The 144,179-nt window shown below is 38.4% G+C and overlaps 4 protein-coding genes and 1 long non-coding RNA gene across 5 annotated transcripts; 3 read left to right on the top strand and 2 right to left on the bottom strand.

Annotated features, from left to right (window-relative positions):
- Positions 1-34,906: 34,906 nt before the first annotated feature.
- LOC140233619 (uncharacterized) lies at positions 34,907-63,742 on the top strand. The gene is made up of 11 exons (XM_072313719.1): positions 34,907-35,565; positions 46,112-46,217; positions 50,703-51,023; positions 52,922-53,015; positions 53,962-54,072; positions 57,104-57,171; positions 57,908-58,082; positions 59,419-59,829; positions 60,907-61,160; positions 61,869-61,991; positions 63,461-63,742. The coding sequence occupies exons 1-11, from the start codon at positions 34,907-34,909 to the stop codon at positions 63,740-63,742; spliced, it is 2,604 nt and encodes an 867-aa protein (XP_072169820.1).
- Positions 63,743-76,376: 12,634 nt separating this feature from the next.
- LOC140233854 (solute carrier family 2, facilitated glucose transporter member 10-like) lies at positions 76,377-98,358 on the bottom strand. Its single transcript, XM_072313946.1, has 14 exons — positions 98,307-98,358; positions 95,575-95,937; positions 93,238-93,354; positions 91,976-92,082; positions 89,705-89,788; positions 86,644-86,747; positions 85,488-85,683; positions 84,673-84,759; positions 82,440-82,550; positions 81,103-81,219; positions 79,635-80,418; positions 78,844-78,966; positions 77,906-78,038; positions 76,377-76,494 (listed from the first exon to the last, which is right to left on the bottom strand). Exons 1-14 carry the CDS (start codon positions 98,356-98,358, stop codon positions 76,377-76,379), a joined length of 2,496 nt encoding a protein of 831 aa, XP_072170047.1.
- Positions 98,359-100,552: 2,194 nt separating this feature from the next.
- On the top strand, positions 100,553-103,543 carry LOC140234284 (uncharacterized). Its single transcript, XM_072314345.1, has 2 exons — positions 100,553-100,659; positions 101,625-103,543. Exon 2 carries the CDS (start codon positions 101,646-101,648, stop codon positions 103,422-103,424), a length of 1,779 nt encoding a protein of 592 aa, XP_072170446.1. The 5' UTR covers positions 100,553-100,659; positions 101,625-101,645; the 3' UTR covers positions 103,425-103,543.
- A 10,531-nt stretch (positions 103,544-114,074) lies between these two features.
- LOC140233853 (uncharacterized) lies at positions 114,075-115,142 on the top strand. Its single transcript, XM_072313945.1, has one exon. It carries the CDS (start codon positions 114,075-114,077, stop codon positions 115,140-115,142), a length of 1,068 nt encoding a protein of 355 aa, XP_072170046.1.
- A 19,223-nt stretch (positions 115,143-134,365) lies between these two features.
- LOC140234250 (uncharacterized) lies at positions 134,366-137,548 on the bottom strand. The gene is made up of 3 exons (XR_011901608.1): positions 137,452-137,548; positions 135,704-135,824; positions 134,366-134,442 (listed from the first exon to the last, which is right to left on the bottom strand). It is a non-coding gene; the product is annotated as an uncharacterized lncRNA (long non-coding RNA).
- Between the last annotated feature and the right edge of the window lie 6,631 nt (positions 137,549-144,179).

The following is a 144,179-nucleotide window of genomic DNA, read 5'->3' as shown; positions in this document are numbered from 1 at the left end:
TAAAATCTATTTCCTCTGAACGCCGCTTTCTTCGATAATTCTCGACCAATTGTTACCGGTGATCCAGCGACCGAACTGCCTGATATCAGAGTCACGCATAGGACGTACAACCTTTCGTTTTGTTTTATTGGCATGTTTCCTAGGGGTACAGTTGGGTTCCCATAAAATCCCGTTATGATCGCTGCGACCTAGTGGAGCTATCAGTTTGACAGGGTTGTAGAGGTCCGGAATATTTGTGAGGATCTTATCCAGAATGGCATCATTCCTTGTTGCCTTGTCAACGACTTGGCGTAGGTTTTGTCCATTTACAAATGAAGTGAGATTAAGGCGATTCACCTCACCCAGCATGACAATTCCGGCGTCTGGATGGCTTGCTAGAATGGTGTCTATACTTTCCACCAGGTGAGTGATGAAGGAATCACCATGTTGCCCGTTTGGGGGGGGGGGAGTACACTTTTGCGATAAATATGGACGAGACAGATCGTGGAAGACGACGGGGGCGTATCTGGGCCCAAACAATCTCTAGTTCACCCGGAACAGCTATGTCGTTAACAGGTGTAGAGTACAGGTCATTATTGAGGAAAAGCGCTACACCACCTCCACGTTGCGAAGTTCTGTTTTTCAAGAAGCTGGTGTAACCAGAAATGACGTGCTGTTCGTAAGGCATGCTGTCAGTGAACCATGTTTCACTTACAGCGATAACATATACTCCAAGTTGCTTCACAATGACAGCAAATTCATCGAACTTATCGTTAAGGGATTGAGCGTTCGTCATGAAGAAAGATGGTAGCACGAAAGGTTGTTCTGAGACGTTCATGGGCATATTGTTCATTTTGGTCTTTTGAGTAGAGTGGGTGATTTTTTATCCTCACGGGGATTTGTCACTCTCACAAGAATTCTCCTGTGGATGTGTGAACCACCACGACGTCCTCTTTGTTTTTTTTTTCAGAATGCCACATTCTTTCACTACTTTGAAAACATGAGGTCTGAGTGGAGATCGCTGGTTACGTAATGCCAATAGCTCTTGCTTCGAGTAACGAAGGCACCCGTGCGTAGCAGTCATCTTTAACCCTTTCGCTGCCAAGATATCGTACGTCGGCGTGTCCTTTGGTGCAGGGCTCTCGACACCTGTCACGCATGTAGTTACTAGCCCATTCGCAACCAGCAGCATACACACGCGTTAACAGTTCGGACATGCGACATGGCGGTCACAGCGAAACGCGTCTGGAAAAGGCATAAAACCAACTGCTACTTATCAAAGCTCACTTAGGCTTGCTTTGGAGAGGTTGTCGAACATGTCTGCGATGAAATCAAACAACACCAAATTATAAAAAAAAAAAAAAAAATGATGAATTACGTAAAAACCAGGACGTCTGAAATCACTCCTCCGGGCATCAGCTTTACAGCGCCCTCTCTGAGTATGATAACGACCTATATCATCGCCAACATCTCATACATGCATGATTTTCTTAATTGTAACAACCTCAAATGATGGTGTGTTTGTGTTTTTTTTTTTGTTAAGCTCTGGGGGTGTTTCATCAACGTTTGTCAGCGCTGATAATTTCAGCAAAATCCTTGGTTTTGCTTGGATGAGATGCTCTGGTCAATGGCTGTTACTATGGTGATTGTCAGCGCTGACAAACGTTGATGAAACACCCCCCCCCCCCCCCTGATTAGCTCTCACTAGGCAGGCCCTCGACTGAACGTCATGCAGTATCCCGATATTAATACGATCACATTTATTCTTCTTCCATTTTTTCTTAAATTTCAGGGGTATGTTTGTACAGGTTATCCCCCTCCTCCCCCCCCCCCCCCGATTTACGTCCCCGTTTTGAGGACCGCGATCGTTATAAATAAGGCAGGGCACTGTAGAAGGTATATTTACCCGTTGTAAAGTAATGTAGCATAAGCAGGCTTGTCATGTTCGTCAGGGAGTTCTAGTACATCCGTCTCCTCCCCGTCTGGATCAATCGACATTTGAGTAAGCTTGTTATTGTACAGCACGTAGAGCGTTCTTGATGACTGCGTTATTGTGATTGCCCTTACATTGTCTATAAGTAAATTAAAGTGATCAAAAAATGGCATGTTGATTTAATCATAATTTCATTAACTAAAGGTAACCTATATAACCATCATGATTTTACAATAGCATTCAAAATTGTGTTTGTTGTTCCCTACTGTTACATATTTATACATTGAGTTTTCTGTATTGAAAATCATTACAAATGAAATAGTCATTTTTTTTTTATAATAAGACGTAGGGCCCGCCTACAATCGATATATCCAAACATATTTTGACTAGCATATACACTACAGACTGATAACACAATGGGAAGGTATGTTGATAAAAAGCTACTCAAGATTGAGGAATAACGATTATGACTGATTTATGGTAAAATGTATTAGTGGGATTTCAATACAGAAGGCTGGTGTCGGTAGTGAGCAAATGACTTGAACTGACTAAAGAATGAAGATGTATATTACTATATTATATTTACTATTAATACATATTAATATAGGTTTTCCCGGCCAATTTCGCACTTTTGTCAGTGCATTTGATAGAAGGTTCATTCAATTTAGCAAAAGCCTTCGTTATTGCACAGTCTGCCTTTCAAAATTGCAACTTGTGCGTTCAATTTAGCATTTCAATCAATGAAATTTGCACATGTGGCTTTCGAATTCATAAAATAGGCATTCAAATTGGCTGATACTCTACGTTTATTCAAATTCGCCATCACTCGCCAAAGAGGGTATTTGAGTTATTCAATTTCGCGAATGGGCTGTCAAATTCCAAACATTTTCATTCAAATTAAAGTCAGGTCATTTCTTTTTTGAAAAGCTGAAAACATTTGAACTTGTATTTCTGTGCGAATTTTTGTTTCATCCACACACTGTTAAGCAGTAAAAGTATCATAATTATATTTGACCCTATACAAGCTATATAACTCGAGTTTCTTGATCTGTAACGCCCCTTTTCTTTCATACATGTCATTGTAGACCTACAAATTATTTTCATCTTCTTACAGTCATGACAGCACAAGTTAAATACAGACGTATATCTCAAGAAGACAGAGAAAGAATAATTATAGGACTTCCTAGAACTGACCCACACACTCGGAATAAAGCGCTCAACGGCCAGACAACTGCCAGATAAGTTGTTACCACATGCACAATCTTCTGAATGGGAGACTCAATAAGCACATTAAAAAAGAACTGTTGCCAAAATCTTTCAACTGAATTCGAAAATGTGAAATGTAATTATGCTTACCAAACAATAGAGAACCAAAGCATAAACATATGTGCTAAATTGACCGCAAAAGATGTTAAAATGGATGCCCAAAAATTAATTCGACTGAACGAGTGCAGCATATACGTCATCGCGTGACTATATCATTCTAAATTTAATGAATGAATAACGAAATGGTGCTTGTTTTACGAATTTGAATTGAAAAAGTGTCAATTAGTATGAGGTTAATTTGAATGCTCCAAAATAAATTTGAATGAAGAGATCATAAAATTGAAACATCGAACATGTCATCTACGCTAAATCTTCCTAAATTGAAGACAGCAATAAGGAATTGGAATGACAAAAGTGCAAAATTGGCCGGGAAAAACTATAGTATATTGCATTGTCAAAGCGACAGGCAGGCCAGCCTATACCCATTATGGCATTGATAATAATAGATTGTTATGTTATACAATCGTACTGGCAATGACTGGTATAGTAGGGGGATGGGTTGAGTGCGGATAATGCAGGTGTGAGGGTGTGTTTACATCATTAACATTGAATACGTATATAATTGATTATCTTTTTTATACTAACCAAGGTATACCCTAAAAGAGCGAATTGGTCTTGTCTTTCAGCCACGTTAAACAGGTATGAGTTAAGACAATTCTTGATTGCTTTTTCCGATTTATTTTTTTTAACTTGTAATCATGTTTTCTCGTTCTTCATGATCACTGATTTAGGCACTTGCACATTAAAACGTTATGCGTCTTCGAGAAATGAACTTGTACGCGCAGTTGTTGGCACTTTGAAAGAAAATGATAGAATGCGGGAGTTATTGCAGAGTTAGATTTATATTCTCCTTCACCTTCATCACGCAATGGAGGAACTTCCACACTGTGTAAACTCTTGGGGCATAGTGGACATGACATGAATAATGTTATCTTTCTATTCTTTTCCCGTTTGTTCGTTTTTTTTTAATCAGGGTTTGTTGATTTCTAATTTTCATAATTATAGGGCGTACTATCTACAAAAAAGGGTAATAATTATGTACTCCAATCTGAAGTACGACTGATTGAAGAATTGTGCGTAGGTGGACATTGTCTTTGGACTTACAAAGTGGAAATAAGCCAATTTAATATACAAAAAAATGAATGCATTTTTAATGTTTCCAATTGACCGTGACCATTTCGCTTTCCTGGTTCTTTCAGTATTCATGCCATTTTCAACATTTCGTCACCTTGTGATCTAGAACTCGCTTCTCATGGCGTCATCTGCTATATCGCAAACTATTGTCCTGTCACCAGCATACGAGCATACCAGCATAAAATTATGAGCATACGTATGGATAATTGTGTATGCATAAATGAACATACACGTTTTAATACTCAACTTACTGTTAGCATCGATAACATGTTCTGGAGTCTTGTCTAGTAGACAGGAACGGCGAACGTGATTGGTGCTGGACCAGTAAAGCTTCCTTTCCAATGAGTCATACGCTACATCAAACGGCTTCTCGTACAGAGTGATAAACACGGTGAAGTCGAGTCTTTCAAGGTCAGCCACCAGAATCCGCTTGTTCGGGGGGTCAGTGGCGAACATCAACGGGATAGCTACTGGGACAATCAAGCCAATCGACATTGGCAGTGATGTGTGACATATAACATGACGCACGCAAATGACACCTGTCATTCATTAAACAAATTTTGATTCGTTATGATTTTGTGATTTGATTATGACATTCATCATTTTGATTCGTTATGTCCAAAATGATAATCATCGAACAATGTCAATGTCATCTTTTCTCTCTTTTTTTTTCTTTTTAGAGCGAGATCTAATAACAATTGTGTATTGAGAGGATAGCATGTTGACATTGTCCTTGAAATACTTTGTAGCTTTTTCCCGGGGTCAAATTTGTGAAAATGAAACGTTGAAAGAGCACAGAGAACCCAGTCAAACAGGATATTGAATCAAAATCACTTGTTTGTTCTTTTTCTTAACTTTCGACCCTGTTGAGACTTACGTTTTTTATTGGCGGGGATTTTGTTGTTGTTTTTTTGTCAACAAATTGTAATGTCAATGCATTCGATTCCTTACCTAACCTTTGTGAACACAAACAACAGTACATGTTGACCGCCTCCTGAAATGTTTGTTATCTTAAGTGGAAATCTAACGGTATTCAATAAGAGATTATAACATGTATGATTACTATGTACTGGTATATCTTCCTGTTTATTTCATTTCTGGTGTCCCTGTCGATTGCAGCAGTAATCTATTTTTGAGATCTGTCAAAGAAGAACACAACATAGCTAAGGTCTATGCATCTTTTTTTTTTCAATCCTTATTCCTTTCCTTAATAATCAAAATCACAATTTCAGCAAATGTGAATTCAATCTCATCCAAGCATGGAGCCCATGATTTCCATTCAAGCTGTTCTCAGACCCATACCATTAAAGACGACTTTAATGATATTCAGTCTTAAGCATTTCAACATTAAGAAATTGTTAACACTGGGTACAGAGTTTCAGAATATGGTGATTGGGATGAGGAATAAGAAGGTTTTTAAAAATTCATTTCAAATCATAATGAACGAGACATAGCAGCGTCACATAAAAATGCATGATTTGGCGCTCGAGGAAGCAGAACAAAAGAAGAAAGCATGCATTCTACACAGGTGAAATTGTTGCTGAGCAAGTGGTATTGCGAGGAATTGCATTGCTACATTTTGGGAATATGTGAGCCTCCTATGTCATCATCCTCGTTAAGTGTAATTATCTTGGCTTTTCCAGAGCATTGGTCTATCTGCTGTATAGGACCACGATAAAATCCACAAATCTATACATGGCATGCACTATCACATACTATCGAATTATCTACTACATGATGTGAAATTATCTATAAAAAAAGTCTTCTAGAATGTCCCTTTAAGAAGCCGTAGTTTCTCTATTATTGGAGAGAATTTAAAACTGCAGCGAACGGATTCTATTTGAACGCTTTTCGAATCCCATCCCACCCGTTTGGTATTTTGACAAGTTGTAACTCGGTGAACACAGGCATGAGTACATGTTGACAGCGTCCTGGCACGTTCTTCCGCTCCCACATGGATTGCTCGCACACTCGTCGATATCTGTTATTCAAGTGAAGGAATAATAACAAGAAGTGAATTGATATAAAACTAATAAAATTAAAATGCACGATTCAAACAATAACAACAACAACAATTCAAACAATAACAACAACAACAACAACAACAACAACAAACACAATTCAAAGGACCGCAAAACATTTTTATGCTGTAAACTACCAGATTCTGATGGTCTAAATTTTGTTGGTTCGATGGTTTATCAAGGACAATTATACATTCTCAACCAGGAATATTTTCTTTAAGTTTTTTTTTTCTCTCTTTCTCCTATAATATCAACAGTTTGATCACACAAACGTAATTTTTTAAAACATATTTTAAAGTAAGTCCATCATCAGATAGAGAAAAGTAATACCTGTTAACCAAGTATTTTCTTGAAGTTATGATGTAAAATATCGCATATTTTCTTATCATTTTCCTTGCTTTTGAGCATCTTTACTCGCAAATATCTCTAATCAACCAGAAGGAGTTAACTCGCTTTCGATCAAACTCTTCATAAAACTATGTGTGTTTGCATATTATATACATACATACATATATTGTGCAATATACAGGATTGAAAACCAGTTGAATTGAAATTTGTTTTGTCTGTCAATTCCGTTTGATACAGGTTATAATTCGACATTTTACGAATCCCGACTTACCCGTCTGGCAGTCCGACCCACCATAACCTGGTGGACAAATGCATGCATACATGTTGATTGCGTTCTGACACGTTCCTCCATTCTGACACGGATTGCTCGTACACTCATCGATATCTGTATAGCATGGAGATAAACACATGGAAATAAGACGCAGTGATAAAAAAAAAAGTGTGCTTTCAAACTTCAAATGCACATTATGGAAAAGGGATAATTCTTTTAGAATTCTCTGAAACTCAGAAACTGCTCTGAGATGAAAGGACGAAACAACAACAGAAAATCATTCTTAGGCTAGGTAGAAAATCACTTCGAGTGTGATACAGCCATAATGTCGCAGAACTAAGTTTTTTTTTAATACAACGTCTTTCTGAAGTCATGGCAACCCGCGATTATGTGAGTGTGTGACCTGGGTCCGTCAGTATATGTCTTTGTGAATTCACCTTAGAGACCGATGATTACCTGATTATATTGCATTGGGAGTTTCGAATAGAGAAACGCACAAGTAATCATAGTGCCATGAAATGAAACGTCGAGTTTCGCTCTCTCTCTCCTCCTCCTCATTGTTTTAATGAGCAGAACAGCAACAACAGTATGAACACAACTAAAGAACAGCATACTCTACAGAGGCAAAGTTTTTGAGTGAATAATATAGGTACCATCAGAATGGACAAAGGAATTGTTTAGAGAGAAACATGCCGGAATACCAACCGGTCTCTCTGCTTAAAAAACATCAAGGAAGCTCGTACCTGTGCATTTCCGCCCTTCTGTTCCATCAGGGCAATGGCAGGTGTAGTTGGTCATTGTCTCTTCGCACCATCCGTTTTCACATGGTTTCTTGCTGCAATCTTGATGAGAGAGGAAGATTGAGAAACTTACATGTATCAAGAGTCATCACTCACTTTACTTACTAACGCCCTACTTACTAACTCCCTTAAAGCGCATAGAGACACCGCGGTAGTGATATGCGCTATGTATAAGCACTGTGTTATATATATATATATATATATATATATATATATATATATATATATACATATATATATATATAACGCTTATCATCCCTCTTGGGACATATAGGGCACCAACAAGATTTCTCCAACCAGGCCGATTTTGTGCCAGTATCTCCACTTTCCTCCATGTATAGCCTGTCGGAGCCTCCTGATATCAGCGTCTAGTCTCGTTGCCAGATGTTTCTTGGATGGCAATGGTGGACCTGGAAGATAACAACTGTTATCGGCCGAGGGGGGTTTGGATACCGGCCTTCCCCATGCGGCGCCATGAGCTCTCCGGCTGAAGAACCATCCTCTCCCACGTTCACGTTGATTGTTAATTCTCTTGTTGGAGAATCTGTAGCTGTAGGGTTTTTACTGGGTGGAACTGCTAACACCATGCCCAACCCTCCTCCTTGGGGCCGGGACTGGCCGAAATGTTGGTTTTTTAAGCCGGGTGGAGTCTGCTCTTTTATATTCCTTTTTTTTTTTTCATTTCTGGCAATTATGAATTCTCTGGATTCTAGGCTTACATCGTTATTATATCAAATGGCGTGCTTCATTCGAAGGGAATTGAAAAAGAAAAAAGTGTAAAAGTACTATCGCTAAACTTGGCTTTCGACAAATTTTCTTCCGTTTGTGGTCTCTGACTTAACACTGGTAACGCGACGACACACTGCATCACGTAATGTACTAGTGTTGTGGCAACTTGGTAGGCTATTATGGAGAAGGTGTAGGAGGGTACCTTTGTTGTCTAAAAGGAATAGGCCTGCATGATGGATGTTTCACCCAATTACATAATAGGATGCAGTTGGCATTAGCCTTAAATCGTCTCATTAGCATGTATCATTTTGTATATCCATTATAATGATTTAAACAAACTGGGAATCAATTACGATTTTCTGACACAGCGCTCAGATACCGGTGATTGCATCTCATGAACAGGAAGGACAAGCATTAAAGCATGAGAGATATTCAATCTTCATTGTTACTAAGTCATAACCTCGGAACTACTTTCAAAGAAACTTGTCATCATGCTTTAGTGGTCTTACCCGGTATTCTACAGATACGGCGACCCTCTGGAATGCCTATTCTGCTCGGCCTATGGCACCGGCTAGCTTTGACAGAGAGAAAGGGTGTCAACTTCGGGATGGTTCCGTTTTTGCACCTCCTGACCATCGGAAGGGTGTAATTTAGACCGTATCCATCGGAGCACGTCGATGTACGCCCTTCTAGCCCTCTGGCAGACACTGCAGCCGCTATAGAGAACCAAAATATTCCCGTTCATAAATGAATATAATTACCTATAATAGAGTATGTATGTACCTTCTTGAATATCTCTGACTTGTAGCAGGTCATAGACATATCCACATGTAACGATATATCCCGATCACTATTTAGGCGCGATACTTTACCCGGTAATTATGACTTATTACACCACCCCTCGCACTTTATATTATGTAACATACACGTAAGCCCGGCTGCTCAAAATCCAGTAAGTTTTGTCCTTATTTGCATTGTCATATTATAAATTCTCTTCTATTTAAAGTTGATTTTCGGTTAAGATATCATGTATTGGCATCCCTCTCAACAGTACACTGGTTATCCTTATGTATCCTCACCCTCAGTGTCTTATCGTTAAACTATCATGACATGTATATAAATAATCATTTATTTACTTCAATATTCTCATTGTTATATGTTGTAGATCTGGCAAAAGTCCAATGCCAGAGAGATAATCAAACTGGTTAGGCTTGTGTGTTGTTGTTGTTTCAAATAGAAAAGGAAAAGAAGAATTAAAAATGGGACCAAAAATGATTTGCCCCAGACAATATTGACATAAAATCAGACCATAATAAATCTTAAAACAAATCAAATATTATTATTAGATAACGTGTTAATGAAAGCGATAGTATCTACAATAAAGTTGCAGGGAATTTTGAAACCCATGAAATACGTTTGGATTAAGTGAATGCTTTAGTATTAGCAGCATACATCAACGAAGGTTAAGGAAAAACGAACAATCCATGAAGGAGTTATGCCAATCCCGCTGCTTTTTGAAAGAGGTGAATAAAGTGCTCTTTCATAAATTCTAGAAAAGTGAAAAAAAAAATTGTTGTCTTTACATCTTTGCCCATACGTAACGTCACCAACTTTACTGGATGTTTGACCTACATCAATCGTGTTACATACCTAAAGAGACGAGCAGTAGCGCACAAAAGAAGTAAAGAGACGTATTTTCAAGTGCCATTCCGGTGCAGTTATCTGTAAAGAATATACGTTTGCAGGAAGAAAATTACTTCGATTAATTAGCACTGACTGACTTCACCACGACAAGCCGTTTCATGTGTATTTGTTACAATATTAACTTGACAAGCACCATTAAAAACACCACAGTATCATTTTTTTTTCAAACAGATACATATAGCAGTAAGAAAGGTAAATCAACCAACAACAAAAAATGAAAACCGATGAAAATAATAAATAGATAACTACAAACACTAAGAGACAAAGGCGATTAAGAGGAGAAGCGGTGATGGGATGGAGATACTCCTTTAAATTATTTCCGAATCGTCAAGAGTTGCGACTACAGTTTTTCTACACGATGACTTTTCCTTTTCTTTATTAAGACAATTTCTTTCTTTCTTTTTGGTTCATTCTTATATTAAGTCAATAAAAGTCACTTCTAACATTTCTGGAAACAGATGCTTACTTATAGCAAAACAGAATCCGTACAAATACTAGTAGATGTTTCACAGTGTTCATTATAGAAAGTCAGTCATAATAGACATCGCTTAATGGCGACGCTCATGTACATTGCCACACCTCAACGAACTTGAAGGACAGAGTCTTTCTAAGGCCATTCCCGCTGGTTTCACTGCTCTCGTTAAGATGGATTGGCAACTCCCCAGACGAACAGCCTTAACCCGTTGAAAATTAGTCCCGTGTGTACTCAGGCAGGTGGCTATGTGAAATGTGTGTTATACCAGATGGTAAAGAATTTTCTATTCAAAACGATATTCCAGCACGCGGATTAGTGCATCCTAAGAAGTGCAGAAACTTAAAAACTTTAAAACTGATTGATCAAATAATATTTCAAACTGAACACTGAGATTAAATGCTACCAAACAAATCTCTTTCTTATATCTTTTATTACAGGCTGAATTTGTGAGCAAAATAGACTAATAAACAGGCACAAAAGAAAATAAAAGAGAACAAGCTGAAATGTTACCCGTTTAGGTAAGATGGGAACAGGCGGCCTCTTCTTGGTTTATGCTTGCTTGGAAAGTTATTGCCGACTTTTGAAACACGTTAAGTGTGAAATATTTTTCACGTAGGCCCTATGATGTAATATTAATCATTGCAGAAAACAGCCTCTCGTAGTGTTTAGGAGTCTTTGACATCTGCATATAATTCATGGTGAACTTCTATTAGCATCTCTTTTCTATATTTGTTTTTTGCTTTGCTTTTTTCTTAATCAGTGGTGAATCGATCTAAGCGCAACTCAGTGTAAGGAATATACGAGCTGTAAACATAATCATAATGATCACGAATCATTTGTGCTTGTATGTGTTATAAACCGGTAAGAGCCTAAATGCACGAAGCTTGTTTACATTTCATGTACACGTATGTTTACATTCCGCGCTACTCGCTGATTGGCTAACAACTAAAGCTCGATCCGCTTATTGGCAGAGAACCGTTCTCGATTAATTTTCAGGAGGACGGGGCCCTATTCGTTCTTGAGCATGCGCAGAAGCCAATTTGCACAAGGCACGCTCAAACCGAAGGTCGCGTCGTGCTTGTGAAAGCTTGCAATTAATATCGATGATAGGACAGACGGGTTTATGAATAATTATTCTCTATATCGGCGATCCAAGCATGTTCCCTCAACAGCGCATATCCGACACCTTCGGCTTACATTTGGCATCCATACTCTGTAATTTCCCTCCTTTTTCTGTGCTCTCGGTGAATGCGGAAATATTACAAAACACGTCCGTGACGTTTAAACAAATCAGCTAATAAATGTTTCGTAGTTTTGGTTCCGAGTTCTGGTGATATTAATGTATTGTCAACGATTGATAGACAGATTTACCGATTGGCAGGTTGGGGATGTTATGCAGCCGGAACGATACACAAATCATGTAAAGAGAGTACAAAAAATGAATATTTCTACCATAAAGAAAGAGCTCTTATACTTTCTTCAGGAGGAAGGGGATATGTTATTGCCCTCGAAATAGACAAAAAAGACGAAATATATTCCTGTAGCCTTCTCGACATTGCGGTAAGAGAAGGGAAAAGACGAGACGTGTAATATGAGATCTCGTCTTCTCAACTTCTTGGATCCACGGGATGTTTCAATATGTCCTCTCGAATTCTTGGGTCTGAGAAGTCAACAGAGAGCTTTAGATTTGCAGCGCGGACGTGTGAGATGACGCTTTAGTTGGACGTTCTCAAAGAGGTTGGAACCTCTTTAGACGTTCTCCTCTTCCCTGCGTCGTGCTAAACAGTACTTTAGATTAGATTACTTTAGACGCAACCTATAAAAGATAAAATGGCTTCCCCATATGATCGGTGCATGAAGTAGCTCTCTACGCACTCTCTACGTCGTGAATTGAGCGGACGTAAAAATAGCGCAAGCTATAAATAGATCGACTTTGATAGGCCATTCTGCGCATGCTCAGAATAAGGTTTTTTTTCCCTCTAAAGCTCCCTAATATCACCATCTTGTCATGTATTGATGAACTCTTTAATCTTACCGCCAGTGTTTATCCTTCCAACGAAATATTTGATTAATTACATGCTTTTCTTAGATAAATGCCGAAAAGTGTATAAAGTCGTCAGTATCTGACGTATATTGAACTGCAATACCTCATGAACATGGTGAGTCTGAAAACGTGGCGGAGAGCTCTTATAGGTATCATCATCAAACCGAGCTGTATATTGAAGTGGTCCTGATACTTCAGAGCTTTACAGAATGAATTGTAAAAGAACAAATCAACAGGTAATTTCATACTTATGTGCTGTAATAGACCGGTGCACATTTAAACTCCTTAAGGTCATCAAACTCATGCAACTCTAATTGTTTTGTTTTGTTTTTTATAAAGGAGCATACGCTAAGTGCGTAGGTTGGCTTTCTTTAGTTTCATTCGAAACTAGTGCCTTCAGTATATAACGAAGTAGCATTACATAGACTCGGCAGTTTACCTAGAACTTTACATTGTTGAAACGATTACATGAGTATTAATTTAATTGGATTGTCATTGACTGCACTTCACAGCACTTGCCCGCAAAATGAATATTTTAAATTCAATTCCCCCTAATGAGAGATGCATCTGCCATGGGCATACGGCAAAGTTTCCTGACCTTCAGCAACAGCCTCCTCCCACCTCCCAGCTTCCCCCCCCCCCCTTCCAAAAAATGAACGTTTTATATTCATTCTTGTAGAATTTCTGCCTGATACTTGTTCATTACAGGTGAAAACTGGAATTCTCTTGATCGTTTTGCCTGAACCAACGTTGGCTTTGAGCTATTCTCTGCATGGACAGAGTGCCTACTCAGTCCTATTGCGGAAGAGGTGGGGGGAGAAGGGGGGGGGGGGGGGTAAAGACATGGTAAGAAAGAACGGTCCTGCCAAAATGTTTTAGTTGCTCTATCTCTCTCCTTTCATATCCACGAAATCCTATCGTCATCTGTAATCAATTGACTTTAGCAATATCTTCTTGGATAGTATATCATTAACCCTCCTACTTTTGTTTGATATTTAATCTGTTTTGCGTAAGTTGCTTTTTCTTCCTTTCGTTTTTTTGTTTTTGACAAACACATCATCTTTCCAATTTGGTAAAATAAATAATGAACATCATAAGAGTATTACAAAAGTTAATTATCTTTCGTGCGGACCAAATGCCTTCAGTACAAAACAAAATCGCATGACACAGACTAATGATAGTTCACCTATAACTTGATTTTTTTTTTAACGAGATGCATGAAGTTGTGAACACATAACAATGAAATATCTCAGAAACCTTTCTATGTGCATATTCAGTCAGTATTTACTCTAGTCGGTCTCCAGTACTTTTGTATTGTTCCACCAATTTGAATTTGAGGGAATTATTTCGTTCCTTTTCGTTTATGGTTTGTTTTAATCATTTTTCCTTTTTTTCCAGCATTGAATCGTTCTCTGTGTGTGAAGTCATGTGTTTGCCCAGGTCTGCTTGTTTGTTGTAGTAAACATCGCGACTAGATTAGCTTGGCTGTAGAGGTCTAATTTCGTGGAAGGGTTGGGACATGTGCTTCTATTTTGCTGTTGCTAATTCTTACACGCAAACAGTTAAAGCCTGCATAGTATTGGAGTTGAAACCTTGGAGCACATTTTACGTTAAGCTGTGGGCAAATGTGGGAAATCATTTGACGTTCTCATCAAAGAAATTTAATTTGCTAATGGCTCATTGGGATTATTGGTTTCCTGTCCATTAACCAGCATTGCTCTTTCCAAGCACTTCATTAATTCAGCTTTTTGATGTTGCGGGTAATATTTTCATCTATACGTACGCTGTCATGAAAATGGTCATATGATACAGATTTGAACGGATCAGGGTTGATTTTCCTTTTAGAGTTGCAAGTTAGTCCAAAGGCCAGTGAAATACTTACTCAGTTTCGTCTACAAAAGCACCAAAGTTTGCACACAATCATCACCATGTAGATTCAGTGGCGTATCTAGGGGGGGGGGCAAGGGGGGCACGTGCCCCGGGCGCCACTCCTTGGGGGCGCAAAAAAACGAAAAAAAAAACCGAAGAAGAAGAAAAAAAAAAGAAAAGGAGAAGAAGAAGGGAAAAAAAAACTCGCTCGGAAGGGGGGGGGGAGAATGGTGGATGGTGGGGGGGGGCAGAAAACCAAATCAAACAAGATAAAAACAAAACATGATGATGACGCGGACAAAATGACAATGTTTATTGTGTTCACACAAAAATTTTGTGTTCTGTGAGCTGAAATACAAACATTTTCGGCTCGCTCGCTGCGCTCGCTCGCCAAAATTTATATAAAACAGAAGGTAAGAACAAAACGTGATGATGACAAAATGACAGTGTCTATCGTGTTCACAGATATCATTTTATATTTAGCAGGCAAAATGTTTCACGGAGCAGCGGTTGCAATTTCTTTCGTTCTGAAGCGATCGCCAATTGGATCGAAAGAAGGCGCCAACGGTTTCGAACATACGGGGGGGGGGCAAAACGTAATGATGACGCGGAAATATACAAATTTCGGCTCACTCGCTCGTACTAATTTAGAATATTTTTTCAAGTCATCAGTTTGTTGGTATAAATCGTTATCTATAAGGCCGTCACTATATCTTGATTAGAATTGTAAGATTTAATAAGCAAAAAATGACAAGAGTTTCATGATTTGTAAGCTGAAATACAAAAATTTTCGGCTCGCTCGCTGCGCTCGCTCGCCAAAATTTGTATTAAAAAAAAAGAGAAGATAAGAACAAAACGTGACGATGACGCGCACAAAATGATAATGTCTATTGTGTTCACTCATGTCGTTTTATATTTAGCAGGAAAAATGTTACACGGAGCAGCGACTGCAATTTCATTCGTTCTGAAGCGATCGCCGATTGGATCAAAAGAGGACGCCAACGGTTTCGAATATAGCGTACGGGGGAGGGGGCGCAAAAGAAAAATCAAAAAAGATAAGAAAAAAAAACGTAATGATGACGCGGAAATATACAAATTTCGGCTCACTCGCTCGTACTAATTTAGAGTATTTTTTCAAGTCCTCAGTTTGTTGGTATAAATCGTTATCTATAAGATCGTCACTATAATTGTGAGATTTAATAAGCAAAAAATGACAAGAATTCCATGTTTTGTAAGCTGAAATACAAAAATTTTCGGCTCGCTCGCTGCGTTCGCTCGCCAAAATCTATTAAAATTCATTACATTTAAATCACCCTCAAAAGATCCATTTTAAGTGCTTGAAAAAGCATCATGTGGACTTTGTTTAAAGTCCCTACCGGGATGGTGTTGGGGTTGAACACTTTTTCAGAAATTAGGGGCGCAATTTTCGTGCTTGCCCCGGGCGCCGTTTTCCCTAGATACGCCACTGTGTAGATTCACCTATGCCAAGGAAAACCACGGCGGCCATTTTTTTTTAAAGTAGCCTCCATTTAAGTATGGTAGTATAGTGATCATTATCAACATATATATTTCCTTTTCAAATCAATTCAATTAGCATTTACTTCCCTCCAACGAGAGTTAAATAAGATACAAAGCATACATTACACGATTCATATTGTTTTATCACTTTGGAAGAAATACCTTATAGATTATGATAAGATATATAACGAAATATAAATGCAAATAAGTAGAAAATTAAGAACATCAATGCATACTTTGTAAGATTGACATAAAAGTAAGTATAACGATGAAAAAGTATGGTCCACTGAAAAGCATATACATAAAATGCAAGTAACGCATTATCCACAATCTATTAATGTACAGGTACAATATATAAACATAAAATGGTATGCAGGTAATAACGAAATAATGATTGAACATGTACACAGTGATCTTGTGACAGTACAGAGGAATTACAAATTACGACTCAGATATCAATGTCACTTGACACCACACTCATTAATCCGTGTGCACCCGTAAAATGTGAGAAAAAATACATCAACACGCACATACACTAGCACTTAATTGCCCACACACAATACCAAAAATGTAAGCGTACACAAGCGTAAACAAAATTAGACGCTACGTCACGCAAAGAAGAGAAGACAATGACCTAACAAAACAACGACAAAACAATGATACAGAAGACAAAAGAGAACAGAAGAATAAGAGGGAAAAAAGAAGAGAAGTCTGTATAATAGACCACGCCACTCCATCATCAAAACATGCATGTGAAAACACAAATTTTATTGCATTCGTAATTCAATCATCTTATTCTATACTGTCAAGAGAATCGTTTGCATTCATTTCATATGTAACGTGTAAAGAATATTCAGTCAGTCAGTATTTACTCAAGTCGGTCTCCAGTACTTTTGTATTGTTACACCAATTTGAATTTGAGGGAATTGTTTCGTTCCTTTTCGTTTATGGTTTGTTTTACTTATTTCTCTCTTTTTTTTTTCAGCATTGAATCGTCCTGTGTGTGTGAAATTACGTGTTTGCCCAGGTCTGCTTGTTTGTTGTACAATGTAGTAAACATCGAAACTTGATTAGCTTGGCTGTAGAGGTCTATTTTTGTAGAATGGTTGGGGCAGCTGCTGCTATTCTGCTGTTGCTAATTATTGCACGCAAACAGTTAGAGCCTGCATGGTATTGGAGTTGAAACCTTGGAGCACATTTTACGTTAAGCTGTGGGCAAATGTGGGCAGTCATTTGATGTTCTCATCAAAGAAATATAATTTGCTAATGGCTCATTGGTATTATTGGTTTCCTGTCCATTAACCAGCATTGCTCTTTCGCTGAACGACCACTTCATTATATATTCAGCTTTTTTAATATTACGGATACTATTTTCGTTTCCACCTACGCTGTCATGAAAATAGCTGCATTCAGTCATATGATGCAGATTTGAACGTATCAGGGTTGATTTTCCTTTTATAGAGTTGCAAGTTAGTCCAAAGGCAAAGTGAAATACTTGCTCAGTTTCGTCTACAAAAGCACCAAAGTTTGTACACAATCATCATCATGTAGATTCACCTATGTCAAGGAAAGCCACGGCGGCCATTATTTTTTTTTTTAACATAGCCTCCATTGAAATATGGTAGTATAGTGATCATTATTAACATATATATTTCCGTTGCAAAACAATTCAATTACCAGCTACTTACCTCTAACGAGAGTTAAATAAGATACAAAGCATACATTACACGATTCATATTTTTTTATCACTTTGGAAGAAATACCTTATAGATTATGATAAGATATATAACGAAATATAAATGCAAATAAGTAGAAAATTAAGAACATCAATACATACTTTGTAAGATTGACATAAAAGTAAGTATAACGATGAAAAAGTATGGTCCACTGAAAAGCATATACATAAAATGCAAGTAACGCATTATCCACAATCTATTAATGTACAGGTACAATATATAAACATCAAATGGTATGCAGGTAATAACGAAATAATGATTGAACATGTACACAGTGATCTTGTAAAAGCACAGAGGAATTACAATTTACGACTCAGATATCAATATCACTTGACACCACACTCATTGATCCGTGTGTACCCGTAAAATGTGAGAAAAAATACATCAACACGCACATACACAACACTTAATTGCCCACACACAATACCAAAAATGTAAGCGTACACAAGCGTAAACAAAATTAGACGCTACATCATGCAAAGAAAAGAAGACAATGACCTAACAAAACGACAAAACAATGATACAGAAGACAAAAGAGAACAGAAGAATCAGAGGAAAAAAAGAAGAGAAGTCTGTATAATAGACCACGCCACTCCATCATCAAGACATGTGAAAACACAAATTTTATTGCATTCGTAATTTAATCATCTTATTCTATACTGGCAAGAGAATAGTTTGCATTTATGTAACGTGTAAAGAATATTCATTTGGACTGTTGTATAAGTTATTTCTAGATCTTTGTCCACAACATGTATAAACAAAAATGTTTTGTTTATGAAGGGTTCTCAACAAGGATAGATGGAATTCATTGCATCGTTGAGTCGGATCGTCATAAGTAAGTGACCATTTCGATGCAATATATCTATAGTGAAATATTCTATATCGTAGGTAGATAGTTTATGTTATAATTAAGCATGAATTTGCCAGACTGGAATGCAAACTGATCTTCTTGAAACTTCTATGGAGAAAAAAAAAACACAGTTTAACAAGGAAAAGCATCAGTTTCAGTGGGGTTGTCTAATATTGTCTTTAGAAATCAAGGCTACAAAAATGCTTGTAACATTTTGATTAAGATAGTGCATTATCATTATTTTACCAGAAAAAAAAATATATGTCTTGTTTACCCCGTTACTGGCAATAAGATAAGTCATTTATATTGCTAGTAGGCCTTATCTTTTTTATGTACATACACTTCATGTTGCATATACTCTGAATGCACTTTGATTTACGTCGCGAGTTTTCTTGTGTTTATAATCATCATGTCGGGTTTAGATCTTAACTATTAAATTCTCAAATAATGGGGCTGTCTACCTATAGTTTGGGCCGCCATTATTTTTCCCGAACCGATTAATCGTAACTTGCTTTAACAATAACATGCATAAAGTTATCTGTACTTAACAATAACACTGCTACAATTCTGAAATATGTGAGGCTCCTATGTCATCAACACTTTTCAGTGTAATTTGTTTCATTTGATCTGAAGAGGACAGAAGAGCCAGTGTAACATGGCGACATACATCGAAGATGCCCATTATAGTCCACAAATCTTTACAATTAAAGAGTTAGTTGTCAATCTTAGTTGCAGAATTGGGCTTTATGGAATATGGACCATCTTTGTCAATCATTGATAGCCGGAGAACTCACCATGAAACGACAAAACATGTTTTATTGTATTTGAGTATTTCTACCAGACTGTCTCTATCACTCCTAAAACTAAAGTGCTTCTCTGTGACGTTTACTTTGTGCCCCGCCTCCCATGATAGCATGCACTCCTTCCCACTGCGCAATATAAATGCGCAGTAGATAAACTACTAGTATGTTGTTTTGCCGCAATATCAATCACATGTTTTTAATACAGTCGCTAAGCAATATCAACAACTAAAGGTGTCTTGACAAATCTTTGAGCAAAAATTGGTTAAATATCAATCTCACACGGAGTTAATTATCACCCTTCTCTCTCTCTCTCTCTCTCTCTTTCTCAATATATGTATTATATAAATTATATAATTGTGTATATATATATTTATCTACATGTATATACGTATATGTGTATTATATAAGTAGGCCTATATATATATATATATATATATATGAATGTGAATGCAATGTGTGGTTTTAAATGTAATCTTTGATATATAATATACTGAGTAACGATTAAACATTTCAATTTGATTTCTGTAAATCATTATGTGTGACAATACACGTTTTCATTGATAGGCAATTTTATCGCAATCTCTGTAACTCAAAGAACGCCAGTTCCTAGTCAAAGCACGATCATGCAACCTCAAAACACACACACACGCACAAACACACGCACACACACGCGCGCGCACACACACACACACAGCATGCACATTAATGACAAAACATTTTAGTAGGGCAGATATGTAGCAAAAATTGGTCGAGATGCTCACATCCGGCGGAAAATATGAAATTTTGCATATAGGGGTATTTTGGGGTGCTGATTTCAAAAATTGCCGGATCCAAGAGATCTGAACACGGGGTGGGCCGCCATTTTGAATTCCAATATGGCCGTCATCAAAAAACAAATTTAAAGATCTCTATCTTCAGTTCTGAATGAACTGTGGCACCAAAATTTGGTACACAAGAGCGTTTTGACATATTGAATATGAAGTGTCTGATGAATGGCCGTCATTTTGAATTCCAATATGGCCGCCTCGACGAAATGTTCAAAATCCCTTTCTCGAGTTCTAAGTGGTGAGTGACGCTGGAATTAGGTGCAAACAAGTATTTTAACATACTGAGTTAAAAAATGGACTAATGTGATGTGTCTGACAAACGCAATGCCCGCTATTTTGAATTCTAATATGGCTGCGAAGACAAAAATCACGACTAACATTCACGGGCATGCCAAAAAGTGCAGCAAAATGAAGCATTATAATGCACCTTTCGCTGACGTCACAATGTAAATACAGCAGCGCGCACTCAATCAGTTACAAACGCGCGCTCAATCAGGTAGCCTATTTTTATTTACAAACCCGAGATAGAGATTTTTGACACTCCACCATGTTAACAATGTAGGAAACTTCAAATTGGCCGCCGTGCAGCTTGTCAGACGTATCAATTTCAATTCAATTTCAATTTTATTTTCGTATTTCTCGATGAAGAATACAGTCATGATATAACAAAATATGATAATACAGAATGTCCAGCTTGGATACATAAAGAAATAGGAATACAAACATAATACATAGCGGTCGATGTGTCATTTTCAATCAAAGTAAAGGATGCAAAGAGAAATACGATGGAACCTACTAAAAAGCAAAGCTTGTTGAGTGTAGGTCCCAACAAAGCCTAGTGTGGGGTACAGGATGAGGAGCACGGGAAAAATTAAAGACCAAAAGTAAGGATAAACAAAAGAGAATGACTATTAATATTCGGGGGTACAGAAGATTCTTCTCACCTATGTGTGTGATAAAATGAGAACAAGTAACCACATGCTGCACACTATAGCAGTTGCTCTAATAGCAATTTTGACATGGGAGTGATATTGTGAGTACGACATAATTTTAGGGTTTAAACATTCCGGCTTCCGTAGACACGGGGAAAGATTCGAAAAATGGAAAACATGAACAATTGCAATTCCTATATGTGATATACCAGCCAGCTGCAATGCCGCATGAAAAAAAAAAAAGGAAAGAAAGAAAGAAGGGGAAACTATGGACGCTATGCGACACGACCGAAGGTCTTACTAGAAGTGGAAGGAAAAACACCGATGGGCACGAATTTGAGAGAGCATGTAACTAAATGTATATATGCATAAGTCTGTTCACATGGCAACAACCGTGCAGTATAACAGAACAGCCATGAGCATAATAAAAGGAATATAGTGCACTTGTGTGTTGTAGCTATTCAATACATGCTGTCTGAGTTTACGCTTAAAGGATGATAATGACAAACAGCTTTTAACTTCTGTTGGGAGATCATTCCAATATTTTGGACCTGTATACATAATTGTGTTTTTAGCGAAAATTGTTCGAGTACGTGGAAGGTGATAAGCGTCACTCTGGCGAGTTGGATAGTGGTGGACAGAATTGTTTCTTATGAACATCCGTTAAAAAAAAGGAAGATCTTTTGAGGAAAATTTATACATAAAAATACCTAAGTTGTAATCAAACAAGTCTATCAATTTTAAAATCTTATTTTTCAGAAATAAGGCGTTTGTGTGAGATAAATACCCAGCATGATTAATAGTTCTGATCGCTCGCTTTTGAAGAAGAAAAAGCGAATCCAGCAAGTATTTGGATGCGTTACCCCATGCAAGAATTCCAAAGTTAAGATATGGGAAAATCATGGTTGAATATACAATCTGCAAAATATGGCTGGGCAAAAAAAAAAAAAAAAAAATTCATTTTGTTTAAGATTCCTGTGTTTCGTGACAAGATTTTGCTTAAAAAATTAAAATGAGTTTTTTCCAGGAGAGGTCGCTATCGATGTAAAGTCCTAAAAACTTGGTACTATCTGCTCGGGTTAGATTAACATCATTAATCTTAACATCATCAGGAATAACTTGCATATAATGTGTTTTATCAACATTTAATGATAACTTGTTAGCGTAAATCCAGGACTGAACAGATTTCAATTCATTACTCATTATGCTTACAAGGGTAGTGGGATTACGGTGAGACAGAAATAAATTTGTATCATCAGCGAAACAAATAAAAGAAAGAATCTGTGACGAATTTTGGAGATCGTTGATGTACAGGATGAATAAAAGTGGGCCAAGAAGAGAACCCTGGGGGACACCGCAAGAAATTGACGTCGTACTTGACTCATAACCGTTTATGTAAACAATTGTTTTCTGTTTGTGAGATAGTCTTTAAACCACTCTAAAGCTCTCCCACGGATACCGTAATGGCTTAACTTGTAAAGCAAAATGTAATGGTCAATGGTATCAAAAGCCTTCGAAAAATCGAGAAAAACACCCATGGTGTGGGAAGCATCATCTAAAGCATGAGCTACTTTATCAATGAAGGCTAATAATGCGTGAGTTGTGCTATGTTGTTTTCTGAATCCAAATTGGAAATTGGAAAGAATATTGCAATTAACAAGAAATCTAAGAGTTCGTTTATAAACAAGCCTTTCCAGAATTTTCGAAACTGATGTTAAAAGAGATATCGGGCGGTAATTATTCACAAATTCTTTTGGACCCTTTTTGTATATGGGAACAACTCGAGCGATTTTCATTTTATCTGGGACTTTGCACTAGATAAAGATTGATTGAAAATATAAGTAAATGGAGAAATCATTTCATTTATTATGTTCTTCAAAAGAAAAGCTGAAATACCATCTTTACCTATACTTTTCTTGATATTTAGGTTATCAACAATTTCTTTGATTTCTTCTTCAACAATAGGAATGAAAAACATGGTTTGTGCATTCCTGTCTTTTAAAAAAGAATGAAAAGTTGTCTGGGTATTTGGTATTTTGCTGGCAAAGTCAGGTCCTAAGTTAACAAAGTAATCATTAAATACATCGGCCATTTCCTGTGGATCATCAACTTGATGACCGTCATTCAAAATATGAGTAGGGGAATTTGTAACAGTGGTGGATTTCAAAGCTGTGTTTATCACCCTCCACGTACTCTTAATGTCAAACTTACATTTTTCAAACTGATTAGCAAAATACAGTTGCTTGGCTAAGCGTAACGAAGAAGTAAGTATATTGCGGTAACGAATATAACGGGATTTAGTTACATCATTTGGAATGGCTTATGTCATTCAGAACTGAAGATAGGGATCATTGAAGGCGGCCATATTGGAATTCAAAATGGCGGCCGACCCCGTGGCCAGATTTCTTGGATCCGGCGATTTTTGAAATCAGCGCCCCAAAATACCCCGATATGCAAAATTTCATACTTTCCGCCGGATGTGAGCATCTTTTTCACATATCTGACCCACTATTTCTACCCTCTTGATGACCGTGGATGCAAATCAACCACGCCGTGCGTACGAGCGAGAGAGAAAAAAAACCACAGCGAAGTTGCCCACTGTCCAATTTTCCATTCACTGCGAATCTTCTGTGAGATTCAAATTCAGATTAAAATTTGCAACTTTTATTGAGATTCACTCTTCACATTAGTTTCCATTTCCTGTTCATTATAAGCAATGCAATACAATTCATACACTGATTAGAATGAGAGAAAAAAATACAGGCAAAGTAAAATATTTCATCTACACATGTAACAATTATGAAACATTGACAAAATAATTACACATATGTGTAAAACGTACTGATGGCAACAGATAATAGGTGTATGCTCAATACCAACAGAGCTGACCAAGGTGAAATTATTTTCTGTTTAAGGTTTACCTTTGCCGAGTAGATGCATCTGTCTGTAAACTTCGTTTTACTAGAACCTGTGGTGTCTGCTCGCCGGAGTCGATCCTAAAGACGCCTTCTCGTAGCGCGATGATATATAACATTCAAATGCCGCCTCTACCACTGCGAGATATTCTAACCAGCCCAAGAGAATGTTATGATGAGCTCACGGTGTCGCATGGATAATTTAAATGCGTTATCTCACGCTGAAATGGAAATATCCTTTGTATCGTAACTATAAATGCAAAAGTCTATCAATTTATCACGATGTCGCAAAACAAATATATTCTGCGTTTTGTTGTTGTTGTTGTTTACGCAGTGATCTACTCTGTTTATAATTGCTGACATCAAACGGGAGAGAAAAATACATGAATGTTCCTTTCGTGAACTGTTGATTCTTATTACAATCAGTTTCGAAGATTCGCTTTGAAGTCTCCTCACGGGCTGTATTGACTGTCAAAAAATTGACTCCTCGATTCCATTAATTTGAAATGAGGAATAAAAAGATAACTCGTCGCGAGGGTTTCCCAATTATTTTAATGTAAACAAAGGATATACGTTACAATCCGAAAATATAATCTTTCTTGTCACAATTTGAAAGCTGTTCGACTGATTGCGTTTGCTGCCGTGCCAATGCAACTCATAGCATTATACATATCGTGTTACTATTGTCACGTCGTGATGGGGAGGTTACATGACTTCAGGACATCGACCAATCACGATCGAGGAGTATACCTCTTTCTCTTTGCCTTCACAGATCGGTGAGATTGTAATGATAATCATGTTGCATTGTGTGTCCGTAGCCTTTTTAAAGCCGTTGTTATAGCACTCACTTGGCAGTCCTGAAAAAAAAAAAAATGTGTCGAGAACATACCCGATGAGATCTGCGAATGAGATCTGCGATAGTGATTATCACTCATTAGCCGGACAAAAGCCTACCGCGAGCGTCATTCTTGTAGAATAGAATCGTTCAGTTCGACCTATGAACTGCAAGATTTGTACATTGGCCGTCAATCACACTCCATTATGAAAGTCCAATTCAGTTCAATTCTATTACAATTTGTGTCCATAAAAAAAAACAGAAGGTAAAAGCATAACAAAAAGATGATTTTACAAATCATATTGTTCCAGCAGTTTGAAAGAAATACTTTCAGCACAACGTTACATAATACAGAATATTAGAAATATATATCTACAAACGAATCAAATTAGAAAAATCCTAGGTACTTCGTAAGACGTCGATGTAGATTTTGATTCATCAAGGAAGCAAGATAATAGCACGAAGTAATTCATTCTATCATTCAAATGGATTTATACCAGTACATTACCTAAGTCACAGGTGAATGCTCGCCAGTCAGTTAGAGATGAAGTATATAACTTGGACGAGTCACGAAATTCGTTGTGATTTTCACAAGTTATTAGGTCTAGTCAAACAGATGTAATTAAGTGTTGTGTTTGTATACTTTCCAAGGTTTACAGAAGAGCATCTTTGACATTGTTGTAAAGCGTAACCCACTGAAAAGCAGATATTGGAAAACATGGACCACTCATAATACCGTGTGATACCATCCAAAATAATATGTTAATGTTCAGCAACAGTGCAGGTGTTGTGTAATGATGACAATGTAAAACATTGTGAACGGTAAGGATATAAATGTAGAGGAGATATGTAAAGGTAAACATTACTATATACCAAAGTTTAGTAAAATAGTTTATTATTGATATATGAGGAGTTGACACAGAGCATGAATTTGTCTTGTTAGTCCATCGCAAATTCATTTGGTGACTTTATTAATTCATCATTTACCGTTGTTATCAATATATTGGGCCGAGATTTAGAGAAGAAAAGGTTACAGTCATTTGAGAGTAGTAGTAAGTGAGTTATCTTTTCCGGGGACCTATGATTTTTTTTAAACTGTAAATTATGAAAAGCAGTGGACAAGCTTTTTTGTGGAACACAAGATTCAATACAAGGTCTTTTTACATGTACCATAACATGATACACTGTAATTTATCGTGACAAGCAAACCTGACCAAAAATAACTTCAATAAAAGGACAAATAATTTAGAAACAACAAGGAACGATTTTTTTTTTATAATCAAAACATGATAGAAATATAGAACTTAAGAAATCATAAATATTCTCTATTTTTTTTTTTTTGCAAAATATTCTTGAACATTTGAAACTATTGTCACATTGAGTGATCGGATGAGGTCATGACCTCACGATTGTCAATTGATCGGGTAAAAAGAAAAGAGATGACGAAAATTAATTCTTCTGCTATAAACGTGTAAAACACAATGTTATTAATACATAGATAATTTAAAGGGGAAATTTGATTTGGGTTGATTTATTGGTTTCTGTGTCATCATTGTACATATACACATTCATGTACAAACATAAATATATTAAATATATTAGTATTTTCTTGTTCATTGCCTGTGTACAGTGTACAGTAAAAGTACAACAAAACATACTACATTGAATAATACAGAGGGGCTACAGCATAAGCGTAGCTTGATTTGCGTGCAGCCCCCGTAGCATAACATAATGTTATAATATACATCAGAAGGAGAATAGGAGGGAGGGATGACTTGCATAGAGATAGGATAGTTGAAAGGAGAAAGGGAAAGAAGAGGTTTGTCTGCTTTCACTAATAGTCTGGGTGCCAGAGGCTGAACCTTGTTTCACCGTCCACCCAATGTTTTTTCATGGTTTTACCCTATTTCGGGGGTGCTGAATCCGAATCTGGATGATGCAACTCTTGCATCCTTGAGGATTTTGAGATATTCAAGATGGTCGCCAAAATGGTCGCCCGAACTGGAAATTCCCACGTATTTCCTTCTAAATGGTGAGATATTGAAAACAATTCATGGTTTTACTCTATTTCGAGGGTGCTGAATCCGAATCTGGATGATGCAACTCTTGCATCCTTGAGGGTTTTGAGATATTCAAGATGGCCGCCAAAATGGCCGCCAAAACCGAAAATTCCCACGTATTTCCTTCTAAATGGTGTGAAATTGAAAACAATTGATAATTCTATCCTATTTGGAAGGTGCTGAATCCGAATATGGATGATGCAACTCATGCATCCATGAAGTTTTTGAGATATTCAAGATGGCCGCCAAAATGGCCGCGCCAACTAAAACCGGAAATTCCCATGTATTTCCTTCTAAATGGTGAGAAATTGAAAACAATTGATGGTTTTACCCTATTTCGAGGGTGCTAAATCCGAAACTGGATGATGCAACTCTTGCATCCATGAAGTTTTTGAGATATTCAAGATGGCCGCCAAAATGGCCGCCAATTAAAACCGGAAATTCCCACGTATTTCCTTCTAAATGGTGAGATATGGAAAACAATTGATGGTTTTGCCCTATTTCGAGGGTGCTGAATCCGAATCTGGATGATGCAACTCTTGCATCCATGAAGTTTTCGAGATATTCAAGATGGCCGCCAAAATGGCCTCCAATTAAAACCGGAATTTCCCACGTATTTCCTTCTAAATGGTGAGATATGGAAAACAATTGATGGTTTTACCCTATTTCGAGGGTACTGAATCCGAATCTGGATGATGCAACTCTTGCTTCCTTGAGGATTTTGAGATATTCAATATGGCCGCCAAAATGGCCGGCAAAACCGAAAATTCCCTCGTATTTCCTTCTAAATGGTGAGATATGGAAAACAATTGATGGTTTTACCCTATTTCGAGGGTACTGAATCCGAATCTGGATGATGCAACTCTTGCTTCCTTGAGGATTTTGAGATATTCAATATGGCCGCCAGAATGGCCACCCAAAACGGAAGTTCCCATATATTGAAAGCCATTGGTGGTTTTTATCTTATTTTGAGTGTGCTGAATCCGAAGCTCAAAATACAACTCTTGCATCCTTAAGGGTTTTGAGATGATACAGATGGTCGCCAAAAATGACCGCCAAAAACGGAAATTCATATGTAGACCCCCTATTTCCTTCTAAATGGTGTAAAATATAAAACAGTTGGTGGTTTTACACTATTTTGAGTTTGCTGAATTTGAAGCACCAGGATACAGCTCTTGCTTCCTTGAGGGTTTTGAGATAATAAAGATGGCCGCCAGAATGGCCCCTAAATGGCCGTTAAAAACGAAATTTTCCATGTAAGCCCTCTGTTACCTTCTAAATGGTGTAAAATTGAAAACAATTGGCGGTTTTACTCTATTTCGAGGGTGCTGAGTCCGAACCTGGTTGATGCAACTTTCGTATTCTTTTTAAGGGTTTTTGAGATGTCCAAGATGACCGCCAATATAACTGTCAAAAATTGGAAAATTTTAGACCCTATTCAGCACCCTCGAAACTTGGTTGTTGAAATTCATCCATTCTTTAGGGTTTTTAGACGATCAAGATGACAGCCAAAGTAAGTGGCAGAATCCCAATGTTAATATATTTTTTCTTAATGGTAAAAGTTTTAAAATAAATTGATGGTCTTACCCTATTATGAGGGTGCTGAAGGTCTTTGAAGGTTTTAGGACATCTAAAATGTCCTGTATGAACGGAAACTCCTTAACATTTTCTTATACTTAAATTATTACCTTCCATGTTGTCGTTTGTTTTTTTACTCAATTTTTTTTTCGCGTTACCTGTGATGTGACCGTCCCCACGTGTGTGTTTGTAATATATTATATATACGTATACATATTATACATATACACATAATATGTAATGTTACATCATAATTGAAAAAAATTGAAGCATAATTATAAAAATGTCCCACTCGTGTCTTCAGCAATGTCATCAAGACCATCAATATAAACCAATTAACCAATTTGAGTGTTCATGGATGAAGAGATTAAAACTGCTCATGGATTAAGACAGGTAATATTGGGTAATTTCAGTACACTTCTCTACATCACTATCACAATATGAAATGTTTTCCATATCTCACCATTAAGAAGGAAATACGTGGGAAATTCCGGTTTTATTTGGCGGCCATTTTGGCGGCCATCTTGAATATCTCAAAAACTTCATGGATGCAAGAGTTGTATCATCCAGATTCGGACTCAGCACCCTCGAAATAGGGCAAAACCATCAATTGTTTTCCATATCTCACCATTTAGAAGGAAATACGTGGGAATTCCCGTTTTTAATTGGCGGCCATTTTGGCGGCCATCTTGAATATCTCAAAAACTTCATGGATGCAAGAGTTGCATCATCCAGTTTCGGATTCAGCACCCTCGAAATAGGGTAAAACCATCAATTATTTTCAATTTCTCACCATTTAGAAGGAAATACATGGGAATTTCTGGTTTTAATTGGTGCGGCCATTTTGGCGGCCAGCTTGAATATCTCAAAAACTTCATGGATGCATGAGTTGCATCATCCATATTCGGATTCAGCACCTTCCAAATAGGATAGAAATATCAATTATTTTCATTTTTCACACCATTTAGAAGGAAATACGTGGGAATTTTCGGTTTTGGCGGCCATTTTGGCGGCCATCTTGAATATGTCAAAACCCTCAAGGATGCAAGAGTTGCATCATCCATATTCGGATTCAGTACCCTCGAAATAGGGTAATACCATCATTTGTTTTCCATATCTCACCATTTAGAAGGAAATACGTGGGAAATTCCGGTTTTAATTGGCGGCCATTTTGGCGGCCATATTGAATATCTCGAAAACTTCATGGATGCAAGAGTTGCATCATCCAGATTCGGATTCAGCACCCTCGAAATAGGGCAAAACCATCAATTGTTTTCCATATCTCACCATTTAGAAAGAAATACGTGGGAATTCCAGTTTTTAATTGGCGGCCATTTTGGCGGCCATCTTGAATATCTCAAAAACTTCATGGATGCAAGAGTTGCATCATCCAGTTTCGGATTCAGCACCCTCGAAATAGGGTAAAACCATCAATTATTTTTAATTTCTCACCATTTAGAAGGAAATACATGGGAATTTGTTTTTAATTGGTGCGGCCATTTTGGCGGCCATCTTGAATATCTCAAAAACTTCATGGATGCATGAGTTGCATCATCCATATTCGGATTCAGCACCTTCCAAATAGGATAGAAATGTCAATTATTTTCAATTTCACACCATTTAGAAGGAAATACGTGGGAATTTTCGGTTTTGGCGGCCATTTTGGCGGCCATCTTGAATATCTCAAAACCCTCAAGGATGCAAGAGTTGCATCATCCAGATTCGGATTCAGCACCCTCGAAATAGGGTAAGACCGTCAATTGTTTTCAATATCTCACCATTTAGAAGGAAATACGTGGGAATTTCCAGTTCGGGCGGCCATTTTGGCGGCCATCTTGAATATCTCAAAACCCTCAAGGATGCAAGAGTTGCATCATCCAGATTCGGATTCAGCACCCCCGAAATAGGGTAAAACCATCAAAAAACATTGGGTGGACGGTAAAACAAGGTTAGACCCAAAAAGTCGCTTTGGCACCCAGACTATAAAGGTTTATACAAAGTAAAGTCACCTGTATCACTGATTAGCAAGACATGACAAAATATTTCCTCACTGAGGTACAGGTGGACAGTTGATACAGGTCATGGTCGGTTACATAATTATTATTACATAATAGATTAATTGCGTCGATATTTCTACGAAAGAATTTCGGGTATAATACATTAACAATGACAATGGAATTACTGATATTCAGATAACGACGTTGTTTTTACAGCCTTCCTAAAAGAATACATGGACTTTAAACTTCGAATTTCAGAAGGAAGAGAATTCTAAACATTGGGTCCGGTGTGTCTGACAGATTTCAGAGCCATCACTGTTTTTGGATTATGCAAGTGAAACTTATCAGATTGTCTTGTTGGATAAGAATGTATTTCCTTGTTTAATTGAAATAGTGAGTAAAAAGAAAATGGCAACTGACCATTATGTAAGCGAAACATAAAGAGTGAGTTTTGCAAAAAAAAAAATTAATGTCATTTACCTTAAGTGTTCTTAATTCTGCGAATAAAGGATCTGAATGGTCTCGATAAAGTGAGTTGGTGCATATACGTATAGCTTTCTTTTGCAAAAGTAATATACTATCAATGTGGCTTTTTGAAGTTGCCCATACAATGTTGCAATAAGAAATGTGCGATAATATCAACGAATTATATAACATAAATAAAATATTCTGAGGGACATAATACTTTAACTTCTGAAGTATACCAACATTACGAGATACTTTATCACAGATATATTGTACATGAACGTTCCATTTCATATTTTCATTTATATAAATTCCGAGGAATTTAATACTCTCTTTTTGTTCCAATAATACTCCATCCACCATGATATTTAAATGTTGCATTTCATTGTTATGCTTCTTGCTATAGAAATACATACAATTTGTCTTTTTCAGATTAAGTGATAATCTATTACTCTTAAACCACATAGATAATTTCGGTAATTCAGTATTGAGAGTTCTTAGGAGCGACTGAAAATCAGAATTGGAACAAAATACATTAGTGTCATCAGCAAACATAATATATTGCAGTGACTTAGATGAGACTTAGATGAGAAATCCAGTCCAAATATGAGTTAGTCTGATAAGAAAGAGTATAATTTTGATCAAAATCGGATGAAAAATAAGGAAGTAATGACATTTTGAAGTTTCGCTATTTTGGGGAGAAACAGTTCTTGAACAATAAATATGAATATGCAAATGCAAAGTGAGCATGTCATTCCCTCACAACTTGCCATATAGTTTGTACATAAAATCTGAAATTTTCAGTTTTTCATTCCAACGCAATTATATGCCCGAGGCTCAAATCCTGGCATATCTAACTGATCACTATTCTGAAGTTATTCAACCAGGAACAACATCATGTTTCGCACTTCAATGACAGAAACATTGAATTTTCGTCATTTTTTGTACACGATCAATGGAAAATTGTGAGGGTATGACATGGTTAGCTCACTCATTTGCATATTCATATCCACTGTACAAGAACTGTTTTGCAGAAATTAGCAAAACTTCAAAATGTCATAACTTCCTTCTTTTTCATCCAATTTCAGTCAAATTCTTACCGTTGAACTCGTACGATTTTACTCCTCTAAGAATAACGATATTCCTCCTTTAAGAATAACCATAACGATAGATAAAGATGAGTAAATTAATCAGATATATTTGTATTTTGGATTGGGCTAGAATTGCGTTTGAGAAACAAAAGGGACGTTTCAAGATTGTATATACAAACGACATGACAAATTGTGCAGTGATGACATGTAGTCATTCTTTTATGCAATCATACTGATTTTATTTTCCAAGAACTGTTTTATAAAATTTAGCGAAGCTTCACGGTTTCATAAATTCCTTAATTTGTATCCTATTTTGATATTTTTTCACTAGTATTATCATATTTTATACACGAACACACATACAAACAAAAATCCTTTTCTAATAGAATGATGCGGGAGTTACTGTCCTTGACTATTTCACACATTTTAATTAATGAAAGTGACGAGAAAAGATATGAATCCTAACTGTAGTAGGTCTCATAGATACATAAAGATACCTGTGGCTGATTGGAGGAACGTTTATTTTTCGTAGCAACGAATAGGATGTCCGAAGTGAATATGATATTCCGAAGCGATGAGTATAACATGCTGTAACGAAAATACAAATAGCTAACGTGGTTGATGTTATAATGATAATACCAGAAACCAAAAACATAATCAGAACTATTCAAATGTTATCAATTAATTGGATATTGATAGCAAACTTACACACCAATATTTACATAGATGTAGCAAACTTAACCTTGAATTAACATTTAGCTGAGTAAAAGACAACTTCTTTTGTCTGCATATATTGACTTGGAAAATTGGAAAAGGGTAAAAAAATTAAGCAAATAAAACGAAAAAACATTGAGAGTCGTATTTGTTTATCACGACAGGGACACAAACCATTGCTCCCTGGCTTTTCATGACCAATATTATTAAGATACATTAATGTAAATAGATAGATAGTTGGATAGATATATAATGGTCTTTATTCAGATTATGCATGGCAACCAGAGTTGAATTAGGTTAAATTGTACATGAGTTTATATTAGTGCACAATATGAGCTTCACAACATTAAAAATTCATACATTAATACATAATTATAAATGAATACATCGGTTCGAACTATAAAGAGCTAACCAACTTGCATTCACGAATACACACACACACACACCCACACACACATGCATGCACACAAATGCACAACCAAGCCTATACTAAGTTATACGCATGTATTCTCATACTCATACATAATACTTGCTCACACACCCATACCCTCTCATATCATACCATATGATATTGCACATGGGTAAAAATGAAATAAAACCTTACTGTTGAGTTCTGCGACAGCGATTCAGATTACATGTATTACCGTAACGGAGAAGAGCGCCAACACCAGAATCCTCTTTTTCATTCTCAATTTTCTTCCAACAAAACATAACACAAAGTAAATCAAAAATTCTACCATAAGCTTATATACATTACAAAGTACGACAAATAAACGATAGTAAGCAAACTAATAAAGATATGCATACATACTAGAAATACAAAGTTATGTTTAGAGGGGGGAAAAGAGAACTGAGAGGTCCACTAAAAAGCAATGCTTGTAAATTTTGGACCACTCAAGAATTTCTTCAAAAATACTTACTGTAATTACAAGTACATAACACAAAAATAATTAAGACAAAATGAAACAAACAACAGAGACACAACATGACATGACTAAACTGAGGGGGATGCGATTGAAAGGAATAGGGCAAAAAAAAATTAAAGGAAGAAAGGAAAGAAAGAAAGAGAGTTATCGAAGTTCATTCGTTTGCAACTGCAAAGGCAACTAGGAGGCCATGTTACTGTTGTTGGTGGTTCCCATAACGTCTTTTACATCCAGTCCCACCAGCATTCTGTTCTGTATACAAGAGAGTATACTCAAACAGTACATTGTGATACCAGCCTATCTACGATTATGATTGACTGAATACCACACGCACTTTTTGGCTTGTCGTTTCGCGAGTTTTCAAAATCAGCAATCGAATTCGCCGATATGGGGAACTCAGTAACAGACTCTTGCCGCAAATTCACTTTATCATATTACGCGAGAACAGTAACTGATGATTCCAAGCGACTCGACGGAGACTATCCTTCTCAACATCTAAGCACTCATAGAGCTTTTTTGCTTTCACTTTCACAAACTCTACGAGTTTGCAACTTCTCTATGTTCAATTACCCAGTCCTGTGATAAGAAATCTCCTGATGTACCAGTTCCGCTTATAAAGTACTCGATCTTGATGTGTATGTGTGTCTTGCCAATATGGAGGATTGAACGAAACCTTAACTGACAACGCAAGGAACTGGAACTTCCGGATTGTTGCACGAAATATTCCACTTCGGACAGATTTTCAAGTAAAATTATTTTGTATTTTCATCAGCCTTTCCTTGAAGTCGGATTCTCACGCTATTTGCAATGTGTCAGAGGAGAATCCATGAACGCTCAGCTAGATTACAACCGGAATTAGAAAAACCTGCAGTGTACTAGTCAATAAGACAGCTTATACATATGTGACTTCTCTCTTGCGCGTAAGCCTAGAGTACCTGAAATATCAATCAAGAGTCTATCCCTGTGTAGTTCGTTGCTGATAGTTGGTTATTATCGCTGACGGGCTGGTCGACGGCCAGGAAGTGGATGCCGATGGCGGATGAGGGGCGCATCGGACTACTGGACAACGAGGAGACTTCGTCGTCGAAGGGCTTGCAATGGAACCACGAAGTGATATCGATGTCGGATCTTCTCAAGAGATTCGAACTTCCGATACTGGTGAAAGTCGTTGACGGCACTTACAGCATGTCCTACTCGACCTTCTCGAGAGGCGAAATCATAATGCTCGACAGCCTTATCCCCATCGACCTCGTTGAGGCCGCAGTCATCGAAGGCAAGCACAGAAATGCCGTCAAGCAAAACGAACACTCAGACCGGGCGCTGGTGTCGACATCATTTTCGTCCACGTTGGCGATTCCCAAGTCGCTGACAACGATGTCTTTCGAAGTCGTCGACGGGGTGAGTCGAAACAGTAAGGACTACAGAACACAAGCAAAACCCCCAGGACGTCGGCAAGAGGTGATGGGGCGGTTTTCATTCTTGCCGTCGCCAATTCTGCCAGGAACGTCTGGGAGACGGAAAACACGATTCAACAGCGTCAAGTCTCTCGCCAAACATCACCCGAAGCTGGTAAAGATTGTAAAACTCTCAGGTCCAATCACAAAGCAGTCACAGCTGAAAGTGGGGCAAAAGATTCACGTCCTTGGAGTGTCTGACACGCACTTTTTTCAGGATAGGCATCTAAGGTAGGTTTATATTTCATGCAGAAACGGTGTCTGTACGCTCTTGTCTTGATTAACACTATGTGGAATTATAGTAGACAGTCACTGGCAAGTGTAATGTTGGATCTGGGCTCTGTTGCATAAAAAAAAGATAATAATAATAATAATAATAATGATAATAACAATGATGAAAAAAATCATCATCATCATCATCGTCGTCGTCATCATCATCATCATCATCAAAAATACAAAGTCGGGTATCAGCCAGTCAGAATTCAGTATTCAGATACTTATGTTTGATATTCTAACTTATGTTTGATAGGGCCGTGATGTACAATCGACCTGGGCCCTGTTTCACAAAGCTGTTCGTAAAGTTACGAACAACTTTTTTGAAGCGACTGGTGATCAGTTCTGATGTGCTATACTTATCAGAATTTCAATAATTCAGCACTTACAAGAGCTGATCACCAGTCGCTCGTAACTTTATGAACAGCTTTGTGAAACAGGGCCCAGGTCCCATGAATTCAGGCAAGGGATATGGCCTACTGATGACGAAGTGTGTAAATCATGTCTTCACATCTCGTTAACAGGTTACTTTGTTTATTTTGAAGACGTAGAAGGGGAAACAATTCGAGATTTGATATAATTTTTTGTGGTAATCTATAGCTTCCACTACCCCACACCAACGTGAAACTGGTACAGGTTTATGGATATTATGATATAAATAATAATAATACATAATAGGCCCTACATAAATGTACACCTAAAGAGTGAGTATAGGTCTCGACAATGTACAGTAACAATGTAGCTCCTTCATTATACTTAGGGCAAGGTAGAGTGAAACCCAGGTAAATAAGTGATTTGAGTGAACGCAGCAACATTAGTAAAGCACAAGAAAATCGGACAATCACTTCAAAAGCTTTGGATTTTTAAATGTTGTATCCAATTTTGAAGGTATACTGAATCAGAATCCGGACGGTATGATGCAACTCTTGCAACTTTGAGAATTGTGAGATATTCAAGATGGCCGCCAACATGGCCACCAAGAATCTAAAATATCTCAAAACCCTCAATGATGCAAAAGTTCCAGCAACAAGATTTTTGATTCAGCACCCTAGAAATATGGTAAAACCATCAATTTATTTTCTGTTTACTACACCATTTAAAAATCCTGATTTACTCATATTGGAATTTCACCTTTTTTTTTGGCGGCCATCTTGAATATCTCAAAACCCTCAAGGATGGGGATAATGTAAATAGGGTAAAACCACCCAAAACATTGATCAGCAGATGGTAAAAGGAGGTTCAGCCCCTGGCACTAAGATTAACTTTGGTCTCAATTCCTTCCATACAATGCATGTGCATCTGTCCTCTACTCACACAGTAAATGCATATACAGATACAAGTAGGCTTACTGAATGCCCTTTTCTAGGGTTAGTACAGAAAACGGTATGTAAATTCCTTGACGAAAGTAATGTCAATTAATCACCAAGTAGTTCTCAAATGCTTTAATTGTATACGCCTGCCTGACCTGCCCCGGAAGGAAAAGCAAACAAACAAACAAAAAACAGGTATGTCATTTATGTACATGACATTGTGTGCAACACTGTACTACTGTATCGTGGTGCATTCCATTCATCGAGTTGTGCTAGTGTACCCCAAGTAGGCCTACTTAATTATTATCCATGAACTGAGCAATCGCTCACACGGCTCGTCTTTGTATGGATCTGCCGGTTAGAGAAGCTATGAGGCATATTATTAACCCTCTGCGAGACCACCTTATTCCTTGTGCCCATCACACTGTATGCAAAGTAGGTATCGATGGTATTGACAGGGGTACCAAAGCCGTTATATCGAAAGCATCGGGTGAAACTGGCGACGAAATTTCAGTTTCTGTGCAAATTATCATTTGCTTAACAATGCAGTCTGTCATACAGCTTTCCCAATTGTCGGTCTGTCATTGTGTCTGTCAAATGTGTGGAAGACTGTGACGTCTTTCGTATTGATTCGTCATGTGATGCTGCAGTTTTTGGTACCCCGGGGTAAATAGAAATCCGCCATTTTGTTGAATTATAAATTTATTTGTTTATTTTTTAAGCGCTGTACCGTGGATAACCAAAAAAAAAAGAAAAAAGGATGAAGTTATTTCTGGTTCTCTATGGAAGAAGACTTCGTTGCAGTTATCAGCTCAGTCGTGAAGCAGCATCAGAACACCAGCGCTCTTCACACACACTACACCATTGATCTCAGTACCACGTACCACGTACCAGAGAGCTGCACAGCACTATGAACTATACCAGTCCACAGAAGAAGTTAAAGGGATAGTACAGTCTCGATCGGGATGGGGCTAGAGGTTTCAAACGTTTTTTGATCATGATTTTTTTTTTCAGATTATGAGAAACCTCATATGAAATATGCAAGGAACATGTAATTCTAAGAGGAATTCAAGTTTTATTTGATGAAAATTGTTTTTGAAGTGACCGAGATATCTAAAAGCAAAACCATCCTAACGTTTTATTAGGATCGTGGTTTTTTTTTTTAAATATGCCAGTCATTTCAAACAATGATTTACATCAAATAAACTTTGAATTCATCTTAGAATCGTTTGCTCTTTCCAACATTTTGTAGAGTCATTTTGAGTATCTTGCACACGTTAAAGGCTGAATCCCGGTACCTCAACCAATGCTATACCACGAGTTCCCGGACTGAAGTCATGTCATTCTGAATAACTGCTCAAAATGGTTATAACATGATTGTTCTGAAAAGTTATTTAAAAGTATCATTACTATGAATTATTGTCATTACGATCAAAAACGTCATATTAAAGGACAAGTTCACCTTCATAGACATGTGGGTTGAGTGAATGCAGCAATATTAGTAAAACACATCAGTGAGAGTTTGAGCAAAATCGGACAATCCGTTAAAAAGTTATGAATTTTTGAAGTTTCTGCTCAGTCACGGCTGGATGAAAAGACTACTATAGCTTGTGATGTCACATGAGCACAACGATATAAAGAAAGAATAAAGAAAATTCAACATATTTCCAATTTTCTCGCATAACAAAAGAACCCTCGACTTCTCTCTTTCAGAAGGCAGGGGGAATAATATTACCCTTAACATACGTCAGTTGCAAGTCGAAGAAATGTGCACTTTATTCAAAAAGTAAAGTTTTGTGAAATTTTCTTTTTATTTTCCTGATATAGTTGTACGCATGTGACACCATACACTGTAGTAGTCTTCTCTTCTAGCAGTGACTGCGCGGATACTTAAAATATTCGTAACTTTTGAACGGATTGTCCAATTTTCCTCAAACTTTCAGTGATGTGTTCTACTAATATTGCTGCATTCTTTCAATCCTTATGTATATGAAGGTGGACTTGTCCTTTAACGGCTACGGCTGAACTGGCATTGTGACCTTTATTGAAGACTGCTAATCTTTGACCTCCATTACGACAGTGTGTAGGTATACATCTTACGAACACGAGATAGCACCATACAACGCGGTAACCCGGGGTACCGCGTGGTGCATCATGTGTAATAGAATAGGCCCTACATGGAGATATGGATACATGGAGATATGTACTTGTTGTGGTTTTTTTTTTTCTCCTAGGGTTCGGTTGTGTATATGTGTGTTTATTTATTTATTATTTATTTATTATTTATTTATTAAGTCTTCTTAAAAGCAGGGTAGTCCCATTCAGTGCCACAAAGGCCTACTTAACAAGGGACCCCTGGGTTGATATACATTACATTACATGTGCAGGCAATAAAAAAATAGAACAAAACGAACATAAATATGGTACATCTGAAGAACAATCGGTTCGTAAGAGCATAAAACACATAAGAAAGAACATAAAACACCTAACGAAAAACAAAACGAGCGGAGAAATTAGATATCTGAATAATTCATAGCTAGTGCAAAGTTGTTGTTGTTGTTTTAAAGAACGAAAGGAGAGAGAGAGAAAATGGGGCCCTAGTGCAAAGGGTTCATCTCAAAAAGTTAATGAGAGATTGATGTTGAAGTAAACGATTCTTAAATGAGGAGGCTGTTTGAATAAATATGGGTAACACATTAAATGATTTGCTTGCAGCATAATATGTGTGTAGCACAGGCTGATTTGTATCTCTCTTTACTCAGAATTGCTCGCTGTCTCTTCAGAATGATAGTTACAGTAATGCCTACTTATACACTGCAAAAAGTCCGGTGTTAAATAGTGAACACCGAGCTGGTGTTAAATTTTCGGTGCTCATTTATGGTGTTAAATTAACACCTCCGGGTGTCATTTCCAAATTTGAAACTGTTTTTTGAAGAGTTTCTTAGTAACTGCACTTCTTGTTGATTTTTAATTTAAACAAGACGATCAAGAATTTTACATTAAAATACTAGATTTTTGAAAAAATGTGAAAATAAATTTACACCAAAGTAACACCAGCTGGTGTGGTCTCTTATTGAAGCTGGACGGGTGTTAAACCATTGATATTAACACCAACAAATATCAAATCAACACCATGTGGTGTCATTTTTTTATCAACACCAGTAGAGTGTTAAAATAACACCAGGTACAGTGTCAAATTAACACCACGAAGTGTCAGGTGAACACTTTTCAACACCATCACGGTGCATTTTTAACACCTGTGGGTGTGGTCCTTTATTGAAGTTTGATCGGTGTTAGATTTAACACCCGTGGTGTTAAATCTAACACCGATGTTTTTACAGTGTACATCTAATGTATTGCGTTAAAATACTCAACACATGCATTTTGCCCATCTTCTGCGAAACGAAAATCAAAATAATCGTCGAGGGGTAGCAATTTCCAATACCCTATCATATCAGAATATGAAATATGCCCAACTATCTCTAAAGGAAAAATGCAAATGATTATAATGATGTATATGTATATAGGTACGGTATGTATAGATAGATATATAGATATAGATGAATAGATATAGATAGATGAATAGATAGATAGATAGATAGATAGATAGATAGATAGATAGATAAATAGATAAATAGATAGATAGATAGATAGATAGATAGATAGTATATATTGCATGACAGAAAAAAACACAACTTGATTTTCAGAAAGCAGAGCATTATGTCAGCCGACTCAGTCGGTAATTAATAAGTAATTATGATATCTTAACAATACTGTCATTTTGCATGTAAAGTCAGTTTCTCATCTCTGGTCCGGATACATAACACAACTCTTCCATCAGTGAACTATGCACACGAGACATGTCATCTCACAACCTCATATGAAGGCGTGGTTATAAGGTCTCTCTCAAAGCACTGGTAAGACTCACTTTCGCTTTCAGCCCTCTATAACAGACTTCTCGCTATATGCAGCTCGCGTGTATTTCGCATGGGAATCAATAAGTGATTAACAATAACATTAATATGCATTTGAACGCCACCATTAAGACCGCGTACAGCAGAGAAGGCCATGACGATGAAATGTCTGTCTGTATACTTGATCAAAAAAGAAAAGTGTAGAAAGGGGATGATCTGTAATTGCATAAAGAAACTCTCTTTGCACATGGCACAAGTAAACCCATATGTTTGGGGAAAACTTGATGATCATTTGATTACTCGTAGTATCATTCACAGAGGAAAATGCATATTAACATTTCGTTTGCTTCATTCTTTCTGCAGTTTTTTTTTTCTCAAAAAGATATTCAAAAACAAAATCAACGATGATATAAAAAGCCGACTTTCTATTCACAGGGAAAAATGCAAATTAATATTTGCCTGTTTTATTTCTTTCTGCAGTTTTTTCTCGAAAAGATATTTAGAAACAAAATCAACGATGAAATAAAAAGCCGACTTTCTATTGTGTGCATGAACATAGTTATACAAAAAGCAATGATTATGTAAACATGGTTCTTAACAACATCGGATGAATTCTAGGATACTTTACATCTTTTCATCGGGACAAGTATCCCACAAAAACGTAACCAAAATGCATGAGAATGCGCTCATAAGCACAACTTCATAACGAGGATGTTACAAAGCTTTTTTGGTTTTGTTTTTGTTTTTGCTTTTGTTTTTTAATTCTATTACTCTGCTTGAATAAGATCGTATTCTTGATATGTTTTATTATAAACACCAAGTGAAAAAGAAAGAACCAGCCTGGGATTTGAACCCGCATTACCTACTGCTCACCGAACAGCTATACCACTGAGATGAAGCCAGTTGCTAATTATCTTACAATGGAAAGGGAAATTGTGACGCGGTGAACGAACAAAAGCCTCGCATAACATACTAGCACTATTAGTACCCGGATATTGCCTTAACGACTCGGAGAGACTGAATGAAGTTGCTATAGTCTGTGCACTAATCATAAATGAATCATAATGTGTTGATGCTTATAGTTGCTGGAAGTGGTATAATGTTTTGGACTCTTTCATTTATATCATAGTCTCAAGTACAAGTACTATGATTAGCCTTTGGTAGATACAACAGCACATGGCAGAGTACGTCGGAATTTATCGTCCTTATGTGCAACGGCGTAGCCAGGATTTCATCTTAGGGGGGGCGGTTAGTCTGCGAGGGAGCGAAGCGACCGAGCCCGAGCGAGCGGAGCGAGCGAGGGGGGGGGGGGGGAGGGTGTGGGAGGGGGGTGTCCCCCCTCCCACGGTAAGAACTTTTTTGCATTTGGATGTTGTAAATGGTGCAATTTGATGCATGTTTTTGCGCGTTTTATCGACGTGAAACAGTCCCACTTGTTTATATGGTAGCAGTTTATTTTGATGTAGATTATTATTGAACAATTTGCCTATAAAAGGGTATAATTTAGATACACTTCTTGTATTAATTCTTTTCACTGAATATCATGAACGCGACTGAACCCGAGCGAGCGGAGCGAGCGAGGGGGGAGGGGAGGGTGTGGGAGGGGGGTGTCCCCCCTCCCACGATAAGAACTTTTTGCATTTTGATGTTGCAAATGGTGCAATTTGATGCATGTTTTTGCGCGTTTTATCGACGTGAAACAGTCCCACTTGTTTAAGATAGCAGTATATTTTAGTGTAGATTATTATTGAACAATTTGCCTATAAAATGGTATAATTCAAATATTCTTTTCACTGAATATCATGAACGCGACTGAACCCGAGCGAGCGGAGGGAGCGAGGGGGTAGGGGAGGGTGTGGGAGGGGGGTTTCCCCCCTCCCACGGTGAGAACTTTTTACATTTTGATTTTGCAAATGGTGCAATTTGATGCATGTATTTGCGTGTTTTAACGACGTGAAACAGTCCCACTTGTTTAAGATTGCAGTATATTTTAGAGTAGATTATCATTGAACAATTTGCCTATAAAATGGTATAATTCCAATACACTTCTTGTATTAATTCTTTTCACTGAATATCATGAACGCGACTGAACCCGAGCGAGCGGAGCGAGCGAGGGGGTAGGGGAGGGTGTGGGAGGGGGGGTTTCCCCCTCCCACGGTGAGAACTTTTTACATTTTGATTTTGCAAATGGTGCAATTTGATGCATGTTTTAACGACGTGAAACAGTCCCACTTGTTTAAGATTGCAGTATATTTTATATCATGAACGCGACTGAACCCGAGCGAGCGGAGCGAGCGAGGGGGAGGGGAGGGTGTGGGAGGGGGGTGTCCCCCCTCCCACGATAAGAACTTTTTACATTTTGATTTTGCAAATGGTGCAATTTGATGCATGTTTTTGCGCGTTTTATTGACGTGAAACAGTCCCTCTCGTTTAAGGTAGCAGTATATTTTAGTGTAGATTATTATTGAACAATTTGCCTATAAAATGGTATAATTCAAATACACTTCTTGTATTAATTCTTTTCACTGAATATCATGAACGCGACTGAACCCGAGCGAGCGGAGCGAGCGGAGCGAGCGAGGGGGTAGGGGAGGGTGAGAGGGGAACCCCCCTCCCACGGTGAGAACTTTTTACATTTTGATTTTGCAAATGGTGCAATTTGATGCATGTATTTGCGTGTTTTAACGACGTGAAATAGTCCCACTTGTTTAAGATTGCAGTATATTTTAGTGTAGATTATTATTGAACAATTTGCCTATAAAATGGTATAATTCCAATACACTTCTTGTATTAATTCTTTTCACTGAATATCATGAACGCGACTGAACCTGAGCGAGCGGAGCGAGCGAGGGGGTAGGGGAGGGTGTGGGAGGGGGGTTTCCCCCCTCCCACGGTGAGAAGTTTTTACATTTTGGTTTTGCAAATGGTGCAATTTGATGCATGTTTTTGCGTGTTTTAACGATGTGAAACAGTCCCACTTGTTTTAGATTGCAGTATATTTTAGTGTAGATTATTATTGAACAATTTGCCTATAAAATGGTCTAATTCCAATACACTTCTTGTATTAATTCTTTTCACTGAATATCATGAACGCGACTGAACCCGAGCGAGCGGAGCCAACGAGGGGGGAGGGGAGGGTGTGGGAGGGGGGTGTCCCCCCTCCCACGGTAAGAACTTTTTGCATTTTGATTTTGCAAATGGTGCAATTTGATGCATGTTTTTGCGCGTTTTATCGACGTGAAACAGTCCCACTTGTTTAAGGTAGCAGTATATTTTAGTGTAGATTATTATTGAACAATTTGCCTATAAAATGGTATAATTTAGATACACTTCTTGTATTAATTCTTTTCACTGTATATCACGAACTCGACTGAACCCGAGCGAGCGGAGCGAGCGAGGGGGTAGGGGAGGGTGTGGGAGGGGGTGTCCCCCCTCCTACGGTGAGAACTTTTTGCATTTTGATGTTGCAAATGGTGCAATTTGATGCATGTTTTTGCGTGTTTTAACGAGTTGAAACAGTCCCACTTGTTTAAGGTTGCCGTATATTTTATTGTAGATTATTATTGAACAATTTGCCTATAAAACAGTATAATTCAAACACACTAGTCTTCTTGTATTAATTCTTACACTGAATATCATGAACGCTGTCTGTTCAGCAATCAAACAGAAAAAGCATGCACACGAGGGTGTAGATAGGGGCATATCCCCTCCCACACGAAGGTGATTTTGCGTTTTCAGACCTGAAATTCAGCGATCTGGTGCAAATTTTTGGTGCAACACTTTTTCATCGAAGTGTTAAAATCACGGAATTTAGCTCTTATTCCGAATGTGCACCATCTGTGCGTATGTATAAAGTCTAGTGAGGTAGAACTTAGGGGAAGGGGGATTCCCCCTCCCGCTCGCGGAGCTTTTGCGTTTTTAGAATTGAAATAAAGCGATCTTGGTATAGCCACAGTCTACTTCTTTGCATGGCGGGGGGGGGGGGGACAGGAAGAAGGCGTTGGCGAGTGTTATCTCCACTATTCCCTTCCGATGGAGCTTGTATCTTTTTAAGGCTGAAATTGAGATATCTCGTATACGCATAATAAGCATATTTGATGGAATCAACATTTGGGTAATAAAAAAAAAAATGATGGGGGGGGGGCTGAGGGAGGAAAGGGTCGATTAAAAGGGGAAATTCCCCTTATACATGAGGGAACCTTCAGTTTTCGGAATATTAGTGAAAAGTCTTGTGCACTCAGAATTATTCAGAATTTTTTTTAATCTAAAAAGTGTACTTAGCTAGGGAAAGCGGCAAAGAGGGGGAGGGTTTGGGAGGGGGTATCCCCCTCCCAAGCACGAGAGATTTTGCATATTTTGAATTGAAATTCAACGATCTGGTGCACACTTCGAGTGAAATATTCAAAAAAATATATCTTATTTGATGAAAGGTTGCAAAGGAGACCCGCTTCATGTGCATGCATACAGTATACACGCATTTTTTTTTCCGCCTCCCAACTCCTCGGTCCAAATCTTAGGGGGGGCGACCGCCCCCATCGCCCCCCCCCCCTGGCTACGCCAGTGCTTATGTGTGGGCGTTAGGTCGTTTCATTCTCTAAGGCATTCCACTCAAAATCTACCATGCTGTCACTATGCGACCATGACGATTAAAGTAATGGCATCACGAATTATACAGCATCCGTTTTAAAGTGATCCTAACATGATGTATGATTTTGTAGTTAAACAGATATGAGATGGTTTTCGAAAAAGTCTACATTCTTATCAGCCAATATTAGTATACACACTTGCGACACATTCCCAGCAGAATGAGCGTAGCCAGGTTTTCTCAATTTGCTGTCATTGTGTGACATGTGATATGGTGTATTGGCAAAGCTGGTGATGTTCGTGATTCCGAAGGTTAGTTAATAAGAAATGGGAATGAGGTTCGTTATACCGAAAACGAAAAGAATGTGTGCGCCAACGAACCTTATCTTGCTTTCGGATTTACATTGTACGACGCTTCGGAATAGCGATAGGTTTTGCTTGTTTGTTTGCTTGTTTGTTTTTGCTTTTGTTTTTGTTTGTCGGATTAACGAATCTTCGGAATAACAAAGCTAGATGATTCTATATGATATTAGTTCTTTGATTTTGCTAAAACTGTGTTAATTTATAATCATTTTTTTTTTCACAACGGCGTATTTTACTAAAAAGGTACATCCCTCTCTGGATAGCTTGACAGACCTACATTGATTACTCTTGTAGTCGTAACTCCTAAACTGCGCTTCACATTTCCACATCCAGGTGTCGAATTCGAGACGACGGAGAAACGCACGAGGCCATAAAACTCAATCTGAAGTGGAAAGGTGTCTTTGATTTGGTCCCCGACATTCAATCATGTTTCCTACACGTAAGTATTATAGATCGATCTCACATAATATGTCTTTAGGTATAAGAAGTAAAGGGGAATGAAACCCCAAAATAGATATGGATTTAATGAATGCAGCAATGTAGAGCACATCAGTGAAAGAATATCACGCAGACAATCCGTTCGAAAGTTATGCACATCTTCCAATTTTCAGTGCAGCCATCTGGATGAGAAAACTACTACAGTTTATGACGTCACGTATGGAAAATGATACAAAGAAAATGTAAAGAGAATTCCACAAATTATTTTTTTTTTCTTGGAGAAGTACACATTGTTTCTGACTTAATTGTGTTGGGCAATATCATTTCCCCTACTTTCTGAAAGCGGTGAGTCAAGTGTATTGTATGCCTGAGAGTATGTACCGTATATAACATTACAATTGAAAAAAAAAAATGAATTAAAGGACAAATCCACCTTCATATACATAAGGATTGAGGGAATGCAGCAATATTAGTAGAACACATCAGTGAAAATTTGAGGAAAATTCGACAATCCGTTCAAAAGTTATTAATAATATCTGCGCAGTTACTGCTGGAAGAGAAGACTACTACAGTGTATGATGTCACATGCGTACAACTATATAAGGAAAATAAAAAGAGAATTTCACAAAACTTTACTTTTTGAATAAAGTGCACATTTCTTCGACTTGCTACTGACGTATGTTAAGTGTAATATTATTCCCCCTGCCTTCTGAAAGAGAGAAGCCATCTTCCTCGTCAAGTTTAGCTTATGATGATGGTCCCCTGCATTTCATTTTTATCATTTCCTATTGCTTCCTTTCATATATGATATTCGTTCTTAAAAAAAAAAAGAAAATGTATGTAAGATCCAAACGTTACGAATATTAGCTGTGTAAATGACTATGTAAGTATTTTGTTGATGTGTTGACTTATATTGATTTTGAAATGCAGAAATAAAAACTGAACTGAACTGAACTGAACTGAACTGAACTGAACTGAAGAAGTCAAGTGTTCTTTTGTTATGCGAGAAAAATGGAAATATGTTGAATTTTCTTTATTCTTTCTTTATATTGTTGTACTCATTTGACATCACAAGCTAAAGTAGTATTTTCATCCAGCCGTAACTGAGCAGAAACTTCAAAAATTCATAACTTTTGAACGGATTGTCCGATTTTCCTCAAACTCTCACTGATGTGTTCTACTAATATTGCTGCATTCACTCAAACCACATGTCTATGTAGGTGAACTTGTCCTTTAAGCATGATTCACTCGTAATACATAATATATAGGGATGACTTCAGATGAAAAAAAATAACAAGAAAAGAGCAGTGTAGTAAACTGAAAGAAAAAAAAAAAGGTCTAAGGGACCTGCAATGATGAAATCACCTCATTGTATAAAGAGTTTGATTACAACGCTTGGATGGTAAATCACAGATGCTCAAGTGAGAAGCAAACTGAAACTAAATAATTTATCATTTTCAATTGTTTTTAACGTCTTTTTAAATTGTGAATTTCGAATACTGAGCGGTAGTGAATTCCAAATGACGGAACCTAGGTGGTTGATTTTAAGATGGATGCTTGTTTCCGTTTTCCAGTGATGGAATTTGGTTGACTTTCGGATCTTGTTACTATACGCATGTTTCCTTCCAAACAATAAGTGAGGTATGGGAAATACTTTCGGTAAAATACATGTGCACCAGAGAAGTAATTTGCAAGGCATTGAAGTCATGGACATTCGGTGTGGGAAAGCGGTAGAACAAGTGGGGTCATGCCACGAGACTGAAACCCACTAGTCATATACTAGTAGCTCATGAGTTCGACATTGACAAAAGGTCATGAGTCACACAGCCCACGAGTTCGACATTTACAATACGGATGTGGTATCGGTCTCGTGGGCCTTGTTTGTTTAGAGTCGAAGTCATGGGCTTTTTGACTCGTGGGCTGTATGCCTCGTGGGCTTTGTGACTCGTGGGCTTTATGACATGTATGACTCGTGGGTGTGCACCCGAACAATGGCGTTGCAGAGCAAAATAAAACGTGTTGATACAAACACGAAGTGTTTTCCTCTGGAGTCGCAGCACTCTTAGCAGTTTTATGGGGTGTGACAAGATCCATAACACATTAGAATGCATTAGATGGGGTGAATAATGAATGCACTACATAATCAATAAGAGAACGTGAGGTCGTGACAACAGAGCATTGCTCTATCAAAATGTTGTTGATATTAAGTTTGACATTATCATGACAAGATTTTCTATTTTGCTTATTTTTACAAACAGCAAACTTACTTTTCAAAATATTCAAACATAACTTAGTACGAGCAAGCCAGTACACTTTATCCAGATCAATATCGATCTCACTAACCAAAGTCTCAAATTTTTCATGAAAGGCAATTAATGCCGTTTCATCAGCGAATAGGACAAAGTTTACAAATTGTGAACAATTTACCACATCATTTTTGTATATCAAAAATAACAACATTTCAAAGCTTAAACCTTTCCATCAACCTGACGAAATGATTTTGGGATCGGATGAATGCCCTTGATACACAGAAAACCGCTACGCAAATAACTCGTAAACCAAATATGCCAAAAATGGGGTATATCTCTCATTGCATGATATTTTAGTTTCAACGATACATGTAGTTCATAAAGCCTTAATAAATCCATAAAAATGACGTTATTGTATATCTATAAGCATAGATATTATTCACCATTTGATCATACAAATTAACAGTGTTGCAACTTCAGTGGACATTTTTTTCCTACATGTAAATCTATACTTCTCAGTAGTAAGCAAACTATTCCTCGTCAAATAATTTTGCAGTCTATTATGAACAAATCTCTCGAGTATCTTGGAAAATAATACCAGTACAGAAATGGGTCTATAGTTCCTACAGTTAGGCATAGAATTCTTCTTGTGGCAGGAATATCCATCTCCCATTAAATCGCACATCGTGTACGCAGTCATCAATATTTTATAAAGGTACTATTTTATGGAATAATTTGAATATACTTTTCAGGATCAGTAAGACCGTAAGACAATTTAAAAGATTAAACAACATCCTTTTGCAATCAAGCTACAAGTTGATGAATAGTTAAATATGGAGTTTTCTTCTTTTCTTCTTTTCTTTCATATCTACACGTACATGTATCCGGTGGTTTTTTGGTTTTTTTTTTATTGATTTCAAGTTGTGAATCTTATCGCATTTTTTAATGTATTTATGTTTGTTTCAACTCAATTACAAATGATTATAAATGATTACACATATTTACATCATGATATTTCTTAAGGGATCATTTTCAATAAGACTACTTTGTGCTTCTCATGATTCCGCCACTATCATTATTTGACACCATGTATTTTTGTTTGTTTGTTTGTCTGTCGGTTTGTTTTTAATGCAATGTTTGTAAACCAATATGAAAGTGGAAATAAATGAAATGAAATGAAATGAATCACTTGCTAATTTCATTTTGGACGGATAATGCCTGTTGTAAAGATAGGTTACATTAGATGTAAGTCAAAGGTTTGCTGATAAAACGCATACATGTGACTCGGTTGAACAATATCTATAGACACGGTCATTATCATATTCAGGACTTTTACTCTGATTGATGCTCCTGATGACATCGACAACTTCACATTCAGAGATAGGATTAAAGAACATTGATTGATCGAGCATTTCCCGCTCGAAACTAGACAGTTCACATCCGACACAAGTGGTGATCGTAACAGTGAGCTACCAATAATAATAATGATGATGATGATAATGATGATAATAATAATCATCATCATCATCATCATCATCGTCGTCGTCGTCGTCGTTGTCATCATTCATTGTGTTTGCAATATCGAAAGAATCGTGTCTTTACCACTGTGAACAATACCATGTTTCACTGTATATCTACCAAGTAATTTATTCAGAAAATACCAGGTTTTTTAACGTTACCTTTAAACATTTTTGGTTAAATGAATGAATGGTTGGCTATATATCTCTCTCAATATTCTATAAACTGCGTCTTGTCGATATAGGACCAGGTTTTTTAATGTTACCTTCTTTGTGCATATTTTGCATTTTGCTGTTGTACACTGTATCTGACTAATAGGCCTACCTCGCTCGGGTGATCACCCAACTCTCCAGACGTTTTGTGCCGCGGACATTGTTTTCTTTGTCTTTTCTTTTTCCATTTTTTTTTTATTCTTCGACGTTTATATTTCCCCAATTCATAAATTTTCATTGCTTTCAATTGTAGATATCGAGTAAGAATTAATCTCACATCAGCATCTGGGAATCTACACCATACAAGCAATGCTTCTATGTAGATTCCTCATATTTCACATGTTAATCATCCATGCTTTTGTATTGTTATCTTTATGGTTTATTTTTTGTTGTTGTTGAAATGTGGAATATGGAACAATTAAAAACAAACAAAAAACAAACAAATGCATGGAATGGTTGGCTATAGATCTCTCTCAATATTGTAAAAACTACATCTTGTCGATATAGGACCTCCTCGGAATGTACTATCTCCCGGTCATAGTCCGCATCCGGGACACAAACCCGTCCAGCAAGTGGCTCAACACGAGCATCATGTCGAAAATTAAGCAGATTCGAACCCTGGACCTGCACATCCGCCTCGAGCGCGAGGTCACCACCTTCTTCGTGGTCGGCGTCGTGAAGGGCCAGGACGGCTCCGAGTCAATCATCGTCATGGCCGAGAACGTCGAAATATACTTCCTGGTGGCGAAGAGCTCGGAGAGGAAGTCGGAGCTGTACCAGAGAAAGATGTCTTCTCATGGCAGAGTGGAAAGAGAGCTCATTCCGCCAGTAAGATCAACAGACTTTCTTTCAGCATGGTAGTTGAGCAAGGAGGTCTTCAACCCCCTTGGTTTGAGCTAGAGTTCAGACGTTCATTGACCCGCCGTCTCCTATAGGCCATGTAGACAGTTTCTGCATATCAATCCATATGTACAATCATATATTTTTTCCCCTTCAGCCTATTGTAACGAAGCATTTCACCCACCTGTTTCCTCCCATTAAGTTCCTTAGGCAGGAATTTACTTAATCATGTTAATTGTTGCTATAGGTAGGGCAAGCCTCCGGCAAGCTTTGTGGTAACTTTTGTGAACATTTTCACTGTTTGTATGTATGTGACTGTCTTCGTCTTTTTGTCTGTCTTTGTCTCTGTCTCGGTCTTTTCCCCTATACCTCTCTTTTTATCCCATTTATTATATTTTGTGTGTTATTATCTTAATGGCACACTCGGCATAAGTTCTTTACCTCTAGAGATGCGCCCCCCAGCATGTTCAGATTGATTGCATTGTTATCTGTACTTATGTATATCAGTAATTGCTGGAAATAAATGTCGTTGAATAAGCGTTGAATTGAAATTGAACATTGAAATTGAAAGCATGCTTGTAGAATTTGAATGTATATTATCGGAACAGTCTACAGAACACTCAATTTCCTTTACAGGATGGCATAGTGTTGGTTAAGATTAGGATTTAGCTTTTAACTTTTTGCGAAATACTTAGAAACTACTTTATGAAATGTTAAAGAGCATACAATTCTCAGAGGAATTCAAAGTTTATTTGATGAAAATCGGTTTTGAAACGGCTGATATATCCAAAAACAAAGTAAAACAAAGTGATCCTTAATAAAAGGTGAGTCCCACCTTTTATTGGGATCGCTTTGTTTTGGATATCTCAGTCATTCCAAAACCAATTTTCATCATATAAACTTTGAATTCCTCTTATGCTCTTTCATATCTCATAAGTGGTTTCTCATTATCTTTGAAAAAAAAAATCATAAATAATTGGAAACCTGAGACCCCTTCTTAACCGAAACTGTACCATCCCTTTAAGCAATAGATGAAATTCAACTAAAGTATGATTTGCTTTAAGAGGGCTTTAAGGATGTTATGAATACCTGTGAGCAAACAACAGCGGGACCGATGGCTTCAAGTCATCTCCGAAGGACTATGCATCTTGCCAGCGGGACCGATCGCTGGGGGATCATGCCACGAGACCGACACCCACGAGTCATACAGCCCATGAGTTTGGCATTGAAAAAAAGGTCCATGAATCATACATCCCACGAGTCATACTGCCCATGAGTTTGAAATTTAAAAAAAAAAAATCCATGAGTCATACAGCCCACGAGTTCTACAGCCAGTGAGTTCGACACTAGGTAAAAGCAGCTCACAAGTTCGACATTGCAACACGGGGCTTAATGTGTTGGTCTCGTGGGCCTTGTTTGCTTTGTGTCGAACTAATGGGTTGCGTAACTCGTGGGCTGCAGCATATAACTCATGGGCAGTATGACTCATGGGCTACTAGTATATGACTCGCGGGCTGTATGATTCGTGGGTGTCGGTTTCGTGACGCGCATCCCAACCGGTGCTGCCTGAAGACTTGAACCGAGACCTCACGGTGGAGAATCCATGGTCTTACCCACTGCGTCACAATAGCTGAGATGATATCTGATGCCCAAATACTATGCGTATGCAGTTTCTCAAGAACAATCTAATAGATGTTTAATTATTTCATGATAATGTAAATAATAATCATATATAGACTATAATAATACGCCATGAAACCAGGTTCTGTCATGAATCAACCATCCTTGACCTTTGCTGTGATATCATTCAAAAATGAATTCAAACAAGTAAACAAATGTGATGGGACAATCATTTTTTCATCCTCGTATTCCCTTGTTTCAAACAGGAGACTTTCCTAAGCGAATGCGGAACACCCATCACAGCCAAAATACCTAAGTGGAAGCTTAGCACTGGAACAGCCGTTCTCAGAAAGAAAAAAGGTAGCAATAATTTTTGATGTTCCGAGGAAGCTTTTATAGCCCGTGTTTTTCCATGGATGTTTGCACAGTCTATTTGTGATTAATATATTTCTGATTAATCATGTAGACCAGAATTTAGAAGTACAAGGGAGCGCATATCAGAAGGTAACAACAAGGTGGTGGGCATGGAAGGTGGGAGGATTAATGGCGCGTTTAATTATATTAATATGTGTCAGTCAAGTATTCGATCTCGTTTCAAAATATCTACATTTTGTGAGCATGTAATATTACTATGTTTTTGATCAGTATCTTTCTCACAAGACGTCGTGAAAGAAAGGCGGAATTTGACATAATTAATCTGCCGGTGTATCAGCACATAATCATGTGAAGTACATAAAATACCCTAAAAAGCATGTTACAATCAACGTAAGCACGGTATTTTTTCTTGTGTTTTCCTTTAGAACATGCTCCAATAATATTTTGTCAGTTATAATTGCGGGAAAATGGTTCAACCTCTGTCTGTACAAACTTTGAAACATTAGAAGAAAACACATCATAAGATTAATCTCGTTGTAATGGAGGGGGGAGGGGTCGTGACATAGTGGATAAGTCTCTTGAATTTCAATAGCAGGTCTAGAGTTCGAATCCCGTCAAGTGCTGCCGTCCTTGATGTCTTTACCCGCTACTAGTATGTCCCTCATGACCCAGGTTACCTGGCAACGCTAGGGTAATAATAATGGCAGTCCCCTCTGGTAGAGCAGTGGCAACACTAAGAGGCTACCTTGGATAAAGAAAAGATATATATTGTTATTGTTATCATTATGAATCTACGTGGATTTGGACACAATTCGAAGACATCACTTTGCATAAACATACGCCTTCTTCCCTTTCACCATCATCATCTTTTTCCTTTACTGCTTATGCTACTATAAATCCCTAATTTGAACTGGTTCGTTTCAACTCACAGCGAGTCACAACCACGCAAACACGGCGTCTATGGCGGGCAGGACTGCTGTGCGGATTCTCTCACATTCTCATCTCGATTTCGACCGAGAATCACTCATTCCACCATCGACACGTAAGTTCGTTTTATTGTGCGTGTGCGTGCTTGTGTTCTTGGTCTATACCTGAAGACGAATAGTCCATGGGCCAAGAGGCGAAAAATTGGTTATTGGTACCATCTCAGGTGGCAATACCTTTTTGGTGTCATTTTGTTTGTTGGGCATATATATGCTTATCAAGCTATGATAGCATTTCCAAATGAGTAGCTTAGTCCCAATAAATGAATTTTTAACCAATTTGGTCTCGTTTTTATATCCCTATACTTCTCAATCGAGGCTAACCGCTATAGAAACAAGAGCTAGATCTTCTGTATGTCCATGGAGCTCATGGTATGTCCACAGGTGTTCTGTCGTAAACGCGGTGCGCTTAGTATTTATTCAAGGCGGCGAAGGGAATATCCAAAGGGTGATGCTGTCCAAAGCTAAACGCGGTGCGTTTAGTCTTTATTCAAGACGGCGAAGGGAATATCCAAAGCCTATGATACAGTGTGTATCCCTTTATCTAAAAAACAAACAAAAAAGCAATTCCTCGTGGATTTTCCCGTATTTTTTATTATTCAACATTTTCCGGTGAAAATGCTGAGGTGAAAACACTAATGCCACGCCAATGTAGCTTTATTTCCATCAAACAATGAACCGGTACACTACAATACGTAATAATAAATACTATTGTAAATGAGCAGAGTGATTTTTGTTTAAAACTTATGTATTTGTTGAGAGGGTAGTATAAAAACAGAATAGATAATTTCTTTTATTAGTAACTTTAGATATGATAACGGTACATTGTTTTGTTTTGTTGTGTTTTTTTGCAGTGTTTACCTGAACTGATACTGTTGTTAATCAGACAAACACACACACACACACACACACACACACACACAGAGATACGGAAACAATTGTCACACAATTAGTCCATGGGCCAAGACCCGAAAAATTAGTTACTGGTATACCACCTGAGGTGGCAAGTTCTAGTTGTGCATTTTGAAATGACATATATCTAAGGAATATTATTTTGCTATAAAAGTATAATAGCATTTCCAGAGTAGTAGCTTAGTCATAGATTTCAGCCATCAACCCGACCAATGCCAAATATTTTTGACGCTCTTTGACCAAAGACAGTCAGAGTGTGACCTTTGAAAATTTCCACTAGGAATTTTTTTTTTTTTTGCTTTTTTTTTTTGCTTTTTAGATAAAGGGATATACACTGTATCATTAGATTTGGATATTCCCTTCGCCGTCTTGAATAAAGACTAAGCGCTGTGGACATCGTAACCCTTGGATATTCCCTTCGCTGCCTTGAATAAAGACCAAGCGCACCACGTTTACAACAGAACACCTGTGGACATACAGAAGACAGTGCTCTTCTTTCTATAGCGGTTAGTTTCGATTCAGAAGTAAAGGTATATAACAGCGAAACCAAACGGGTTAAAAATTCATTTATTAGGACTAAGCTACTCATTTGGAAATGCTATCATAGCTTGATAAGCATATCTATGCCCGACAAACAAAATGACACCAAAAAGGTTTTGCCACCTCAGATGGTACCAATATCTGGCCTGGCCCATGGACTAGAAATGCCGATAGACAAACATATACCACACCGTGACGTCATATTCATGGCATAGTGCACAAAACCATGAATATGACGTCATATTAATGGTATCCATCAATTGCGTGTGTAAAGTGTTCTCGGTATCCGCCCTCATTGACCACAGTGTACAATGTATATCCACCACCTGCGCGCGGTACCCTGTATGATAGTCTGTGATGCAATATATAAACAAATAAAACTATAGAGGAACACTCAGTGCAAGTGAAAGAGTAATATGTAATGTTATTGTAACACAATTATGGGCTAAGTGCTCTCTACTCTAGTACAATGATATGACGAATATAGGCAACGATATATTACAATACACTTCGACGATTTAATCCGTTTCAGATGAGTTTTGTTCCGTAGACTGATAGGGTCACACAACGATCGTCCAGGCCATTTTGGGTTCACACAAATTTTTTGATGACGTGGTGCCCCAGTCACATAGACATCCAAGATCACCCCGGACCACCCCGGATCTGATCCGGGTGATCCGGGGAGAGATCCGTGTTGACGCCTAATTTTGGACATCCTTGGACATCCGGTATGTCCGTGTAGATCCGGGGACATCCGGGAGGCCAACACGGCAACTTTTGGAGGTCAAAAACATCCGGCGTCATCCGGGGACTGCCGTGTTGGCAGAGCAATCCGGGGTGGTCTGTGTGGCTGCCGTGAAGCTGTCGTGTTGATCCGTGTAGATGACGTGTTTGTCCGTGTATAGACGACGACGCGCTCTTCCGGTCATATCCGTGTAGCTGTCGTGTTGATACCGTGTGTACAGTCATACCAACGCTCGTCGACACTCCATAGAGGTCGAAACTATCCCGGATCTCCCCGGACCTCCCCGGATCTCACCGGATCTCCCCGGATCTCCCCGGATCACCTTGTAGATCCTTGAGCATCCGTGTTTATGTGTGACTGGGGTAATATCTTTCTTTCGCCAAATAAGAGGCCGACGGCCCCCCCCCCCCTCCCCCCTTCCGTGGCCCCTGTATCATTGTTATCAGCAGCATCGTTCAGAAAGGGGTCCCTCGTCCCTCGAGATGAAGAAATAAGGTAAAACCTTGAAACGTATTATATTCGGCATCGAATGATTCCATCTTTCGTGTCTTATCTTTTATCCTTGGATATCCATCTTTCTTTTTCTTTTTTCTTTTTTTTTACTTTATTCGTTGCCATGATCAAAGAAACATGTAATTCAAACCTTCCTATTGGCTCTTTCTCTTGCTGATGTTGAGATGTTTGACCAAAATTCTAATATTGAACACGTCGGGCATGCATTATCCGCGATTCTTTGTATACCGGATACACTCGAAAGCCCCCCATCCCCCATCGCAAAAAAAAAACAAAAACAAAAAAGTACGAAGTCCACTTGTTTCATACCGTGATAGTTTGTTCAGCTGTTCTCTTAGTGAATTAAATGTTTGTCTATCTCTTACTCTTACTTTCTGCAGCTGAGCCTACCAATCACAATGCTGCCACGCCGAAAAAGGAAAAACTGTCTCCAGTCGTTCAGGATAAAGTATGCATACTATATTTGTCTTGATCTTGTTAAACCTTCATTAATAAACCTTTACGAGTTTAGTCTAGTTGCAAACTGTATATAATCCCGAGTATTTTAGTCATTTCACAGAAAACTGTATTTCACTATCTCTGTGAGACACCTTTTTTCATTCAGTCCTTTCGAGTGTCCAAATTATCACTTCGACAGGTCAGGACCCTGTATTTTGCCGAAATCGTTTTCTTTTATATTCTCAGTTTGAGAGTGGGTAATACCGAGTCCTGGATGCCCCTAAGAAATCCTGTTCAAGATTGAAAAGGGATATAATTTTTAACTAACATTAACAAGCTGTCCGTCAAATCGAGATTTTCAAAAGTTCGTTATCGTTGCACCGGAATCAGTCTATCATGATGAATTATTAATCAAATCTTGCTGGAGTATTTCGACTCCACCCTAGCTGTGACATTAAAAGGTTATACATGTATAATGAACCTCCTTCAAGTGTGAGTTTACAAAGATTTAATAGCTCCATATCACTAAGAGGCCAGCCATTCATTGAACTACGATTTCCTTTTCAAAACTTCAATACATTGTCCTTCAAGGTTGTTCAGTCTCACTTTTGTTTATAAGTACGTTTCTACAAATTGATGACATGTCACTATAAAACAGATATCTCATCTTTTTCCTTCTCTTTACTAGGAAAAAATCTTCATGTAATAAAAAAGAATCTGTTTTGAAACCTCCCTCTCTTGAATAGCCCTGTCTCAGTCCACTGAAGGTTTCGGTTCCGGAGTCTTCTCCCGGAGCGACTTCGGCCACCGAAGAATCCGGCGCTGGAGATTCGACTTGCACGAAAAATCCGGCTTCAGGGGAAACGGGTTTCTACATCTCGGTTGAAGAGGAAGCAGTTCAGCAGGACGATGTGCCTCGAGGTGTGACAAGCATTCAAGTGAAATGGCACTCTTTACACAAGTTGATTTTATAGAGAAAGTTTAATGCAACAGATCATTAAGAACGTCATAAAAATCAGGCAGAAAAAAAAAATGATGGAATTCTATATCTTCTCATATTTTCCACTGAATGACTACAATCTAAAGTTCATAGTTGATTAGTCTGTACTTGAGATTACAAAAAAAAAAAAACAATAATAAAATGTAGCCGAAAATTCTTAACGCAAAAAAAAAAAAAAAAATGGCATTCATTGCTAATCATGAAGGACTGCAGTACTTTAATTCTACGGAAAGCTAAGATGATAACGATAGCGTTTGTATTTTTTATCATGGTGACGTTTTTGTATTCGAATATTGTTTTTATTTTCAAATATTGCATAGATCTCGACCCTGTACTGGTACATGTATATTCCTCTCTCCCACTTTATACCCCCCCCCCCCAAAAAAAAAAAAAAAAAAAAAAACGAAAATAGTCATGATAGTCATGGTGCTTGTAATGTGTCTTGTGAGTTGGTGATTAAAAGACTCGTCTTCACTGCTCGGGTGGGACATGTTTTTTTATTAGGGAAGAAGACCAGCAATTTACCCAAGAGCATCGTATTCGGAGTCCCCCTTTTCGGGGCAAAATTGTCCAAATCTGTCGTTCTGTATCGATATTCAGCTCGGAAAGAAAAAGTTCCTTCTAGGGATTGTTTTGTCATTATTACTGTTTGGTAATGATAAGCCATAACCTACCTCTTCCTCTTCACAACTATCCTTCTCGAAACTGACACCGAGGCTGTTTCGTCCATTGCACTAAAAACAAAAAACAAAAACAAAAGGAAGAAACGAAGAGTATACGGAGATAACATTATTATGACATTATATTTCACTGTAAGAGCCCAGCCAGCGTTGATACGTAGAACCTACTAACGGAGCGCGTTCCCGACGTCACGAAATACAGTCCGATATTATGAGCATGTTCTATCATAAAGATGAAGCATGATCAAGACAAAAGTTATGAAGTGTGTGTGTGTGTGTGTGTGTGTGTGTATGTGTGTGCCATAAGACGACCAGAAATTACGCTGCATTACGGTTTGAATTTGAACTGATTTGTTTCACGTGACCGCTATTAAAGCAAGCAACCACGGGGGCTACAAGTCCCCTCTGAAGAACTGATAGGCAATGAGGGCAATGTTTCCCTTTTGTTGAGGCACAACCGCTGGTGTCAGGGGATTTGAATCAGGAACCTCGTGACTGATATTCACTGGTGTTAACCACTGAGCCACGTTAGTTCTTTCCCATTATATAACGTGATATTTTTGTCCTATGCTTACAGGGGGCAAAAAAGATGACTCGATGCCAAGGTATAACCCACCCCCGGTCCCTGTCCGCACGCCCAGTCGCAGATCGTCGTGGTTCAAGCATTCATCACGTCGCTTCTCGCTCTTTCGCAACCCGGCGGCGGAAAGGCGACCGCTACCCGCACCGCCTTCATTGACTTCTTGCACGACAGATGTCAAGATCACCAGTCCCTCCAGCTCGCATCGCATTCATCCAGGGAAAATGTCGTCATCGTCATCGTCGTCGCCATCGAGGTCGAGGCACCGCCGCTCAAGGCCTGGTACGGATGCTCACAAGGCTGTGAAGATCTCTACGCCGGCCAACGCTGAGTTGGAGACGGGTCCGCCGTTACCCCCGCGCGTGCATTCCAAAGACATACTAGCGTCACATCGATTGAGACGTCGTGGTAAGATTATGACGCAATAATCGCGCAGGCAGTTCCCAAAATACAGGGTAGGCTTTTAGTGGCGTCATGCCAAAAATAATACATTTGACCCGAATAAACACACATGCACGCAGGATTAAAGAGTCAATGGGACTAGATGTCGAAGTTGTTTCTGAGTACGACGTACTTCTGTCCTGGTTTAGGGAGGATAAGTGATTAAGAAAACCCAAATGCGCCAGATACAGAACCCTCCGTATGACTTAGGCCTATTATATTGAAAATGAAAGATACAAGAACATCCCAAGACAGTCCCTTATCATTAGAATTCAGTGTAGGGCTGAAGATTACATTTCATTATAAGGAGCGAAAAATGGAAAGAGAAAATGCAGCCGATAATTAACATCATTGTTCCTTACGTTAGGATCATAGCATCGCAGTTTTATCGCTCAAAACCTACACTGGGTAATGACCAAGTTATTTTCACAATTACAACAGAGATTCTTGCATTCTTACGTCTAGTCAAACTCGCCTTGGCTCATGCAACAAAATAAGAAAAATGTATTCAGATTCCAAACGAAGAGTAACGCTGTTAAAAGGATATAGTTTTGGTTGAGATAGGGCGTCAGGTTTCCAACTTTTCTTTGTGAGATAGTAAGAAGCCTCTTATGGAATATGAAATAGCATATGATTCCAAGAGGAATTCAAAATTTATTTGATGAAAATTATTTTTAAAATGGCCGAGATATCCAAACAAATTGATACTTATAAAAGGTGGGACCCACTTTTTATTGGGATCGCTTTGTTTTACTTTGTTTTTGGATATTCCTTAAATAAACTATGAATTCCTGTTTGAATGGCATGCTCTTTAGCCTTTCATAAAGTGGTTTCTAAGTATGTCACAAAAAGTTAAAAGCTAAATCCTCATCTCAGCCAATACCATGCAATCCCTTTAATCCCAATTCGTCTTCTGAAGAATGTTTGATTTATAATTTGCCATCACCATTAAGAGTTATGTTATTTCTGAACTTAATATCTGCCCCCCCCCCCCCATTCTTCCCTCCCCTCCCATCAAACCCCGATCCCTCCCTTCCCCTATAGAATTCATAGATAGGCACAACATGGATGCCCTGCCGCTCTCGTCACCATCGTCATTTCAACGACGAATCGCCGTATTTGAGGGCAAGGGGAGGCAGAAAGATTTAAATCGAAGCGCCCAGCGCGTCAGTCGTCACCACACAACGTTGGGTTACACGCAGGGAGAGAAACAACGCAAGAGATACGCATCGTCCGCACGAAAGTTGTCAAGCCCTTTGCCTGATTCCATCAACGGAACGTGCAGTGCTGACGAAATCGTAAGTTAGACATTTTTCATTTCGTTATTTAGTTACTTATATATTCATTTTATTATCTATTCATTGATTTATCATTCATGTATTATTATTATTATTATTTTCATTTTTATCATTATTAAGATTATTATTACTATTATTATTGTTATTATTATTATTATTATTATTATTTTTTTTTTTTTTTTTTTTTTTATCATCATCATCATTAGTATTATTATTATCATTGGGTACTGCCACGTTTTGCCAGGAAGAAATTCACCGTAAGTAATGGAACAGAAAGTCAAAATACTAATAAGAATCATCGATGTCAGAAAATGCTAGTTATCACTGTCAATAGCGAATAATTCTTACCAATTTCTTACAAATTTCATCTCTACAGAGGGAAACAAAGTAAAGAAAAATCTTACCTCAACCTTCACCTCAACTTTCACTCCTCTGCTTAAATGGCTTTCATCTATTCTTACCATGTTGCTCAGATAAAGTCTAATTGGGATTGTGCTGGTGAGAACAGAATATAAACACCTATAGTTGTTCTTTAAAATGAGTATTATTGGATGTGCATGTATGACGCCGGAATCTCCTGTAGGTATATAGGGCATGTGAACGATAGACGATGTTCATGATAGATATAAAGAATGATATATGAATATCAAAATAACAAATAACGTTAATATTTCAGTTTTTCTCTTTTTATTTCAAATTTTCATGCAGTTTGAGACAAATCTACCCAACCATACATTCCATCCAGTATCCGACACTGCGTACCTTGTTCCAAAAGAAAAAGGAAAGAGTTCGAAGAAGGAAAAACAAGGGAGCACTTCTGGCTCGAACGAGGTAAAGCCATAGAGAAAAACAAACCAGCTTATATTTCACTCTGCTTTGATGGTCATTCCCATTTCTTGAAGAAAATCTCCACTCCATACCCAAATTGAGTATGAACAGAAGAGCAAAGTCTTATATGAGACAAGGCGTGAAAAAAAAAAAAAAAAAAAAACCTAACGCACAGTCAAAGTTTCATGACATCCATCAAGGCTACGGATGTAAAGGTTCGTATAGATTTTAAAAGCTGCATGCTCTCGCAAGGCAGAAAAATCGATGTGAATCACAATTCGACCTACGAGACACGGTGATAACGTCATCATCGCTTCATAACATTCCGATGTTCTGTGTGTAAAAATAGTGTCCAAAATCATTCTTGTTGATGAGTCAGTAACCATGAAGCCGTTCCTTGGTTGAGATATTAGGGAGCTTTAGATTTGCGGCTCAGACGTTTGAGGCGACAAGTGCGTTGGACGTTTTCCTCTTTTCCTGCGTCGTGCTGAAAAGTAGCTTTAGATTACGCTGGGACGCAACTTATAAAAAAAAAAAATGGCGCTCCCAATGATCGGTGCATGAAGTAGCTCTCTGCGTCGTAAATTGAGCGGACGTAAAAATAGCCCAGAACGCGTAGTGAAAAACTCAGACGACGCAAGCTATAACAAATCGACTTGATGCGCGTTTTTGCGCATGCTCAGAATTTTTTTTTTTCCTCTGAACGTCTCCGTCGCAAAAATCTAAAGCTCCCTATTAGATCCGAAAGGGGTTACAGATCGATAGAAGGGGTCAAGGGGTCGTATAATATATTATGAAGATCATAGGAAAAGTGAAAGCATTAATTTCTGCGTGGCTAGTAGATTATTAAAAAAAGATTGTTGACTAAAGTTATGGTGAATGTGATATACCCCCAATTATCCAAACTTACCGTCCCAACTTTCTCTCTTTCTATCTTTCGTATAATTAACGCTTTATTTTTCAATTTTAGCGTTTAGGAGTAAGTGCAAGTGCATGCAGTCACATCAGTTCACTGATTTACTTTTGAATTGGCTTCAAACTCAAATGGATTAAATGAAAGAAAGAACAGATCTGGTTACTAAAATCACAACGATGACATTGTACGGTATAGCGTGAAGGAGAGTTTTGAAAGCACGAGGAATGGCCCGTATATGCAGATGAAGGATATGCTTGTGAATGAAAGAGAGAATATTGGGTCTTCATATCACATCCAAGACATCAATACATGTACAAATACTATTACAGGCTAATTTCCATTTTGGATGTGATTTTGAACTTTTCATGGGGACTTTAAGGTGGCGTATGGGCATATTATACACCTTCATGTGGGTAATGAGTATTTTTGTAGCCGAGGTCTGGAAATTAAGATTTACGTATGTTGGTGACAAGCATGGGAGGCACATGGCATTTAACTCATGTTTGTTTGTTTGTTTGTTCGTTGTCTTTTTTTTTAACAAAACCACTTTATCTAGTCGCTCATTTCGGCTACATCTGCGAGGGTGGGGATACCCGACCGCACGTTCACCTCCCCCTCCGAAATCCCCACCAACATCCGGGAACTGACGTGCGGCGAGCTCGCCCAGTCCCTGCGACTGCTCCACATGCGTGACGAGACGGTGGACCTGTTTTCCGCACACCTTGTCAACGGCAAGCTCCTGCAGAAAATGGACAAGGACCTGCTCAAGGAAGAGTTTCAGCTCTCCCACTTCGAACTCTTCAAAGTGACTCAATTTATCAGCGGATGGCGACCATAGCTTTTTACACTCGTCGCTGTAATCCTACATTATACGTACACTCAGCAAAAAAAAAAGAAAGTGAACACTTTTTCGAGTTCATATTTTTCATAGAAGATTTCGATGAAAATCAATGTGTTATATATCATATTAAAGGTAATTTAATTGGCTATCAAGCTAGTAGGTTAATACAAAGGGAAATTTTATGCATGACTGAACACATTAATTTTTGCCGTCCAAGGCACAAAAGTAAAAATTGCAAAATTTGACATAATTTGTCTTTCAGTTGGCAATGCCCTTCAAGATAACAATGACAACAAAAAGCCAGTTTTAACACAATGAGAGTTATGAATGAAATAGCAAAAACAAGTTTTTGTTCTCTTTATCTCTTTATAACTTCAAACAAAAACAAAGTGGGAAACTAAAGGGGGAAAATAAATATTTTCTGTCACCTTAAACTTCAAACGACATACAGAGTAATGGCATAAAGATGATTAAATAAACAGAATTTCTTTATTTCACTCATTTCACTTAGTAATTTAAGGATACATGAGATAAATTTAAGAACAATGTATTATTGACAAGTTTCCTAATTTGAAAACAAATTGAAATTTCTACCATTTTTGTTAATATTGTTCTATTATTTAATTTGAATTCGGGTTTGACCCAAGATTCTTCATTTTTCTCCCTTATTTTTGGCCTCTACTGATATTTTGGGCTTCAAAGATATTATAGAGATCAAAGGTTTACTTTTGCAACTTATTTCACGTATCTAATTGCGTTACATTTGTCGTTTGTTCATACTGTTCTATGTAAGAGCACTTACGCATGAATCACAACTTGTTCATTTTTGCAATTTTTACTTTTGAGCCTTTGAAGAGAAAAACAAAGCTGTTCACTCATGTGTAAAGTTTCCCTTTTTATTGACCTACCAGGCTTATAGCTAATTAAATTACCTTCAATATATAATACACTAAGTTTTAGCTGAATATTCCATGAGAGATATAAACTTGAAAAAGTGTTTACCGTACTTTCTTTCTTTTTTTCTTTGCTGAGTGTAATTATGTCTTGAATCATGACGTCACAGGAGATGGAGCACAAAGTGATCACATGACCTTATCTCTCTCCAGACTCTATGAGAACTGCTCAGAATTTATGAATTTTTGTTATCTTTTTGTTTTACATTTCCTTTTCCTTCTGAAGGGGTCTAGTGGATATGTTATATTGATTATGGTGACACGGCATTGCTCCTGCGACAATTGCTTCCTGACTTATTTTCTCCACTGACTTAGGGTTAGGCATTTGTGATAGGGTTTTAGTTTAGTTTAATGTGAAGTTTAGGATTAGGGTTAAGATTATATTTATAGGTAGAAAGTATATTTGGTTTAGCGTGCAAATATTTCATGAAAGCTATTGTTGCAGGAGCAAATGTCATGGAACCATCAATAATTCACAGTGCACTCCCGTTAGAACGAACACGGTTATAACGAACACACGAAATTTCAGATAGGCCTACATGTACAACGAAGTAAAAATTCAGATCCCCAAATTAATGTCTGTACATCTTTACATACTTTATGTGTTTGGCTCTAACCAATAATGAAATTACAATAAAATAAAAGAAAAATATCGGTCCCCAGGACTTCGTATTAACGGGAATCACCTGTACACTGAACTAGATCAATACCTAGAAAGATTATTTAGACTACAATATGTACAATGTAAATGAAACTTCAAGATTCTATTTTACTTGCAAATCAATGTCTGTGCAACTACACTGTAGTACACAGCAAATGGTTACAAACCATGTAGATCAATTGTCATCCTGATATTCAGCCTCATTCCATGACCTATTTGAATATTGTTATCACCATTAGAGGTTTGGTTTTTTTTTACATAAGTGAAATTAGAATCATCTTAAGGTGTCATCTTCAAAATTGCCATCATATATTTCGTAGTTATAATCATATCAACCGTCCTAGGACCACAAGCCTAGAATCCCATTGACTTTCTTGATAAGATGATGTAAGATGTTACAGATTGAAGTGAAGGCGTAAATCACTGTCAGTATTCTTTATCATCATCACCATCACCATCACCATCATCATCATCATAATCACCATCATCAACATCACCATCATCACCATTACCATCATCATCACCATCATCATCATCATAATCACCATATGATCATCAACATCACCATCATCACCATTACCATCATCATCACCATCATCATCACCATCACCATCACCATCATCATCATCATAATCACCATCATCAACATCACCATCATCACCATTACCATCATCATCACCATCATCACCATCACCACCATCATCATCATCACCATTACCATCATCATCACCATCATCACCATCTCCATCATCCCACCATCATCACCATCGTCATCTTCATCATCACCATCATCTTCTGTATCCTCATCATCTTCCCCCAACTCAAAATATCTTCTTCACTGCTCTACCTCTGATCATGATTTCCATCTCATCATCACCTTTTTCACCGACATTTTGCTAAAAGTAGTGTAAGGACTCTATGCAACAAAAGGTGCATGCCCTCATATTGAGTTTGCATCACGTAACGCACCTTGGTAGGTACAGAGTTTTGTCAAGTTGACAACTTGATAAGTCGTTATTGCATCAAATGGTCAGAAAATGGAATTACAGTACGTCAAATGGTGAAGCTCGTTGCTCATCTATCACTAAAATCATGCCTTGTCACGTTCAATCACAGTGGTATCATCTGCAACACTATTATGATATATATATATATATACATATATACATATATATATATATATATATATATATATATATATATATATATATATATAAACTCATAAATTAGCTATTTCCGCTCATTAAATCTGATGCAGTTTGTCGTGGCAAGGAAAACACGGAGTTATTGACCACCCGATATCACGAACACACATACAACAAATATGCAAGGACACAATATATTACAATTCAACTTGAGAGGTGCCAGATTTATTGCATGTTGCATTTAAACTATTTTGTTCTAAAAATACAATTTATACAAGGAAATACAAGAACACAAAAGTACCTCAAATATAGTACCACCTTTTATCTTTTAGTGATCGTGAATTCTGTAATCTGATTGGTCAATCAACCATGGAATATTTTCCATATTTTGTGAATGAGGTCATTGCTCTGTTGTATTTCATGTTTTGCTTTGTGCCTTCATTAGGGAGCTTTAGATTTCAGACGCGCGGACGTTCAGAGGGAAAAGACATGTTCTGAGCGTGCACAGAAGCGCGCGTCAAGTCGATCTATTTTTAGCTTGCGTCGCCTGAGTTTTTCACTACGCGTACTGGGCTATTTTTACGTCCGCACAGTTTGCAACGTAGAGAGCTACTTCATGCACCAATCATTTGGGGGCGCGATTTTATTTTTTATACGTTGCGTCCCAGCGTAATCTAAAGCTACTTTTCTACACGACGCAGGGAGAGGAGAACGTCCAGCGCACTCGTCGTCTCAAACGTCCGCGCGTCAAAATCTAAAGCTCCCTATTCAGTGGGAGTACAAAAGACCATTTCTGTAATATATTACAATATTCATATGTTTCTTTTCCTACTAGTAACAAACTATTTCATTCACCTACTCCTCCAAGTAAGTTTCCTTGGATGGAATTCACTCAGCATTCATGAATTGTTGCTAGGTAGGGCAAGCCTCCTGCAAGTTTTGTGGGCAACTTTTGTGAACACATTATGCATAGTATTTAAATACCAGTACATAATGATCTATTCACAATCTGGTTGTGAATAAGTATCGACAACACCAGTAGGTCCACGTCGTTGCCAGAGCTGGAACTAGCTAAGTTTGAACAGTTTGAATATGAACTTTTGAATTGGGCATTTAAAGGTGACTTTGAACTGACAAATTTTACTAAAAGCTAGCAGCACTGCAGCAGTTATGAATTGGCCTTTATGCCTTGCTGTTGTTTTATTTTTGTTTTCAATCTGGCCAATCAATAAAATCTACATACTGTATACAGCCAATGTGAGCTACATGTATGTATGTGTACACACAACATGGTAGCTAGCACATAGGAATATTCTTCATCAATGACTTGAGTTCATAAGCATTCTCTGTAAAAAGTTAATCTATATATAATTCAAAATTAATTTCTTCATGACCCTGTTTTAGATACAATCAAGGCTATATTTTCCACAAGATATATAAGGGCTATGTTTTCCATTTTGCCGTTACACACTGTCCACAAAAAAACAGAAGTTAATATTTTTTTTCCAGACACTAATTCAAGCAAATGAATCAGATATGGGTAATTTTCACAATAAAATAAGTGAAGAGTTCTGTACAACAGCAGTAGCATGCAGCACTGTGGTAAATAAGACCGTATGGTTGCCATGTGACTTGCTAGGATGTAAACTGTTGTAACTTTTGTAATATTTGTACTTGTCTATTTCACTCAAACTTTGCAAATTTGTCGCTCCGACGTGAATATAAATATTTAAAAAAAAAACAACAACTTGTAGCTGTCATTGGCTCTGTACACAATAGACAAAATGGCAAAGTAGTGAGAAGAAATAAAGCAAAGAAAACAATAATAAAGAGAAAATATGAGGGAATTCCACAAAATGTAGTTTTTCATGAAAAGAAGACATTCACTCGATTTGTTACTAACATAAATATGTTACGTGTAATATCATTCGCCCAGCTTTCTACAGGGGGCTCTGTCATTATCCTAGAATGATAAAAATATGTTAAAGGGATTGCATAGTTTTGGTTGGGACCTAATTTCAGGTTTCTAACATTTTTTGGTGAGATAATGAGAAACCTCTCATGAAATACGAAAGAGCATGTAATTCTAGGAGGAATTCACCATTTATTTCATGAAAATTGGTTTTGAAATGGACGAGATATCCAAAAAAGAGCGATTCTCTAATATAAAGTGTGGGACCCACACTTTATTACGATCGCTTTGTTTTACTTTGTTTTTGGATGTTTCAGTCATTCCAAATCCGATTTACATCAAATAAACTTTGAATTCCTCTTAAAATGGTATGCTCTGCACTATATCATAAGTGTTTTCTTGGTATCTCGCAAAAAGTAAAAAGCCCAATCCTTATCTCCACCGATACTGTACCATCCCTTTAAATTCTCTTCATATTTTCTTTATATCATTGTCCTGCAGTGATGTCAGAGTCTTCTCATCCAGTGAGGGCAGCACCAAAAATTTTAAAAATTCAAAACTCTTGAATAGATTGTCTGATTTTCTTTAAATTTTAGTGATGTGTTCCACTAATATTGCTGCATTCACTCAAATCCACAAGTATATTTGGGTATCATTCTCCTTTTAATGAGTATCTCTGCTACACTAGCTGTCAGGCCCTGTTGCAGCAAAAGTATATGTTAAGCAGCAACTACAAAATCAGTCTCTTTGTATGTGTACGAGTACCTGTACTACCTCAGAGTCACATGTACAAGTACCTGTAATACCTGTAATACCTCACGTCTTCATCACATGTCACATGTTTTCGTTTCTTTTTGTCCTCTGTTTACACTTGACGTTCAACGTCATAGCCACTACAACATAACTGGTCTCGGCCCTTTTGTTTTCACACCGGTGTGTGTGCATCCGACAAGTTTCTCTACGACAGACTGTGAGTTGTTCTATTGCACGTGTGAGATGTAACAATAAACTTTAACTAACAGTCATGACTGCTCATGGAGTACGTGCATGTACAACAACCACTGCAATGTGTACATGGGTTTGTTATGAAGATGTATGGCTCTAAGCACTACACTTTAAACATACAAGATGGATTGCTGGATTTTGAAACTACCTCTTCACATTCATTGCTTTGCATTGATGTATTGAATGCATTTACAAACTTCTTTTTTTTTTCTACTTGTATTGCCAAATACTAGGTTCTTATACAATGAAAACTTTGGTGTTGTCAGATGAATGTGCTGGTAAGTATCATTTATAGAGATTACACACGTACATAAATCATAATCATTACATTACAGATACTTGTTTCAGTGAATGTAAAGGCCAACATGCCTGTTGATACAAAAATATAAGCTTTTCTGCTCATGCCCACGGTGGAACTTGGAACTGGCTTATTGTAACACTAGTTACTGAGATCTAAATATTCATTTTCATAATTAGGATGACATGTAGACATTTTGAAGAAGAGAATATTGTTTGTTTTGTTTGTTTTTTTTTAGCAGGAGCTGCGGAACATTTTTTGGGGGGGATGGGGGACTGTGGAACCTGGGAGGGCGTCAGGGGTCAATGGTAACCCCACCCCTCCCCCAAGGAAAAAAAAAGATAAAGAATAGAACCCTTTGAAATTAATGGGTGTTGCAATTTTTCCCCCATTTCCCCCTTATTTGGGGGATTTTTTTTTTTAAAGCCAAAAAAGTGTGTGTGCTGCAGCCCCCCCCCCCCCTGTGTGTGTGTGTGTGTGTTGGGGGGGGGGGGGGCTGCAGCCCCAACCCCTAGCATCCCTGGTTCCACAGCCCCTGCTAAGCATCAAATTAATTTGTTCTGTTTCTATCATCTCACTCATTGACACACACAGAGAGACATGACGGAAAATTTCACAGTTACACATCATTTTTGATAAGCACTTGCTGAAGCAGAGTTGGTCCAGGAGTAAACACACATACACAGAAACATGCGTACAGTGAAACCTGGTCATAAAGACCACCAAAGGGAGATAGAGAAAGTGGTTTTCATGAGCATGTGGTCTTTACAGACAGGTTAACTACCATGCACGAAAGTACTCTGATAGGAATATCAAATATCAATATCAACTTTAATGGCCTTTATGAATAGGTGATCTTTATAAGCAGGTACTTGCTATTACATAGCAGGATTGACAGTATATTCAAGTAGAAACAAGGTGCGTTGTGAAAAATTTAGTACAAAAATAGTCTTCGACAGTGTCCATGCATATCAAAATACACAATGTATATTGCAGATTAATGTCATGTGACGACACTCCTACTACTGTACGAGCTGAAATTTTCGCGGTGGTTTTATTTTCGCGAATTTCGCGAATCGCCTTTGAACCGCGAAAATAACAACACGCGAAAATAACAACGCGCAAATAGTTACGTTCAGTTAGACCGTTGCAACCGCGAAATTAACAACACGCGCAAATGTTCTCCAAGTAGCAATTCGCGAAAATATCTGTACGCGAAAATTTCAGCTCGTACAGTAAGTTGTAATTCATTTCTTTCTTTTTCTGTTTTTTGTGAGTTGTAAGATGATGAATAAACTTTGACATCTGACCTTCTTAGCATGATCTGTATTGATAGTTGCAATATTTACATTAGCCATATGTTGACATATGTCAAATTTAGCACACTCATAGAATTATGGCTCTACAAATGTACTGTACAATGCCTTGGAGCATTCTATCAAATTGCAACTAGGAACTGGCATGTGCTGCTGTGACGGGAAATGCAAGTTAGAGTCAATCTGACTTTCGTACCTATTCTTTGAATTGTCAAACACAATCAAAATCTCCACATGATGACATCTTAATGGAAGAAAAATACGGAGTACATTCATGCAGACTTGCATATAACAACATACATGTAAAATCATGAAATTTGTGACACACTAATATAATTCTGTCAAAATTACTGTGTAAGCCAGGAGCTGATATAATTGCTGAAATTGCACGAGACATCAAGTTTTTTTTTATTCAATCCACAGCAAGAGCTTGATCTAGATGATAGTCTCTGATTTTAGGAAATTGATGTCAAAATATAAAATATACTTAACTGACATGCTGATTAGATTAGTTCCAACACACATGATTAGTCCAGTATATGAATGGACTATAGGCTTGAACAGCATGCAATACAGGAACATTTCAAAAAAAAAAAAATGTAAAAGGTCTACATATTCAGAAGCAGACTAAACAAACCCCATCTAGATTTGCATCATTCATTTTCTTTCAACTTTGTTATCCTTTTCAAATTTGTGTTGTGTTTTCTAAATGAGCTTACAACCATTTATTACTTTGTCATCTGCATAATTAAAATGAGTACAAAAGACAATGATGCTAGATTTCACTCAGTAGCTACATGGACAAACATTCTACCTGGCCAAGAAGAAACGATGCCTCCCAAATCCATTAGGGCAGAGTTTAATCTATTAAAAAATGACAGAAAAAAGGACATCATAATGAACCTTTGTACTCTTAAAAGACAAGCAAAAAACAAGCTCAAAAAATATACTGTAGTGTTATCCTGTATTTAGTACCAATAATATGCCCTTATAGTATGGCATTTTGTATCAATACAATGCAATTGCACTTTTTCCTTGAAATTGAGCCTTTTTTCAAGCATCAGCCATTAGGAGTAACGTGGCAAAGTGCCCAAAACTCTGGACTCGCAAACCACTCTCACCCTCAGTGAGTGGACAAGATGTTTTAGCCTCTTTGTCCCTCTTGAACCATGTCCGCTTAACCCTTACTGCCCGTTGTTCGCAAATTGGCACGCATGCCGCAGTGTTTTCTACGCTTATTGGCGCAGAAGTCTGGAAACTACTTGTCAATGGAAAAAGATAAGTTATACCTACTCCCTGCATTCTCAACTGTATCGCCATGGCCTACCTGTACATAGGATATGAGGCACATTAATATTGCTACATCTGAGTGGCCTTTGTTGCTAACTTTGCGACTTCATCCAATTTGGATGGATAACTGAAGGTTGATAAAAAAGCTTCGCACATAAAGCCAAGTTTATTAACACATTAAGGGTTAAATAGCTATCTGGCAATGTTGGAGTGGTACAGTGGATTCTCACTGTAAAGAATACTGATCGTTTTCTGGTACTGTAAAAAAGTATCTCTTTGGCCTAAATATTCAGTGTGTCTTGTTGTTTTTCAAACCACAATACAGTGTATATCAAAAAAAAAAAAAAAATGGTACAGTAAAGCGATACCACTGGTCCCAAGAATACCATTATCGAGTGCACACTGTAATAATGGGAGGACCTTCTGGGTGAATACAACCTATGCTATAAATATTACCCTGGGAAAATAAGGCCATATATTGTGTATGCCGGATTTTTCACGAGGTTTTTATTTTCGCAAATTTCGTGAGTCGGGTGCTATTGACGAATTCAAAAACACACGAAAATATCAACTCTGCTGCCAACAAGAATGTGGCAGGCACACATACATATCTCTGTTCAGTACTATACTCCAAGATCGCGAATTTATCCACTTGCAAAATCGTCAGGAACTCCCGATTCCTAAAAATTTAGACTTACTAAATATATGGCGTATACAGTAGAATGTCAATAGCATCAGCAATTTGAATGTGGTCTATTATCATCCAATCCTCCAGTACATTGAACACTTTGCTCCACACACACTTGAATATTTCTGTGGAGTACTTTAGGAAATATCTGTCACACTCAAATAAATTGTGATGTGGTACCATTGCTATGAGGTAACATGAAAGCAAACACGGAAAACTGTAAAAACTTGAAATGTACATTCATTCGTATATAATCAGAAACATGTCTTGAGTTTTCAGCAACTCAGCATACTTTCAAGTATTTTCTGTAGAGAACTCACAGTTTCAGCTGACATTTTATGTGACCCTACATCACATAACCACCACAGAGCCGCCAGACATGAATTTTCAGTTACAGGCAGATTGTGAAAGAACAGACGCAAAGCTTTAAAGGGACATGTATCTCAGTACAATTTGACATCCATAACCCATCTAAATAATAGAAAGAATTAGAAAGAGCACCCTTTGAAAAAGTGTGTACTGAGAACAAAGGCTTCAAGGTTTAGTCTATTCAAGTGCTTAATTTCACCCAGTGGTGCTGTGTGAACAGGACAAAAGACAGGAAACAAAACTCCATAGAAACCACTATGAAGGGATTATCATATTAGCTGAAGATTTTGTGCAGTCATATAGTACACTCACTTCATTACTAATACCAACTTTCAATGCACTAGCATTATCCTTTTTAAAGGTTATTATATTTTAAGTATAATGAGTACGTAGAGGGTACTTAAGAAATGAATAGGGACCATTAAGAAATACCTAATCACACTAATAGGGAAAATAAGTGTTTTTGGAAAAATGCAAAAAACACAATTTCACATTTGCCTTGTGATCCCAAACTTTACAGTTATATAGAAGAATTGCTCTGTCGGAAACTACAAACAACTTAAAATTGGCTATGTTGACCCGTTTCACCTATTTTGAGTCCTCACATAAAATTGGGTAAAGTGATTTTTTTGATGGTCTTGTGATGTACGGTCACGTACATGCTAACCGCATGTGCCAAGACCGAAACTGCGTGTTCAATTGTGCATTAGTATCCTGGCAAAACAAGACAGACAAGTAACTTACTCTAAAATATACATTAGGTAATACTGTGTGGTATGTGCACTTTGCCGGTGAGCACATGTATTCAGCCAAAGTACCACAGAAATGAACTGGCCATTAACACATCACGGCACAATGGGGGAAAAATTTCAACAAGATGTACTTCTCAGTACCCACTTGAATACTTTTATTCATCCCACATGAGGATTGAGGCTGTCTCTACTTTTGGTTCTGGTTCCAAGTAAAGGAGATATTGATTCAAAAGCATTTTGTCTGAGTGTCATCATGGCAGTCATTAAGTACAGATTTAAAGCCAAAGTACACTTTTGACAATGTACCTTTATTACAGTCAAACCTGTCTATAGCGGCCACCCAAGGGAAACGAAAAAGGTGGCCACTATAAATGGGTTATCCAACTTTGTGTGCATTGCCTACATGTACATGTATCATCGTTGTATACATCTATAAGTACTTACACATACATGTATCTGTGTACGTATGCACATGTGTGCTTCATGCATTGAGCAATGCCGGTATTTATGATATTGTCGTACAGTAGCAGTGTACAGTCGTGAAGTATTATAACTGAATGAGTGATGAAGGCAGCGGTGGTGACCACTGAACGTTGCCAAGGAATAAGTGGCACGGCTACAAAGAAGAAAAACACACTGAATTATTGGCTCGGCTACGGCTCCATCGGGAAACAAACTTTGTGGCCGCTGGCCTCATTAGACAGGTGGTCGCTTTACACAGGGTCTTTAACAGGACTTTCTCTCAGGGGGATTTTTCAGTGGCCGCTATAGACGGGTGGTCGCTATAGACAGGTGGCCGCTAAGGCAGGTTTGACTGTACTGGGGGGGGGGGGGGAAGAGTGTCAGATATTATGAAAATAATGAATGTTTATTAGTGCAATGGACAGAATATTTCAGGAGGTGAAAGATGAAATGATCCATTCGAGAAGGTGCAGCCGAGTTGAATGGATCAATATTTTCATCTTTCACTGAATGAAATGTTCCGTCCATTGCACGAACGAAAAACATTTATTATTTGTTTTATATACACCTAAATTAGATCCTTGTCATTTGATGTTTTATGAATTTAGAAACAAGAGAAAACGTGCGGCATCTGAGATCAAGAGAGTGCTCACTGAGCGCTTTACACTAGCCCGCAGTCGCACACACACACTGCACATGCAAGCGTTTTACATGCGTAGTGTGCCGAGCTCTCGGCATGTGTGCAATGGAGCAAATCGCATGGATCCAAGATTACACGGTAAATGGAGCCACAATTGCATGAATGATGACGTAATGGTAAAATGGGACAAGTGATCAATAGCAAACAGACAAACAAATGACAATGATCTATCTAAGTGTTATATAATTGTGCATATTCAGTAGTAAACCTACAATAAGCACGGACATCATGTAAACCATTGTCCAAACACAATACAGCAGAAAGCTGCCACAGGTTTGGCATTCATGAAGCTCCTTACATGGAAGTGAGTACGAAGGACTCTGTACTGTGAAAAGTGTGATCAATCGCTTTAAATTCCTGAGAGAAACAACTTGGTCATTCAAGTGCTCAAATTTTGTCCTCAGAAGATTGAGCTTCGGGATCCAAAATATCTTCATACACAACATATGTCATCATGCAATTACCGGTAAAGGGAAACAGTTCCTCATAAACTGAAGTGATTATAAAGGGCACAACACACACACACACACACACACACACACACACACACACACACACACACACACACACAATACAGTAAACACACTTACCCAGTTGAGGGCAGGTAATATTCATGGCTGGGTAAACAAAATGAGCACTTGTCTGTGAAAAAGTATCTCTTGTAATGCCCCATCTATTCCCAACAATACAATGTTATTCAAGGTTTATCTGTCTCATAGCACTTCTGAAACAGAAATCTGACCAATTGCTCCCGTGCACACATACATAAATATACTTAGTGTGTGAGAGTTACAGTGTATGTGCTTGTCCATCAGTCTGTTGGTCTGTCTCAATCTTACAGCTACGCAGTGATCCAAGAATGTGAAAGCTCATCACCTTGACCTCTCATTTCTCATGGAGATACAGGAGGGTGACAAGGATCCACACCATTATGGGTCCCCGTCTCACAGGTGGTAGTCTCTTCCCACCTCATGGGTAGAACACAGCTTCTTCTGTGCCCAGTAAATCAGTCTTCAGACTGAACAGGACGAAAAACTTGCGACATATACATCTCCGACACGCAAGATGCTCCTCACCAGCTCACATGATGCTGTCGTCCGTGACGAGGAGAGAGGGTCGGTACGGTGTGGACCCTTTCCGGCAGCACTCGCATTGACTGCACACAGAGCGAAGTGCCAACAGCTGTCTCATTCCGGACCTGCACAAAAACGATGGAGTAATACAAGGTAACAAAATGTGACCCTGCACCTCAAAACAAACAAAAAGTCGCCAGACATGAATTTTTAGTTAAGACCACATTCTGAAAGAGCAGACTTTAATAAAATGATGTATAACTCAAATCAAATGGACTCTCCTAACCTATCTAAATATTGGAAAGAAAGCACAAACTCAGGAAAAGTGTGAACTGAGAAAAGAGGCTCTGAAGTACAGTGTCTATTCAAGCGCTTAATCTTTACTAAACCGAGCTGGCTGTGCAATGAATGGGACAAAAAACAGGAAGTAAACCACCAGAGTAACAACAATGAAGAGATTATCAGATTAAACTGAAATTAAGCATGCCTCATTAACACATTCTGTTCATAATCAATGCCAACTTTCAAAGCAGTAGCACTATCCTTTTGGAAGTTATTGGAGTTGAAAGTGAAGAGTGTGGACAAGGTTTTTCAAAAATGAAAAAGGGATTCTAAAGACACACCTAAACACACTATTCTACCAAAAATGTTCGAGATAAACTGCTAAAAAAACACACTTTCCTGCCCGGTTTATGATACCAAATTTTAGCATAATGTAAAAGAAGACCCGCTCTTTCAGAAAATATGAAAAAGTCAAGTTCAGCTAGGTTGACCCATTTCACTTATTTTCAGTCCTCACGCAAAATCAGTGTGTGCGACTTTATGTTCGTTTCGAGGTGCACGGTCACAAATTATATCCGCTATCTCTCAGCTATGAGGATTTTACCATGAAGAGAGAGAAAGCTGTTTTTTATGAAAACACAGAATCATAATCATTTTTTTTTTCAAGTCTACTCGGGGGAATGTAAATAAGTTATGACAACTTAAATTTTTAGTTAGATAGATGAAGATATAGCAGATATCTTAGAAGGGTAGCCTTGTTCAAGTCTGTGACATAGTATATTCTCATCCTCAGGAGACAATAAGAGCAAACTAATCGGAACTTGGAGATTGAGTACCGGTAGGTCTTTTTCAGGACCACTCTTGCATTGAAAAAACAATACATGGTGTACTGTGAAACCACTTTCACTAAATATTCATCCGCTATGGAAACCTTCAAAGAATACACGGAAAACAATTGGTTTTATTATCGTCATAATTATCATTACCAGTACTTCAGACACTTTTTCTAGGTCAATGCGTTAGATGTATTGCAATTTACTGAAGTTTTTACAACCCCGTCCTGAGGAAAAATTATTTTTCAAACTTTAAGGATCTATACAATGACCAATCAAACTCTGCTTGATCAAGAAAATCACGGCTGTTACTTCAATATTTTGATGCACTGCAAACCAGAGTAGATCTTTTTTACTATCACATTTCTCATCTCCAAGCTCTTTTCACTAAAACTCTACTAATTTAGCACGATCGTCTCACCTTTTGCGGAGATCATCAGATATCTGTTCTAGACTCCGATTCTTCGTTTCAGGCACAACCAAATAAATGAAGACAACAGACACGCAGCATACTATGCCGTACATCAGAAATGTCCAGGAGATTCCAAACTTTCCTGCACAGGATATACACACAACGTGAGGGAAATAAATCCATTGTTACCATTCTAGAGTTCGAAGCACTATGTCCATTTTAAACAAAATAGCATCAGTATGATATATGTTCATAACAGGTCAGCGAGGAAAAATTTAGCAGTAACTGGCTAGGATGATGTAACCAGTCAATGGGTTCCAGTGCCAATGTGTTGTAAACTATAAAATACAAGATTAGGCATGGATTTTGACACTTGCTAAGTAATGGTCATGTGATATTTGCTCATGCAACCAAGACCAACCTTTTTGTAACCTCTCAAGACAACTTTTAGCCCTTTCGAATTCACAAAGATTAAAAAGACAAACATGCAGTGCCTTCAAGACAAATACACAGATTCTGTGGATATTGGAAATGGTGCGATGTGCAATTGACTACCTTAAAGGCACAATTTACCTTTTGCATATGAAACAAAAACCCAGCATGAGTGCTTTAAAATAGTTCTAAAATGTGATTTAGGGATAGAAACAACCACTGTAAAAATTTGAATCCGTGTAATCGATGTCAAGTGTTGTTAAATACACAAAATATAAACAATAGTTATAATAAAAATGTTTCCAGACTAAAGCGTATACAGTTACGGTTTATTGAGAAAAACACTGATATCTCCTTATATTTTAGGCTTTATTGCAAAAATTTTATATGGTAGGATGTTTTATGATACAACAGACCTACACATATGAATCAAATGTGATATCTTGAACATTTTTGAAATCACTGCTCCCAAAGGTAAACTGGACCTTTAACAAATGAGGCGGTGTAAAACTTACTTAAAACGTCAAGGAATGTGAGAGAAATGATGACATTGGTGCCCCAGTTGAAGACGGTTGTAAAGGAGGAAGCTCTGCCTCGGATGTCTGCTGGGAATATTTCACTGATCACCAACCAACTTACTACAAAATCAGAAATAACAATGGTAAAATGTGACAGAAGTGAATCACAATTGAATATGACTGCAACAAAGCAAAACTTTTACCCAATCGATTAAGAACAGCTCACAAAATGTATGCATTGTAACAGTCTATCTGACAATATGGTTTTCATTTCATACGGTACTCATGACACTGGATGAAAAAATAGGACTTTTGCCTTGAGCTGTTTCCTTTAGATGGTTTTCAAGTATCCACTTCAACATCAGCACATTTGCTGCTGATGTTTTGGGGTTTTTTTTACAACAATGCAAAGCATCTCGTTACATGATCTCTTTCTACACCAATGAGATGAAATTAACTAATGTAAAGAAAAAAAAACCGAGAAAATTACAATTACACTGTCATCTTCACACGATTTGCACGTGATGACAGCTAAATTCGAACAAATGTTTAATCACTGCAACATTCTTTGTATATTTTGAATATTACTTGTGGTAGCAGTGATATAGTACATCAAGAAAGTAGTCCTCAAAAGCATTGAGTTTTTCTTTCTTAGAAAGCAATACTTCCTGTAAAGATGAGGAAACAAAAAAAAAAAAAAAAAAATCGCTCAGACAAGTAAGAAGGATGTAAATACTTATAGTATATGATTAAAGCATAATTTATGACAGAGAGAAACATCTGCTTACTGGGACCAAATCCAAAGGAGTAAAATCCCACATAGAGGATCAGAGAGAGCAGGGCCATTCCCTTGGCTGATTTGGACACCGTGACTGCATCTTCTGCGGGCTCTCTCGTAAGACTGGGAGAAATACTCTGGAAGGTGGAGGATACAACAGCATCTGCCTCCGTCGGATGGGCGGGGATCACACTCACAGGAGCTGTAGTACCTTGCTCAACAGTTGTGCTGGGTTTCACAGTTGCGCTGGAATGATGGTGCATCCGAGACTGTGTCTGCATCTCTGGGGATGAGCTTGTCCCTTGCACTGGGGATAAGGTTGTCCCTTGCACTGAGGATAAAAGTGTCCCAGACACCAGGGATGAAGGCATTTCGGAAACCAGGGATGAGGTTGTCAAAAGCACTGGGGATGAGGTTGTGGTGGAGTTGAGAAGACTCACACTCCCATTTGTCAAACTTTCCTCTCTTCTTAACCTCTTGTGTCCTCTCAAATTCAAATTTCTCTGCTCGATGTACATGTATCTTCTGCTTTCACCATTATCATCCTCTGAAATGTCTGTGGCGTGTCCTTTGTGCACCAAAGCTTGAGCTTCTGGCGGAATGTCAAAGAGTTCTCTTCTCCTTTCTCTATGCCAATTGCCAACAATGTTTGATTGGTGAAGAGAGTCAACCTCATCCCCATAGTACTGATGAATGTCCCTGCTGTGCATGTCATTTGCACTGATGTTCGAGGAAAATTCCGCTGGATGTGAGGTTGCCTCACAAGGGTCTTTGATACTGGATGCAGGAAGAGTCTGAAAGATGGGTGACATAAGATTTTTTGTTGTCAATCAGAATTGCAGCTACTCAAAACTGAGTCTGCTCAAGCTGGTTATTATAATTCCCATTAGTCAAGCCAACAATCATCATGAAAATCTCCACACAAGTACAGAAGACGAGTATGTCTTTATAGAATTCCCTATTAATCACATTTATGCATACCTGCCAACATTTCAAGATGAAATATCTTACTCGTGGATTGCAAAAATCTTATTTTATATGCAAACTGAAGTTAAAAATCTTACTTTCGGTCAAATCTTCCAAAAATACACATGAAAGGTATATCTAAATATTTTTTTAAAATCTGATTTCTCTGACAGAAAATCTGATTTTGCTAATTTTAACGTAAAAAATCTTACAGAATCTGATAAAATCTTACTAGTTGGCAAGTATGATTTATGGCAAACATGGCAATGATGATGAAGTTGATGACACTACTGCAGAATATTTATTTACCTCTTCTACTATTCTACTGCTATATTCTATGATAACAATGATGATGAGAATGATCACGATAACAACTTATTCCTGTCTTTACCATCATTATCATAATAATAATGTTAGTAGGAAGAATCATGTACACTAGTAGGAAGAGCAAGCATCTTAAACATTGATTGTTGAAACAAGCTCTTTATGAGAGAGACACTCTTTCTCCCCACCTGTGTAAGAATACCGAGGATGATGATGAAAGCTGCCATGGCCGACGCCCCGATGAGGAGGAAGCGGCGACGCCCATACTTGTCCACCAGCATCACGCAAATACAAGTCGCAGCAACCTTGACATGGGATGGTCAAAGTAATGACAACACTCAACAGATCACAAATGCATTGTGTTGTGTGTCCGTTATGGATGGTGTTGGACAAAGATTGTTCTAGATCAACTGATTACACAAATGTATATCAATTCAGTGATGTTCTGGACGGTGTCAGAAAAAGAGATAAATTGCAATACACTTAACCTGTTGAGGATGAACTGATTTTGCTATTACACACATCTCGTATAGACACCTGCCTGAGTGTACTCGGAATTACTCCTGTAGTGTTCAACAGGTTAAGAATGATCATTTTTTTTTTTTCATTCTCTACTTACGTAAGTAATGACGAATATTTAACAGCACAGAAACACTCTTGCAGCTTTCAGAATCATTAAGGTAGCTGTGCTAGTTGCTGTAGGAAAAGTAACTTCAGAGTTGGGTTTGTAAGTACCTGATGTTGTATGAAATTACATGAACAGCTGGCTTTGTAGGTAGCTGATGTTGTGCAACAACTATCTTTGCAGCTAGGTTTAGCCCTTTTTTTTCCAAATACTATCTAACACTTTGGAAACTGATGGAAAACACATGCTGTCATATTGCCTTTTATCACTGTGTGCTTGATCACACCCACTGGCTACCATTGATCATCTATCTAATCTAGTATATTGGTCCCGAGTGATCCTACACCACACTACACTTGTCAACTCTTGCTTATCATACATTGCACTGGACACATAGGGTTCCCATTGGTCATAAATGCAACCAAAGCCATACCATATCCTCTTCTGATCTATCCAAACTCACATTCCATGGTACAGTACAATGTACCTATCAACCTTACATCAGACCATGCCCATGGTTCCTTTCAACCTCACATCAGACCACGCCCATGGTTCCTTTCAACCTCACATCAGACCACGCCCATGGTTCCTTTCAACCTCACATCAGACCACACCCATGGTTCCTTTCAAAATCACATCAGACCACGCCCATGGTTCCTTTCATCCTCACATCAGACCACACCCATGGTTCCTTTCAAAATCACATCAGACCACGCCCATGGTTCCTTTCAAAATCACATCAGACCACGCCCATGGTTCCTTTCAACCTCACATCAGACCACGCCCATGGTTCCAACTAACCTCCCATCAGACCACACCCATGGTTCCCACTAACCTCCCATCAGACCACAACCATGGTTCCCATCGACCTTACATCAGACCACGCCCTTCAGTGCCTACCTTGACCATGCCCAGACCAACTGTGGCCAGAGTTGCGGAGAAGTTGTCTCCGTACCCCAGGTCCTTCAGAATTGTTGGTGCATAGTACACTACATTTGTTTGTCCGCTGATCTACAAAATTAGAGAGGTGAAGAAAAAAAGTTTTAATGTCCTTTCTCATTCAACCTAATACAGGCGCGGTGGAGCACCCCAATTTGCATCTCATTATCGCCCTGTTCTATTTGAATTTCCAACGGGCATCCACGGCTGCCCGAAACTGTGTGCATGAAAAAGTCAAATCTTTACCTTCTCTTTGTGCCGCTACACGTGCCGCTAGTAAACTCAAACTTCCCACACTATCTAAGTTTTTAAAAACCTTCCTTTTGATGAAAAAATTATGAAATTTGCTGCACTAGAACTTGAGATATTAAAGCGTTTTGAAAATCACCTCTCGCAAAACATGATCTCTGTTTTTTTCCGACTGGAATATGGCCGGGCTCCAATGTGTCCGAAATTAGCAACATAAGTTTATCAGGCCTCAATCCATATATGGTGAAAGTTTTCTCTTGGTTCCACCTGTACTTTTTGAGAAATCAACTTGTTTCTATAGGGTTTGGAATAGAAAATTGTAGTCAGCGAAACAATTGAAAATGACGTCATATCTTTTCCCGTAATATTGGGCATGCGTGGTACGTGATATTCAGGATTTCGTGCTCATTGTTGGTTTGCATGTGACGCAGTCAATTTTGCCGAGTGTCGCACGGCGGTGACTGCTGAGCTGCTGCCGCGCACGCTGCATGCAGCAAAGCGTTGTGTGTGCTGTGACATGCAACGCTACAGTCACGCGATTATATATACATGGGACCGACCTGTACGCTTTGCGTTCGTGTCATTTTTGACATCACCTTCTGTTTTTTTTTTTCCGACACAACCATGGCCGGGAATATTACGGTATGACATTTAAAATGCAAGCAGATAAATAAATTTCGGTGCACTTTGTTCGAATGGCGCTTTGGTTCCGCAATCACACTTCGTGAATTTTAGGATGATTTTCGAGGCATATTTTTTGGTAATTTTGCTCGCCAGGTTTTCGCTAAAATTTCACATGTTATCATTGTCAAATCCTTTAATATGTTATATGTGCATATTCGGACATGTTTTAAAATTCAAACTAACTCAATTTTAATCCAAAAATAGGTTTCCTTAAATTGTTATTAGCTTGAGAAGTTGTTTACTTTTTCTCAACTACGCGAGTACATGTTGTTTACTTTACGCAAATGAGGCTCGGCTGCCGATGGATTTCTGCGAGATAATTGGGGTGCTCCACCGCGCCTGAATAATCACTGATTGAAAGCTTCATACAACAAGAGGATGCCTCTTGTGTCCTGACATAACTGAGCTAGCACACAGGTGGATGCATACACTGCTTTTCCTTGGCATTCAAAGATCCAGAAGCGTGGGGATACCATGAAATGTGAAGGCTGGCCCGGCTCTGACATATATTCGAGGACCCCCTCATAAGGACAGTTTTATCACTTGACCCAGTGAGGATGGACTGATTTTGCTGTAACACACATTTCCCAAAGACACCTGCCAGAGTTTCGGGACTCATCTTCAACGGGTCAATCTCTCTATGTTAGAACAGTTCAAGAATCATGACTAGAGTCTACCATTACCGACGACCGTATGCTTCACCGTACATATTCGCTGACGAGTGCTATTGTGGTTTTCAAATATACCACCTTGGGCACAGAATGAATTGGGCCACCCGTGAATCCCCATACTACTTACTGGGTCTCTCATCTGAATTTCAGAATCAGCAGAATGATTGCCACATGAAAAGTGGTCAGAGACTTCCCTGTAACTTCTATGAAATGCAACCAATTCCCTTTTGTCAACTGTGGGTAAAACCCATACTTTGACACAACAAAAAAGAGAGATTTAAGTTATTCAGGAACCTCCCGCAAAGTCAGGAAGAGTTAGCAGCTTTGCATCTTTGCACATCATCCACACATCAGACTTCTCAGGATATGCCTCCAAATCGTTCATTCACTAAATGAAGCATGCAAAGGGACTGAAGACGGCAGAAATAATGGAATAATGCCATAAACAGAACCGATTATTATGTTATTGTCGATTATTTGTATTCATAATTGACTTATATGCTTATCTCCTTTGTTAATTGTAAAGCACTCTGAAACATAACTTGTCTTACGTGCTATATAAATTTTCCATATTTTCAATAATGTCATACCTGCTGGAGAAAGACGAGTCCCGCCCCTACCACCATTCTCCATCTAATGTTATCCACTGACTGGAACAGATGTATGAAGGAGTAACTCTGAGGAGACATAACAGAATATGAAGATTTGATGGCATTCTCAGAAATAGACAAACTTTATTTCAAAAGTATGCAATCTGGGAAAAAAATCACAATAATTTTCTTTAGAGTGTATGTTTCACACATCATGTTTAAGTTTACTTGCATATGCATGGAGTGCAATCAAACAAACAAGAGGGTAAATGTTTCAGCAACATCTGACCTGTGATAAGAAAATTAAGTAATTCTACAGTTTCATGTTTTCATGAGGCAGTAATATCAATCCTATTGATCTACGCACAAATCTTGATATTGGATTTTATTATGTGGCATGAAATCAACAACAACTACAAACAATATATCACCCACTGCATCAAAATGTTTCTTCTGCTGCATTAACTTAGCTAATAGTGATGAATATTAATGAATCTAATACTTTCAGTCTATTCAGTTTTTCTTTGTCTCGCTCCTGAGTCCCTCTACCGTCTCAATTGTCCTCTACCTTTGATGTGCATATGTAGTTAAGTTTGTTTTGTTAGTTCTATACTTGCTTTGTATTTGTTTGTATCTTATCGCTGCCCATCAGTTTATCTATAGGTATACAGGGTGCTGTTGCAAACCAAGTATCAAACTGATTGTGCCCACCCTGTTATTTCAAAGAAAGCATGAATAGAAAGTAAATAATAAGCAATAAGCAATGAATAACAAATCATAAATAATGAATAGAAATGCACAGATCATAGACTTACTCTCTCTTGAGAGACCGACGCCTGTATCTCTGCGAGCTCGTCTCTGACGACCTTCGACCCCCGCAGCTTCATCAGGACATTCTCGGCTCGAGAATTTTGCAGCCTGCGCACTAAAAATCTTGGGCTGGGGGGCAGGAAGAACATGCCGACCCCTTGCACCACGGCCGGGACGGCCGAAAAGGCGAACATGAACCTCCTAAAAGTGAACAAGACAAGATGATGTGAGTGAAAGAGCAAGAGAGACAGACAGACATAGAGATGTAATGTTGTCATGAAAAGTTACAAAACGTTGTACTAGCGAGCTTTAGATCTGCAACTCAAACGCAAAAGGCGACACGATTAAGCTTAAAATGGTGTTCTGCACAAGTGCAAGGCAACCATTTCCGTTGTTTATCTGTAGATGCTGCGTCGTCTTAGCATTCGCGTCACATACATGAATCTAAAGCTCGCTGTCACACATGTATGTTGATCTCACTTCGATCTTGAGCTCTTAATCTCTAGTCATCAATTGGTCCTTCTTCATATATGTACAGTATATTTGTCAAGGAAAAGACTTTGTCGAGGAAAAGATTATTTTCATCTATATTTCTTTACTTCATTCTTGACAGTGGTCAGCAACTTCTCTGGTCCTTCATCATTATCAGTTAATCATTTTTGTCATGTTTGCTGTGCCGTGTGGTAAAACAAGCCATAAAGAAAATACAAACAGATGAGTAGGCATGAACACACTGAATGAAATGACACAATACTTGAATGAGAATAAATAATTTGTGGCATCAAATGACGGACTAAATGAACGTCATGACAAGGGAGCAATAAAACACAAACCAGCGAACTACAAGCTACTTAAAGGGTGCATGAAATGGCATCGCTGTGCATTCTTCTCATTGTACAGGGTACATCTGTCATTAGTGGCAAGTGTTGGGGGAGGATTAAATATGAATGGCAATAAAATAGAAAAAGTAAATGAAAACTAACCTGCTCTACATCTGCGACTGTAAATGAATTGCACATACGTGCACACAAATAGTATCTCACATATTTTTGTGCATACTTATGAGTAGCCTTGCATCAAGACTTACGAAATGCAATAACAATTTAGGGCCCACTGCATGGGCACATTGACATCTTAGATGATCAGACAATATCAACATACCAGCCTGACGATACATTGATGAAGCAGAAGTTAATTAGGTATGCCAGCAGGAGACCTGAAGCTATTCCCAGTTCATTGACGGACACCATCTGACCACGCCTTTCCTTTGAAACACAGCACAGAATTCATCACATCACACAAGAGTCTTGGATGGCACCTCAAATACACGTATCCTTTGAGATTTGAACCAGTAACCAGGCCTCGACACCGACAATTTTCTACGGTGGCCCATTCAAGCCTCTTAAAATCTTCAAATTTGAAATGATGGTGACCCAAACAAGAAATATAGAAGCCTGAAATAAAAAGGAAATATAAAATTTCATTTTGAATCCTACCTGCCTTATGAGGCTTATCAAAAGATAACCTTTTTGAAAATTTGATTGCCCGACATTAATTTTTAGTGGCCCCAGGACACCAGGCTATTGCTGATGTCGAGCCCTGCAATGTCAAATCAAATACCAGTTTCTACAGGCACCACTAATTACCATGGTCCATGTGATGCCCTTTTAAGACAATCCCCTTTTTTATCTCAAGGAATTTTCTCATCTCAACTTTTCATTGCTTTCAACAACAACAACAAAAATTCGAAATGTCACTATGGCTACTGGTATGCCTCTGCCTCACATGGTACTCCCGGTAGGTCGCGAGTACATCTCAACAACGTGACATGAAATTTTCATGTAACTGACAAATAAAATTAAAATGACATGTTTGTCACAAATGTGTTCAGTGTTTACTTTCCTTAAACTAGGTTTCATTCGGATGGACATCTAAATTGCTCAAGAGAGCACGTATTCGGGAATGTGAGCATTTTCACTTGACCAATGACCCTTGGCCTTTGATCCCATGGCCCACAATTCTTCAAATAACCACTACACGTGTAACTGGTAACATCCATTTCCATAACAACACTTTAAAGGACAAGTTCACCTTCATTAACATGAGGATTGAGATAATGTAGCAATATTAGTAGAACACATCATTGAAAGTTTGAGGAAAATCGGACGATCCGTTCAAAAGTTATTAATTTTTGAAGTTTTTGTGCAGTCACCGCTGGATGAGAAGACTACTGCAGTGTATTACGTCACATGCGTACAACAATATAAGGAAAATATAAAGAGAATTTCACAAAATTTCATCTTTTGAAAAAAGTACACATTCCCTTGACTCGTTACTGACATATGTTATGGGTAATATTATTCCCATTGCCTTTAGAAAGAGGCAAGTCAAGTGCTCTTTTATTATGCGAAAAAAGTGAAAATATGTTGAATTTTCTTTACATTTTCTTTATACTGCTGTACTCATATGACATCACGATCCTTAGTAGTCTTCTCATCCAGCGGTTCCAACACAAAAATTTTAAAAATTCATAACTTTTGCATCAATTGTCCAATTTTCCTCAAACTTTCACTCATGTGTTCTACTAATATTGCTGCATTCTCTCAATCCTTTATATGTATATGAAGGTGAACTTGTCCTTCAAACTTTTTCCAAAATATGGGGGAAAATTGTGACATTTTAGCATTTTCCCTTGACCTATCACCCCATGGTCAAAATCTTTCCCTAAAGTATCATCATGCAGGTAATGCATGTATATGTAAACATACTTTTCAAGTTTATGCAGTGAGTAATCTCAAATGTAGAGAGAAAGAGTGTAGTTTCAGCATTAAATAGTAGGCAGCATTTTGACCAGACCTACGTTGTAGCTCTGATGCTTGATCTTTGACCCCATGACCCAAGACCCTCAAACTCCCATAATACTCATTGTCAGGTAGCATGCATATAGATGTGCATGTAAGCCTACTAAGTTTCATAAAGATACCTTGAGCAAAGTCCGAAATATAGAGGGAAAAAAAAAGTGAAATGAAAGCATTTTTACTCAACTGTTGACCTATGACCCTACGACCCAAAACTTTTCCTAAAGAATCTATATCTGGTAATATAAAAATTTAATGAAAATAACTTCTGGCATTGCAGAGATACAGGGGAAACAGTGAAAATTAAAGAATTCAACCTTGACCTTGACCTTCGACCTTGAGCACCCAAAAATTGATAAGTATAACTTTGTCCACTCCTACAGTACATACATATGCCAAGTTTCACTAGGATACCTCCTCAAACGGTTTTAGTCACCCTATCAACAAAATTAATTGTGGATGGAAGGGCAGACGGAAGGACAGATGTACAAATGGACAACCCAAAAACATAATGCCTTCAGTGACACTAAGGCCCGAATTCACGAAGGTAGTACAAATGAAACCATGGTTTAAACCATGGAGCGTCAAGTGCCGCATGGAATATTTCGTTACGAAATCAGTCATTTCGTCGATGCAATGATTATTTTGCAACGAAATGACAACAGTTTGTAACTTAATGAACATTTCGTCCACGAAATGATAATTTCGTTAACGAAACGGTCATTTTGTCGACGAAATGACCAATTTTGTAACGAAATATTTTGTGACACTTGGCGCTCCATGGTTTTTGTCCATGGTTTAAACCATGGTTTCATTTGTACCACCTTCGTGAATTCGGGCCTATGTGGTTGAGGCATAAAAAATTACATCTTAGCACCAGACTGACTTAATTTAAAAGAGAGAATGTCTTTTTAAAGCTGCTCTCACTCTGTTGAAGTCAATATCAAGACTTTAATTTTTTTTTTAATGCCTAAATATGCGAAACTATAATGAAAAGTTGTAATTGCACAATCATTGTACACTGACAAAGCCATACACAATATGCAAAAGAAAAATAAAGTTACCCTAAATAAGGTGATTTTGGTGGAAATGATGTGAAAAATGACGTTTGTTTGAATATCATAAAGTGAGATAAAAGGGTGAGGTATAATATGATTAGCAGACAATGTTTGTAAATATGTTTTGTCTATGTGGCTTTCATTCAATAAATATGATTAAGGACTATCTATGATTATACAAACAATATGATATTAATAGTGGTGTGACAACACTCTTTAATTGCTGGACAAAAAACAACAACTAAACTACAAGAGCAAATACATACAGTACTTCAAATTTGCCTTATCCATTAAAAGTAAATTTACCTTTGGAGCTATTTCTGATATGTAAATGCATTCCCCAATGGCTGAGACAGACACTGCAAATCCAACGATGAGTCGGCCGATGACCTGGAAAGATAATGCGTGGTATCAAAATTCATAACTTCCACAAACAACTGCCACAGATAATCTTCTACTAATCAAGGGAGCTATGTCAACATTGCACCGTAGAAATGTCAGACTAATCACCTGTTGTGTGGTCATTAACCTGTTCCCTGCCAAAATTATTGCATCCTAACAGACTTTACACAGCATGACCTAGGTTTCCATAGGCAATGGGTTAAATGGAATGTCACTGCTGATAACACAAGCCTACAGGCAGATATGTCAACATTGTACACAGCATTGGGTGTGTACTACACAGCATTGGGTGTGTACTACACAGCATTGGGTGTGTACTACACAGCATTGGGTGTGTACTACACAGCATTGGGTGTGTACTACACAGCATTGGGTGTGTACTACACAGCATTGGGTGTGTACTGAGGGCTGCAAAGGCCTAATTTTGAAGGAAACTAGTGTTGGTATCTTTACCTTTCCAGCAAATGGACATGTGTTATAAAACAATTTGGGAAAAAATAGTATATTCAATGAAACCTGTGCACAGTATTTTTGGCAAAACAAAAAGAAAAAATCCTACAAAATACTACAAAAAAGTATCAGATGGCATCTCTGTACAAGAATAAGCAGTTTAATTTATGACTAGTATCCACACTGGAGGCGAAACCATATCTTTCTGTTTAATAATCTCACAAACAAAATATACACCTGTGGATCAGCCTACTTCACGCCTTTGATATTTTCTTCGTCTCAAGAGCTTCATAATGTACAGCTCTAAAGGAAATGTTGGAAACATTCAATTGATCAAGCACGTATCATGGCAGTCAAACTGACTACACGGCGTATGAAACAAGCTCAACAATGACACCTTAGTCATACACTATGCTAACAACTCTGGGCAAAACAACAATAACTGGACTCTTCTCATCTGACAGACATACATGTCCTACACTTTATGGATCAGAGTTTCCCTTTTGACACGGATTTAAAATCCACACTGCAATTGCAGTCTGAATGACCACTACACGAGTGTAAATGACCCCTGCATGCAGGTTTAAGAATTCATTTTGTTACCATTTATCATGTGTCTATATGGGCACCTAGTGGGTTCTGAGCTATTTAACATGTTGGGATTTCAGAATTTCATAGTAAACTAAATAAGGTAATATGCATATATATGTGTGACCGTGCATCACAAAATCAACTAAAAGTCACACCCTCTGATTTTACACGAGGACTCGAAATAGGTGAAATGGGTCAACCTAGTCAATCTTGGGTTTTTCATATTTTCTGAAAGAGCAATTCTTCTCCTTGCACATTTTGGGATCATAAAACACATGGGAAATGTGTTTTTTTCTGTTTTTCTAGAACACTCTTTTTAATAGCGGAAAGGTGTGATTAGATATGTCTTTTATTACAGCCCATTTTCATTTCTTAGAAAGTCTTTACACTCTCTTCACTTTCAACTCAAATAACCTTTTGAAAAGATAATGGTACTGCTTTGAAAGTGGTTTTCAATCATGGATAGAATGAGCTGATAGAGAATGCTCAATTTCAGCTTAATCTGATAATTCCTTAAATGTTGTTGCTAAGGAATTTTAAATCCTGTTTTCTGTGCCATTCATTGCACAGCACCGGGCTTGGTAACAATTAAGTTCTTGAATAGACCCTATGCTTCAGAGCTTCTTTTCTCAGTACACATTTTTCCAGAGTGTGTGCTTTCTTTCCAATATTTAGATAGATGAGGAGAGTCCAAATGAATTGAGTTATACCGGTATACAATTCTAAAGCTTAAAGTCTGCTCTTTCAGAATCTGCTTTTAACTATAAATCTTTATCTTGGGACTTGTTGGTTTTGTGATGCAGGGTCACATATTATGTGAATATGTTGGTATACTGGTCTATTCAGGTCTACAGTGTATGCATTCAACTTAATGAACAAATGTGAAAGTATTACAGTACCCCACCCTCCCTTTTACTCTTTGTGTGCTGTGGTGTATGTTCCCTGTATGCTTCATGTGGCTAAAACGTTTTCAATGTACTGGGGCATATTGCAGTTCATTGATGATTTGTGCACGGTTGCATGTTTCAGCAGCGTAATTGTGCGTAGTTGGCAAGCCATCGCCCGTGCCGGGCATGCGAATGTGGCACTACACAAGTTCAATAAATGTGTAAAAACAGGTTGATGCCTACGCACCAGAATGGCATAGGATGTTGCCGCCGTCAAGATCACTGCTCCTGCCGTGAAGATGGCCGAATTGATGATGATGGTCCAGCGACGACCGATCCTATCAATTACAAACCCTGGTAATGAGGATAATTAAAGGCATAATTTACCATTTGCAGATGAAACAAAAACCAAGCATTAGTGCTTTAAAATAGTTCTAAAATGTGAGTTAGGGATAGAAACAACCACTGTAACAATTTGAATCAGTAAAATCAATGTTAAGTATTGTTTAATATACAAAATGTGAATAGTAGTCATGATAAAAATGTTTCCAGACTAAACCGTCTACAGTTACAGCTTATCATTATACAGTATATCTCCTTATATTTTAGGCTTTACCGTGAAAATTTTATATGATAGGATGTTTTGTGGTACAACAGACCTACACATATATGTATTAAATGTCATATCTTTAGAATTTTTTAAATCACTGTTCCCAAAGGTAAACAGGAACTTTAATTCATAACAGAGTGAGTAGATGATTCACAGAGTGTCATTTCATTGGTCTGTATCAGTCTGAATGCATACTATACAGTCTGTAATTAAGGATTTACAGGTACATAACTGTCTATATTTCTGCAAATTTCTTTTATCTTCCCTTCTTTCTGTGCCTCTCACTCTCCCTCCCCCCCCCCCCCCACAAAAAAAAAGGGGAGATCTTTCTCTTTGTTTGCAGAGCATGACTAAAGCAAAATATGTTTATGACTTGTTCTTTATATATTTGCCTCTCACAAACAGTTTTTACAGTCAAACTTGGATTGTCTTTCATGAACAATCAAATGCCTGAAAACTTACCACAGGGATATTTCACCTTTATCAATATAAATTCCTCAAACAAATTGCATCACTATTACTACAACTTTATTTGCTTGCTGAATTGTTGAACTAGTTATATAGCTCTTGTTGAACAAAGTAGCAAATAAATAAAGCTGCTACAGTGAACCTGTTTGTTTGTTTGTTTGTTTGTTTGTTTTGCAGGGGAGGAATGAATACAAACACAAAATTTTTTCACAAGTAAACAAACAACAGTCAAATTAAAATGTACTGACACTTATCTAGACACTAACTATGGGCACACAATGAAAAAAATAATGAAAGAGAAAAGGTCAAATACATTACAGTCGGGAATCAAGTTGAACTATAGGTAAACACATCTGAGAAAACAGTCTGCGTTTGATGATGTATTTAGCAAAATTATGGCTCAGGGGATTGAATACTGCAATTTACATTACCTCCAAGCATCGATCCAACTGTTGCTCCTATCAGCATGGAACTGACCACCATTTCTTGCTGAAAGCATGAGAGACTAAAATCCACCTTCAGCTGCAAGAGGGCGCCAGATATAATGCCTGTTTGGCAGTGAGAAAAAAAAATTGTGTTGCTGTTAAATGGATAGTTTAGTACTGGTGGAGATGAAAATTGGGCTTTGAACTTTTTGTGAGATACCGAGAAACAACTTATGAAATAGTGTAGTACAGAGCATACCATTCCAAGAGGAATTCAAAGTTTATTTGATAAAAATCTGATTTGTTATGACTGAGAGTATCCAAAAACAAAGTAAAACAAAGCAATCCGAATAAAAGGTGGGTCCCAACAATAATTTGGATCGCTCTTTTTTTTTTTGACATCTCAGCCATTTCAAAACCAATTTTCATCAAATAAACGTTGAATCCCTCTAGCAATTACATGCTCATTAACATATCATAAGAATTTTCTTATTGTCCCACCAAAAAAATTAGAAACCCGAAGATGGGTCTGAACCAAAACTATACGATCCCTTTTTAAAAGAACATTTCCATCACCATAGTACAGTATGTTGCTTTATAAAAAAACAGACAAATCAGATAAGATCACTGAAAAGTAATTGGAGGAAAATGATATGCACACACACAAAAAAAGAAGAAGTTATGAACAGTTAAGGTGTAAAGACTAAAACAAGTCGGTAACTCGGTGTGGTGTGGGTGTTGAGCAGATCTCTGTTGGGTTTGCACACAATAGTTCACCAATTTTCATTTTTCTCAAGAGAAAAATTTTCTTCAGACCTCTCCTTTAAAGAGTAATGCATTTTTGCTTCTCCTCTTTAGGGGATAAGCTCTGTCTGTGCCCAAATATGTGTAAAAAAAATGCAAATTAATGAAATTTTGTGTTCAAAGCAAATAGCGAGCTTCCCTGCATCCACATCACACAAAGTTGCCATTTTGTCTTTCTCGCAAAACTTTTACAATTCAAAATTTTCTCCATTTTCATACAAAGCAACATAGCATCAGGATGGAATTTTTTTTTTTTAATAACTGTTACAAATTTGCGAAGAATTTGCATGAAATTTTTTTCTGACAAATTTGCTCTCAGCCAATCAGATGCAAGGATTTCAGGGAAAAAAAAATCTAACAAAACCCTTCATGAAATGCCCCAGGTCTCAAAATGATGCATCAACACATGGAATTCAGTAAGCATTGGAACTTAAAAGTGAGCAGAGTGACCCATATGATATTGTGTAACATCCTAAAATTTCAGTGACCTTTGAGTTTGATAAAATCCTTATCCTTTTTAGCATAAAATTGATAATCTTGCCTTAGGGCTGTGAGAACAGACACATGTACACTCCCAGCCATGGACAGCATTATCTCCCTCATCGTGAACGGTAAAGTTAAGGTCCTTTAAACTTGACAACAGCTACAAAATAAAGAAGTCTGGAAATGGCATCAAATTTCACAAATGGGACTGCAGCAGTCACTTTCATGTACCAGCAAAGTTCTACTGCAAAAGCTCTGTAATGTACACTACCGGTACAGTCTTTCTATAGCACATAGACGAATATACATGACTGGTCCCATGGTTTTAGTGACTAAAAGTTGTGCTCTTTCATTAATATTCACCTATGCATTACTAAATTTCATATTGTTAAATACGTTCTTTGAAAATCAAAATGGAGGTCAACCAAATGCAAAGATCCCATGAAGCAGTGGAATGAAATATGCAGTATGTGAGAAAATTTATGCACAAACAGGCCTGTACTTGGGCAAGTTACAATTCTATGATGTTGGCAAATCAACAAATATGATCCTTTTATACAGGGCTGGCCTTTCTTAAATCAAAACAAAGTTACAAAAGAAAGAGTGATGTTTTGAAAACCAAAAATTTCTTCCCTGTATCAAAACAAAACAAAAACAGACTAATCCTGACAACACAGCACAGCTTAAACATTTTCACCATGACCACCTCCGCTAATCTGACAGTCTGCCAGTAAATCTTCAGTACCATATTTTTCACAGTAAGCACAGAACAATTACTTAACAAGTGACGTCAATAAGACATGAGCACGCACGCTCTCTTTATTTTGAGCCCCACTGACACCAAATCAATAACACACTTTAACAACAATCAAAAGTATTGTACCTGTCTCATGTCACTTGCTCTTTGCTTGGTTGTTGATTTTGTTCAATTATGTTCACTCAAGATCAGATTCCCTTATTAAATAGCATTCCCAATCCAGAGAAGAGCACAATCAATCCACCATTTACAGTAGAAGGTGACATTTATATTCTGCCCATTTACACTACGATACTTACCAATGTCATACCCAAATAGGATCCCACCTAGCGCTGCCATGATGACTGCAACAATCAGGTAGGGTGTGGTCTTCCTTCCAGGTCGAGCCGTACCGGCTGCGGCTACGATGCTCATCTCGATGAGTCTCTCCTCACAGTCGGAGACAGTGGGTGAGGGGTTTTCGGTCGGCCCCATCAGCCTGCTGCCGGATTCGAACCGATGGTTTGTGTCGAAGTTCAGATTACGGTCGAAAACTGTGGTGTCGCCCGAGGACACCTCTTTGGGTAAAAGGTCCGATTCCATCAAATTCTCTGTTTCCATGGCGACCACCTCGCCTGGTACAGTCACTGCCTTGCTTGCTGGATGGAGCAATCTCACTACATCTATGAGGAAGAAAATGAAACGTAAAAAGACAGAAATAAATGAATGCATTCAATGTCTGAGTAGCCAAGGTTGTGCTGCAAACAACCACACATCAAAATCAAAGTCGTCAGGGAGATACTTGTGTGTATTATACTGTATAAGTGGATATTTTCGCGCAACTAATTTTTCGCGCTTGGCCGGGTAAGAAGAGTTTCGCGTGTTTTTAATTTCGCGGAATGAAGACATCACGCACAGGTTACCCATATAGAAAGCAAAAATATTCGCGTGCTTCTATTTTCGCGCTAGTTTGTTGATGCGCGAAATGCGCGAAAATTTCAACACCGCGAAAATTTCCACTTTTACAGTACATGTACAGCTTAGCCGTCAGATCTGTTAGATAACCCTGAGTGAGTTTTATCTACAGTCAAACCTGTCTATAGCGGCCACCCAAGGGAGACGGAAAAAGTGGTCGTTATATACTTATAGACAGGTGGCCGCTATAGACAGGTAATCCAACTTTGTGTGCATTGCTTACATACATGTACATGTATGTGTGTGAGTATGCACACATCGTGTGTTTCATGCATTTAACCATGCTGGTGTATATGAAATAGTTGCACAGTAGTATGTGTTTTGTCGTGAAGAAAGCTTAACACTAGTGCATTATTATGACTGAATGAGGAATGAATGCAGCGGTGGCGAGCACTGAACGTTGCTCGCACGGCTGCAAAGCTGAAAAACACACTGAGTTATCGGCTCGGCTGCGGCTCCACTGGGTTTTTGGCTGCTATAGACAGGTTAAAATCTACCGCGGGAAACAAAATTTGTGGCTGCTGGCCGCGTTAGACAGGTGGCTGCTATACACAGGGTCTTTAACAGGGCTTTTCTCTCGGGGGGATTTTTCAGTGGCCGCTATAGACAGGTGGTTGCTATAGACAGGTGGCCGCTAAGGCAGGTTTGACTGTATAACTACAATAAGGGAGGCTTTAAAGGGTGTGTACAGATCTGGTTGAGGTGAGGATTTAGCTTTTAACGTTTTGCGAGATATTCAGAAATCACTCTATGAGATGTCAAAGAGCATGCAATTCTAAGGGGTATCAAAAGTTTATTTGATGAAAATCAATTTTGAAATGGCTGAGATATCCAAAAACAAGGTGAAACAAATAGATCCTAATAAAAGACGTGGGCTGTCGCCTTTCATTATTATCACTTTTTTGGATATCTCGGCCATTTGAAAACCAATTTTCATCAAATAAACATTGAATCCTTCTTAAAATTACATGCTCTTTTATTTCATAAGAGGTTTGTCATTATCTCACTTAGGAATGTTCAAAACATGACTCCCCACCTCAACCAGTACTGTACAATCCCTTTAAAATTACTTTGTCTTGACTTAACTGATTAAGTTGTGATGTTCAAGGCACCTCTCTATGAGGATCAAGCTCTGCTCAGCATTCAATTGGACCCGGAAAGGGGGGGGGGCGCAAAATTTGAAGAAAAACAATAAAGGGGGGGTGCACGTGCCTCCTTTCCTTTATTTTTAAACAAAAAATAAAGGGGGTGCGCCTGGAATGAAAATGATTTGATAAAGTTATAGAAGCTGGCAAATTGGTGTGACCTGGCAGAAGGACAAAATCATAAAAATACCCCCTAAAAAAAAATAATAATAATAATGAATAAATAAATTGCATTTTAAGTCCTGTCTTGACCGCTCAAGTGCAGAAGACACCATGTATCACTATCAGGGATTAGGAAGGTTCTTTTGGGTCATGCAGGTCCCGGTTTCTCACCAGCACTTTTAATTTGATACCGCAACTTGTTATTTTTGTTGCTTAAATCCAGCAGCAACAAGAAGGAAACAACTAATATCCTGTGAATGCTTAATATGTTTCTGTGACCGTGTGAGACTTGCCTCATCCACACACCACTGTTATTTGAGGCATTGCTCCTCAGATATTTTTGCAGTACACATCTCTAACCAAACTGCAAACATTTTTATTTCAAATTGTTTTTCGGCATGGCTTTGTTTGTAATTCAGGTACTAAGTTAAGTATTTACATTACTTTTGTTGTGTGTTTTTTTTTCAAAGAAATCTTCTTTGGAGAAAACTCTGGATATAATCGCGGTCTTCAATAAAATGCTCTCTTCATTTCTGTGCGCATCGATCTATTAGATGATGACCCCAGGCCCAGTACAGTATCATCTCTCAGCGGGCTGGCGCAGCGCCACGTCACTAGCTTCGTCCCCTCCGAGCCGAGGAGGAGCTGGATCAAAGTATGGAGCATGAAGGTGTGACCATACATAAAACGAAAATAACCTGCAAGAAGATTTTTTGGTAAATTATAGCAGCTGAAATGCCTATGTACGTTTGAAGACGACTCCGTCTTACCTGTGTCAAACAAACTCTCCTCTGAACTTTGCAGACAGCTGCTGTATTCCATCTTGTTTTCAATTCAGTGCACGCATCCAGGTACGACTCTAAACGTAATGTATTAGTCTCGACGTATAGGCGGTACACACACCGGGCCCGGGCCGCGAGCCGCCCGCGTGGTCAGCTGGTCAGACTATGGGTGCTACTTGCCCCCTAAGTGCTAGAGATGTCGCAGTAAGGTTTACCGAGTTGTAAGTCGAAAAACAAGATTGCAGTGTCCTCAGCATTGGCCGGTTTTCTTTGGCACTTTTCGGCCGTGTGTGTTTACATTCAGCTGGAGCTGGAGCTGAATCTGGAGTGCTCTCAATTCGATACAGTGTATTGCGTGTACCGGTACAATGTTCCAAGCTGGCCGCATGCTATATGCAGGCACAGCTTTAGCCGTACAGCAGCATGCACTTATGTTTGGGGAGCGTGACTGCTTGAAGCGTGGAAGGATGGATACCACTCACTTTCTGCAAAATCAGCACGAGATCGCCTTCTTGATGCGGGTTTCTGTCAACGTAGCGCAGTCATCCCCCATGACATGTAAACAGAAAACGAAGAAAGACAGGTTGCTTGGTGTGCATGATGCTCGGTGGATGGGGGGAGGGGAGGGGGAGGGGGAGGGGGAATGCATGTTTTGCTTTTGGAACTTGTTTGTTCATCTCATGGTTTTTACTCCTCTGCTCCAAAATTTTCTCAATTTACAGTCGAACCTGTCTATAGCGGCCATCCAAGGGAGGCGAAAAGAGTGACCGTTCTTGGGTGACGGGTTATCCGACTTTTGTGTGTATTGCCTTCATGTAGACAAACCGGTTCCACATGTATCATCTATACACTTACATGTATGTGTGTATTAAAGTATGCGCACGTGTGTTTCATACATTAAACAATGCCGGTATTGATCAGCAGGTTGTCGCACAGTAGCATGTGTACAATATCGTGGAAAAAAAAATACACTTGTCCATTATGATTATCATGACTGAATGAGTGATGAATGCAGCGGTGGCGATCACTGCACGTTACCCATGAATGACTGGCGCGGCTATAAAGCAAAACAAACAAACAAGCAAACAAACAAACAAACAAAAACAAAAACAAAAACACACACACACAAAAAAAACCACTGAATTATCGGCTCGGCTGCAGCAACAGCTCCGTATGGGTCTGTTGCCGCTACTGGTGGCCGCTATAGACAGGTTAACATTTACCGCGGGAGACAAAATTTGTGGACGCTGGCCGCGTTAGACAGGTGGCCGCTATATACACAGGGTCTTTAGCAGGGCTTTTCTCTCGAGGGATTTTTTAGTGACTCCGGGCGCATAGGTCCTACGGCAGGTGGCCGCTATAGACAGATGCCCGCTAAGGCAGGTTTGACTGTACACGTATTTCCTTCGAACAGTTCATCGTCTCATCTCCCTGCTATTTATACCCATAGAAGTCACAGGCGGCAAACGAATAAATTAATAGATAGATTAATTGACTGAGTGAGTAGTGTTAATTTAGTAACTAAGTAAGTAATCTAATTAATCAAGTAATTCATTAATTAAGTTAATTAACAAAACGAAATTTCTCTTTAAACTCTGAATAGTTTCTTCCATCTTTGGTGGTTATTTGGACCACTGTATGAGATTGTTACCATCAATAATGTGAAACCATGGAATCGATCGTGCAGAAAAAGATTATTAGAACAATATTTGAGAGAATTAAAATTCAATCATACTGATCCCATATCTTCTGATTTGAAATTATTGATTCTGTAAGGTATCAAATCTGTGAGGTATCAATGTGTTCCAACAATGTAGGCCTAATGACCATTTTTATGTGTAAATGAAAATGTTCTAATCAGAATTTGCTGTGAGTTTCTGTATTTTTTTTTCTGAAAACTTAAACAGTTTAGTACAGCAAATTTTAATTCTGAGCAGGATATTCTTACGCACAATATACAATAATATCAAAACAAGGGTTTTTCCTTTGAAATGTAATACATGTACCAGTGATCTCTTATCTGTCACAGTGCACTCCCTGTACAAGAATCTAAAAAGTTCATGAAATGAATGTGGAGTCTTTGCGACGGTACATCGCAGTGACAAAGTTTCCAAAAGCGGGACACCGGTTTCTCCGCTCCGTATAGATGCAGTGCAACAGCAGAGTGCCACAGCACAGGTTTCAAGTCTGCCCTCTACGGTAATCTCGAGATTTGGGTTTTCCCCGGAGCGGAAGTCGCATCCAGTTCGATTGTCAGGTACATTGTAGCAACAAAGTGATTGTTGTGTAGCACATAATCGAAATACAGTAGAGCGAATGCGTCCATCACTAACCCAACTCGGTAAGTTAATCACGACACATATAAAGCCTCAAGTTACTGTGATGCGGTAGATTGAAAGAGGTGTTGAACGTTGATCAAAGCTGGGTATGTCGTTGCAAAGTAGTTGTATACAGTACACGCGTACGCTTTATCTTCCAGGGAGGATGGAACACACGAGTCTCGTTCTTTCCACCTTCCCGGTTCTTCGTCATTGTTTGTCTGCTGTGTTTCACCGAGTATTAGATATGGATAGAAAGAATGCAATGGCCTACCTACGGTTTATACTTTAATGATTGCTTCGATTGGCAGGCGTTAGATTCACTATTGGTGAAATAAGCTTGGCGAAAAAGGAGCTGCAATTTTCCTTCTCAAAATTACACTTTAATTAGATGTTATAGAATTGGGGTATTTTGAATTTAGTTCATTGCTGACCGAAAGTGAGCGAAGCTCGTCAATAGTAAAGTATAGTATAGTCAATGCCTGTAAAATATTGACCCAACTAATAAAGGCATATCAATTCAATGTGATATCGACCAAACACACAAATTACTCTCTGTATAGTAAACTGGCTTCACTCTGACAACTGTCTGATCTGAAGGTGTAAAAAGTTGATGGAGTCCAGCTTTGATAGCTGCAGACTTGTGCTGTACACAATTCAGAGGAGGTGGGAATCAAGAGAATCCTCTCCCGTCTCCAGCATGAATCAAAACGTTGCTAGTATTTCATTTCCGCTAATTTTGTGTTGATCTAATGACTGTCTGCAAGGTGACATTCGTCTGTTTGCTTGTTTTGCTGTTGGTGTTGTAGGCTTTGTAAAATCCTTTGTCTTGTTTCCATTTTGTCCTTTCTCAAATGGAGACGGATTCTGTTAATTATCTAAAATTTAATTATAAGCATACAGAGATAAAAGAAATGTATGACCTTGGGTGATGTAAATTCTGCAGTGAATGCTTATAAATACCCTCTCTCTCTCTCTCTCTCTGCAGAATTGACTGAGGAAGACAATAATGGCCGCAACAAGTTCCAACATTTCTAAACTATCCAGGGGACAGCTGCGTTCAAATTCGGTTGCCCCACAAAACGACCATTCTGGATCTTTCTGTCTAGATGACGTCATATCGAGAACAGAGCTATCTTTCATCAAGGATTCAGAACATTTTCAATCTCTGATCACTGATGGGTTTGTAATAAAGTCGCCGATTGCTTCTAACGAACTACTACGAGTGCCCACTGACTGCATGAGCAATGACAGTTTGGCAATCAGCAGCGAGGGTAATACTGCATCAGAAGAATCCCGCACCCATTCCGGGTCGATTGAGAGAACTGAGGGTCACACGGACCACCTGGTTCATCCTGTGCATGGAGGGATTAAACAACAACACAATCAAAATCTCAGCAAGGAACATTTTTGCAGATCCTGTTGGAAGTCAGTTTTCCGAGGATGCGTCTGTCCCAACAGCGAAATGCGTCGTGAACTCTTGCTGATGTCGCTTCAATCTGACGGAGCGATAGGGAGAATTGGTAGGGCAATCCAGACAATGGCATCAGGACAGACAGAAACTGATCGAGGCTCTGTCAGCAGTCAGCTCGATTCAGCCGAAGAGGAGATTAAAGCCACTGCGGACTTGATGATCCAACAAATCAAAGACGAAACAAACGACATGCTACGTGAAGTGGCACGCCTCCGAAAGGCTACTGACATCGCGCAATTACAGCAATTGCAGAAAAGCATGCAAACACGCAGAGACATTATGGTCAAAGCTGCCACGATGGGTGGCACTAACAATGGTACTGTTGATGTTTACAGGCAGGCGAAAGACCCAATGCTGAAAGCTCTTAATGTTTGTGCTGAAGGAGGGGCCATCGACAGAATCCAGGACCTTGGCATTAAAGTCAAATGGACTGTTCCCACAAGACAAGAGGTCGGAAGCTTGGTGGAGGAAACAGGGTGGAAGCTGTTTGCCGAAATCGACATTCCCTTTGATAAGAGAGAAGAAATGCAGGGTATGACGTCACTTCCGGGCACTCGTTTGGCTGTTGGTTACAAACATGGTGGCGTGGACATATTTACGTACGGAGCGCTTCGAATGCGGCATCAGAAAAGAATTCTGGAAGATATGCACATCATTGATCTTGTGTCCACTCCTTCAGGAAGTATCATCATTTATCCTGGTTATGGAGATATTGGTGAGTTCGACATGGATGGCGTGAAGCTGAGTCAGAAGTTTGATGCCCCCTCATCCGAAGAGCATGTTTCGTTGTCAAGGACAACCGATGGACGTGTCTTCATGGGCTACCCAGAGCGTAACATGATATTTCAGTTCCACCATGACGGTGGCGCTGTGCTGAAAACCATCTCGATGGACGGCGAGTTCAAGCCTCATCAGATCGACCTCACTGCCTCTGGCAAGATTGTTGTGAAGGACAAAGAGGGCATACGGGTCATTGACGAGGCATCCCAGGAATCCCTTGCATTAATCACGGTGGAAAAGGGACAGTTTGCATATGCTTCGGTTGACACCAAGGACAACATCTATGTCGCCAAGGTAAACGGAAGACGGCGCATGGCCTCCATTAATGTGTACAACACCAGCGGAGACATCGTGGAAAACGTAACCGATGAACTAATAGTGAACACCGTGAGCACATGCGGGCGTTTAAGCTTTTGGCTGAGACTTGTATCCATCTCCCCGTCTGTTCTGGCGGTATGTGACGGCACATGTATATCCATTTTCCGTAAAAAGCCAAGCATCATTGATCTGGCAGATGACATTGAGAACTTGTAATAATAGCTATGTACCCCGGCTGTAAAGCCGTAACAATACAATACCCATCACATTTTTTTTTTTTCAGTATGAGAGAATTTCTCCTATTGAATTTTTGCCGAAAGGAAATTTAGCAATTGTATCGCGTAGGACTATGTGTGCTTAAGTTTTAGATATCATGTTTCGATTTTCTTGTATAATTGTCCTCAAAATGGGGAACATCTTTTCTCATATAGACAAGAGGAATGCTATACAATCATGTATAGGTTTAATGTATGTAATGATATCGAGACTCATTGTTGTTCCGATCATTTCGAATCAGCTCAGGAAAGTGAGTACTGTGTCACAAATGTACACACAAGTAGTTATGTACATGTATCAAGGCTGTATGCATGGTTGTTTTAATGTGTATGTACACGGGGTGACCAGATTAATGGAGAACATTCTATATGATATAGATTATAGTACATACAGGCTGACCAGATCAGTGGAGAATTTTCTAGGTGGTATACAATGTAACTACAGTACATGCATGTGACAGGAAATACATTATAGCTCACTCAATCTAGAATGATTTCACCCATTCCAGAATATTCTGGGAAGTGCTAACATACTTGGCTGAGTGAGGCACTGTCCTTGTAGCCCAATGTGATTGGTAGTTATTTTTGGTAGGCTGTTATGCACATAGTTAGGCAGTGAGTCAGCTAGGATTTCTGGAAAAGTCTTGAACTTGCTAGTATACAAGTATGTGGCCCCAGGTTGGAGAAAATTACAGAATGTTCAAGAAAGGGGTGAATGGATAGTATATAAGCCGGAGAAATTCTGAGGTAGGCAGAGTACCCAACACCTCTGCTCTGAGAGTTACGTCACTTCTGGCTCAGAAGCGACTTGTTATAGTCAGTCCTGTGTTACCTGCTGACCTGTTATGTTTGTGGAGATAAGGCCTGGCAGACATTTTGCCTGCAGAGAATTAATTTGCCTACGTTGGAGATAGACTCCATATTTTAATGTAAACGGACATTGCTACGGCAAAGCTGTGACAGGCTGGATTCCTAGTGGACAATATAAAGTGAATCATCATTCAACGCATCAACTGGACGTGGTCGTCATAACGTTTGGATTCTGCACGTTTCGCCGTGGACATATATCGTGGATTTTACCCCGGATCTATACCGTGGACTATCGTAACCTGCGCGGCTGCGCCTCTGGAGTTAACTCCAGAGGCGCAGGTTACGATAGTCCACGGTATAATTACGTCGGAGGAATCATTCACCAGTGCGTCAAGGATCATTCGTCTGTGCATCGCACATTGTATCTGGACATTTTCAAGGGATTACTTAATACGTGTAAGTGATTCCACTACTGATTTATAACTGTTTCTATTGATCATTATTGCACTGATGTAAAAACCGATTACGAGTCTGTACCCACAATATCACTGTTAATAAACCGCCTGAACATTAGTTGATTGTTTCTTTTGTGCGATCATTCTCAGAGTGATTTTGGTCGTAACAACTGTTAAGTCACTGCCCTTGATTGTGGAAGAATGTGTCACCTACTTTTATTCACTACTTCCCATCATTCATGGCTACTTATTTAAGATTTCTACGTAGTACCCTTCTGACCCAGGAAATGTTGATGGAATTTTACCATTTGTGGCATTAAGTCTTTTTTTTTTCTGTTGTAATGAGATTGATGTGTGTCTTTTTCTTTTCTTTTTTCCCCAAACAATCTGAAATGTAGGTAATTCTTTTGATCAAAGATGCCAAATGTGGTTGAACTGATTTCAGGAATTATTGGCTTGTAGCAGACCTATATTTGTCCCTTCCACATCCAAATTCACGGAGAGGGCTGCAGTCATGCAGTTGCCGAATGACACGTTTTCAAAATATTAACTGTAATTATATACAATAGTCTGTACCACTGCTCCAATCACTTCCAGATGTGAGACGATGGAGTGATGTACTATTTTGTTGTTATCACCATATTGCTGATGCAATGTACATTTATTTATTTATGCTTCATTACCATTCTCAACACTGAAAAAAAATAAACACCATAAGAGAAAGAATCACTGTTAGTTCATTCTTGAGTACAAACTACAGATATATGGCACCTTTTTAGTTCCCCGATACCAGAAAGATTGCAGCATATATCGAAGGGGAATTTTCCTCAAATACATGTATAATGTGGGGCCTGTGAATATAGAAATACATGTATGTATAAGTAGAACGCATCAATCAAGTTTGAGAAAAATCAAACGATCTCTTCAGAAGTTGTGGTTTAGCCACATGACGTCAGGGCTTGGTAAAAATACTACCAAAGACACACGCACACAAAAAACAACAAATACATTGTATGTGATGTCCCCATGGGGGAACAATGTTAAAATGAAATATAAAGAGAATCCAAATATTTTCAAATTTTACCATGGCAGTGAAAGAGCATGTGACATGTGATACCTCCTTCAAGAGGTGGGGGAGTACTATTGCCTTTTGATGTAAGCATCCGTCATAAGAAGTCGGGGGAATATGAACTTTTTATAAGAGAAATGTCATTTTGTGGTATTTTGTTTATACATACAGTGTATATATTGTGTTTTCTCTTCATCGTTCTCCTACTGTGACAATATGACTATTGCAGCCTTATCCAAGGATGATGGCACATGGATTAAACCAACTCTTTAAAAAAAAATATATATACCTTTCGAACAGATTGTGTTCCTCTGATATATTTCTGCATTTAATTTAATTTCAGTCATTGTTCTTTATTTCCATCAATGAAATGAAATATCTAATGCAAGGTGATACACTCGTCAATTATTCAACTGTTAAACGGTTTGGACACATCACTAAGTGTACCAAATATATGTATGTGGATGATGATGTAAAAAAAAAAAGAAATGCACACTTTGCAATTGTACCAAAAAGTAAATAAAGACATGATGACAATGGAAATGTGTGATCCAACAACAACAACAGAAACAACAACACCAATATACCATGATAACTTATATTATTATTTGATGCTAATGGTATAAAAGCATAAAATCATTAACGGTGCAGTACTTGATTTTTAAAGGGACTGTACAGTACTGGTTGAGGTGGGGATTCAGGTTTATAACATTTCTAGGTGAGATAATGAGAAATCTCTTATGAAATATGAAAGCATGTAATTTTAAGAAGGATTCAATGCTTATTTGATGAAAATTGGTTTTCAAATGGCTGAGATATCCAAATTTAGTGATAATAAAAGGCGACAGGCCACGCCTTTTATTAGGATCTCTTTGTTTCACCTTGTTTTTGGATATCTCGGCCATTTCAAACCCGATTTTCATCAAATAAACTTTTGATACTCCTTAGAATAACATTGCATGCTTTTTGACATCTCATAGAGTGGTTTCTGAATATCTCGCAAAACGTTAAAAGCTAAATCCTCACCTCAACCAGAACTGTACACACCCTTTAAAGTACAAACAAGTACAAACTCAAGATAACATAATTATACAGAACAGACACTATTCATTGGGCCATGTGTACCAGGAAAATATGATAAAACAGTACAGGTGGTAAGCAAAATAAACAAAGTGCACGTATGAAAAAAAAATGTAATACGCAATACTGCACAATTTAGAACGAGGAGAAAAGAGAAGGGGCAGAGAGGAAAGGGAGGAAAGGACAGATCTGTTAACACTCCACCTCAAGGACAAGTGAAAATATAACACAACATATTACATGAACAATATCGTTATCTAAAAAAAATATATATATATATATATTTTCAGTTTATATTTAAATGTAGGGCCTAATAAACTTAGAGGATTCTCTAATCAGGCCCGTAGCCAGGGGGGGGGGGGGTGCGTCGGGTGCGTACGCACCCCCCCCCCCCCAAATTCTGAAAGGTCCACTTTTTCATAATAACGGTTTGTAGCAATTCTCAAGATAACAATCCAAATAAATATAAAGACACATTATATGCTACGTAAATGTGGAAGAGTACGTTTAACAATGTTAAAAATAATTGTACGAAACCCTTTTGTTGTATGAACCATCGGATCGTCCCCATGCACACAAACACAAATGTTATGTATCAATTTGTGCGAGCTATTATTATATTGGCACTGCATGCCATGGCCCTTGGCGCGTGTGACCGGTGTTTTTTTTTTTGTTTTTTTTTTTCCACTGGCCGCCCGAGTACGTGCGATTCGTGGATGACATTGAAGTTGACACTTGCATTTTTTCACAGGAACAGAGGTAAGTGGATGAAAATCTAATAGCCTCAAGTTTACATATATGATAAAAATTAAAGAAATTTCCTCGAAATTACTATAATCGAAAACCTGAGACATTTTATATCTACGTCTCACAAAGATATAGTAGGAAAAGCCTGAATATTGCAAGAGCTCCGGAGTAAAAACAGTCAGTGAAAAACCCTATGTATGATAGCATTGTGAGAGCGTTAGACTGCATTGTGACGCATCGTTATTTAATTTACATTCTTTATTGATATATTTTTATAAATATCTCAGGTAATGAGTCGGATTGGATTACAATTCTCACTTACAACCTTGTAGAAGTCTGAGTCAACAGTATCACACAGTACTTCAAGACGTATTATAGTACAAACGATTTCTTGAGCCTGCACCGTTTCAGGCTCTGTTCTGGATACGGCGGTAGAAACTCATTCTTTTTTGTTGTTTATTTTATCATTATTTACTAATCTCTTTTCTAACTTACAGGTAGCGGATTTCTTTGCAGGCCAAATTCGGAAATGTAGTGTTGATTATTACTTATACATTTTCTCATGTTGTGACAGTTCTATTGGTTCTCATTTTAAAGTGAGCCAAAACCTAAGAACATTTTCACTTATAATTTCCAAAGAGTATTATGCAGGCACGCAAACTCATTTTAGTTGTATTTCATTTAAATGTAATGGGTAAGAGGGTATGAGAGAGAATGGAAAGTGCTGAGCTATGAAGTAAAATGGTGAAGTAAAAAGTTTTTCAGATAGTATTACAAAAGAAACTCATTCTTTTTTGTTTGTTTATTTTATCATTATTTACTTATCTCTCTTCTAACTTAAAGGTAGTGGATCTCTTTGCAGCCCAAATTCGAAAATGCCTAGAGACAGCTAGTAACCAAATATGCTACTATAATTTGATAAATAAGAAATAACCATTTCAGATGTATCTTAGTGTGCACAGTAAGACAGATCAAATCAAATAGGAAAACATCTGAGCACTAAGCCTGAGGTCTGAATTTGCACTCAACTTCTTCCAATGGCTAACGGATGTTTAATTTTTGAATTTCACTGACCTCCAAATTTCACAAAGAAAACCTTCTTAGCATGATGGTTAATATGACATTTGACTGATATTGGAGATGTTTGCGAATCGGATCTACTACCTTTAATATTATTAAATCTAAAATGATTATTTGAAAGTTCGGAAATGCTGGAAATATCCTACCAGAAGGAGGCAAAATATAAATGGTTCACATTTACTCTCTAAAAAAAAATCGAGTGAAAATTTTCACTCTAAAAAGAGTGAATACAAAAAAGAGTGAATTTCGAGTGAAATTGGAGTGAATTTTGAGTGAAAATGCTCATTTTCACTCATTTTGGAGTGACGTCAGGGATCACTCCAAAATCTTCGAGTGATCCCTGACGTCACTCCAAAATGAGTGAAAATGAGCATTTTCACTCAAAATTCACTCCAATTTCATGGGTAATAATATTCCCATTGCCTTTAGAAAGAGGCAAGTCAAGTGCTCTTTTATTATGCGAAATTATGTTGAATTTTCTTTACATTTTCTTTATACTGTTGTATACTCATATGACATCACGAGCCTTAGTAGTCTCCTCATCCAGCGGTTCCAACACAAAAGTTTTAAGAATTCATAACTTTTGCATCGATTGTCCAATTTTCCTCAAACTTTCACTGATGTGTTCTACTAATATTACTGCATTCTCTCAATCCTTATGTTAATGAAGGTGAACTTGTCCCTTATGTTTCCACACGAATTATGCAGTGTTGTCTTTGTAACATACATCGATGACAATGAAAAGTAGCACATATTAATTTTTATAAATTCAGTATATAAAGACTATAATAATATTACATGACGCAAAATGAATTTAAACAGTCTAAGGTATGTTACATTCATATTGGATGATTAACCCGTTGAGGACGAGTCCCGAGTATACTCGGGCAGGTGTCTATGGGAAATGCGTGTTGTAGCAAATTCAAACTGTCTGTGCGGGGGGCGGAACCTTCAATAAGAGACCACACCAGCTGGTGTTACTTTGGTGTAAATTTATTTTCACATTTTTTCAAAAATCTAGTATTTTAATGTAAAATTCTTGATCGTCTTGTTTAAAATTAAAAATCAACAAGAAGTGCAGTTACTAAGAAACTCTTCAAAAAACAGTTTAAAATTTGGAAATGACACCAGGAGGTGTTAATTTAACACCATAAATGAGCACCGAAAATTTAACACCAGCTCGGTGTTCACTATTTAACACCGGACTTTTTGCAGTGCAGGTTGAAATAAATACATGACTTTTATTTAATTTCTGTTGCATTCAATAAATCCATCATTATAGGTTTGGGGTCAATATAATTATTCCCCTTCAAATAGACTTAAAGATTGCTTGCTTGTACATGGTAAATGGATGTTAAAACTGCTGAACAAACAACAACCTAAAGCTTAGAATACTGTTTACAGGAATGCTTTTATTGATGCTTTAAATATCATGTCTATCACAGCTTGAGAAGATGTCTCACTCGATATCTCACTGACAATGTGTCTTGAGTGTTTTTGTCTGTTCATCTGTGCGAAGTATAGAGTAATGCATGCATGCATTATGATGAAGTTGATTTAGAAAAGAAAAAAAAAAGTATTATTTTGATTTGATTCTTTCTCGATTCACGGTTCTCTGGCAGAGTATAGCCAACCCACCCCACTCAGGGGCAGATCTCGCTTTTTGTTGGGGGGGGGGGGGGGGGGTGGGAAGAGAATGACAATTCTCGCCAAGTGGGCTGACAAGCAAAACAAACAAACAAACAAAAAACACCCAACCAACCCCCCCCCCCCCCCCTGTAATGATATGATGCACTGTATCATTATCAGGCAAGTAGCACTCAGTTGAATTAGCACATTATCAAAAGGAATGAAAACATTCACCATTGTAGGCATTGTTCACTTCAGTTTGTATGTAGCACATTTTGTTATAGCATGTGTTTCTATGCATGCACAGTCAGTTCATTGTGTATCCACCATGCTATGCCTATGGCCCTACAATGTATGTACACACTTTCACTACATTATGCAGTGTGCATAACACAGCTGAGATAGCTGGAGCAGAATAAAGCTTTGTTACTCTTACTTCAAAAGTGAATTGGACCTAAGTGATTCATTAGTCTTCACAAGAAGTACTCTAAGCTCACTTATACAACATTGAATCATCAGGACTTATCACTACATGGTGGCAGCGGGAACCGGATTTAGCCATTCCCATACCAGTAAATTACCCCCCTTCAACTTCAAGCTTCAGCACTGCAACTTGTGTCAGCTCTGCATGCCCACAATAGTACAGCATATGGGACACACACACACATGCATAGCCTTAGTTATGTCATGATCTGCTCTGTTTACCTGCTGTAAGTTATCACTAAACTGCTCAATTTTGGAACACATTTCACAGCAAAATGGGAGATAATAACATTATGCCCAAGATGGATTGGGGGGCACCCAATCTCGCCGAGTCCTTCAGAATGTTCAAACAGAGGATGGAACTTTATTTCAAAGTCAAACATACTGTGGCTGATGACCAGGTTCCTACTGTTCTGCTTGCCGTAGGGTGGCGGAAGGGCTCCGCAGGTACAACTGTTGGGAACTGACTAGCGCTCAACAAAGAGATGTGAAGACAATCTTCGAGAAATTTACAGAGCAGTTAGAGCCCCAGGAAAAATTAGAGTGTGCCGTCTCAAATTAGCGAAAACCATGCAACAACCCAAAGAGAAATTAGATGATTTCGTGAACAGGTGCCGCCGCATAGCCATCAAGTGTGCATTCTCAAAGGAAGAGCTGGATGAGCGCCTGATTGAGCAGATCATAGCCAGCACACCAATACCTGACTTTCAGAAAGAGCTCCTCACAAAGAAGGCAGGTTTTACGCTCAATGAAGCACTCCAGTTGGGAAGGACGCATGAAGCCTCTGATGCACACGTACAAGCATTACAATCGCTATACAACGAGGCGCATGTCGACGCAATGCAGAGTTCGCAAACACAATCAACTTGCAAAAATTGTGGTGGCCGCCACCAATACGGCAAACAGCACTGCCCCGCCACTGGCGTGCAATGCCACTTATGCAAGAAGCAAGGGCATTACGCCAGAGTTTGTCTGACCACAAAACTAAGCAAGGGACAAGGGCACCACAAGGCCAAAGCCCCATCTAAAGGAAAGCCCAAAGCTGATCGGGGTCAAAAACAAAGTGCAAAAACTGGGAGCACAAAACAAATGCACGACATTGATCACAACGTTGAAGCCCAGCCAGAGTACGAAGAGCTAACATTCGACACAACCGCAAAGGTACGCACAACCTCACTGCCAAGGTCGACACCGGGGCCCAGGCCAACACTCTTCCAGTACGCACCTATAGGAGGATGTTTCCAGAAAGAGTATTTCCTGATGGAACTCCCAATGCCCTATACCTTTCTCAAGACTCATCCATGCTTACAGCATACAATGGCACGCAAATCCAGCAACATGGGAAAGTAACAATCCCATGCCAACGGAACGACAGCCCGTGGATCGACACTAGCTTTTATGTAGTCAACTCAGAAGGGCCGGTGATCATGGGTCTCCAGTTTTCAATGGCGTTCAAACTAATAACCCTACATTGCCCAATCAATGACGTGCCAATAGAGGATGTACTTGTAAACACACTTCTCAATGCATTTCCAGACCAGTTCGATACCATCGGGAACTTTCAAGGTGAGCAGCACCAAACAACAGACCCGAATGTCCCCAGCCGCAGGGATGCGCCAAGGAAGATGCCAATTGCTCTGAAAGACCGTGTACAGCAGGAACTAGACCGAATGGAAGCACAAGGCGTCATCAAAAAGATGGAAGAGCCAACAGAGTGGGTGAACTCCATAACGTACGCAACCAAGAAGGACGGCAGCATTCGCATCTGCCTCGACCCAAGACGCCTCAATCAAGCACTCATTCGCCCGCACTACAAACAACAAACACTTTGAGGAGTTGAATTACAAGTTTCACAATGCTCAGTTCTTCTCAAATTTAGACGCCAAGGCGGGCTATTGGTCCATTAAGCTTGATCAGGAGAGCCAGAAGCCTACCACGTTTCAAACTCCCTTCGGAAGATATGCCTTCTGCCGCCTTCCATTCGGGTTGAACGTCAGTCAGGACATTTTCCAGCTGGAAATAGATCGTATCCTGGAGGGTTGCACAGGAACCGTATGCATAGCAGACAACATTGTTGTCTATGGAATGACAGCAGAAGAGCATGACAGAAACCTGCTCAAACTGATGCAAACAGCAAAGGAACGAGGTCTGACCTTCAACTCCTCGAAATGCCACATAAAGCAAAGAAGTATCACCTTCTTCGGGAACGTGTACACTTGCGAGGGGATCAAGCCGGACCCACAGAAGGTGGCCGATCTGCAGGCAGTTCCACCCCCACAAAACATCACAGATCTCCAACACTTCCTCGGAATGATTACATACCTGTCCTGCTTCATCAACGACTTCAGTTCGAAGGCCGCAGAACTGCGGGATCTCCTCTGCAAGGACTCAGAGTTCAGATGGGAGGCACATCACCAGGAAGTTTTCGACAGATTAAAGCAGGATGTCACCACAACACCAGTCTTGAGATATTACGACACTCAAGCCCCTGTGTACCTCCAGTGCGATGCCAGCCTCCGTGGATTGGGGGTAGCTCTCCTTCAACATGATGAACACCAGAAGCTTCAACCCATTGCATTCGCAAGCAAGACCTTGTCGCCAACAGAACAGAGGTACTCTTGCATAGAGAGAAAACTCTTGGCCGTGGTATACGGGGTAGAGAGATTCCATTCATATTTGTATGGTAGAGCGTTCAACATCATTACTGATCACAAACCACTGGTAATGATTGTGGACAAACCCTTGATCGCAGCGCCCCGAGGCTCCAACGCATGTTGATCAGGCTGCAAGGATACAACTTCAAGATGTCACATCAACCAGGAAAAGAAAATATCCTGGCAGACGGCCTGTCACGACTACCAAGCGGTCACAACAGGGCCACAGTAGACCTAGACATCAGAGTGGACCTGGTGCAGTTCTCCGCAGAGAAAACACAGCAGCTACAGGAAGCCACCAGGAAGGACCCAGTCCTAAACCACCTCACCGAAATCATAAGCACAGGTTGGCCCGAAGAAATCAAGGAACTTCTGACTGAACTGAGACCCTATTGGAGTTTCAGGGACGAGTTGTCAGTACACGACGGAATCATCATGAAAGGGAGCAGGGTGATCATCCCAAAAAACATGCAGCATGACATTCTCCAGAGACTACACACTAGCCACCTCGGTCAGGAAAAGATGAAGCTCCTTGCCAGAAATAGCGTGTACTGGACCAACATTTAAACAAAGACATTGACAAAATGGTGCAGTCTTGCGACAAATGTCAGTACCACCAGCCATCACAAGCGTCTGAACCACTCATGCAGCCAGACATACCTTCCAGACCATGGGAAGTTGTGGCAACAGACCTTTTCGAGATAAATGGCAACCAGTGGCTGATCATCGTAGACTACTATAGCAAGTACCCTTTTGTGAGGAAACTTCCTGATCCAGCCACCAGCAGTGCAGTGATCGCAACCATGAAGCAAATTTTTGCAGAACATGGCATTCCACGTACAGTGATTAGTGACAACGGACCTCACTACTCCAGCCTGCAGTTAAGAGAATTTGCTGCCGCGTGGAATTTCAATCACAGCACGTCATCTCCACGACGCCCACAGGGAAACGGATTTGTCGAGAGGCAAATAAGAACAATCAAGAACATCATGAAAAAAGCAACAAATCTGCCTCTCGCCCTCCTACACTGGAGGATGACACCAGTTGATAATAGCCTGCCCAGCCCAGCGGAGATCCTAATGGGTCGTAAGCTCAAATGCGACTTACCAATCAGGATCACGAACAGCAATCCAAACGCTGATACCATACATCAGCGCCTTCAACAAAGGCAGGAGACGCAAAAGCAGCAGTTCGACCAGCACGCCAGGCCAGCCGAGCTTCCTCCACTGTACACAGGCCAGCAAGTAAGAATACAGCACCCAACTACAAAATGCTGGCAACCAGCCACAGTGTATTCTAAGGCTGCAGAACCACGCTCTTATGTTGTCCAGAGCCCTAATGGCAAGCTGTACCGGCGCAACAGGCAGCACATCAGAGCAGACCACACTGGCCAGGCTGACAAGCAGATCACACCCACCAGCCCTCATATCTGCGATGAAGCAAGTACCGGGTCTCCTAGCAACAAGGCACCATCCAGTCCAACGAAACATCCCCCTGTGTCTTGGACCGCGGGGAATCCTGTTCTTCTGACGCCGACTCCAGAGCTGGGACACCTGGCACACCTGATGCTCAGCAGCAGAAATCACCCCCTAGCCGTCCCCAGCGCCAGCCAGCTCCGGCTGCCAAGCAGATTCCGCGATTACGAGATGTGATTATATATCGGAGCCCAGTTGTGATATAGCAGTTTAAAAAATTGCACGGATGTGATATCATCATTGAGATAAAATTAAAAGCTAATGATATTAATTGATGTGATTTTTCGGAGGTGAAAATTGCATTTGTTAAGTCAATCGCGGGGAGCCGATTATTTTGTGTGAATGGATGACAACATTACATTCATTTTTGTGTTTATATTGATTAAAATGGAAAGTTATCAGTTTAAAGAAAAAGGAAGAAAGTATTTGAGCACATATCAAAGCGGAAATTGAGAAGCTGAGCGAATAAATCAATTATTGATGTGTTCGCGAAGGAAAAAAAATGTATTATTTGGATCCCATGCACGATATTTGATTTTTTGGAGGTTTCATAACACGGAGGATTCATTTGTTCACCAATGATGCGTTATTTACACATGGCGGAATTCAACAGACGACAGTATTTCCAATCATAGTCACCTTGAGATGGAGATGTACCACTTGTAGGGAACCTGGATGGTAAAGATCCAGGCAGAGGGGTATGTTCTGGAACCTCTCCCCTCATAGTCGCGAAGGAGTAACATGGAAAAAAGTTTTAATTATATAGAGAAAAAATTTAATCATAAGCTACCAGATGAACAAAAAACTAAATCATCGAACAGCAGACTGCAGTTTACAGGGACAAGTGATTATCCCTGTTTATTATTTACGTTATACCTGTATTCATATTCATTGAATGTGTTATGGTTTTAGTATTTCACGCTATATTGTGTACATGTACTCAGAAAAGTGAGTATAATTGTCTAAGGATGTTGAGTGTGGGTGTATAGTGTCCAGAGAACAGTTGCATCCTGTGGACAGGTATATGACCATCTGTTGGATTAGGTCATGCTGACAACATTATATGTTGCTATGGTTATTTTTGGTTTTTTGCCATGTCATTTTTAATAAGCATTCATTAATATGTAATTTTTGGCATTTTTTATCAGCACTGAGGAATGAAGATGGCACCAAAACAAAAAAAAAAATTGAAAAAAAAAACCCGGACAGGATGGTATGATAAAATTATGCAAGTACATTTAAAGGAACGTGAAAATAAGGGTACCATGTAGATTGTTAGTTGTTAACACGGTTATTGAAGAAAGTGAACAAGAATGTTCAGTTAGGATGTGATTGTTAACCAAGGATGTACATTGTATGAATATGTTTTCTTTGTTTTGATATATTATGAAGTATTAAGAGTTCAGCTAACAACAGCAAACCCAAGAAGAGATATGAAACATAATTCCAGTGAATATTGTATGCTATAAGATGGTCAAAGAAATTTATGGTTGTTTATAATGACTGGTTGTGGTAAAATCACAAATTTTTAAGTGTATTCAGCAAATTGGAATTATGAGTTACGTTAGGGTCTGAATAAAAGCTGATTTTTTTTTTATGTTATAAACTCACAGGTTAATTATTTTCGTGACGGATTAATACAAAATTTATGAGAGAGAAGATTTTATCAATGTTCAAGGGTGGTAAATTTTTATTGCTGAAAATCTCTGAACATATGTTGCAGTTTTTTTGTTTTTTTTGTTTTTTGGAAAAGGGAAATGTAATGATATGATGCACTGTATCATTATCAGGCAAGTAGCACTCAGTTGAATTAGCACATTATCAAAAGGAATGAAAACATCAAAGAGATTTTCCCCATCTCTTTGGAAAACATTCACCATTGTAGGCATTGTTCACTTCAGTTTGTATGTGGCACATTTTGTTATAGCATGTGTTTCTATGCATGCACAGTCAGTTCATTGTGTATCCACCATGCCAATGCATGCCTATGGCCCTACAATGTATGTACACACTTTCACTACATTATGCAGTGTGCATAACACAGCTGAGATAGCTGGAGCAGAATAAAGCTTTGTTACTCTTACTTCAAAAGTGAATTGGACCTAAGTGATTCATTAGTCTTCACAAGAAGTACTCTAAGCTCACTTATACAACATTGAATCATCAGGACTCATTACACCCCCCCCCCCCCCGTAGGGTTTATCTTTTGAAACATAGAAGTGAATCAATGGCGCAGTGGGCCAACGGGTACGGGATTTGTTATCATCTATAGCAGTTGCTTTGGATGGAGGCTGTGTGCAAAATGACATTTGTACTGAAGAAAAACGAAGAGCGAAGGGCTTGTTGTTGTTGTTGTTGTTATTTGAATTTATTTGGCGTTTATCATTCCTCGAGGAATATTTACGCCAAATCTATATTCATAAAATTTCTATAAATTTCCATATTTTACCCTATATTATTTTCATTTTATTGCAAATAAATCAAAATTAATATATCATATCAAATCAAATAAATCTCCCTCACTGGCCTCGGTTCGAGTTGCCCAATCGACGATCGTATTTTCTGGCCAGTCCGGCTCGGTACCTTGAGCAGACTTCTCGGCAAGGAGGGGCCGTGATTGGCTGTCCACCTGCCTAGGCCACTCCAATACACGAGAGGGGCTCGATCGGTGCTCGTGATGAATCGGGAGTATTTAACGCGAATTTTATCACAAATGTACATGAAATTAGAAAAACAAAACAACGCTAGGATATAAAGCAAACATCTGGGCTGTGTGCAATGTGCAAAATTAAGTCAAGACATATACTTATCTAGTAAAATTATGTGTTTGAGTAAATCTTTTTGTCCTCTGGACATACTGAACAAAAGCACGCATATGCTTTGAGTTAGTAGTTCCTACCAACAGCAAAATATGACGCACGTCAGTGGTATCTATTTCTGCTAATAACATACTTCTTTCTATTATATACTTTGGACATTCACATAAAAAATGAGTGACTGTTTCAAAAATATTTGGACAGTTCGGACACATTCCATTTTCATGGATATTCAATCTAAACAAATCATAATTCAAAGAAATATTTCCCATTCTCAATTTATGCATAATAGACTGTTCCTTCCAGTTGCTTAGGGAACATTGAAAAGTTTTCTTAACTGTTTTTTGTATCAACTTCAGTGGAGATTCTGCTTTTTCCCATCGTTTTTGCCATTTTTCCATAAAGTGCTCTCTAAGTATATATTTACATTCTGCCATATTCAAACCATTTTCAATATCGATAACATTTCGACACAAAGCAGCTTTTGCCTCTTTGTCCGCGACTTCGTTTCCATTAATGCCACAATGGCTGGGTATCCATTCAAAATTTATATCTATTCCTTTATATTTCAATTCCGTACATCTTATAATAATTTCACTTACAAAACTCTCCGGCTTATTTGAATTTATAGCCTGTAAAACACTTAATGAATCACAAAAAATAACCACTCCAGCATACAAATTCGAGACTTGTTCTAACCAGATCAAAGACATAATAATAGCAATCAGTTCAGCTCTGTACACAGACGTAAAGTCTTGTATGCGTTTTGCTTGTGCATACTTCCAATAAGGAACATAAAAAGCAGCGGACACTTCGCAAGTTTTTGGGCACTTTGAGCCGTCGGTGAATACATGAACATAATGTTGCCATTTCCTGTTTATCAATTCAAGAGCCATTTGCTGCTGATGTATAACATGATCACACTTTGATAACATCATGTCTGAACTTAACTCCATGGACACTGCTGGCATCTGCCAGTGCCAAAACGGTTGATGAAAAGGTTGTACTTTTTCCATACATTGGGAAAATAATATGTCTTCACTTTTCAGGATTCTTTCACCGAAAGGGTTGTGGGGATTTTCACCTTCGTAAAAATCAAATTGCCAGCACATTTTGATATCCTGTATTAAGGGATGGTTTGGAACAGTATCAATGTGCCTACGGAATTGAGCAGTCAACATCTGCCTACGCAGATCTAGTGGTAATTCACCTGATTCTACTTGCAGGGTTGTCAGAGAGGTGCCTATACTGGCTCCTAGACAGATTTTGAGAGCTTGGTATTGTACTGAATTGAGAATGTTTTTTACATACGATGAAGCTGAATCATATGCTTCACAGGCGTAATCTATCAAAGAACGAATTATTGCTCTATATACAGACAGTAAATCATTGGAGCCTCTAATCCAATTCACATGAGTTAAACTCTTTAGTATATTGATTTTACGTTTGCATCTGGATGCCACTTCTTGTATATGGGCTCTCCAATTTAACCTCTTATCAAAGATTACTCCTAAATATTTATAATCATCCTTTGTCGTTAAAATTTCTCTCCCTATCTTGAGGGACAAAATAGCCTCCTTAGGAGTGTGAGAGAACAGCATAGGTGTGGTTTTTGTGTGAGAGATTTTAGGTCCCCACGATGAAAACCACCCATCCAAGGTGTTCAAATGTTGTTCTAACGCAGTGGTCATTATCCTAATGTCCTTTCCCTACTGCCAGATTACACAATCATCAGCATACAACAAGGTGTGGATGTCGGTCCTGAGCGGAATGTCAGACATCATAACATTGAATAACAATGGGCTCAATGTGCTCCCTTGCGGAAGCCCATTCAGTAGTTTCATTGTTTTGGATAACTCATGCCCAACTCGAACTTGAAAAGTACGTTTCAATAAAAATGCTCTTAGAAATAAGTACATATTCCCACATACGCCCAGTTTCGATAACTTTATGAGAAGAGTTTTATTCAACACAGAATCGAAAGCTTTCTCTAAATCAATAAAAATTGCCAAGGTTTTGGCGTTCACTTTCAGATGTTTCTGAATTTCATTTTCCAAATTAACAATGTTATCCACACATGTTCGATTTTTCCGAAAACCTTGTTGTTCTGGGATCAAGATATTATGTTTTTCTATGTACATACTCAAACGTTCTTTCACCATTCCTTCCATGATTTTCATAAAACATGAGATGAGAGCTATCGGTCGATATGATGTCAGTTTGTCTGACATCTTATTTGGTTTTAAAATGGGTATCAATATGGAATGCAGCAGGGACTCAGGTATGTCCCGTGTTACCCATATCTTGTTATATATTCGTAACAGTACTGATTTTGATGATTCAGGTAAATGCTGATATACTTCGTATCCTACCCTATCTTCTCCTGGGGTAGACATTTTCCTGGATGTTAGATACATGTCTAACTCCGTCATATGAAACAATTCATATAGGACGGACAACATCGATGTATTTTCGGAATATTTCACTTCTTCAAACGCTGTATTTATGTCATCAGATGTTTCTTCCTGTCCACATGATTTATAGTATTCTCCCAAGTAATCTGCTTTCTTCCCATCTTCCACAATGGGAAGCCCATTCACTTTTAAAGTTGGGATGGTTGGTATACCGGTGGAGGGGGTTCCATTGAGGGTTTTTACCGTTTTCCAGATTTGAGATACTGACGTGAAACGAATAATTTCTTTTTGCTTGTCTAATTGTTCTTTGAGCTTGAGACTTTTTCAAATGGTAATTTTCTTGCAGTTTCTTAGTCCAATGTTTATTTAATTTATTTCTAATTCGGTTACGCTCCCTTATGATTGTGGAGCACTCTTTTGTCCACCATGGAACTGGTTTGCATTTGCCCTTTGATTTGATCGGACTTACTTCTTCTAAGATTTGTGTCAAACATCTCATGAATTTACTATGCAGGTCTGATGTGGATATTTCAAAACTTCCGAAACACCTTTCGTTTATTTTTTCCTCACACTTTTCCTGAAATATGGCCCAATTTATATTTTTTGTTGACCATTTCCTTCCCACTTCTTTCTGTTCAGTGCGGGATTTCAATGTACTTCCTAAAAATAACTTTGTACCAACTATAACATGGTCACTCCTGTGTTCCATTGGTATGACTTCCCAGATGCATTTGGTAGCCATTTCAGCTGACACTATAGTCAAATCCAAACATGACATTTTTCCCGAGGACGGGTCCTTTCTAGTACCAGATCCGTCATTTAAAACAACCAAATTTGTATTTAACAAAAACTCTTCAATTATTCTTCCATTATTATCTGTTTTTACACTGCCCCATAAAGTGTTGTGGGAGTTAAAGTCCCCAACAATGATTACTTTCTTGGGGTTTGTTACATGCGTCATTAATGCATTCATGATTTCCATGCTGATCTTTTTGCATGGGTTATAGTAGTTAACTATCGAGATTTCTGAATTTTCTATATACAGCTTAATCGTCTGCATTTCTACATCATTATCATCTGTCAAATAATCAAAATACAATGAGTTATAAAAAGCCACGCCTCCTCCACACTGGTTTGTGCGATTTTTCGAAAGACATGTATAATTCGGAATTTGGAAAGACTGGTTATGTCTAAACCATGTTTCTTGTACACATATGATGTGGACTGTTTCATGACATTCAGACTCTATATATGCTATTAAATCTCCTCCATGTGAGTGCATTCCCTGTGCATTCCACTGGAGGATGAATAAACTTGTTATCACACAATGTGACATTAGAGACATGGTAAGAATTGCTCAGCTATGGTTGTTATTATAGTGCGCAATTCTGATTCCGACTTATCTTTAATAAAAGTCTGAATCACGTGAATCATAAAACCAATAATATCTTGGTTTGATGCTGACATGAAAAAATTTGAGTGCCATTTGGTGGGTTCCTCGTTCTTTCGTACTGAGTGGTGGGCTTCTGTCTCAGGCTGTCTAGGCATGGTTGTGTCTTTTGCCTGTTGAATGCCACTGCCATGGTTTTGTTCAGTTACATCATCCTGCTTACTCTGGTTGGGAGTAACAGGTGCTCTTGTCGATTTGTTTAGTCCGTTCTTCTTTGTGACTGCCTGTGTCGTATTACAATGACTTTCTTTACCTAATTGATTTGGTTGGTTGTGTGGGATTTGCGTCTTTTCTTCTTTTTCCTGCCACTGACGGGCAGCTTGGGCGTAGGAAAAGTTATTCACTACTTTGATTTTCTGAATTTCCTGAGCCTGTTTAGCCATTTTACAACCATTGTATGCCGCGGAATGTTTTCCGCCACAATTCACACATTTCGGGTCGTCTTTCTGTTGGCACTGGTCAAAAAATAATGTATGCATCTCCCCACATCTGACGCATCTTTGTTTAGCTCGGCAGTTTTTGATGGTGTGGCCGAATCTCTGACAATGAAAGCATCTGACCACGGGGGGAATGTACTGCTTCACAGAGAATTTTTGAAAACAAAGAGTCACTTCTTCTGGTAATTCTGTCTTTTCGAATGTTAGAATGACACTGCGCGTCGGGGTGGGTGCTGCTTTGTCACTCTTTTCTTCTTTGCTTTGATTCTGTTTCTTATGATTTCGCATGATTCGCTTTGCATGCGATACTCTCTGTTTCTTTAATTCCGTTTGTATCTCAATATCCGACATTTCTATCGGCACGCCAGAAATGACACCCTTTACGTTGAGACCCTCCTCCCGAGCTTTCACATGTACATTGCCAATTGACTGAATTTCCAGAAGTTTTTGACGTTGCTTTTGGTTTGTACACTTTACCATAATGCCATCTTTGGTTGGCTTGATAAACTCTGGGGGTGAACCACAACATTTCTGAATATCACGAGCGACCGTTATTAGGTTGATGTTCTTCAAGGATTTGCGTGAATCAATCGGTGAAATGTACACCTTCAAGTCGGGAGGTTTGGATCTAGGGGTGCCAAATGTAGAGTTTTCATGTTCTCCGTCTGAGGACGATTCTACCCTAGTTGATAGTTCATATCTACACTTTCTTCGCGCACCTTGCGCTTTTTTCTTTGAACTTGTTTCTTAGACTTAACTACACGAAAGTCCAAATCCACAGAGGTTTCTTCCTCCATACCCTCTGTGGTGCCCGCGTCAGAATCCTGATGGGAGTCTAGGGGGGCAGAGGAGGCCGTACAGGCGGCCATATCGGTTCCCCCTTTCAAAAGGCGGGAAATTGAAATTCAGCCCTCAACCTCGGGTTACTGGTGCAAGTTGTGCAAAGAACAACAAAATAGCCCAGAGTTTGCTTACCTTAACGTAAACTGCCTTTTCGATGCTCCGTGTTTCTGCTCTACTATGTAACCGAATTCCGAAATATATATCCGAATAATTTAGGTAAATTTCAGAAAATATTCTCCACTTCGATCTCCACTCCACTCCACTCCCGCGCGCCGTTGTTCACATGCGTTAGGCCGGCCATAGCCTTTAAACAAGGCGACTCGTTCTGCGTGCCCCCGTATAGCGCGTTTACCCCACAAACCTGTTGGCAGAGCGAGTCGCCTTGTTTAAAGGCTAGGCCGGCCCGGGAGGGTAGGCACTTTTGAGGCGAGAATGCTCTGCGGGAAGTAGTTTCACCAAAGGTCACAGATATTAATTATTCATGAGCTGGCGCGCTGACTGCCGAAGCCTTATTGAATATGTATGAGGTGGGAGATTCCCTGTTCCCCTTCGTTATAAACGTACACCACCGAGTGTACGTCATGTAAACACAGTTTTTTTTGCTTGCACAGTTGCAACAGTATGTGTATGTGTGTGTGTGTTTGTGCGTGTGTGTGTGTGTATTTGTCCGTCTGTCTGTCACTCACTCGAGGGATGTCCATCGACGACTCACCCTTGCTGACATCCCGAAGATTCTGTACAAACATGGTTTGACGATGAGTTTGATCGTCATTGTGGTAAGTGCGTTTGAAGGGGGGGGGGGGGGTGAGAAGATTCTTCAAATAAATACTTTTAGTAGGGCCTAGTTGTTATTTTTTTATTTTTTTGTTTGGGGGGGGGGGGTGGGTAAAATGGGCTGGGTCCGAAAACACAGAAAAGAACACTTAATGAAATCAGTCATTCTCTTAAGTTCTAATTGAATCGAAGTTCATCTCAATCAACCGTTAAAAATGACAACGTCTATAGTAATACATGCTCTTCTAATGCCTATGCGTTATACACATAAAACGAGGCGACAGTAGAGTGTGGTGAGGCGACAGTAGAGTGCGGTTTGGTCATATTGGTGAATTTACCGATGAACTTGAATTTTTAACTTAAATTATTTTTAGTAGAGTGACATACAAAGCCCCTGGAGCCGAAACTCATGTCTTTTGAAGCGATTCGACCGTTAAAAATGACAACATCTATAGTATTACATGCTCTTCTAATGCCTATGCGTTATACACATAAAACGAGGCGACAGTAGAGTGTGGTGAGGCGACAGTAGAGTGCGGTTTGGTCATATTGGTGAATTTACCGATGAACTTGCATTTTTAACATTGATTATTTTTAGTAGAGTGACAAATAAAGCCCCTGGAGCCGAAACTCATGTCTTTTGAAGCGAGTCGACCGTTAAAAGTGACAACATCTTAGTATCAAATGCTCTTCTAATGCCTATTATGCGTTATACACATAAAACGAGGCGGGTGGTGAGGCGACAGTAGAGTGCGGTTTGGTCATATTGGTGAATTTAACGATGAACTTGCAGTTTTAACATTGATTATTTTTAGTAGAGTGACAAATAAAGCCCCTGGAGCCGAATCTCATGTCTTTTGAAGCGAATCGACCGTTAAAAGTGACAACATCTTAGTATCAAATGCTCTTCTAATGCCTATGCGTTATACACATAAAACGAGGCGACAGTAGAGTGCGGTTTGGTCATATTGGTGAATTTACCGATGAGCTTGAATTTTTAACTTAAAGTATTTTTAGTAGAATGACAAACAGAGCCCCTGGAGCCGAAACTCATGTCTTTTGAAGCGATTCGACCGTTAAAAATGACAACATTATTCTGTAGTATTACCTGCTCTTGTAATGCCTATGCGTTATACACATAAAACGAGGCGACAGTAGATTGTGGTGAGGCGACAGTAGAGTGCGGTTTGGTCATATTGGTGAATTTACCGATGAACTTGCATTTTTAACATTGATTATTTTTAGTAGAGTGACAAATAAAGCCCCTGGAGCCGAATCTCATGTCTTTTGATGCGAATCCACCGTTAAAAGTGACAACATCTTAGTATCAAATGCTCTTCTAATGCCTATACGTTATACACATAAAACGAGGCGACAGTAGAGTGTGGTGAGGCGACAGTAGAGTGCGGTTTGGTCATATTGGTGAATTTACCGATGAACTTGCATTTTTAACATTGATTATTTTTAGTAGAGTGACAAATAAAGCCCCTGGAGCCGAATCTCATGTCTTTTGAAGCGAATTGACCGTTAAAAGTGACAACATCTTAGTATCAAATGCTCTTCTAATGCCTATTATGCGTTAACACACATAAAACGAGGCGACAGTAGAGTGTGGTGAGGCGACAGTAGAGTGCGGTTTGGTCATATTGGTGAATTTACCGATGAACTTGAATTTTTAACACTGATTATTTTTAGTAGAGTGACAAATAAAGCCCCTGGAGCCGAATCTCATGTCTTTTGATGCGAATCCACCGTTAAAAGTGACAACATCTTAGTATCAAATGCTCTTCTAATGCCTATACGTTATACACATAAAACGAGGCGACAGTAGAGTGTGGTGAGGCGACAGTAGAGTGCGGTTTGGTCATATTGGTGAATTTACCGATGAACTTGCATTTTTAACATTGATTATTTTTAGTAGAGTGACAAATAAAGCCCCTGGAGCCGAATCTCATGTCTTTTGAAGCGAATTGACCGTTAAAAGTGACAACATCTTAGTATCAAATGCTCTTCTAATGCCTATTATGCGTTAACACACATAAAACGAGGCGACAGTAGAGTGTGGTGAGGCGACAGTAGAGTGCGGTTTGGTCATATTGGTGAATTTACCGATGAACTTGAATTTTTAACACTGATTATTTTTAGTAGAGTGACAAATAAAGCCACTGGAGCCGAATCTCATGTCTTTTGAAGCGAATCGACCGTTAAAAGTGACAACATCTTAGTATCAAATGCTCTTCTAATGCCCATGCGTTATACACAACGAGGCGACAGTAGAGACTGTGTGGTGAGGCGACAGTAGAGTGCGGTTTGGTCATATTGGTGAATTTACCGATGAACTTGCATTTTTAACATTGATTATTTTTTAGTAGAGTGACAAATAAAGCCCCTGGAGCCGAATCTCATGTCTTTTGAAGCGAATCGACCGTTAAAAGTGACAACATCTTAGTATCAAATGCTCTTCTAATGCCTATGCGTTATACACATAAAACCAGGCGACAGTAGAGTGTGGTGAGGCGACAGTAGAGTGCGGTTTGGTCATATTGGTGAATTTACCGATGAACTTGAATTTTTAACTTAAATTATTTTTAGTAGAGTGACATACAAAGCCCCTGGAGCCGAAACTCATGTCTTTTGAAGCGATTCGACCGTTAAAAATGACAACATCTATAGTATTACATGCTCTTCTAATGCCTATGCGTTATACACATAAAACGAGGCGACAGTAGAGTGTGGTGAGGCGACAGTAGAGTGCGGTTTGGTCATATTGGTGAATTTACCGATGAACTTGCATTTTTAACATTGATTATTTTTAGTAGAGTGACAAATAAAGCCCCTGGAGCCGAAACTCATGTCTTTTGAAGCGAGTCGACCGTTAAAAGTGACAACATCTTAGTATCAAATGCTCTTCTAATGCCTATTATGCGTTATACACATAAAACGAGGCGGGTGGTGAGGCGACAGTAGAGTGCGGTTTGGTCATATTGGTGAATTTAACGATGAACTTGCAGTTTTAACATTGATTATTTTTAGTAGAGTGACAAATAAAGCCCCTGGAGCCGAATCTCATGTCTTTTGAAGCGAATCGACCGTTAAAAGTGACAACATCTTAGTATCAAATGCTCTTCTAATGCCTATGCGTTATACACATAAAACGAGGCGACAGTAGAGTGTGGTGAGGCGACAGTAGAGTGCGGTTTGGTCATATTGGTGAATTTACCGATGAGCTTGAATTTTTAACTTAAAGTATTTTTAGTAGAATGACAAACAGAGCCCCTGGAGCCGAAACTCATGTCTTTTGAAGCGATTCGACCGTTAAAAATGACAACATTATTCTGTAGTATTACCTGCTCTTGTAATGCCTATGCGTTATACACATAAAACGAGGCGACAGTAGATTGTGGTGAGGCGACAGTAGAGTGCGGTTTGGTCATATTGGTGAATTTACCGATGAACTTGCATTTTTAACATTGATTATTTTTAGTAGAGTGACAAATAAAGCCCCTGGAGCCGAATCTCATGTCTTTTGATGCGAATCCACCGTTAAAAGTGACAACATCTTAGTATCAAATGCTCTTCTAATGCCTATACGTTATACACATAAAACGAGGCGACAGTAGAGTGTGGTGAGGCGACAGTAGAGTGCGGTTTGGTCATATTGGTGAATTTACCGATGAACTTGCATTTTTAACATTGATTATTTTTAGTAGAGTGACAAATAAAGCCCCTGGAGCCGAATCTCATGTCTTTTGAAGCGAATCGACCGTTAAAAGTGACAACATCTTAGTATCAAATGCTCTTCTAATGCCTATTATGCGTTAACACACATAAAACGAGGCGACAGTAGAGTGTGGTGAGGCGACAGTAGAGTGCGGTTTGGTCATATTGGTGAATTTACCGATGAACTTGAATTTTTAACACTGATTATTTTTAGTAGAGTGACAAATAAAGCCACTGGAGCCGAATCTCATGTCTTTTGAAGCGAATCGACCGTTAAAAGTGACAACATCTTAGTATCAAATGCTCTTCTAATGCCCATGCGTTATACACAACGAGGCGACAGTAGAGACTGTGTGGTGAGGCGACAGTAGAGTGCGGTTTGGTCATATTGGTGAATTTACCGATGAACTTGCATTTTTAACATTGATTATTTTTTAGTAGAGTGACAAATAAAGCCCCTGGAGCCGAATCTCATGTCTTTTGAAGCGAATCGACCGTTAAAAGTGACAACATCTTAGTATCAAATGCTCTTCTAATGCCTATGCGTTATACACATAAAACCAGGCGACAGTAGAGTGTGGTGAGGCGACAGTGGAGTGCGGTTTGGTCATATTGGTGAATTTACCGATGAGCTTGAATTTTTAACTTAAACTATTTTTAGTAGAGTGACAAACAGAGCCCCTGGAGCCGAAACTCATGTCTTTTGATGCGAATCGACCGTTAAAAGTGACAACATCTTAGTATCAAATGCTCTTCTAATGCCTATTAATTATGCGTTATTCACATAAAACGAGGCGACAGTAGAGTGTGGTGAGGCGACAGTGGAGTGCGGTTTGGTCATATTGGTGAATTTACCGATGAACTTCAATTTTTAACATTAATTATTTTTAGTAGAGTGACAAATAAAGCCCCTGGAGCCGAATCTCATGTCTTTTGAAGCGAATCGACCGTTAAAAGTGACAACATCTTAGTATTAAATGCTCTTCTAATGCCTATGCGTTATACACATAAAACGAGGCGACAGTAGAGTGTGGTGAGGAGACAGTAGAGTGCGGTTTGGTCATATTGGTGAATTTACCGATGAACTTGAATTTTTAACTTAAACTATTTTTAGTAGAGTGACAAACAGAGCCCCTGGAGCCGAAACTCATGTCTTTTGATGCGAATCGACCGTTAAAAGTGACAACATCTTAGTATCAAATGCTCTTCTAATGCCTATTAATTATGCGTTATTCACATAAAACGAGGCGACAGTAGAGTGTGGTGAGGCGACAGTGGAGTGCGGTTTGGTCATATTGGTGAATTTACCGATGAACTTCAATTTTTAACATTAATTATTTTTAGTAGAGTGACAAATAAAGCCCCTGGAGCCGAATCTCATGTCTTTTGAAGCGAATCGACCGTTAAAAGTGACAACATCTTAGTATTAAATGCTCTTCTAATGCCTATGCGTTATACACATAAAACGAGGCGACAGTAGAGTGTGGTGAGGAGACAGTAGAGTGCGGTTTGGTCATATTGGTGAATTTACCGATGAACTTGAATTTTTAACTTCAATTATTTTTAGTAGAGTAACAAACAGAGCCCCTGGAGCCGAACTCGTGTCTTTTGATGCGATTCGACCCTTGAAAATAACAATATCTTAGTATTAAGTGCTCTTCTAATGCCTGTGAATGCCAGAATGTACGGTAAGCATGTTATAAACAAACTGGTGATGCACTTGTGCCACTCTTAATGCTTTGTGGCCCATGGTGACGCATCATTCCTACTCTCATACTTTTGCATTGGAAAAAAAAAAATCTGACATAAAATTTACATAACAGCAAAGCTAGCACTCTTCTATGACTTTGAGCTGCAACAGTTTTAGGATAAATCAATTGGTGCTATAGATGAAGAGTGCATAGTTGTATTTCTTTCAAGTGGGATTTCTGAAAAATGTGATAGCGTGCAAGCACATGTGGCAGTAAAAACTAGGGGAATCAGACTTTTAAACATAATTCAAGCACATTGACACAGACATTTTGTGGTGCCAGTTTTGGGGTTATATGGCTCAAATCTGCGGAAAGATAATACGAGTACACCCAGGCGCGCCGGAAGCAGTTTTGGATTGGGGGGGCAAACATTGGAGGGGGCTCAAGATTAGACCATGCATATGTTACACAATATACACATACACAAGAACACACACACACACACACACACACACGCACACATCTATTATATATATATATATATATATATATATATATATATATATATGTGTGTGTGTGTGTGTGTGTGTGTGTGCGTGCGTGTGTGTGTGAGTGTAAAGTGGCGTACGGTGGGTCGAAACATGGGGGGGGGGGGAACCATAAAGTAATTTTGACGGTCTGTATGCTTGTGCGTGTGTGCGTGAGCAATAATGGGACTACAATACATTACGGAATGTGATACATTCAACAACGCAGTCATTGAGGAGCATTGTAAGTTTTCCTTACATGGATTATGGAATGACGGTGTGAAACGATCGACAAATTATATACTGTCAGCAACATAAGGTGAATGGCATAACAATAAAATGCGAGCGAGCGAAGCGAGCGTGCTTGAAAATTTTGATATTCTACCGTTCCAAAACTGGAGTTTTAATTGTAGCTACATATTTCGCTTTGAAATGAATGGGGGCGCATCGGGCGCAACTGCTGGCAATTATTGGCAGCAACATAGGAGAATGGCATAACGATTCAATGCGAGCGAGCGAAGCGCGCAAGCTTGAAAATTTTGACATTCTACAGTCCCCAAACTGGGGTTTGTAGCTTTATCTTTCACTTTGGAAATTAATGGGGCGGCGCATCGGGCGCAACTGCTGGCAATTACTCGCAGCAACATTAGGAGAATGGCATAACGATTCAATGCGAGCGAGCAAAGCGAGCGAGCTTGAGAATTTTGACATTTTATAGTCCAAAAACTCCCGTTTGTAGCTATATCTTTCGCTTTGGAAATTAAGGGAGGGGGGGGGGCATCGGACGCAACTGCTGGCAATTACTGGCAGCAACATTAGGAGAGTGACATAACGATTCAATGCGAGCGAGCGAAGCGAGCGAGCTTGAAAATTTTGACATTTTACAGTCCCAAAACTCCCGTTTGTAACTATATTTATCTTTCGCTTTGGAAATTAAGGGGTGGGGGCATCGGGCGCAACTACCGGCAATTACTGTCAGCAACATTAGGAGAATGGCATAACGATTCAATGCGAGCGAGCGAAGCGCGCAAGCTTGAAAATTTTGACATTCTACAGTCCCCAAACTGGGGTTTGTAGCTTTATCTTTCACTTTGGAAATTAATGGGGCGGCGCATCGGGCGCAACTGCTGGCAATTACTCGCAGCAACATTAGGAGAATGGCATAACGATTCAATGCGAGCGAGCAAAGCGAGCGAGCTTGAAAATTTTGACATTTTATAGTCCAAAAACTCCCGTTTGTAGCTATATCTTTCGCTTTGGAAATTAAGGGAGGGGGGGGGGCATCGGACGCAACTGCTGGCAATTACTGGCAGCAACATTAGGAGAGTGACATAACGATTCAATGCGAGCGAGCGAAGCGAGCGAGCTTGAAAATTTTGACATTTTACAGTCCCAAAACTCCCGTTTGTAACTATATTTATCTTTCGCTTTGGAAATTAAGGGGTGGGGGCATCGGGCGCAACTACCGGCAATTACTGTCAGCAACATTAGGAGAATGGCATAACGATTCAATGCGAGCGAGCGAAGCGCGCAAGCTTGAAAATTTTGACATTCTACAGTCCCCAAACTGGGGTTTGTAGCTTTATCTTTCACTTTGGAAATTAATGGGGCGGCGCATCGGGCGCAACTGCTGGCAATTACTCGCAGCAACATTAGGAGAATGGCATAACGATTCAATGCGAGCGAGCAAAGCGAGCGAGCTTGAGAATTTTGACATTTTATAGTCCAAAAACTCCCGTTTGTAGCTATATCTTTCGCTTTGGAAATTAAGGGAGGGGGGGGGGGCATCGGACGCAACTGCTGGCAATTACTGGCAGCAACATTAGGAGAGTGACATAACGATTCAATGCGAGCGAGCGAAGCGAGCGAGCTTGAAAATTTTGACATTTTACAGTCCCAAAACTCCCGTTTGTAACTATATTTATCTTTCGCTTTGGAAATTAAGGGGTGGGGGCATCGGGCGCAACTACCGGCAATTACTGTCAGCAACATTAGGAGAATGGCATAACGATTCAATGCGAGCTAGCGAAGCGAGCGAGCTTGAAAATTTTGACATTCTAGAGTCCAACAACTGCCGTCGTAGCTATGTTTTTCGCTGTAGAAATTAAGGGGGAGGCGCACCGGGCTCAACTGCTGGATGCGAGCGAGCGAAGCGAGCGAGCTTGAAAATTTTGATATTTTACAGTCCAAAAGCTGCCGTTTGTAGCCATATTTTTTCCCTTTTATTCATATATATACATATTTATTTTATTTTCTTTGTTTATTCATTTATTTTTATTATCATTATTAATATTTTTTTTTTTTTTTTTTGGGGGGGGGGGCTTTTTGGGGGGGCAAAAATGCGTTTTGCCCCCCCACTTTTTGGATTGGGGGGGCGGCCGCCCCCCCTGCCCCCCCACTTCCGGCGCCGTAGAGTACACCACAGTACTTTGCGTCTGTGCTTCTTAGGGAAAGCTGATTTACATTTACAAGCCATATGGAAATTTTGACAGAGTACGCGAAAGACACCGATCAGGACAATGGCAGCTATGATGGAAAAATGATTACTATGTATCGTTTGTGCTACATGGGCAAGAGAAATACCCAGTTCTTGAAAAGAATCTTAGTAGTGCCCAGAAAGCCATTTCTTACACTTATAAACAATATGGCCACCAAATAATACTTCTTTTTAATCTTCATGAATCGTTACCAACAATTCTTTTAAAGAACTGAAAATTGCAAGGCAAAAGAGATTTTATCCCATGCATGATGAGAAGGCATGTACATTCAGTGTAGACAAACTGTTCATTGAGTGTTGATGAAAGTTTAAAGAATATAAGGTACAAGGTCAATGAATGAATAAGTGAATAAAATATATGAAATAATTTGTTTGTAAATAAGGGTAATTGAGAGTGTAAACTACTGATTTGATTGAAGATTTTGTAAGGTCTTAACTACGTGCATTAACGGGACGAATGAATCTACAACTTCTAAAAGATCTCAGGTAACAGCATGATTAATACTTATCTTATCTCATTTGTATACTGGATCTCCATCCTTTTTTACTTATTTTGTTTTCATTATTTTGTCTAATACTATATACTTGACTTAAATACTGTTTAGGTGCTCCTTTCTAACCATGAAGGGTTACAAGAAAATATCTGATTACACGTTTCTCACAAGCATGTTGCAGCCAAATATGCAAATTAGCAACTTCAGAAAGAAATGTCCTAAATGGTATATGTGCACATTTTCAGAACAGGCATTTAGTGATAGTTTGATGAAAATCATCTATGCTTTTATAACAAATGCATTTGCATTTACTGTTTTGTGTAATGGGGACTTGGGCGATCGAGGGGTTAAGCTTGGGCACATAATATGTGTAAAATTTTCACTTAGACTTTAGGGTCATGTCTCCTTTATCAATTCCATTGCATTTCATGGAAGTATGAGTATGAACAACTGTATAAAGGCATGTACAAATGCATTCATATCAGGATAAAGTCTCTATCAATGACATTAAACATTCACTGAAAATAAAAGGATATTGATATACAGCCAGGAAAACATTTACTGGCATGTGCCTATGGTATTTTGCCATGATATACTACATATTTCCTATAATAAGATGGTTGGAGAAGATGTATTTCTGAAATTGCAATCTATGCTGATTCAGCCGCCATTTTGCATACACAATTATGATTTTACGATTTGGTATACTAATTTTGGGCAGAAGAGACTGTTTCCCCAAGTTATCGTTACAAGATTGAAATGTCATTATGACCTTAATGCAAGCCTTTTTCAAGAAATCCCACTTGGTAGAATAATGCATTATATATATATACTTGGAGAACTGATGTCTCCATCCAGAATGATTATGTGACATAATGTGACCATGCATCACAAAACCAACAAAACGTTGCCAGACATTGATTTTTAGTTAAGGGCAGATTCTTAAAGAGCGGACTCTAAGCTTTAAAATGATGTATCACACAATTCAAATGAATTACTAATTATAAATACTAGAACGAAAGCACACACTCTGGAAAAGTGTGAATTGAGAAAAGAGGGTCTATTCAAGCACTTAATCTTTACCAAGCCGTGCTAGCTGTGCAATGAATGTAAACCACAATGAAGGGATTATCAGATTAAGCTGAAATTGAGCATGCTCATTTAACATATTCTATGCATGTTTAATGTCAACTTTCAAATCAGTAGACTTATCGTTTCAAAAGTTATTAGACTTAAAAGTAAAGAGTGTGTAAATAATTTCAAGAAATGAAAAGGGGACATACCTGATCGTTCTACTCTTCCTCCAAAAAGGTTGAAGAAAAACTGCTGAAAACACAATTTCACATTCATGTTATGATCCCAAACTAAAGAATTATGTAGAAGGATAGCTCTTTCAGCAAATATGAAACACACAAGATTGACTCAGTTGACCCATTTCCCCTTTCAAGAGTCCTCACGTAAAATCAAGTGTATGACTTTTTTGTTTTGTTTTGTGATGCACGGTCACATATGGAAGATGGTCCTCTATATTCACCTACTCATACTGTGCCTTACACACAGGGCATACAAAGTCACCCTTTGGAGGCCTGCAGATGTCAACAAAATGAGGTGACACCACCTCCCACACACCTCACAACAAACCCAGTCTGCTGGCAGAGGGGGCTTGCTGCACCCCACAGCATCACAGATTCGTCTTTGCTTGGGTGGTTTCACTGCTGCTGCCAGTAATGCCCTTAGTACTTATCCCTCATTTTTCTTGCATGTACCTGACCAAGGCTAGCTGGATTCAGACCTCTTGTGATCGCTAATGCGTTCTAAAGACAAAGACAAATAATAATAATATTAATAACAATAATAATAATAATAATAATAATAATAATAATAATAATGATAATAATTAATGAACATAACTATGAATGTATGTATGTTTGTTTGTGTGTGTATATACAATGTATATATATATATATATATATATATATATATATATTTATACACACACATACACATATATACGTACATTCATTAACATTTATGTGAGTAAAGAAATACGTAACTAATCACGAGTACTATTACATCTAATTAGGAAATACAATCATAAACATATTCCTAAAAAAGAGTCAGGAGACTGGCTCAACAAATGTGATAATATCAATAAGCAAACTTGGAACATCACCATGCTGAAACATGTAAAATTCAGATTCTAGTGTATGAAATCTAGATTGTATATGTGAATGTCTTATTATAGTCAACTAGTATTGATAAGATATCAACATGAAATCATCAAGCTCGTCTACCTGGTTTTAAAGAACCATTAACAAAGCTGTTGTAAGTAAAAGATGAAGTGGATCTGTAATTGACGTTGTCAAAGTAATAAATGTCATTACTGCAGACACATAACAATAAGATTTCATGTTCTAGACTGACCTTGTAAGAAAATAGCAACACAGCATTCAGAGGAAATATTCATTTCAACTCCCAAAAGACAGGTCAGTTCAACTGTCACACAGACAGAAAGACAGACGAAAGGACAGACAGAAGGACAACCTGAAAATATATAATGCCTCAGGTGACACTTTATGGCGTATCTGAGGCATAAGAACTTCCTGAGAAAATTATTGTCAGTCAGTACAACCATATGAGTAGGCCTACAGTTTCATGAAGATAAACCTTTAGCCATTTCTGAAATATGGTGAGAATTCAGTTCTACTCTTTTCTATGATTAACCCCATGATTTTAAATGCGTGTAGGCCCTATTCTTTTTGTTAACCGTAGTACTAGCATACCTATCTATACAATTCACATCAAACCTTTGATCTTGAGAGATTTAGCCCTAGACTAGTTGTTAGTCTCTGTAGCAGATACCATGGTCAGCCAACATAAAAGCCTGTTTGTTGTTGTTGTTTTTGTTTTCTCTAAACTTGCAATTAAGTGTTATGGGATGGACAAATAAACAACCTGAAAGCATGCAGTACCTCTTCACTTTTACATGATGGGCACAAGAAAAGAATATATTAGTACATGTTCTTGTTCACAGAATATTTGAAATAAAGAAGAATGCTAGTCCTGTTTAATTACCAGCATTACAAAGGCACCACACGAACTTCCATCCTTCTGCAGTGCAGACGTCAGGGACTCATCATGGCTCCACTCACCTTGGAGCTCCCCTGTTTCTTGGGCCCTCTGTGCCATGGAGTGCCTTTACCAACATACAGAAACAGATAAAGGTAAAGGTAAAGGTTTACTGAAGAGCTACAGCCAAAATGCAAAAAAAAAAAAGGAGATAAGATTGAGGTGGTGGGGATGAGGGCTTGACTCTCATTATCTTCAAAATGAAGTCAACTTGTTGGCATTACTTAAGTAATTGGATCTATTAATAGATGACAACACTCTATTTGTAATTCATAAAAAAAAAAATATCAGCGTTGATCTAGACACACACATAGAACATATTTCTTATGGACGAAAAAATGTATTTGATTTTTTTTTTTTTTTTTGTCCTGGCTTATGTTGAGGTTAACCAAATACCTTATTGGAGATCACAAGTATAATATGTGACCCGCTACAACATAAGGATCCGAAGGTCGGGGGAGGACAATCTTCTGAAAATGGCATGACATCATTCCCTTACTCTTCTACTCTAATGTCATATTTAGTACAACTCGTAAAAGTACTCAATTGCGGAGATGTCAGTGATTATATTAGCGCATGTCAAGTGGTTGAGGAAATCAGAGTTTCGAGAAAAACACCTTCAAAGTTTTCCTTCCGACGATAACATGATCAAGGGGTGGCGAGACAGTTTTCATTGCTTGACAATAGAAGGCACGCTCCCAGCATTAACAAACTCATGAACCTTAATTGAGAAAGTATCAAGTGACAATGCAATAAGAAATTTAAAACAAAGCCTTTTTTGATATATTTTCTAGTGCATTTCAGGGGTCGGTGTCATTTGCCACTCCTTCGCCATTCATTCCATTTTGTCCAAATTTGGTGACTTTTCCTCAAATCTTATTACAGACATTTTGATATATAATTTAGCTATCTTTGCTATTGCTGGTTGCAATGGCAACTATAAACTGACAACCGTGTCAGTCAGACTTTGCATCTTTTTTATGTTCCAATTTCAATTAACAATATTACACTGTATGAAATTAGTGTTTCTTCGCTGAAACTTTCTGAAGAAGCCAAATGTGAAGTAATAATCTTTTTTTAATGAAAATGTAATGTTGCCATGGTTATGCGTTATGATATCCTGACTACAAAACACTCTTGTGGTCTGTACCTCTACCTATGAAAGCAATTGAAACTCGGGTCAATTGTTAAAAGAAAAAAAAAACTGAGGGAGTTGGGTCAATAAACATATTGTCCTTTGATTTGTAGAACTGTGAAAAAGAAATGTATGTACGTACATGACAATGTACTCACTATAACATATTCATTTAATGGTTCATTAAACACCACTGAAATGGAGGGAATAAAAGTTTGATATCAAAACATAACATATATGTCCATTGGCATTCTGTACATTATCTTTGAAGAGACAAGGGGGGTTTGTTCTTCTCCTATGATAGTAGTTGCACATGTCAAGTCTGGGGTCAATTGTTAAAAACCTGAGGGAATATAGGTCAATACACATAATAAATGTTCCTTTGATTTGCAGAACTGTGAGTGAAAAATTGAATGTACATGTTTATATACTCACTGTAATAAATTCATTGAATGGCGTACTAAACACCATTGAAATTAATATTCTAAGAATAAAAGATCGATATCAAAACATAACATATGTCTATTGGCATTCTGCACATTATCTTTGAAAAGCTGACCTGAACTTGTCCACGTATAGATGGTGTGATCAGATCCCGAAGGGAGTCAGGAACAGACATTTTCATTTCTGAAACATTTGCCACAAGAAGGATCTAGTGGCTCTGTCTAATGTTGATTGGCATAAATGCCCACTTGAACTTTGAAAGGGTCACCTACAGGTAAATAAACCAATACTCTCATTTTAAAGTGAATGACAACTTTTCGTCATTCGTTACAATGTCTAGTATTTCAAGGAGGTATATGTGGGTTTTTTCATACATCATTTCAACGATTTGAGGATCGATGTATGTGAGCATTTTATATTTTATGATTTTTTTTTCAAAGCGTGGAATTGGTTCTTTTGACAGATTTCGATCTACTCAAGCAGTTGATAAGCTTTATCTTCTCATATTTTTTTTAATTACCAACAATTCTTTGTTACTACACAAACCCACTCTTGCTACTTTAACTTGCTTCATTAGAAAAGTGGTATTCACTTGCTGTTCCTAAACTTTACATAAATTAAACTCTTGATGATTAGCTTGTAGTTAAGTGCCGTGTGAGTGCACTCAAAAGCTAGCAATCTTAAAGATTATTTGATGATTAGAAACACATCATCAGTGAGTACACAGAATGTTAGTAATTTTTTATTATTACTATTAAGCACCTTTATCTAACAAATCATTGAACACAGCCAGAGGCTGAATTAAAATTGATTTTACAAAAATGAAGAAACAATATTTATATGCAATATAACATGAATATAAAAATGTGAAATTACTACAGGCTCATACAAAACAAGAAAAAAAAACGCATACATAGTAGGGAAATAATGAAAGCTTGAGTTGACCTTTTAATTGGCCATTGACCCTTGACCTTTGACCATAACATTTTCGCAACAATCACTGCCAATCAGTATTTGCATATTCACTAAGTTCCATGAATGATGTATAGGCCTACCTTGAACCATTTTCGAGATATGAGGAAATATAGAATTTTCACGTTTTCACTCAACGCTTTACATTTGATTTTTGACCTTATTGCCCAAAATATTTTTTCTCTTTCTCTCGCTCTAGAAAAACCCCACAATATTATGAGTGCTGATACTCACTCATCTGAGTACAAACCCAAAGATTGTTACACAATATACACACCAGTGCCCAACATCACCTCACAACAATAATCAACGAACTTGTGAGTTTGCGTCTGGGTCAACCTCCAGCTGCGCTATTTTGCATGGGTATATTAAAGGTTATGTGACAAGATTCTGCAATTCCTGTACAAAAATTGAGCAGGATTCACTCTTAAAGGACAAGTACACCTTCATATACATAATGATTGAGAGAGTGCAGCAATATTAGTAGAACACATCAGTGAAAGTTTGGGGAAAATTGGACAATCCGTTCAAAAGTTACGTATATTTTAAGTATCTGCGCAGTCACTGCTGGAAGAGAAGACTACTACAGTGTATGATGTCACATGCATACAACTACATAAGGAAAATAAAAAGAGAATTTCACAAAACTTTACTTTTTGAATAAAGTGCACATTTCTTCGACTTTCTACTGACGTATGTTAAGGGTAATATTATTCCCCCTGCCTTCTGAAAGAGAGAAGTCCAGTGTTCTTTTGTTATGCGAGAAAAATGGAAATATGTTGAATTTTCTTTATTCTTTCTTTATATAGTTGTACTCATGTGACATCACAAGCTATAGTAGTCTTTTCATCCAGCCGTGACTGAGCAGAAACTTAAAAAAAAAATCATAACTTTTGAACAGATTGTCCGATTTTCCTCAAACTCTCATTGATGTGTTCTACTAATATTGCTGCATTCACTCAACCCACATGTCTATGAAGGTGAACTTGTCCTTTAAGTTTTATCTTAAAGTTTTGTGCACATGTGAACATGCGTTGTGAGGTCAAGACTGGAGCTAATCATCAACTGCTATACGTAAGTTTCATATTTAGCAACTGCGTATGAAAGTAACTAAAGTCTTTTGTGTTGGTAATAACACAACTGCTATACAGTAGAAAAACATTGCCTGCAAAACTCGTGACCATACCTTCTTGAACTGCCATTCCACAGACATTCCACTGTACAGCAACATACGAGGGTATGATGAACACATGTCCATAGTCCTGTACATTGATTTCATTTCGAAGAAGATGGAGGTACTCATTTATGACCTAACAAAATATAATCCAAGAAAGAAACAAAACCTTCCGGTTATCACTTTTAAACAAAATCTTGTATTCACAAAATCAAGAAATTATTAAAAATGTATTACAAATTAAGGAGGAACTACAATCATCAGCACTCTGCCCCAGGGTACATAAAGAACAAAGTAAAAAAGTCACCAATTAAAAGTAAAATGGATGGCACTGGTTCATATACCACTTTCCTATCTTCTTCTGAGGCTTTGGTTGTCAACATGCCCATGTACTTATCTACTTTTTGTTTTGCAGTAAAATAATGCACAAAAAATGGAGAATTCCTTAATTAAACTGTCCAGCAAATAGCTCAATATTTCCTTCATTATTAAGACCTTGAGATCTAATCTGGGGGGAACATTCATTTGTATACTTTGTTTTGTAATGTCATCTTCTCAAGGGAATGTGTAATGCTATGGCATGGCACACACAGAAGCAAAAAAGAAATACATTGTATGTATATATCAATATACATAATTATATGCCCACATATATATCTACATATATATATATATATATATATATATATATATATATATATATATAGAGAGAGAGAGAGAGAGAGAGAGAGAGAGATAGAGATACGCGGGGAAGGCATCACCAAATTGCACTCCTGTGGGCTTGTTCTCACAGTCCCATTTTTGTGACTGTCATCACCATCATTGCCACACATACTGTATATTCCAACATAGGGAGATTTCAACAATTTGTGTGTAGTTCGGATCTGACCTCGGCAGCTTTTTTTCTGTAACCAAAGTTACATATTCACCAGATCTATCAAAGTGTCACAAGATATTTCAGACTTCGAAGACTATACACTCGGACTGACTGATGATGAGCAGCAGGCTATAATCATCATTTTCAGAAAATGTTCTTCCCCTATATACATAGCTTTACCGTAGGTCTGTATACTCGGCGAGATCTAAAATTCAGCTCCCCTTTTCACACTTAAAAAGCTAACCTCCACAGCTAAGGACAAAGGACCCTCAAATACAATGTCTTCCACAATTTCCCAAGTTAAACGTAGACCTAATTAAAAGTTCATTCAAGGTGGCCAACTTAATTTCCCAACAAAACAGCTATTAAGTTTCTTGGCTGTTATTTTATTGTATTTTGCACAACTGCAGGATAATATGCAGCTCGGGTTCATCATTTAGTTTACTCTCAAGTCGGGTATCATTGTACTCAGACTGTTTAGGACGGCTATTTATATCCACTTAAATTTGTACTTGCCGATCGTACCCTTCCATATCAGATAAAACACGTGCCGCTGTCCATTCGTTTACTGCATAGCTGCTGTAAACATGATATTCATAAGATGAGCGGACGTGGGGAAAAACCTAGATTGGCGATCGCCTATTTTTGAAGTTACAAGTGGAAATGAAATGGGTGGTTCTTATTATGGTCCATCAAACCAAGTTTTGGTGATAAAAATAAAAAAAGAGGGAGCAAATGAAGACCAAAAAAAAAAAAAATCTTCTTTCTCCCATAACGTGGGAAAAGAAGTATTAAAGAAAAATTACGAGGCCCTGAGACCCACGGATTCCCACGGGTGATTACTTATTAAACCTAATGACTATGATCCCCCTCCCAAAATAACAATAATAAATTTAATAACAATATAACAATAGGGGCCTAATAAGAAGAATAATATGATAATAACAATGATGATGTATAGTCTGAAGCAGATAAACGGATGATTCTATGATCTATCAAACCAAGTTTTGGTGATTGAAAACAAAAAGGAGGAAGCAATTGAAGACGAAAATATAATATTTTTCTCCCATAACGGCGGAAAACAAATAGGAATGAAGAAAAATGTTAGGCCTTGACACCAGCCGTGGATTCCCTCGGGTGCCTGCATGGATGCAAGAGCAGGGGGTATAGGAATATGTTATATTAATATCAAAGTCATAGTGTCAATAGTATCTCCCCGTTTTGACGGGAAGAATCTGTGGGCAGAACTTTCGGAGAATCTCATAAGCGCTTTTGGTAATGTTTCTCTGAATGTTTGTTTTTGTTTGTTTGTTTGTTTGTTTGCTTGTTTTTTCTGCGGGGGAGAAAATGTGTGTGTGTGTTTGGGGGTTGGACGGTGGTCATGGGTAGAAGAGAGCACAAGTAACGAAAGAATGAGAAAACTTTTCTCTTTATTTCATGTTCTTTATCATCATTCTTTATCTATATAATTCTTTATTTTATGTGCAAAATCGTATATATGAGAAAAAATGAAACCCCTCTGACCCGTGGATTCCAACGGGTGCTGCTAGTATATATCTAAATATATATATATATATATATATATATATATATATATATATATATATATATATATATATATATATATATAATACTCAGTACTACACTCACCTCACACATTCACATCAACACACATTGCATTCATACATCTAACAATGCATGCTGGCACATACCTTACCGTTCAACCAATTGGGATGTATGAGGGTTTCAAAGTCCCGGTATTCCAATACATCACCACACGTGGTACCGAGCTTTCTTATGCATGGGCAAGGTGACATTCTCCACATCAATCTCTTGGAGAAGTTTTCTGATGGCACCTGCAACGATTGATCCAAGCAGAGTGAGTAAAAACTATATTATGTGTTAAAGCTGTGAACCTGATATTTCATACTTGATGCTGTATAAATCTTACTTTTACATCTTCACGAATACTGGAATAAACTACAAATGTATCATGAGGGGTGTCGACCATAGTGATGCACTCTTTTTATTTTTTACAAAGGCAAATGCCAAAATGTGTCTCGCCCTTAAGCGTAGAAGAAACTAGAATTATCACTGAAGGTGATTAATACCCCCGCCCCTAGTGTTGCTTTATAGTATGTGATGTCATGAGGGCATTGACGTTAATACCAAGTTTATGCGCTTGTCGAATTGGAAACAAAATAATTTTAGTTTACTGTACAATTACAGAGTTGACAATGAGTTCCACAAGGTTTGGGTAAAAAGTGAGGTTACCATGGCAATGCATTGTCTGATACAAACACAAGGGACATTTTGCATAACTACACTTAAACGTCGCTGAATCCACGAACCGGCACACGCGCACCGCCGGTGCGCGAAGTACATTTCGAGTAAATCGCATTTAAAGATTTCTGTTTTTTCAAACTATTAGTAAGATATGTTAATGGAATTGATTTTCAATAAATTTCATTGTGACGTATGAGAAGAATCTGCTCTTTCTTGCTATACATAAAAATCCTCCCAGTGATGTAGAATATGCACACAGTAAGGCTAAAAAGTTGTGTGTCGTTTTGTGAAAACTCCAGACTAGGTCCAAAAAAATCCACGAACCGGCACACAGCGCTTAGTGTCGCACATCGCGTTCAGGATTCTCCGCAAAATAAATCCACGAACCGGCACACAGCGCTTAGTGTCGCACATAGCGTTCAGGATTCTCCGCAAAATAAATCCACGAACCGGCACACAGCGCTTAGTGTCGCACATGGCGTTCAGGATTCTCCGCAAAATAAATCCACGAACCGGCACACTGCAGCTCTTGTGTCGCACATAGCGTTCAGGATTCTCCCCAAAATAAATTAGTTACAGCTCGTTATTCCGAAGGTTCGTTATTCCGAAGGTTCATTAATTCGAAAATGAAATAAGGTTCGTTATTCCGAAGGTTCGTTATTCCGAAAATGAAACAAAACTCGTTATTCCGAAGGTTCGTTACCGACCCTATACCCTATCATTTCGGATTAAAACCTTCGGAATAACGAACCCTATTTCATTTTCGGATAAACGAGCCTTCGGAATAGCGAACCCTATTTCATTTTCGGATTAACGAACCTTCGGAATAATGCCCCAAATGTTCGGATTATCGAACCCTATTTCATTTTCGGATTAACAAACGTCTAGGTATACTGTGTGTTTCGGGTTAACGAAATCGGTTAATTCGAAAATGAAATAAGGTTCGTTATTCCGAAGGTTCGTTATTCCGAAAATGAAACAAAACTCGTTATTCCGAAGGTTGGTTACCAACCCTAACCCCTATCATTTCGGATTAAAACCTTCGGAATAACGAACCCTATTTCATTTTCGGATAAACGAGCCTTCGGAATAGCGAACCATATTTCATTTTCGGATTAACGAACCTTCGGAATAATGCCCCAAATGTTCGGATTATCGAACCCTATTTCATTTTCGGATTAATAAACGTCTAGGTATACTGTGTGTTTCGGGTTAACGAACCTTCGGAATAACGAACCTTCGGAATAACGAACAGCACCCAATAAATTCACGAAACGGCACATGGCTTTCAAATTTATTTCTGCTTAAGGTTATTTCACTAAGAAAAGTTTAAATTACAGGTAGCTCTTCTAGTAATCGTATAGCACTGCGCTCTTGGCATTGTAAATCTAACATCCGTGGATAAAAGTATTGTAGATTAGTTGTTCTTATTTGGATCATGGAGCTTCATGTTTAGATCTTTACTTCATTTTTGTATTTTTCATTACGTATTCTCAATATTCATTTAAACAGAAAGGCAGCCTTTTATATTTTG

This window comes from Diadema setosum, chromosome 10 (assembly GCF_964275005.1).
Source record: "Diadema setosum chromosome 10, eeDiaSeto1, whole genome shotgun sequence".
In the NCBI taxonomy this organism is placed as follows: Eukaryota; Metazoa; Echinodermata; class Echinoidea; order Diadematoida; family Diadematidae; genus Diadema; species Diadema setosum.
This window is presented reverse-complemented; position numbering and strand designations above follow the sequence as displayed.

What these genes read in the sequence shown, in the direction of transcription:
- LOC140234284 (XM_072314345.1), top strand. Translation starts at nt 101,646, where the DNA reads ATGGCCGCAACAAGTTCCAACATTTCTAAACTATCCAGGGGACAGCTG.
- LOC140233619 (XM_072313719.1), top strand. Translation starts at nt 34,907, where the DNA reads ATGCCGATGGCGGATGAGGGGCGCATCGGACTACTGGACAACGAGGAG. An exon ending in TTTCAGGATAGGCATCTAAG is followed by an intron (nt 35,566 to 46,111) that starts GTAGGTTTATAT and finishes TTCCACATCCAG; the next exon opens with GTGTCGAATTCGAGACGACG. An exon ending in AAAGAGAGCTCATTCCGCCA is followed by an intron (nt 51,024 to 52,921) that starts GTAAGATCAACA and finishes TGTTTCAAACAG; the next exon opens with GAGACTTTCCTAAGCGAATG.
- LOC140233853 (XM_072313945.1), top strand. Translation starts at nt 114,075, where the DNA reads ATGGTGCAGTCTTGCGACAAATGTCAGTACCACCAGCCATCACAAGCG.
- LOC140233854 (XM_072313946.1), bottom strand. Translation starts at nt 98,358, where the DNA reads ATGGAATACAGCAGCTGTCTGCAAAGTTCAGAGGAGAGTTTGTTTGAC. An exon ending in TTGGTCTGGGCATGGTCAAG is followed by an intron (nt 81,220 to 82,439) that starts GTAGGCACTGAA and finishes TCCCATGTCAAG; the next exon opens with GTTGCTGCGACTTGTATTTG. An exon ending in CTCCTTTGGATTTGGTCCCA is followed by an intron (nt 78,967 to 79,634) that starts GTAAGCAGATGT and finishes CTGATTTTGTAG; the next exon opens with TAAGTTGGTTGGTGATCAGT.